A 144,179-nucleotide genomic window follows, 5' to 3' on the forward strand; every position below is an offset into this window, starting at 1 on the left:
ACAAATTTTTAATTGGAAGTCTATGACGCACCATTTAATGTTTATTATACAATTGTACAAAATTTTACTAACAACTTCATGATTTAATCAATATAGATTTTAAAAAACGAAAAGAACTGAAATCATTAAGGAATACTGCACGATGTATTAACGTCCGTTGTGAAGAACTGTAACATTTAAATACAGTTGTAACATAACAGGTTTGTACATAAGTTCATAATGTTTTTGTTTTGCATATTGGGTTCCGGTTGCTAAGTGCTTATTTATCGATTGTCATTTTTATTCGTAGTTCACTTTTGCTATTTGACGTTACATATTGACATTTTTTCATTTGGAGTTAATGAGTAGAGCTGAGGACAATGGAAAATGGGGTGCCAAGAAGAGAAATCGGAAAATTTTCAACATACTGTATTGCTCTCTTGGGGTTCAGTAGATGGGTGACAGCAGCGGGGACAGCCAGAAATATCTGCGTCGTAATGGGGATGCCACTCGGCAGAGCACAGCAAGAAAATTGTTTTCCCGTTTTAAGGAGTATCGTTTGGACAGTAATAACTCTCCACGTGCAGGAAGACCTTTGGGGTTTGATGAAGATCGTTTGAATGCATTTATTCACAACGATCCACGTCAGTGATGATCGCACATTTGATGATCTGTGATCGTTCCACCATCGTCCGACATTTGCATGCAATGGAGAAGGCTAAAAAATCGAGTGTGCGGGTACCGTACGCTCTATGCCGAAATAACAAAAATCAGCAGTTGGCTATTTGAGTATCTCTGCCCGCTCGTCATCAGTTGCTCTGTGAACAATACCGACCATTCCTGCCCTGTATCGTTACTGGCGACGATAAATGGTCAAAGAAAGCAGCAACTCCCTGTTCAAAGACCTGCACGCATCCACTAAAGATAATTTTATGCGAATGGCTTATTTCAATAGTGGTACAAGTTCACTTTTGTTCATTCTGAGATACAGAGTCCTAAAGTGAAATGAGCGCTGAAAAATCTGCTGTTGAGATACCAGAAATATTCAAGCATGTGGCTTCTTGCCAGAGATGAACCTTTCTTTCTGTTTGTTTGGACCATCAATGTCAGAAGTATTTGTAACGGAACTGAAATGATGGTGGGCTGACAGTAATTTGGAGCCCGCGCGTCGGAAACGGGCGCGCTGGTGTGAGACTGCCAGGGAGTGCACCCTGATGCCATCTATTGGCGAAACTGGGAATTAGCGCTGCCTCTCAGACAATGCGCTAAGCTATCGGAGTCAAATGTATTCTTTTTCTTGGTAATTATAAGCTATTACTGTATGATTTAATGTTATAAAGCGCTAGTAGTAAATTATTATGACTGGTATGAACTCCAGGGTAATAAATATAAATATTCTTAAATACTAAATGATTTCGGTGAAAAGGTGGTAGGGGAACGCCCCCACTCTTGGTGGTACGAGCGTAGCTAGAGGTAGCTGGAGACACAGGGACTGAACAATGGAATGGCCTGGAGAGTGTTGACGTGACAGGACGTGCGTAACTGTGCTCACGCAAAAGTGATTGTGCAACCGCGAAGAGGCGAATATCGTCGCCGTTTGTGGAGTAGAACGCGACGAATGGTTGTCGAAGCCGTCTCTATGCCACTGGGGCTGATTGTAAGAGTTCCTGCGCCTTGATTTTATGGCGGACGTGCAGTAGCTTATACGAGTGCTACAGCTCGTAGTTCCAGCCGCCATTAAGGGCATGAGGCGTGAAGAGCTGCGTTAGCCGCATGCATCCCACCACCAGCACCGACACGTCTACCCAAGGCAAGACTGCTTGAAATTGTTAAGTCGAACTTTGTATACATGTAAAAGGAGAATACCAGTTTTCTTTTGTGCAAGTGCAGAAGACTGAATATAGTAATGAGTAAAATTACGACGCATGTTGTTCATTGTAAAGTGTAGTAACCTGAAACATAGTGTAGTGAAATCAGACTGAGGCCACCATCGCCTCTTTCATTTACAATTCTTTTGGGTGTAGAATACTTTAGCGTATAAGAATTTTGAAAAGAGCAATGGTCATACCAGAATGAGTCGCCTATTTATAGTTACTTAAATTTTTCTGAGTAACCTTTCAAGTAAAGTCACTTAACTAATTCTATAGCAATTGTCCAAAGAGTAATATCCAAAATCATTAAATAAGTTGAAGGATAGAATTTTGTTAACCTAAGTTGCATAAGTTGTCTTGGTGGTAATTACCAAGCCAACTCACAGAAATTGAGAGAGTATTTGCTTTGTAGAATCACCTAGAATGATCAGAAATAGTAATATTCAGAATTAAGTTTAAATTCAACTCAAGCCGTTTCGCTTTGAAACGAGCCAAAAAACTGATTTATTCTTTTGCTCCTTCAGAGCTGGCGACCGTAGTTATAAGTATTTTCAGGAGGATTCGACGGTAAGTCTGCTGCTCTCGTCGTGCTGATAGGATTACCCACTGCTGCTAGCAGTGGTGATTGGATACATAAGCTCACTACCAAGTTAAGTGGGTCAGGTAGGCAGTGTTACCGTGTGAACTGTAGGGCACTGTAGGCCGTGGATCGAACCCGTTCAATCATCACAGCTCTTTGGGAAATAGTCCGGTTAGGAGTGTACTAATCCAATAGGTAAATACTGGCGAGTAACGGTCAAAAATGTATACGCAAGTTAATTTAGCAAGGTCCATGTAGCACCTAGTTAATGTGGTGCAATGGCGAGGGTAGGAGTGGAGTAAAAGTGAGCTGAGCTTGTGGCAGCTGTGCTGTCTTCAAAGATTAATAACGTGAATTCACTACTACCTATTACCATTAGGGCTGAGCTATTTACGGTTAAAATACGTAGCAGTAAGCGCAAAGGCGTGACAGCTACAAGTCCGTATCGGCTTTATACATACGGAAGTAGGAAGCGGGTCATTCTGTCAGTGGAGGGGGTTAAAACAACCGAGTCAGTTGAGAACATACCCCATTTACTGATGGAAAGATTCGGCGGTTCGGTAGCATATTATAGACAGAAAAGTGGAGGTAATGGACTTGGACCAGTATTGAAAGAAGCCCTTCATGTATATGGTGGAAAAGCGGCGGTGTGGTGTACTATGAATTGCTTCCCCGAGGTGTAATCATAATTACTGACACTTGTTTCTAACATCTGAGACGTCTTGCAGACTCAGTCCAAGAACAACGGCAAAGAAGACTGCGTGAACCGATGCTACTCCATGATAACGCCCACACCCAAGCATTCTGCTAGACTGACATAAAACACTATACTAGAGTTTGGTTGGGAATTCATTCTGCACCCGCCTTATTCACTTGATCTTTCGCCCTTGGATTTCATCTTTTCGTCTCTCTATCGAAAATCCAAGAAATTTCCTTTCCGGATGGAAATCCTCTCCGCACGTGGCTCGACGAATTCACCGCCTCAAAACGACGTAATTTCTACAGTCGCGAAATCAAAAAGTACCCCAGCGTTGGAGGATTGTTATTAGTGAAGGAAATATTTTATTGATGCTAAAGACTTTGTTACGTATTCTGTTGCATTTATGAAACTTACGGAAAAACGCTGCGAACTTATGCTCTAAACAAATACACTACTGTCCATTAAAATTGCTACACCACGAAGATGACGTGCTACAGACGCGAAATTTAACCGACAGGAAGAAGATGCTGTGATAGGCAAATGATTAGCTTTTCAGAGCATTCACACAAGGCTGGCACTGGTGGCGACACCTACAACGTGCTGACATGAGGAACGTTTCCAACCGATTTCTCATACACAAACAGCAGTTGACCGGCGTTTCCTGGTGAAACGTTGTTGTGATGCCTCGTGTAAGGAGGAGAAATGCGTACGATCACGTTTCCGACATTGATAAAGGTCGGATTGTAGCCTATTGCGATTGCGGTTTATTGTATCGCGACATTGCTGGTCGCGTTCGTCGAGATCCAATGACAGTTAGCAGAATATGGAATCGGTGGGTTCAGGATGGTAATAGGGAACGCCGTGCTGGATCCCAACGGCCTCGTATCATTAGCAGTCGGGATGACAGGCATCTTATCAGCATGGATGTAACGGATCGTGCAGCCACGTCTCGATCCCTGAGTCAACAAATGGGGATGTTTGCAAGACAACAACCATGTGCACGAACAGTTCGACGACGTTTGCAGCAGCATGGACTATCAGCTCGGAAACCATGGCTGCGGTTACCCGTGACGCAACATCACAGACAGGAGCGCCTGCGCTGGTGTACTGAACGACGAACCTGGGTGCACGAATGGCAAAACGTCATTTTTTCGGATGATTTCAGGTTCTGTTTACAACATTATGATGGTCGCATCCCTGTTTGGCGACATCGCGGTGAACGCACATTGGAAGCGTGCATTCGTCATCGCCACACTGGCGTATCACCCAGCGTGATGGTATGGGGTGCCATTGGTTCCACGTCTCGCTCACCTCTTATTCGCATTGACGGTACTTTGAACAGTGGACGTTACATTTCAGATGTGTTACGAGCCGTGGCTCTACCCTTCATTCGATCGCTGCGAAACCCTACATTTCAGCAGGATAATGCACGACCGCATGTTGCAGGTCCTGTACGGGCCTTTCTGGATACAGAAAATGTTCGACTGCTGCCCTGGCCAGCACATTCTCCAGATCTCTCACCAATTGAAAACGTCTGGTCAATGGTGGCCGAGCAACTGTCTCGTCACAATAAGCCAGTCAATACTCTTGATGAACTGTGGTATCGTGTTGGAGCTGCATGGCCATCTAAGCTCTGTTTGACTCAATGCCCAGGCGTATCAAGGCCGTTATTACGGCCAGAGGTGGTTGTTCTGGGTACTGATTTCTCAGGGTCTAGGCACCCAAATTGCATGAAAATGTAATCACATGTCAGTTCTAGTATAATATATTTGTCCAATGAATATCCGTTTATCATCTGTATTTCTTCTCGGTGTAGCAATTTTAATGGCCAGTAGTGTATATGGCTACCAGAATAAAACATGGTGCGCAAATCCAAGATCACAAAGAGAAAATAAGAGCCAAGCTTTTACAGTTAATCTGCTTTACAATGGATACTTGAACTTCCTCAGTCCATACGTAGCCTATACGCTACATCCAGATTTCACTGTTTGTTTAGCTTAGTGATTAAACTAAACTCGCAATGCCTGATTGTAGAATTCACCTTACACCATGTACTGTCCTTCCAACATTTGCTTTCTTTCTTCAGCTTCCCAGTAAGTGGCAGCATCTGCTTAAGAAAGTTGTTTATCTCAGTGTCAAAAAAATGTTCAAATGTGTGTGAAATCTTATGGGACTCAACTGCTAAAGTCATCAGTCCCTAAGCTTACACACTACTTAACCTAAATTATCCTAAAGACAAACACACACCCCCATGCCCGAGGGAGGATTCGAACCTCCGCCGGAACCAGCCGCACAGTCCATGACTGCGGCGCCTAAGACCGCTCGGCTAATCCCGTGCGGCTCTCAGTGTCAGTTATCTTTGATAAATAGAGGTAATTTCCCTGTTTTAAAAACCTTGAACTAGAATCTATTTAAAACATACTCTAATATGGTAATACACTACGCTTTCGAATCGAATACCTGATTGTTTATTGCAGTACAATAAAAGAGCGATATATATATATATATATATATATATATATATATATATATATATTCGATATAGCACTGGGAATACAAGATAGAATGAAAGCTTTCACGATCAGAAGATATTGCTGTTGGTAAACCTTGCGGAGTCTAAGGTCGTGGTCCACGAAACCCTTGTGTTTGTAACTTTTCGTCCAAAACTAAGCTGGACAACGTCAGAGGCGTTGCTCCTCGAAGGTATTAGAGCAACAATATATATATATATATATATATATATATATATTAGAAAAAGGTATGTGCAATCAGTATATATGTCGCTCTCATACGCACGACCCGTCAGTCGGCAAGACTCACGGAGGACCAAGGAGTCTGAAGATGTCCAGTGTAGTTCCGGACGAAACGTTACGAACAGAAGAGTTTCGTGCACCACGACCTTATATCCCGAAAGGTTTACTGGGACTACAGTCGGCATCGACCTGTTCTTTCACGTTCCAGTAGCACTCTTTTTATAACTTTTAGGTGTTTAATGTTGAGTTTTCTGAGTACTGCACGTATTTCAGTTATTTTCTAATATAATTAGTATTCAGTTTGAACATGGTCTAAAATTTTCTTGGTGAATCGTATCAATTTCTTTAAATGTAATATCTTAATCTTAATTTGATCCACAGCAGTGCATTGATCAACATAATCTTTTCATTCATAAAATCTAGTCCAGGACTGAAGAGGATAAATACTCTACGTAACTGATTTGCCCTTGACATCACACTAATTTTCTAACATGATTGTCTGCATTGATATATAACTAACTTGAGAATGAATAAATAAATTAAGATATCCTTAAAACTTAATTAAGTTAAAATATACTGAGCTGAAATAATATACTGAGCGAAATCAAAAAAATATTGGGCTCTCTTCTAACATGAAGATTCAGGTCTGTTTTCATCATTTTCAGTTTTGATCATTTTTCAATTACTGTTTGTGATCAAAGTGACAGTTATATACCTAGAGCGTCATCTTTGACGTTTTATTGATCCCGTTTAGGATGAAATGAGTTTTCGGAGAAGTGGAAGTTTCGCGAAATCTTGCTGAATTCAACATGACAAAATTCTATTAACCTTTCTCTTAGCGGTCATAAGTGTTTGCCAGAATTGTCACACGTTTGACCAGATATCACAGGGAATTTTACAAGGATTGCGAAGTTTGAAAGGGGAATAACGACTTCATTCCTATCTAGCGTCCACTGAAAAAGACGAATGATCCCAAACAAAATAAATAGTCCAGGTCTATTTCCTGTACAAGGGGGCCTGCGCCATAGTGTCTATGTAAGTAAATGGCTAAAACGGTCACCCGGTCCCAGTTGCACATTGCGTGTCTAAAAGCTTCCATGTGCAAAAAATACTTCATTTTCAGCATCTCATACAATAATGGACCAAATTTATAATCTACTCATTAAGAGATATAATATTACATGAAAAGTCTAGCGCAATAACACAAGTACACTCTAAGACCAAAAAAAAAGAATACACACCCCGAGGGTATTATCCGAATGGAACAGTAATGTACATGTACATGTACAAAAGAACAAATGATTAAAAGATCATTAAAATTGGATGATTTATTCAACAATTGAGAAAGTCAATAATGCACAGGCCAATCTCTGGCCTTCGTGAGAAAAGGTATTCGACCTGGGATTGATTGACAGAGTTGTATGGTGCCCTCCTGAGGGATATATTCTGCCCATCTGGAGCGTTAGGTCGCTAAACTCCCGAGCAGGTTTCCATAATGCTCCAAACGTTCTCAGCTGCGGAGACATCCGGTGAACTTGCTAACTAAGGTGTGGTTTGGCAAGCACGAACAATAGCAGTAGAAACTTTCGCCTTGTGCGCGAGCATTATCTTGCTGATATGTAAGCCCAGGATGGCTTGCAATGAAGGTCAACAAAACGGAACATTGATCGACGCCACTATAAACAAGCGTATTGGTGAAACTTCCCGGCAGATTAAAACTGTGTGCCCGACCGGGACTCGAACTCGGGACCTTTGCCTTTCGCGGGCAAGTGCTCTAACATCTGAGCTACCGAAACACGACTCACGCCCGGTCTCACAACTTTACTTCTGCCAGGAAGTTTCATATCAGCGCACACTCCGCTGCAGAGTGAAAATCTCATTCTGGAAACATCCCCCAAGGCTGTGGCTTAGCTATGTCTCCGCAGTATCCTTTCTTTCAGGAGTGCTAGTTCTGCAAGGTTCGCAGGAGAGCTTCTGTAAAGTTTGGAAGGTAGGAGACGAGATACTGGCAGAAGTAAAGCTGTGAGACCGGTTCTGAGTCGTGCTTCGGTAGCTCAGATGGTAGAGCACTTGCCCGCGAAAGGCAAAGGTCCCGAGTTCGAGTCCCGGTCGGGCACACAGTTTTAATCTTCCAGGCAGTTTCATATCAGCGCACACTCCGCTGCAGAGTGAAAATCTCATTCAAGCGTATTGGTGTATGGAAGTCACGTTAGTAGCCGTGAACTCAGCCGCCTTTCTGTAAGTCTTCAATTACTGGTCCTGGTGAGGGCCGAAGCAATTGCACGTCGGATCGATGATGATGATGATGGATGATGAATCCGGTTCTCTGAGTGCTTCTATGACTTATGCTCTGGTCCTCATGCCGTGTGTGTAAGTCGACCGCTTCCTTCTTAATGCTGTGTCTGGTCACGGTCACATATTCCAGCCAACATCGTCGAATAGTGGCATAACTCTTATTCAAATATCTAGCGATCCACCGATTATTCCAACTGGCTTCTTAGAGCCCCACTACACGTTCACTCTCAAATGCTGACATCTGCAGACATTGTTTACGCGTCTGTCTGCGAGGCATAGTTACTGTCCATAGATACTGAGTACACAGAATGAAATTCGCAAAGGCTTTACGCTCTGGTATCGATATGTCCCCTGTTAGTACGACACATTTTTTGTCACATGCGCCGTGAAACAGCACTACAGTGCCACACAGTCATCTGTCGGCAGGCAAAGTTTACAATTTTGCATTTTCCGTCGATACCTACTCTCTTTCAAATTCTAAAGGTGGCAGGGGTAAAATACAGGGAGCGAAAGGCTATTTACAATTTGTACAGAAACCAGATGGCAGAGTCGAGGAGCACGAAAGGGAAGAAGTGGTTGGGAAGGGTGTGAGACAGGGTTGTAGCCTCTCCTCGATGTTATTCAATCTGTATATTGAGTAAGCAGTAAAGGAAACAAAAAAAAAATTCAGAGTAGGTATTAAAATCCATGGAGAAGAAATAAAAACTTTGAGGTTCCCTGATGACATTGTAATTCTGTCAGAAACAGCAAAGGACTTGGAAGAGCAGTTGAACAGAATGGACAGTGTCTTGAAGGATATAAGATGAACATCAATAAAAGCAAAACGAGGATAATGGAATGTAGTCGAATTAAGTTGGGTGATGCTGAGGAAATTAGATTAGGAAATGAGACACTTAAAGTAGTAAAGGAGTTTTGCTATTTGTGAAGCAAAATAACTGATGATGGTCGAAGTAGGGAGGATATAAAATGTAGACTGGCAATGGCAAGGAAAGCGTTTCTGAAGAAGAGAAATTTGTTAACATCGAGTATAGATTTAAGTATCAGGAAGTCGTTTCTGAAAGTATTTGTATGGAGTGTAGCCATGTATGGAAGTGAAACATGGACGATAAATAGTTTAGACAAGAAGAGAATAGAAGCTTTCGAAATGTGGTGCTACGGAAGAATGCTGAGGGTTAGATGGGTAGATCACATAATTAACGAGAAGGTATTGAATATAATTGGGGAGAAGAGGAGTTTGTGGCACAACTTGACAAGAAGATGGGACCGGTTGGTAGGACATGTTTTGAGGCATCAAGGGATCACAAATTTAGCATTGGAGGGCAGAGTGGAGGGTAAAAATCGGAAAGGGAGACCAAGAGATGAATACACTAAGCAGATTCAGAAGGAAGCAGGTTGCAGTAAGTACTGGGAGATGAAGAAGCTTGCACAGGATAGAGTAGCATGTTACATGAACTCCATCGTTTTTTATTTTATTGCAGTTAAAAACTGAATATATCTGGAGGCCAAGTTACTCAAGTGGCGCAAATTACTTGCGCTATATTTATCCGGTATTTGAGAACGAGAGTACTTAATGACTTGCGGTAAACATTAAACATAATATCAAACTTTTTCGAAACTTTTCTAGGTGACACTTCCTACAAAATAGCCAAAAGAAAAAAATTATCGATTCATACATTTTCGCTCTCCATGCTGTCAATCTTCAGTATCAGGTATGGTGTTTTAATTTATTACTTCTTTAATATAATTCTATTCGCAAAACAATTTACAGGCAGTATTCACACATACCACTGAATGTGTCTGGAAAATTGTATTACTGTACTACACATAGTTGAGGAGATATGAAAAGCGTGAAAAATATCTTATATGAAAATATAGAGTGTTTGTCACTTAATTGGTTCAACGGTTTCGGTTTCGACTTTTTCATTAGTCTACGGTTGAATAATCCAAAAACGATAAAACCAACATAATTAGGGTTTTTGTGTCTTCACCCACAAATTTTTTACATGCTTAACGTTAAACATTTAGTACACTAAATCATTTGTAAACTACTCAGTGGTCTGAAGCTGTTTTATACATTGTATTGTATTGTATTGTATGTTAACTGGGGACCTACAAACGACAGAGAGGCTCCGTCCCCGCCAGAGCCGCTGTGATCCACGCAACCCCACGACGACTACCGCAGTCCACTTCACCCCTCCGCCGCCCCACATCGAACCCTGGGTTACTGTGTGGTTCGGCCCCCGGTGCCCCTCCCCCCCCCCCCCCCCTCCCAGGGAACGACTCACACCAGACGAGTGTAACCCCTATGTTTGCATGGTAGAGTAATGGTGGTGTACGCGTATGTGGAGAACTTGTTTGCGCCTCAATCGCCGACATAGTGTAACTGAGGCGGAATTAGGGGAACCAGCCCGCATTCGCCGAGGCAGATGGAAAACCGCCTAAAAACCATCCACAGACTGGCCGGTTCACCGGACCTCGACACAATCCGCCGGGCGGATTCGTGCCGGGGACCAGGCGCTCCTTCCCGCACAGAAAGCCGTGTGTTAGACCGCACGGCCAACCGGACGGGCTGTTTTATATACAGGGTGAGTCACCTAACATTACCGCTGGATATATTTCGTAAACCACATCAAATACTGACGAATCGATTCCACAGACCGAACGTGAGAAGAGGAACAAGTGGAATTCGTTAATAAAAACCATAAAAAAATGCACGGAAGTATGTTTTTTAACACAGATCTACGTTTTTTTAAATGTAACCCCGTTAGTTTTGTTAGCACATCTGAGCATATAAACAAATACGTAATCATTGCCGTTTGTTGCATTGTAAAATGTTTATTACATCCGGAGATATTGTAACCTAAAGTTGACGCTTGAGTACCACTCCTCCGCTGTTCGATCGTGTGTATCGGAGAGCACCGAATTACGTAGGGATTCAAAGGGAACGGTGATGGACCTTAGGTACAGAAGAGATGCTAACACATTTTTATTGGTCATTTTCACTGACGCACATGTACATTACCATGAGGGGTGAGGTACACGTACACACGTGGTTTCCGTTTTCAATTACGGAGTGGAATAGAGTGTGTCCTGACACGTCAGGCCAATAGATGTTCAATGTGGTGGCCATCATTTGCTGCACACAATTGCAATCTCTGGCGTAATGAATGTCGTACACGCCGCAGTACATCTGGTGTAATGTCGCCGCAGTCTGCCACAATACGTTGTTTCATATCTTCTGGGGTTGTAGGCACATCACGGTAGACATTCTCCTTTAACGTACCCCACCTGCACATTCCGAAATTAACACTAGGCTGACCCTTGACAGGATGTTCGACGGGCGTTTCATAGGACGTGGAGGACGCATAAATTGGCCAGCCCGTTCTCCTGATCTTACACCTCTGGACTTCTTTCTGTGGGGTGCTGTTCCAGTCTCTTCTGTACCTAAGGTCCATCACCGTTCCCTTTGGATCCCTACGTAATTCGGTGATCTCCGATACAAACGATCGAACAGCAGAGGAGTGGTACTCAAGCGTCAACTTTAAGTTACAATATCTCCGGGTGTAATTAACATTTTACAATGCAACAAACGGCAGTGATTACGTATTTGTTTATATGTTCAGATGTGCTAACAAAACTAGCGGGGTTCCATTTAAAAAAACGTAGGTTTGTGTTAAAAAACATACTTCCGTGCGTTTTTTTTATGGTTTGTATTAACCAGTTACACTAACCCCTCTCCTGACGTTCGGTCTGTGGAATCGATTCGTCAGTATTTGATCTGGTTTACGAAATATGTCCAGCGGTAACGTTAGGTGACTCACCCTGTATAGTCACACTCTTTAAAGAATCGGAAGGGGGGGAGAGATCTTACTGGTTGAAAGTGAGAAGTTTTATTATTACTGTACGCTGCGGCCGTGCTGGGAGGTCGTTCTTGATACATGTGATACGCAGATATTGTATTCTAATTGTTGTATTCCCGGTCTGATTGGCTATTTATTGGAACGCTCCGGCCTCGGGAAGAACATATTCCGATTGCTCTGTCTAAAGTACATCAAGGGGTAAGCTTATTTTTATCGTAATTTATTGATTTACTATCGAGAAGAACTTATTCCGATAGCTCTGCCATAAATACAACCACCGTGTAATATTTTTTAAATGTTGTTATGTATTCATTTATATATTTATTTTCAAGTGACCTATTTCTCACAGCTGTGCCTGCGGCCTCACCTTCCACATTTCTCCTGACGCAGTAAACTACCTGCGACAGTAACAAGACGGCAGGCTCACGCAAGGCCACCTGTGTCGCCCCTTTGTGCCACCCGCCGCGTCCAGAATGGCTGACCGGACACACACACACACACACACACACACACACACACACACACATTCACGCACGCACTCATGCACACACACGCACACACGGCACGAGAAGAAAGCCTCGGGGGGCGCCCGTGCGTGACCCGCATTTTATAGACGCGCGAGTATTGTTCCGCGCCGTCGGACGCGTCGATCGGAGCGCCACGCACGGCCAGTCCTGGAAGCTGCCGCCCCCTCGGCGACAGAGGCGAGGCGCGGCGCTGCGCGGTGTGGCCTTGGCGTCGCTGCAAATATCCCGGCGTGTGTCTACTTCGGGCCGCGAGGCGGAGGGGGATGCGTGACGCAGTGGGGTGGGGGCGAGGCTTTACGACCCGGCCGCCAGTTCCCACACATAAAACCTGAGAGCGGCGCCCGTTCAGGCGGGACTTACTCGCCGCGTGTGGGCCTTACGATTGCGGGCAAAATAGTGGGCCGTAAACGCGGGCTATCTCGGCCCCCGGCCGTGGCGCACTAACTCAACGCCCGCGGGCGGTGTACCGGGATCTCCTGTCCCGTCATAGCGACGCTTCCGGTCGCCAACGGCGCCGCAGCTGCCACCACTCATTTCCGACACTGACACCTTACTTCCCGCAGGTCCGCACCGTGGGGAGCGAACACTTACCAGTAACAATGTTATAACAACATGTGGCGTTCGCTGTGTTATTCAGTGGTTTGGTATTTAACTATTTTGTAAATGAAAATGATCTTATTTCATTACATTGAGTAATTACTAAATAATTTTTTTTTCTACTGGCTAAAAATTTGGTAAAGTTGCCAAGGAAATCCAAGTTAACGTTGTGTGTAAGTGTTGTCTGTAAGCTGTATAGGTGTCACTAAATCACAATTCACACAACAGATTCTATACATATATATGAAGACAGTGACTGTTCTCGAAAGAACAGAACTCTGTTGATGACCGTGCAGCTTTTCCCTGGAGCAAATGATGACTAATTGAAACCCTCAGCTGCCGACAGGTGTTGTTGATATACCTCGATGTGGACAGCTGAAAACGCCTGCCCCGATCGGGACTCGAACCCGGGACCTTCTGCTTACATGGCAGACGCTCTATCGGTCTGAGCCACCGAGGACACAGATGAATAGCGCGACTGCGGGGACTTATGCCTTGCACTCTTCTTGTGAGACTCACAGTCCCAACTGTCCACAATTCTGCATATGTAATGTACCTTATAGACATTTGCCCATTCACTCATTACTTGCGCACGCTTTGGCGATTCCCGTAAGAGTTTGGGCAACCTGTGCGCATTCGCACAGACGAAGGTCAATGGCTGGGTATCCTTTAACTATATATATGAAGGCAGTAACTGTTCTCGAAAGAACAGAATACTGTTGATGACCATGCAGCTTTTCCCATTCAATGGGCAAGGTCTATAAGGTACATTACATATGTAGAATTGTGGACAGTTGGGAATGTGAGTCTCACAGGAAGAGTGCAAGGCATAAGTCCCTGCAGTCGCGCTATTCATCTGTGTCCTCGGTGGGTAAGATGGATAGAGCGTCTGCCATGTAAGCAGAAGGTCCCGGGTTCGAGTCCCGGTTGGTGCACACATTTTCAGCTGTCCACATCGAGATATATCAACAACAACTGTCGGCAGCTGAGCGTTTCAGTTAGTCGTCATAGATTCTATACAACTATTTATTATGACTGAAACAGTTATCTTCAGCAAAATGATCATTAAAACCACCGCATATCAGCCACACACAACACTGACGTATGTTACCTGAAACAATATTCTTCGCAACTCGTGCGTAATTAATTCGGCCCCATAAAGGAAAAGTTTGTTATATGCATCGTGCTATGAGCACTGTTTTCAATGAACCAATCTGACTCGAATTATTTTCATTAAAATGAGTTCGGGACCACCGGTGCACATTTATTTTTACACAGTTTTATTATCTTCGGCGTTTCTATCTGCAGAGTTGCGTAATTTGAATTTGCCGCTGAGATAATTGTTAAGATGGCGGCATACAATTGATAGAGAATTTCTGTTGTTAGAGTAAATGTTCTTTTTAATAGGATAAGTATTTGAAATGCTTATTAAACTTTACTTTCATATTGTGCACTATTTAGACTAATTTTCATAAAGAAAACCTTTGATAAAAACGCGATACAAATCCCTATCATCAATGGCTGCGCCCCTTGCAGCGGAATGAAATAATTAACACAGATAATCCAGAATGAGATTTTCACTTTGCAGCGGAGTGTGCGCTGATATGAAAGTTCCTGGCAGGTTAAAACTGTGTGCCGGACCGAGACTCGAACTCGAGACCTTTGCCTTTCGCGGGCAAGTGCTCTACCAACTGACCTACCCAAGCACGACTCACGCCCCGTCCTCACAGCTTTACTTCTGCCAGTACCTCCTCTAGCTGTGAGGACGGGGCGTGAGTCGTGCTTGGGTAGGTCAGTTGGTAGAGCACTTGCCCGCGAAAGGCAAAGGTCTCGAGTTCGAGTCTCGGTCCGGCACACAGTTTTAATCTGCCAGGAAGTTTCAACACAGATAATGCTTATTGAGAGAGGAATTAAAGTTACAAATAATAATGAACTCTATTCTCATGTAACAATTAACAAATAATTACAATTTCTTAACAGACCTGTTTGATATGCGTCTTGCGTCCGCAACCAACAAAAGGTAAAAACAAAGGAAGACAAACGCGGATCATAAAAGGAATTTACAATTATCATTGTCTTTGTATAATACACATCGATATGTCTAATTACATTATAAAATATTATATAAATTATTAATATTTATCGTCATTTATTTCACTGTTTTTTCTTATGTCGGATAGGCAATGTTTATAACTGTTAGAGGCATAATTTCCTCTCGTCGCACTGTAGCTAAAATTTATCTCGTGGATGTTACAAACACATAAAACAAATACAGCCGACGTCTGATTATTAGTGTGATGATTATCCAACTTGTGGATTATTCGGCGATTGTCAAAAAGTAAAATACGAGGCCTCAATTACGTATCTATGCGAGGTCTGTTCAAAAAAATGCGGAACATTAATAACTTCGCGCCAACGGCGTTTCGGAACGAAATGCGGTTGGCACCCCTGCACATGCCTGTGTTCGCCATGTCGCGACTACGCGGCCTCTCCCGCAGGAGGTTCGAGTCCTTCCTCGGGCATGGGTGTGTGTGTTGTTCTTAGCATAATTTAGTTTAAGTACTGTGTAAGTTTAGTGACCGATGACCTAAGCAGTTTGGTGGTCTCTTAGAAATTCACACACATCTGAACATTTTTTGAACACCTGTGTTAAACGCGTAATGCCCGAAGTTCCATTGTTCTATGTCTGGTAGCTATTATTCAGTGCTGTATTGAGTAGAACGTTGTGTCACGCAGTTTGCGAATTTCGAGATCGCACATTTAAGAGGAGCAACGTTTCTAGATCCTGCAGTGAGAACGAGATGTTCCTTAACAGAATCATAATTAGTGATGCGACGTGGGTCTAAGCTTATGACGTAGAGACCAAAGTTCAATCTTCACACGAGACCGGGAAAGGTTCTCCGAGACAAAAGAAACTTCGTCAGGTCAGGTTCTAACAATACCACCGCTTGAAAAGTAGGTTAGAAATCAGATTAATAATGTTGTTCACGCAGCATATGTTCGCTTTATCGGGCAACAACAAAGTTATTGACTGTGGATGGTATCGTCAGAATGGAAATAATGAGGTCACTGTAAAAAAGTCATTAATTTGGCACTTATCTTGAATGGATTCCCACGTAGATTTCGTCGAAGTTGTTATGGCTCATCTTGTTCATTTTAGGGTGATTCCACTTTGACTGCTAGAAGGTCCAGATATGTATTTTAGCAGTATTTGAAGACCTAACAAATGCGTTTTTCTGGAAATTTTTGATGATCAAACAATCCCAGGTCTGAACGATGGTATGGTAAAAATAATTTTTGACTTGGTGTTCACGATCCACATTTTTATTAAACTTCTTGTAAATTCACATATACTTCGTCTTAATTGTCACATAATCAAGAAAATAGTTTTGTATCAATCTTCATATATTTAATTTCCACTTTAACCAAACACAAGACTTGACTGCTCTTTTACAAAGCGAAATAACAACTTAACTTCTGCCAAAGTGGAACAAAGGCTGCTCTGTGCGCATTCGCGCCAAAGCGGTTACAAGTAAGTCAAAGATTATGACAGTCTCACAGAAATGAATACACACAAGAACCATATCACTGCAATATATCAATACATCGGAGTACCTATACATTAATAAAACCATTTGCGAATATTGTCACAAAAGTATGTCTGTTACTTCGCTGAAAAGTAGTACGATATTACTGGTATCGAGAACTGGGGTTGGAGTGCCGTAATGGTCACGTAAATAGAGTACCATTACAAGGTCAAATGTCAGAGCCACGCTGACAGTTTCCTTTTTGTTTGAACGATTATTTCATCATGAATTCGTGCCAAAGTAACAAACCGTTTATCGATTGTGCTATCGGAATGTTTACGACGCCTGCTAGAAAATGTGAGCAGTAAACGGCCCGAAAAGAGGCGAAACAATTCTCATGGCTCTTGCATCACGATAACGCAACAGCACACACATTCCTGTTGGTGCGTGACTATTTCACAGAACACGAATTCTCTGTGCTGTCTCATCCTCTTTATTCTCCACGCCTGGCCCCAACGGACATTTTTTTTTATTTCCAAAATTGAAAACCTCGTTGAAAGGATGAAGATTTGCAAAGATAGACGAGATATAAGAAAATTCGCAGACGGCGCTTCACGCGATCCAGCAAGAGGCGTGTCAGGACTGCTTCCGGAAGTGGAAACAACATTGAGAGCGGTGTATCAATTGTGGAGGAGAGTATTTCGATGGATACCACGCACAATAAGTAAAAGGTAAACGTAGAGAAATTTTGTGGACAAAGTTCAGGAATTTTTTGAACAGACCTGGTACATATTATAAAATGAAGTCTCCCGCTTACCTGTCTATATGTGAAGGCCGAACTCATGAACTATTGGATGAAGTCTGATCCAGTTTTCACTGATAGACTGGTTCACGAGGAAGGTTAGTGTGTATTATTCATTACCGCTACACCAGACAAGTCGTTCGGACGTAGATACAAGTACACCACACTGCAATTGAACCTCTGCTAATCCATCGTGGAACAGCAGCCGCACGTGAAGCACTTGAATAATGATAATTAAAATCAACAGCTGTACTGTAATCCAACGCCATTTCTTCAAAACATGCTACTTCTTTTCTTCATGCCCCAAGCGTAATCTGCCATCAAAGTACGAACCGCAATGACACCGACCAACGGGGTTTTCGAATGGAAACAGTACAGCTTATTAAGCCTGTACGCCAGCATGTGCAACCAACGAAGTCGAGTGGAGCGGGGCCAAATTCAACTGGATTCCATATCTAGTAACAAGCCCTCTAACGATCAGTCGATTGGCTAATCGCAAACCAGACTTTCTCACCTTGCTTTGTTATTCACTGAAAAACGACTGCTCAAGGCTGCGACACGACAAGTGTCATTCTATGAGGCCGTGATTGACGTTTTCGACAAGAAGGATCGCAGAATGGACCTCAAACATAAATAATATCGTAAGTATCGGAACTTTTAATATTCATCTCATTCATGTAGATACAACAGCGGGTATTTTCTGAGTATCCAGCACCGCTCAGAGGTTGGGTCTTGTACTTTAATAGAAGGCATACGACATTATTCAGTGTAATACTAGGGCATGATGCGACACTATAATGGATAAACGTAAGCAATAACATCATAACAATGGCAATAATAAAAATACTTACAAGAACAATATTGTTAATTTTAACAGTTTTGTAAAGTTGTCACAGTTACGAATACTTCACGCTTCGCAACTGTTCTGCCGCCTCCCTCATTAACGCCGCTGACATTGAAATAATTACATTACACTTCATTGCCTCCGTGTCAGACATCAAGCTTTGTGCTGACGAATAAAATATTCTTATCACTAAGGGTTCCCTTCAGAAATGTTGGAAGAAAATTGCAACACTCTCCGAAAAAGTGGTTCTAGAGATGACAGTAGTGAGGACTGATATAGTTCTACTCGGTCATCGCTTTTGTGAAAAAACCGCTGGTTGTGAAGACGTAAACGACGTTGACGAAAACATTGGCGAGTGTCTAAAGGCAATAACTATGAACAGGTGTATGAGCAGTTATGTGGTGTCGATATAGTAAACAAAACGGGTCCGGTAGGGGATGGTAAAGACGAGGCAATCAAGTTATCCGTTACCACGCACTGAATCGTCGTTTATTAGATAATGCAGGACAGCTTTCGTTTAACTATATCAGTGTTTTCACTCTCCGGAAAATGAGAACCGTAATTACGGATAAAAGTGAATAAAGAATTGAAAGCACTAAAGTTTGACGGCTGTTTTCCGACAGTGAACTGAAAGCAAGTTATATGAAATGCATTGTTTTTAAAGTGTTAGTTTCTGACGAGTAGAGGGTAAGTACATCAATGAGATTTAAATTGTGACATATAGTTTGTTTATTAAATATAATAAATAGAAATTTCCAACAAAAACGTGCATTTTGAAGTATTCATGTTTTTAAGTTTAGTGTGCAGTCTCGGGTCCTGAATAACCTGGATGACTGGGAGATTGTCGGGCCTGTTGCTCTAACGGCAAAACGTGTGCCTGGAAACGGAAAGGTCGTAAGACCGAATCCCTGTCGGGTCACGGAACTTTTCAGTCTGCCTTTAATCTGGCCTTCATCTCTAAACGATGTAAGGGGCTGGCAGAAATGTGGTTCGGATTGTACGTTAAGCTGCAGTTCCCCTCTCCGCAGTTCGGTAAATGGGGTAGATAATGGATAAACAAGTCGCTGACTTGGCGTCCAGTTGAAAGACTTTGCAAGATACCCACTTCGTTCCAAAGCTCGAGGATAGTTAACAAATTCATGTATGTATAAACGCCTGAAGATGAGCAGAATGTGGTCGAAAAGGGTTGCAAAAGAAATGGTTCAAATGGGTCTGAGCACTATGGGACTTAACATCTATGGTCATCAGTCCCCTAGAACTTAGAACTACTTAAACCTAAGGACAGCACACAACACCCAGTCATCACGAGGCAGAGAAAATCCCTGACCCCGCCGGGAATCGAACCCGGGAACCCGGGCGTGGGAAGTGAGAACGCTACCGCACGACCACGAGCTGCGGACTAAAAGTGTTGCAGTATGATAAATTAAACATAAATAAAAGTGACTGGTAGTAGAAAATACAAATAAGTATTTAATCCTTAGTAGTTCCTCAGCTTAGCCACGAGTCAGTAGGTTACGTACAGTACAGTTGGTCATCACTTCCGCCTCCACATTGCGTAGGTCATTTTAACCCTTTCCTAGACTGTCAAATGGCTCTGAGCACTATGGGACTCAACTGCTGTGGTCATCAGTTCCCTAGAACTTAGAACTACTTAAACCTAACTAACCTAAGGACATCACACACATCCATGCCCGAGGCAGGATTCGAACCTGCGACCGCAGCAGTCGGTTCCGGACTGCGCGCCTAGAACCGCGAGACCACCGCGGTCGGCTAGACTGTCATAATGAATCGGCGCGTAGGACTTCCTCTTACCTACTCTCCATAGATCGTTCATTGCTGATATCTTAAAGCAGTTCTGGAACAGCGTTGTATTCATATGCAGAAATAAGCAGCCAACCAGCCGGCCGGAGTGGCAGAGCGGTTCTAGGCGCTACAGTCTGGAACCGCGCGACCACTATGGCCACAGGTTCGAATCCTGCATCGGGCATGGATGTGTGTGATGTCCTTAGGATAGTTAGGTTTAAGTAGTTCTAAGTTCTAGGAGACTGATGACCTCAGAGATTAAGTCCCATAGTGCTCATAGCCATTTGAGCCAAGCAGCCAACCTGTTTGTCTATAACTGTGGTGTGCAGATAAATAATCTACACTCATCCTCATAAATTAAGGATAATGCTGATACATGGTGAAACAACGCTCTGGTGGACGGTTTGCGGGTTTAAATTACCTTGGGGTGTGGCCATACGGTGCATTTGCCTGCGGTCGTCGCACGGTGGCGCTGGCAGCAATCCTCATACGCAGAGATGTGTTGGTGCATGTCAGAGCACGGTGCAGCGAGTAGATGTGCAGATTGTTTCAGTCATGCTAATGGTGACTATGTTGAAAATGGCTCAAAGAACACATATTAATGACGTTATGAGGGGTAGAATACTAGGGCGACTGGAGGCTGGTCAAACACTGCAGGTCGTAGCACATCCCCTCCGTGTGTCACAAAGTGTGGTCTCAAGATTATGGCAACGATTCCAGCAGACAGGAAACGTGTCCAGGCGTTACAGTACGGGACGTTCACAGTGTAAAACACCACAAGGAGACCGGTATCTCACCATCAGTGCCCGCAGACGGCCACGGAGTACTGCAATTAGCCTTGCTCGGGACCATACCGCAGCCACTGGAACAGTTGTCTCCAGACACACAGTCTACAGACGACTGAACAGACATGATTTATTCGCCCGGAATCCTGCAAAGTGCATTCCACTGGCCCCTGGTCACAGGAGAGCCCGTAAATCCTGGTGTCAAGAATATAGTACATAGTCATTGGAGCCGGCCGGAGTGGCCGAGCGGTTCTAGGCGCTACAGTCTGGAACCGCGCAACCGCTACGGTCGCAGGTTCGAATCCTGCTTCGGGCATGGATGTGTGTGATGTCCTTAGTTAGGTTTAAGTAGTTCTAAGTTCTAGGGGACTGATGACCTCAGCAGTTAAGTCCCATAGTGTTCAGAGCCATTTGAACCAATAGTCATTGGAACAGTGGTTCCAGGTTATGTCCACGGACGAGTACAGGTATAGTCTGAACAGTGATTCTCGCGAGGTTTTCATCTGGCGTGAACCAGGAACCAGATACCAACCACTTAATGTCCTTGAATGGGACCAGTATGGAGGTCGTGGTTTGATGGTGTGGGGTGGGATTATGATTGGTGCACGTACACACCTGCATGTGTTTGACAGAGGAACTGTAACATGTCAGGTGTATCGGGACGTCATTTTGCACCAGTATGTCCGCCTTATCAGGGCTGCAGTGGGTCTCTCGTTCCTCCTGATGGATGATAATGCACGGCCCCACCGAGCTGCCATCGTGGAGGAGTACCTTGAAACAGAAGATATCAGGCGATTGCAGGGGCCTGCTGTTCTCCACACCTAAACCCCATCGAGTACATCTGGGATGCTCTCGGTCGACGTATCGCTGCACGTCTTCAAACTCCTACGACACTTCAGGAGCTCCGACAGGCACTGGTGCAAGAATGGGAGGCTATACCCCAGCAGCTGCTTGACCACCTGATCCAGAGTATGCCAACCCGTTGAGCAGCCTGTGTACGTGTGCATGGTGATCATATCCCATATGGATGTCGGGTTACATGCACAGGAAACTGTGGCGTTTTGTAGCACATGTATTTCGGGACGGTTTTCTCAACTTATCACCAATACCGTGGACTTACAGATCTGTGTCGTGTGTGTTTTCTGTGTGCCTATGCTATTAGCGCCAGCTTTGTGTAGTGTCACGTTGTGTGGCACCACATTCTGCAATTATCCTTAGTTTATGAGCATGAGTGTACTTGAAATGAATGCCATTATTATGGTGCATTTACACTCGCTTTCAGAAGTATCAGAACCCCTTGAAGAAGTAGAGATATAACGTTCATATTGACAGGACATGTACATTAGTATGTTCTGCAGAAATAATTAGCATTTGAAGGACGTCGGCCCGCGGGTTCAAGATCAACATCGATATCGTGGCGCAACACCACCTACCGGTGAAATGTGCTTGTGGCTGTCGTTGTTGCTGTACACCGAAGATATTGGATCAGTGTGGCTTGAGCAGACGTGCAGGATGCCTCAAAGACATAAGAGCTAACCGACCACCGTGAAATCAGTGAGTGTGAAAATGGACACATTATTGGCATGAGAAGATGTGATGAATCCATCCTAGAAATTGCATTTTCGGCAGTGCACCTGGTGTGTGCCGAATGGTTCACAGAAGGCCATAGAACACGACGAGATGGGTCAGGCCGCACCACCAAGACCACCACCAGGGAAGATCGATGCCTCATCCGATTGATGTTGCAGGGCAGATCTGTGGCCTCCTCGGCTCTGGCGCAACAGAGTAACGCTATCTGGGGTGACAGTCTGTCGCTGTTTATTGAGGCATGGGTTACGTGCGCGACGTCCACTTCTCCGCCTACCTTGACGAATGTGCAGAAACATACCAGACGGTAATGGAGTATGGAACGACGTCACTTGGGATAGAAATGGCAACAGATAGTGCTTCCGGACGAATATGGTTTCTGTTTGTATGAAAATGCTGGCTGCGTTTTAGCCTGCCACAGACAGGGGGAGCGACATCACAGTGATTGCATTCGCACAAGATATTGAAAGGTGGTTACACTGAGCCACAGCGCCAGAGATTGCGCCAAAGAGTATTATTCAGCCGCCTCCACTGGCAGTTCTTATCGAGAAGTCGTGGTGGAGAGTGCTTGTTGAGATGTTTCAGTAGCGAGTCGTTGTTGAGAAGTTCCCATGGAGAGTGCTTGTTCAGATGTTGTCATATTGTTTTGATGGGCTAGACACCATATATTGTTGGATTGGGGATACTGTAATGATCAGAGTGTGCTTTTCGTCAATATATATGAAGGTAAAAAATTCCTTTTTTTTATTATTTCAATGTCTTAAACAATAATGCCTCTTGGTCACAGGTTCAGTCAACAAAGCATCTGGCTCGTGTTCTTCTTTTAGACTGTATTTCTGGTTTCTATGTGCAATTATAGTATTTCAGTTTTTTTTTAATTACTTCAGTATAAATGGTGTTTAAAATATCTGGTCTTATTGAGGAAGAACAGTGCCAGATGTGTACGTTGAATCACACTTCCACACACAGAACAGCGACATTTGTGCCTTGTTGTTTCGTAGCTTTCATAGTTGCTGGGGACTTAATAAATTAATTGCGTTAACGGAAATTTCGTTTCGTTCTTTGTTGTTGTTCTATGCAGTCAGATTGCGTACAAATACTAATCAGGGCCAACCGTTTACGAGACTTCGTAATCGTACATACAGCGACGAAAATTAAAATTATTTGCATACTAAAATTTAATTAAGCCCCCATGCAATATACAGCGCCAACACAAGGCCTTATGGTGCGGGGTGCTGTTGCGTACTACCAGAGCACTGTGACCAGTGTCCAGAGCACTGTGACCAGTGTGACCTACGTGAATGATACACTGCGACCCGTAGCCATACCCCAGACACCATTTTTCAGCAAGACAATGCACGACCACATGTTCCTGCATGATCACGTACTTTCTGGGTGTCACGCGACGTCAGTCTTTTTCCCTGGCCCGCCACATCACCAGACTTGCCACCAGTCGAAAAAGTGTGGGATATGGTGAAACGACGGGTGCAGCGCTGTGACCCAGTGCCGACCACCTCAGATGAACTTTGGAACCAGGCGAATGCAGCATGGATGGCTATATCACAGGACGCCATTCACGCCTTATACGCGTCGATGCCATCACGCATGGAATAAATTATCAGGGCCCATAGCCGACCCTGTGCCTACTGGGCAACATGACACATGCTGAATCGGGGTGACTGAAATGCATATTATTTCTGCAGAACATACTAATGTACATGTCCTGTGAATGGAATATGAACGTCCTATTTCTAGTCGTTTTTTTCTGGTTTTTTTTCTGAACATGAATTAACGAACACTGTAAACCATTTTACAGTAAAATAGTTGAAACAATTTACCAAAAAAGTTAATAAGGCACGAGAGCATGGTTAAGACAGCTGGTGCAAAGAACAGTCCCGGATTACATCCTACTGCCAAGTGGCGAAGTCGGTGCTCAGCAGAAATCTCGTAGTTATTCGTATGTGTGTGTACGTGTGCGATGTGTGTGTGTGTGTGTGTGTGTGTGTGTGTGTGTGTGTGAGTGAGAGAGAGAGAGAGAGATAGAGAGAGAGAGATTGATGGTAGAATGATTTTAATGTGTTTGGTGATTTACGTGATTTGTTGCATAGTGTTATTGTAGCACTAAAGCTTTAATGAACTGAAGGCTCCCCTGGCATTTTCTGTCCAAAGAGCATATCTTAACACTTGATATTTAATAAAGAAAATTCCAAAAATTCCATTTTTAACACCAGAATGTATGCGGTTTCCCTACGTATAAATCGCCAAGCCACATTCTTTCTCCCGGCTCACATACGTGCATAACTTCACCTAAATGAATCACTACCGCACCAGCTGGTCATATCTCTTACCGAAGCGTGCGTGTGAAACAACTTCTCACTCGGCGCTGTCGTATTCTGTAACGCTGCCTAAGCTGATATCTGTAGTGTCCCACTAAAAAGTAAAACTTAGAAATAAAAACGCTGTCAGAAGAATAGGAAACGCACTCTTGCACCTGGCCATTGAGCCAAACACAATTACTATTACAGGCAGCTTGCTGTAGTTCGATGTTGTTGAAAAACAGTTCACGACCTGCAGCTCCTTCATTTCACGGGAGTGGCAGTCTCAGTTCGTCACATATGCTTGTTTTCCCAATTTAGTGCTTTTCTTATGAGCGGTGGTCATAACGTTTTCATTATAACATCAAAAAATCAAGCTCTGACCATCAAACTTGGGGCAGGCCGGAGTGGCCGAGCGGTTCTAGACGCTTCAGTCTGGAACCGCGCGACCGCTAAGGTCGCAGGTTCTAATCCTGCCTCGGGCATGGATGTGTGTGTAATGTCCTTAGGTTAGTTAGGTTTAAGTGGTTCTAAGTTCTAGGGGACTGATGACCTCAGATGTTAAGTCCCATAGTGCTCAGAGCCATTTGAACCATCAAACTTGGTGGTGGCTTAAGTCCTCTACATACTCCGAATGCTGCAGTCTGGCTGTTGAGGAATCATTATGTTTGGAGAATCACTTCATTATTCTGTAACTGCCATCCAAGAAAAGAGGAAGTAGCCACAGGGTGAAGTACAACGAGAACCAGCCCAAAGTTGCAAATTTCACTTTCTTATGTGCTGTAACTGTTCGTTTGCACTTTTCTGACATGTTCTACCAGTTATGGAAATAACATTTTTGACTGTGTTACGATGATTTGAAAATGAGTCCCGGCCAAAGACTAGGCATGGAGTGAATAAAAAAAGTGGGATTTGCAACTTTTTATTGGTTCTTCTTTGTGGTGATTAACGTAAGTCGTTAACCCACAGCTATTAGCTATTACAGCACGCTTTAAGTTCGTATGCAGGGTGAAGTGTAAGGTGAATACGGCTGTTGAGGCAAACTTTTGTTACCAAAGTTTGGGATGTCGATCGTATTGTTCTGCATGTCTCTATGATACTAGAGTCCGATATCTCCGGTGACCTACAGACAAGGGAAGCATCCCACAATATCATGCAAATTAATTAAAGAAGATAAAAATGTCACACATCGGAAACGTCTTACTGAATGATGATTAATTAGGCGTTGCACAATCAAGCGTGATGACTACCACATCATGCACGTAGACATATTAATGACAGGAGGGATCAACTAATCTGTAACAGAAACAAGTGGTCACTGTAACAAACAGGTTTATCATCGAAAAGCAAAACACACGACTTACCCACTAAAATAAACGACTGAACATTTATTACTTGCCGGCCGGTGTGGCCGTGCGGTTCTAGGCGCGTCAGTCTGGAATCGCGAGACCGCTACGGTCGCAGGTTCGAATCCTGCCTCGGGCAAGGATGTGTGTCATGTCCTTAGGATAGTTAGGTTTAAGTAGTTCTAAGTTCTAGGGGACTGATGACCTCAGCTGTTAAGTCGCATAGTGCTCAGAGCCATTTGAACCATTTATTACTTGGCTGAGTGGCTCTATGATGACCTTTAACATTAGCACAAATTGGTTGGCGCTATTGATGCAAAGCTACGCGAATAACACATGAATGCGACCAGTGACTGTGAGCATGGTTAGTAAATTACAGAAAGAACACGCAAAAATGGTTCAAACACCAGTGAGATCGCTAAAATGCATACTGAAAGCAAACTAACTGGCTGCAAAACATTCGGAATAGCGTGAACTAATATTGTGTCCCTGCATAACCGGCGACAGTAACTATGGCCTATCTTACCAAACTAGCGGCTAGATAGTCAAAGGTCAGCTCTCTCTCTCTCTCTCTCTCTCTCTCTCTCTCTCTCTCTCTCTCTCTCTGTGTGTGTGTGTGTGTGTGTGTGTGTGTGTGTGTGTGTGTGTGTGTACCCAGTTCTCAAGCAGAAACATTCTGCTGTACGACCGCAAGGCTTGCCTCATTAGTCGTCTAGCAACAAGTATTTTCTCCTCCATCTTCTAACATGAAGTCACTACCCTTCCATCACCTAGCAACTCGCTGACCAATGGTAGCAGACATTGCGGATTTGAGCTATGTTTAACCAATAAAGATATGGGGTAGGGAGGCGGGCAGAATATCTCTCCAACTCCACGGTACAATTTCGATACAGATGTATAAAACAGCTGACACATAGACGTGTATGTCAACTGAAAACGTTAAGCCTATGAGTCTGTGAGCATACTGTGGCAATTAATTTGTAAAGGTCCGTCTTGATCACACTTTTTTTTTTTTTTATAATCCACATCACCGGTCTCGGCTATTGTCATCTTCAGATCTGCTGCAAATAAAAAAAAAAAACAGCGGTGTAACCAATTAAGTTCAACTAGCTGAAGCCAAATCTATAACAGGCCTGGTAATACATCAGAAAAATAGAATATTTACGAGTATATGATTAACAGCCATGCCTACCAGCCGTACACACCATAAAATATTCTGACGTATATACCAACTTCAAAATCTACGTCTGGGGGTACATAGTACGAGCTGGTTATGGCCAGGATGCACCCTGTATTTATACAAATAGCTGCGGCCAACAAAGGACACTTTAGCTAGGGAACTTGACTTACCAGTGACGTAAGATTAATGGCTAAAATGCAGTAGGCGTAGTCAACAATTAAAATTACTTCATTTTTGGATGTGAGGTCGCCAGTTATGCAAAACACCGTTTTTCTCAGTACCCAAACATGTTTCGGCACCACTCTGCCATCATCAGTGGGTTTCGTTTTTATTTATTCTGCAATGTGAACATTTTTCTTAAATGATTATAAAATTATGTGCATTTTAGTTCAAACAACAGATCGTTTCTTTTTGTAAATACCTTTACATTTGGTGAGCATGAATTTTCTGGATCACTTTTGTGTTAATTATTGCAGGTAGCTTGTCATCTGCAACCAAACGATGTTGATGAGAAAAGTTTTTTTTCTGGGAGTTAACCTATGTTTTATACTGTAATTTAGTTTTTCGCGATGTTTTCGGGTCTATTTTTGTATTTACTTACGTTTTCGTGTGGCAAGCACTTCCATTTTCCCCATCATGCTAAGATATTGTGATGCATACATAACTATAACAAGTATTTTCCACAAATAACGTAGTAAAACGCTTTTCACTACACCAGAACACAGTGTGATTGTGATTTGTTATGTGTCCTAGCCGTCAGTGTTCATTTGTTCACAAGAGAGTTCGGCGCCAAATTTGAATTTTATTTGCATTTTATCTTCGTGTGTGTGTGTGTGTGTGTGTGTGTATGCATCACAATATCTCAGCATAATGCGGGGAATGGAAGTGCTTGCCACACGGAAACGTAAGTAACTACGAAAATGGGCCCGCAAACATCGCGAAAAACTAGATTACATTCTAGAACATATGTTAACTCCCAGAAAAAAACTTTTCTCATCAACATCGTTTGGTTGCAGATGACAAGCTACCTGCAATAATTAACACAAAAGTGATCCAGAAAATTCATGCTCACCAAATGTAAAGGTATTTACAAAAAGAAACGATCTGGTGTTTGAATTTAAAATGCATATAATTTTATAATCATTTAAGAAAAATGTTCACATTGCAGAATAAATAAAAACCAAACCCACTGATGATGGCACAGTGGTGCCGAAACATGTTTGGGTACTGAGAAAAACGGTGTTTTGCAGAACTGGCGGACCTCACATCCAAAAACTTTAACTGCAAACACGGTCAATACAAGGAGCTGCAAATCAAAAAGATGCATAAAACAACTTCACATCACAACATGACCATCTGACAACAAAACATCAACTATATACACTATGTGGAATTAGATCCGTACTTAAAATCCACATGAAAGGTGCATATAGTAATAATGGGAAGCTCCCAGCTGACAAAGTCAATAAGACAGTTGTGTAAAAGCCAGAATAAAAATCATCCTCCATGACAAAGCAACTGAATCGTAACTGTAAGTGAAAATTAATTCTATTTTGTCGAAAGTCGACATGTTGAGAAACGTGGCTGTTGTACTTAAGGCTCATAATTTATGTAAAGAACAGCTACCAGCCACATGTATGGTTTAAAAAGGTTTATTATCTTCAGACCATGACCGGTTTCGGATTTTGCTTTACAAATCCATCTTCAGATGGCAGATTACAAGCGTTCTTAGTTAGACCCGGACAAACAAAACCAGGTCCAACTAAGAATGCTTGTAATCTGCCATCTGAAGATGGATTTGTAAAGAAAAATCCGAAACCGGTCATGGTCTGAAGATAATAAACCTTTTTAAACCATACATGTGGCTGGTAGCTGTTCTTTATATAAATTATAAACCTTGAAAATTAATTAACATAACAGTGCCTATTAATTAAAATGTCGATAGTCAATAACATATCCGGAGACGGATCTCAGTGGTACCCCCTCGAGGCTTCTGTGTATGAAGTTCTTGTTTTCCTGTGGTGGAGCTTGAGGAAGAAGGAGACTGGGCCTTTAGAGTAACACAGAGAAGCACCCTGTGTGACTGTGTGCTGCTCTAAATGAGCTAGAGGTGTCGTTGTGGAGCAAAAATGCCCCTCTGATAGCTTCCCACCATGTTTCGTATTCACAGCGTCCCACAGCGTCAGCAGACTTCGGTAGCATGCTCAATGACTGTTTGCCGCTTACAAGCATAATCTGCTGGCACCACATCACAACATTTTCGAAAAACACTAACTGTCTATCCCAATTGATGATGGACCTTGGACCTTCAACTACTTCCGCGGTGGTGAATCCAGACGTTTCCGCTGTTTCCTTTCCATATATGTCGTAGTGATACTCCCCACACTCGCCATTATGATTTCGTGGCTACAGAAGTCATCTGAAATGGCATGACACAGCTGCAAGAATTTGTGAACAGTCGCGAAACTCAGCGGTTGAAGTTCCAAATGTCGCGCTAGATGATGAAAATTGATTCATGACGGATTTTCAATGTCGTTGCAGTTTTCTCTCATCATATGGCGATTCCCGGTTCTCCACAGAGTAATGGTTTGCCACTTCGCCGTTTAGACTTGTTTGGCAACAATGGCAGCGTCTGCGCCACTGAAGCACTTGCATACGATGGTGCACTGTTGCCGTATAGTTCCACCAGGTCGGCGTAGACGGCTGCAGTGTCGTCCTTTCTAAGTATGAGGTCACCGTTGATGCATATCGATTCATTCAGCTTGTACGGTCGATACAGTAACAACAACAAACAATGTTATTTGCAGCAACAAGATATTGAGCATCTCTACGTTCAAAATTGAATTTGTCTTTTGAGTGCTCTCGTGAAATAAATTGACAGCCGAGTGGAGTACTTGTAATTTCGGTAGCGAAAATTCTGCCAATTGTCATCAATTATTCCGAATAGTAGATTGTCGTCAAAGTCTGAAATATTAATGAAACTTCTATCTAAGTTTCACAGCATAATCTCGTCGCAGAATTTTCAGATTCAGTTTCAAGCGAGGTTACAGTAAAAGAACGTTCACCCAATTGTACGCAATTTACTTTTCCAAACGCTCATATTACGAGTGCGAATTGATAAGTCTGGTAAAAAAAGTGAGAAAAAATGTTTGTTTCGTTATCAACTCACCATACTTCTTGACATTGTGTCCTTTCAATTATATACACTTGGTTAAGCGATCCTCCAGCTTTTTCATCCCATTAGAAAAATAGGTTCTGTCAAACTCTGCAAAATACTCGTTGAATGTAGCCATCACTTCATCATTTGATGAAAATTTCTTCCCTGCACGCTAAAGATTAAATTTAGGGAACAGGAAGAAGCCACTGGGTGATAAGTCTGGTGCATTGTGTGAATGAGGAAGAAATTCAAACTCCAGTTCATGTACTTTCTCCTACGTCATCCCTGATGTGTGGGGTGGTGCATTATCCTTGTGAAAGAGCACTTTTTTGCGTGCCAGTCTTGGTCATTTTTCAGACAACGCAACTTTCGAACGGCCCATCAACGAAGCATCATAAGGTCTAGTTTTAGTTCTGCCTTTTTGCAACTGATCTATCGAGATTATTCCTCGAGAATCCCAAAAAACGTTGCCCGTCACCTTACCAGTTGATAAAATGATCTTTGCATTCCTCGGCGCTCTTTCACCTGGCTTTGTCCACTGTTTTGACCTCAGTTTTGACTCTGGTTGTTTAATGATGGATCCAGATTTCATCAACAAATGGACACAAAAAGTCTTGCGGATTGCGATTAAACATCGCTAGACACTGTGTTGCCGGATTTGCTTTTGGTCGAATGTCGGCAATCGGGGCAACCACCTCACATGCAACTTTGTCATATCCAATTCTCCGCACAGGATATGATGCACTCGCCCAGTTGAGACGCCTACAGTCTCAGCAGTCTTGAAAATTTTCATCTGGTGAGCTTGCACTACCATTTCATGGAGTCTGTGAATCGTTTCCTTTGTGGTGACCTCAACTGGACGGCTGCAGCGCGCTTCGTCTTCGGTGCTTGGCTGACGGTATTTAAACTGATTAATCCAAAAATAAATGGTCTTCATTGAAGGTGCAGAGAACGGGTGAATTTCATTCAAGAAGGGAAGTGTTTAATAACAGCACGAATCTCGGTTTTCATCATTTTCAATTCCAGTCGACACACTGGCCAATTCAGACGGCAGTCAAAAACGAACTGTACGCTGTGCATTATTGAAATTCTTTAGACGGCCCTTAGAATAATCAGGCTTACCAACCATGAAGGCTCAGCATTCCCTCGTGGAAATTTATCAAACTTATCAGATCACCCTGCTATTATGTCAGCTAACAACCGAGCAGCGGTAGAGAAGATGTGGGATTCTAATTGGAGAATGGGGGATGAGAACTTCACAAAATGCAGAAAGTGAATCATCGTACGGTACTCTACTTTGCCAGTGGGCTGTGCCCCTTTGTTTTGACCCCTTTAGTGAGTTCCACAGTACTGTTGGGCGGGATTTCTATGTGTACCGGCACTGAGTATAACTGAAAACGAACCAAACATTAATTATATATCTCTATATCGAGGTGATAATTAAAACTTTACCCACTGTCTACGTCCACTATATGTGTTTGTAGCAACTCGTTGTCAGCAAATGAAATGAAAGGCTGTGCTACCATTCACCCTTTAAAAACATATAACTAAAATACTCAAATTACTATATAATTGATACTTGAAGCTATGAATGGGCGACTTATGAAGAATCTCTTCTTAAGAAGGAATTTAATAAAAATGGCTTATACCACAATTGCCATACTTTAATCGGACAATTTAATTTGTTTATTGTACATTCCTAGAACCACTAAACACTTCACTAAAATCTTCCCTACATCGACTTCTGACCCAAGAAGTGCGACAATGATTGCACATTTTCTATTTCTTCTTTTCGTTTTGGCCATCTGAGAGCCACGTTAATTCGCTTCAGCTTCGTTTCTTCTGATATTTCTCCTTATCCAGTATTCTTATATCCTCATACTTTGTAACTTTTCTCCTGTCCATGACAGTTTGGTCTGGGTTTAGGTCTGTCCTCTAAACCTGTGTAAGTCTATAATTTTTATTTAAAAATCACCATGTTATATATCTCTGGTCCCTGTATTCCCATTCCTTATAGATCCCCTTGTACCTCTTGGATCCATCGTTCTATGGTTCTGCTGTTCATCCTAAGGATGTGTCCGAAGAACACACTCTTTTTCTTCCAACTGATGTCCAAGATTCTCTCTATATTGGTATACAGTTCATGGTTTCCTTTGTATTCCAGACTGAACATCTACTGTTCTTCGAAGTTGCAACATCCTCCTACAACCTTCCGTTCCACGAGCTCTGGTCGTTTAAGCACTCCTGTTATTGCTAGATTAAGAGTATCTCATGCGTATAAGGCTTCAGGGTAGACCATTGTCTGGCAATGTCTGAACGAATTTTGCATTGATCGAAATATTCTTCTTACTGTAGATAGTTTGTGCGCTAAGTTCATTCTGTTTGTTCGTGCTTCCATTGCCTTCCTATCTATCAACCCAGTTTCTCTCCCTATTTCGAGGTACTTAATCCTCATTGTCTTTTGAATTTTCTCTCCGTCAGTTGTCATCCATCTAGGTGTTCTCTTGATGTTTGTCATATACTACGTCTTCTCAATAGAAATCTATAGTCCTACTTTAATCGTTTGTCTCTGTAATTGTACATTAATTTAAGTTAATATCAACTTTGCAAACAAGCCTGATGATCATCAGTCGTCCTTGGAGCAGGTACAGACTCAGATCACGAAGTAGTAATGCTAATGAGAAAGTGTCAGTTGAAGTTTAAGAGAAACGTGCGAAGAATCAATGTGGAGACAATTGTAAAAGTGAAATATTGAGGATTGATGAGGTGCGTTTAAACTTTTCTAAAGCTGTAGATACTGTGATAGAGAATATCACAATAAACAGTTCAGTTGAAGGAAAATGAACGTCTCTAAAAAGGGCAATCACAGAAGTTGGACAGATATATGTATAGGTACCAAGAAACTAACTGCGAAAAATCTTGGGTAACAGCAAAAATACTTCCTACGAGCGGCGAAAGAAGAAAGTACAAGATGTTTAGGGAGATACAGAAATGCAGTTCGTCGAACACACTGATTGAGCATACACGAAAGTAAAAAGACAAAGTGTATATATATACGTTGAAGGTCACTTCAACGGGGGAGAATTGTCTGACGATGTTATAGATGCTGAAAAGTGGAATCGATATGGAAGACAAAGACTATCCAGTATTAGACTGAGAGTTTAAGAAATCGTTGGAAGGTTAGAGTGAAGGTAAAGAGGACAGTCATTTGGAATTTCTAAAATAAGTGGATGAAGTGGTCAACAAAAGAATACTCGAGCTGGTTTCTAGAATCTATGAGACCGGTGACATTCCTTCAGACTTTCGGAATAATATCATCCACGCAATTCCATAATAGAGCAGGGGCAGATAAATGCAAGAACTATCTTACAATCTACTTAATGCATTGAAATTTCTGAGAATAATAATATATCGAAAAGTGGAAAAGAAAACTAAGGATGTGTTAGATGACGGTCAGTTTGACTTCAGGAAAGGTATGGGCACCAGAAAGCCAGTTCACACGTTACACTTGACAATAGAAGGAACACGAAAAATCAAGACACATTAATTGGATTTGTTGACATAGAGAAAAGGTTCGTCAGTGTCAAGTGGAGCCAGATGTTCGCATATCTGAGGAAAATAATTGTGAGCTACATAGAATGACAGGTAATATAAAACATGTACAACAACCAACAAGTGAATATTACAATGTAAGATCAAGAACGAAGTACTCACATTATAAAGGATACAAAAGGGGAGACATTCTTTCACCTCAACTGTTCAATCTATGCATCAAAGAAGTAGTGATGGAAAGAAAGTAACAGGGTAGCGACTAAAATTCTTGGTGAAAGAATAACAGTGATAAGATTTGCTGATGACATTGCTATCTTCAGTGAATGTGACGAGGAAGAGCTAGACCTATTCGATGAAATGAACCTACCAATTAGTACCGAGTATGGACTTGGAGTAAATCAAAGAAAGGCCAAAGTAATGAAGTGTTGCACAAATGAAATTAGAGATGAACTTAACATCAAAATTGTGGACCAAAAAGGAGACGAAGTAAGGAATTCTGCTGCCTTGGAAACAAAATTACGCATGGCGGACGAATTAGGACATAAAAAGCAGACTAGCACAGACAAAACGAGCAAGGACGTCTACTGATAGGAAACAGTGCACTTAATCTGAGGAAGAAATTTCTGAGAATGTACGTTTGGAGTGTAGCTATGTATGGAAGTGAACCACAGACTGTGGGAAAATCGGAAAGAGAATCGAAGCGTTTGAGACACAGTGCTGCAGAAGGTTAATGAAAATTAGATGGACCGATAAGAAATGAGGAAGTTCTCCGAAGACTCGGAGAGGAAAAGAGCATGCGGAAAACACAGATAAGAAGAAGAGACAGCATAATACGACGTGCTAGGACATCAGGTAATAGCATCCATGGTACTGGAGGAAGACAGAGATCGAAATACATCCAGCAGATAACTGAGGACGTATGGTGCAAGTGGTGCTCTGAGATGAAGAGGTTGAAAAACGAGAGGAATTTGTGACAGCCGCATCTAATCAGTCAGAAGACTGATGGCAAAGAAAGCAAGATGACCGCAACTCTTGGTAAATGCAAGATATTACTGTTCTTTCTTTCGGTGAAAAACTTCGTGCGGACACGAAGAGTTGGTAGACTGGACGTAGCTGCCTGTTCGCTTTTAATAACCAGAGTCTAGGAATTATTATGCATAGCCTGGGACTGCGTACAGTGTTCTGAGATTTATTATGCATGGCTTGGGACCTAAAGAGTATATTCGGAACTGGTCTGTAGTGCTTCTCCGGCAGTACACACAACTTAACCGGTTTAGTTTGAGCAAATGTAACAGGCACAAGGTCGGTTGTCGGTACCATAGCTATACCAAAGAGTCGGTCCACTTGTTCTGTCTGTGTGCAACTAACGTTAATATTACGTTATAACTTGCTAGTCTAAGACAAATCAGATGAAACGCGATGCAGTAATACTGAGAAACACCGTACTGGGTAATGCGTGTTAGCAATTCGGAGTACCGCACGCTGGAAGTGACTGGATGGAAATCAGAGTGTCACTCTTCCGAGACCCTTTACTTATTGTCTGCCATAACAAATTCTTTGATTAAAATACACCATTAGGAGGACAAGATGCAACTGTCTGGAGCTGACCGTATTAGACTGTATTTAGCTCAAAAAGTACTAGATACTTTGCGAAGACAATTTATCGGCAAGTCACTGACCAACGCACTTTCGAGTAGCTTGTTAACAAGCGCAAGTTGGTGGAGGTAAGAGGATCCAGAATAAAGCGAATTATAAAAAAACTGATTTCAAATTCATGTGATTTCCTCTTGCTATCGGCGCACTGATTTGATGAAACTTTACGTGACTGCTTAGATCTACGGAAGTAATTACAGCTGCGGTCTAAATAGTGAACGAGATAAACTGTCTAATATCGCTTCATGTTCCCACTCGTTTATTGTTCGATCAGAACATCGACAAAGCAAAGATGGATCTAAAAGATAGGTTCCGATGTGAGGTAAAAATTCATGGCGAAAGTACGTCTTCGATAAGATCCACAGATGATATTGTTACACTTTGAGAAAGTGAGCATCGATTATAGGATCTGTGGAATTGATTGCACTACCTACTGAATGTGAGGTGTCACAACTCACATAGAAATACTGATTAGGGTTTCCATGAAGCTAGTAAATGAGACAAAAGTTCACTGTAGAAATACGACTTACTACTAGTAGCATTTATATCATTCTAATCACTGAATGAACAATATAATTAACTGCAAAATGGGACAAGTACGCAAAGGCGTGTACGAAAGGCCTTAGCACCAAACGGTGGATTTGAAATGAAATGATACAAAAACTGAGTCCACGAGTATCGGCAATCAGTGCTGAATAAGTTGACAACCTAATGAAATAACCCAGAGGAGTACGAACAAGCGCCAGTTCTATCGACTAAGCGCATCTGGAATTCCGGAAGGCTTTTGACACTGTACCACCCAAGCGGTTAGTAGTGCTTATGGAATATCGCCTCAGTTATGTGACTGGATTTGTGATTTCCTGTCAGAGAGATCACAGTTCGCAGTAACTGACGGAAAGTCATCGAGTAAAACAAAAGTGATTTCTGGCGTTCCCCAAGGTAGTGTTATAGGCCCTTTGCTCTTCCTTATCTATATAAACGATTATGGAGACAATTTGAGCAGCTGTCTTCGGTTGTTTGTAGATGACGCTGTCGTTTATCGAACAATAAAATCATCAGAAGATCAAAACAAACTGCAAAACGACTTAGAAAAGATATCTGAATGGTGCGAAAAGTGGGAATTGACCCTAAATAACGAAAAGTGTGAGGTCATCCACATGAGTGCTAAAAGGTATTCGTTAAACTTCGGTTACACGATAAATCAGTCTAATCTAAAAGCCGTAAATTCAACTAAATACCTAGGTATTACAATTACGAACAACTTAAATTGGAAGGAACACATAGAAAATGTTGTGGGGAAGGCTAACCAGAGACTTCGTTTTATTGGCAGGACACTTAGAAAACGTAACAGACCTACTAAGGAGACTGCCTACACTACGCTTCTCCGTCCTCTTTTAGAATACTGCTGCGTGGTGTGGGATCCTTACCAGGTAGGACTGACAGAGTACATCGAAAAAGGTCAAAGAAAGGCAGCACGTTTTGTATTATTGCGAAATATGTGAGACAGTGTCACAGAAATGATACAGGATTTGGGCTGGAAATCATTAAAAGAAAGGCGTTTTTCAAATGTTCAAATGTTTGTGAAATCTTATGGGACTTATCTGCTAAAGGTCATCAGTCCCTAAGCTTACACACTACTTAACCTAAACTATCCTAAGGACAAACACACACACCCATGCCCGAAGGAGGACTCGAACCTCCGCTGGGACCAGCCGCACAGTCCATGACTGCAGCGGTTTAGACCGCTCCGCTAATCACGCGCGGCAAAGGCGTTTTTCGTTGCGACGGAATCTTCTCACGAAATTCCAATCACCAACCTTCTCCTCCGAATGCGAAAATATTTTGTTGACAGCGACTTACATAGGGAGGAACGATCATCACGATAAAATAAGGGAAATCAGAGCTCGTACAGAAAGATATAGGTGTTCATTCTTTCCACGCGCTATACGAGACTGGAATAATAGAGAATTGTGAAGGTGGTTCGATGAACCCTCTGCCAGGCACTTAAATGTGATTTGCAGAGTATCCATGTAGATGTAGATGTAGCTGCTGAGTGCAGCTATCTAGCTACGAGCTAGTTCCTACGAATAGTAATTCGACTTGAAACAACAAACTTCGCAATCTGCTCGTCACGATGTACGTAAATGGGCCTCATGCTACCACTTTACTATTACTTAGTTACATAGGATGGCTGTAATATTGGCTGAAAATTCTTAGTTGAGCCTCCGTATCTGTGATCAGCTCTCTGTTCTCTTTCCGACCCCATGCAATGGAGAAGTGTACTCTTTCATGCCCTAAGACAAAGTGTCCCTCTCCTCTCCTTCACAAAATCTATCAGATTCTGCCAGCACTGGAATATCGATAGGCAATTGCAATATACATTGCGAATTCCGACAAATGAAAAGTTTATGTCAGTTTTAACCATTTCCCCATTCCTAACGTAACTGCCGAGGTTAAGCAATTCGACTCAGTTCTGTCTTAGAGAGGAGCTGAAGACAGAAATTTTCTTCCACGATACGTGTTTCCATGTTCCCTGCAGTGCACTGTTGAGGACCATACACACACTGTTCAACACCCGGGTAGGCTACTCTTGACAGAAAGTTTGGCACGAGAAATGATCCGATTATGGCATGTTTAATGTTCGCAAAGTGTTGCTCTGCAATTCGCACAGCTGCATCACGATTCGTCAGTTTGTATTAAGGTTTCCTTAGATTCAAAATTGTTAAATCATTCGCTGCCACTTGTTGACAGATCACCTATTCCCTTCTGTCTCGGGTTCTTCGGCCAACATTCGTTTGATGACTTTTCTGCCGTTTTGCCAGCACGGGTTGCTGGCGTTGTCAAAGCATCACTCTCCATTGCTGATGATGAATTGGAATCGAGATCATGGCAGCAGATTCTATGTAGCTGGCGCGACGACGTCCAATGGCTTTTCAGTGGTCATTACCGCTGCCGTTATCTCCTTTGCTACCTGCAACGGTCGCTCACTGCTGCACGGGAATCTTGGATCTCTTCACCTTGAGATTTCCTTCTTTCTTGTTGAAGCTATTGTTTTGTTTGTGTACTTCTATGGGGTACCTGAATAATAGGGTGCGACAGCTCTTTTCCACAGCAATTTTTCTCTGTGGTCGGCCTCACACAGCGCGTGCTCCACCATCGTCGATTTTTTCTCCTGTCCCAACCTGCAATGCCGCTTATGTTCTGTGACACTGGTGTTGGCAGATCATCCAGTCATTCGAACATAGACTTTTCCACATGTACATGGTATGCGGTATAGTCCCTACAATGCAAGTGCATCACTTTTCTCGTTTGCCGACTGAGGGATTCTTTGATCTTTGTCGGTTTATAAATTGATCTTTGCGTCGTGTTTCCGCAATATCCGGCCGATGTCAGTCACTCTGGGTATGTATGGCAGAAAGGCCATATCTGACATTACTTTTGCCGATGTGTCACTTCGGCATGTGTCTGATTCTGTGACACTTCTTATGTAACTGCTGGAGTACTCATTGCCCCTCAGAACGGTTTTGGTGTTGTATCTCGCGTCTGAGGAGCTGCGGCTCACATGTTCATCTTGCTCGCGTTACGAGCGTATTAATCTTGCCCCTTTTCTGGTTCGGTTGGTGATTTGCCAGTTATTTCAGTGATAGCCAATTTCTGAATAAAGCATTTCGATGCACAGACGCTGGATTTGGCACATTATTAACCTTAACTATGGTTCAAATGCGTCGACGATACCTCCGTGGTGTTGAGCCACGGTGAGGAACACCTCGGTGACTTCCTAAGGCATCTGAACAGTATCCATGCCAACATAAAACTTCCCATGTGAGGTAGAAAACGGCCAACAGGTACCCTTTCCAGACGTGCTGGTCACGAGGGGTGGTGATAACCTGGGACACAGCTTGTACAGAAAACCGACACACAGGAACGAATACCTGCACCAACTGTCAAATCACCACCCGAGCCATAAAAGAGGCGAGGATAATATGCTCGTAACAGAGCAAGACGAATATGTTAGCCGCAGGACCTCAGACACGAGATACAACACCATAAACCGTTCTGAGGAGCACTGTCTACTCCAGCAGTTAAGTAAGTAGTTTCGCAGAATCAAACACATCGGAAAAATAAAATGTCTGATGTGGCTTTTCTGCAAAACATTCCCAGACTGACGGACAGAATCGGCCGAATATGGCGTAAACACGGCGCAAAGACTATTTATAATCAAAGGTCAAAGAGTGTCTCACATTGGCAAAAGAAAAAAGGGAACCGCTTGCAATGTCGGAAGTATACCATTTAATATGCATATGTGGAAAACTCTCTGTTGGAGTGACTGGACAGTCATTCAATACCAGGTTCACTGAACATAAGCGATATTGCAGGTTGGGGCAGGTGGAGAAGTCGGCAGTGACGGTGTACGCGCTGTATGAGACCGACCACATAGACCTCATAGTAAAATTCGCCGACACGGAAGTTCTTGCTGTAGAGAAGAGCTATCACACCCGCTTATTCAAATGACTCTGAGCACTATGGGACTTAACATCTGAGGTCATCAGTCCCCTAGAACTTAGAACTACTTAAACCTAACTAACCTAAGGACAACACACACATCCATGCCCGAGGCAGGATTCGAACCTGCGACCGTAGCCTAGAACCGCTCGGCCACACCGGCTGGCACACCCGCGTATTCAGGGAAGTTATAGAAATACGCAAACATGACAATATGTTCAACACGGAAGAAAGAAGAAAGCCTCAAGTTGAAGGGATCCTCGCCGGCCCTGGTGGCCGAGCGGTTCTAGGCGCTTCAGTCTGGAACCACGCGGCTGCTGCAGTCGCAGGTTCGAATCCTGCCTCGGGCATGGATGTGTGTGTCGTCCTTAGGTTAGTTAGGTTTAAGTATTTCTAAGTCTAGGGGACTGATGACCTCAGATGTTAAGTCCCATAGTGCACAGGGCCATTTGAACCATTTGAAGGGATCCTCGATTCCCGTGCTGCAGCGAACGGCCACTGCAGGTAGCCAGGGGAGAACCGCAGCAGTAAAGACCAGGGGAAAACACTTGCATCTTTTCTTTGATCGATTGCTGGCACACCTATTTCAAAAAAGGGCCGGGTAATATTACTGTTCATGACATCTTGGGTTGTCGGGTGTTCTGCCGGATATCAGCGTCGTACTCGCACGATATTTCGGTCACGTAGCTCGTAACCTTCATCAGGTGCGACCTGAGACTGCTACTCGAGTGGATCTGGTCTAGTATTTATGCCTACGGCCTTCCCCTTCTACCAACGGCTGCAGGCGCTTCCTTATGGTGCAGTATTTATGCCTATGGCCTTTCCCCTCCACCAACGGCTGCAGGCGCTTCCTGCAGCCGTTGGTGGAGGGGGAAGGCCATAGGCATAAATACTGGACCAGATCCACTCGAGGAGCAGTCACAGGTCGCACCTGATGGAGGTTACGAACTACGTGACCGAAATATCGTGCAAGTACGACGCTGATATCCGGCAGAACACCCGACAACCCAAGATGTCATTAGGTCGCCGGGAAAGCCTGAAGAGTTACATTACTGTTCATGTCTATAGCCTGCTAGTAACAAACAACTGGATTACTGTATAAAATCATCTCGGTTTGAATTACTCTTATGTTCTTCAGAGTGTCGTTCATGAGTACAGGATCTGATACAGGACCAGTGTCCTAATTGCATTGGTGAGCCAACATGGATAGTCTTTATGATTGGTTCACAAGAATTGACGCTATGATAAGTTGCCTAGCAATGTCCATCCTCACACCCCAGCAAGCAGAATTGAACTTTTAATGTCCATTACAGGAGTGCAATCACGCTTATGCCACTTGTAGATCATATTACCTGTACACCAGTGTAAAAGTTCAAGGTAAATGTTAACAGGATATTCATCGTTTATTGATATGGCGTCTCCTTGTGTGGGAAATACAATGATAAATTCCATTATAGGTTACTGCAAACGCCACAGAATATCGCTGTGTTCCAGACTGAATCACAGCCTCTCAGGCTTTTACTGCTGCGGCAGTAGATGAGCTGACATCTCTTGACCTTCATCTTTTTGTCAGCCGTCAATATGGATGTTCCAAAAAGAATTAGCGGACGGTAGTCTGTTGTGGAGGTGCAGGCAATTGACAACTGGCCAGCTACAGCCGGTATCTGTCCCCACTGTGTAGCCATTATGCCCAGAACTGTTTCCATGTGGCCGCCGTAAATCTGCAGTCTGGCATGCGCCACTGAGGGTGGGTGTACTTAACAGCAGTGCGTCAGTTGCTGACGGTTAGCAGTATGCTCCCAGGTAACGCTCAGCTGGACCCCTGCGTCTCTTGCTAGCTGATGACGTGGACCAAGGCCTCCTTCTCCACCTTCCTATTACTTTCTATGCGGTCAGCCGTGCTGTCATCTTGTTCGGACTCTGTTGGCCGTGTCAGGCTTGTCCTTAAACCGTGTAACATGGTTGCATATCACAAATTCAAGAAATGTAACAAGATATCGATGATACGTAGCATAATTCATCGATCAAATAGAAATGTTTAATAAAACTGATGTTGTCACTATTTAAGTTACTGTATAAATGTTGCCTCTTTGACCAGTTACAAAAATGAACAATCACAACCTGACTAGCATCTGCAAGCAGATTGATGCTACTAATGTCTAGATTCTTATTCTAATACAGGAAGTGGTTGATGTACACTGTGTATATACGTTGACAAATTAGTCATCATGCTGTAAATATTTACCTCTTTGAAATCCATCACTTCATGAGGTTTTCATCGTTGACACCTAGCAGAACGTTTTGCATTACCTTGGTCGTGCATAATTAACTTCGTTATCGGTGTGTCGTCAGACTAACTACAGCACCTGAAGAAAAAGTATTTGCGTACTTCCTTCGTTTACCATTTACCATCTTCATTTTGTAATTACTTTCGTCCCTCTACGTTCCTGGCTTTCCGATTAATGATAGCATAAATAATGGACAGTTAACAAGTTTGTTTTTGTGGCCATCCTCCGCAGCAAGCATATAAATACTTGTTTTGTAAATAACACTGCCTTTTCCTGCTGCTAGTTACTTTATTTATCCCATACACGTTTCGCCTTCTCCTGTTCTAAGGCATCATCAGTGGTATCTATAACGATACAGTTTTGTTAGTTTTAGATTATTAAACAGTTCACTTTGTGGTTATTTTTTTTTTGTTTTTGTAAAAAAAGTAATTACTTACGATTTTCTGACCTGCGTTTCCTCACATCTGGTCTGGAGGTCATACTACCACTTTTACCACTGCCATATAATCACATATTTGTGTTCTCGCCTTCCACACACTGTTCACTCTTTTTTGTGGTGGACTATCGTTCTTTCGTCACTCGATACAACTATTTCGTCGTACACTGTTTTTCAGAACGCAAATGTTGCGACTCCATTACGTGTTTCATCTTCTTTGGTATGTTTACCTATTTGTTGCCAACCTAACGAAGTATATGTTCGAGACTAACTTATATTTATGGATCAGTGTGTGGAAGGTGAGAACACAAATATGTGATTATATGGCAGTGATAAAAGTGGTAGTGCGACCTACAGACCCGATGTGAGGAAACGCAGATCAGCAAATCGAAACTAATTACTTTTTTGACAAAAAAATCCCGAAGTGAACTCCTTAATAATCTAAAACTAACAAAACTGTATCGTTATAGATCCCACTGGTGACGCCTTAGAACAGGAGAAGGCGAAACGCGTATGGGATAAATAACGTAACTAGCAGCAGGAAAAGGCAGTTTTATTTACAAAACAAGTAATGGACAGTTACTGTGAAAGATACAGCACAAAGATACGTAACACGTTACATGATGTAAAACATTATAAAACATCACATTATAAAACACTCTATAATGATCGTCAGCTCAGAAACTATGTTCTTACCTGTGTAGTCACAAGACTGGCTTCCTCACTTCTCCATTTCTACTGTAGGTTGTACTTCTACTCATGACATTTTTAATTACATATATGAATTTCTTCCAGATGACAACCGTACACATTGCGAACAGTAAAATACGAACACACACAAAACATCGTGAAGCTTCACTTCATCGGAAACATGTACAGGGTGACAATTATTGAACTATATGAAAAAAACGTAAATTAGTTATAAACTGCGGAGTGCGCACACTTTATTCACCATGTAAACGTTACTATAGAGATTCGGATTTAGGTTATGACATGTTCAATATGCCTGCCATCATTAGCGATGATGTGGTGCAGACGCGAAATTCCGCCTGACTCGCTGACGTGTCGGAACATCGATGCTGTCAATGACCTCCTGAATGGCTGTTTCCAGCCTCGCAATGGTTTTGAGGTTACTGCTGTTCACCTTGTCTTTAATATAGCTCCACAAAAAGGAGTCACAAGTGTTCAGATATGGCGGCCAATTGAGGACCATGCTAGTGGCCTGTGGGTACCCCAGAGCTAGAATGCGATCCCCAAAGTACTCCTCCAGCACATCAGTCTCCTGCTTCCATGGGGTCGAGTTCCGTGTTGCCTGAACCACATCTCAGCGAAATCAGTTTCACTTTCAATAATGGGGATGAAATCATCTTGCAAAACCTTCACGTACCGTTTGGTAGTCACCGTGCCATCAAGGAATATGACACCGATTATTTCGTGACTGGACACTGCACACCACAGTCACCCATTGAGGATGAAGAGACTTCTCGATCAAGAAATGCAGATTCTCAGTCCCCCAAGTGCGGCAGTTTTGCCTATTGACGAACCCATCCAAATGAAAGTGACCGACGCCAACAAGGCGCGTACGCATGCGCATACTAATTCCCATCATGCCCCGCGGCCAACCGGTCAGTTTGAACTTTCAAGAGCAAACCGTTCGGAAGTTATGGTGATTTTATTTCATAAAGTTATATAACTGTCTCCCTGTATCAGCATGTGAAACGGAATATCCGTACTGTAACTCTTCCTATTGAAGATCCCGAGCTGCTGCTACTGGTTCTCCCTTAAAAAACATAGTGGCAAGGAGCTATATCATGACTGGCTTGTCAACAGGACTCTGGGCTTCCACGATTGTGGCACAGTGCAGTATGCTGCTGGCTTCTAATAAAAAATTTGGCACGCAAACCATTCTGATAGGGCAAATCCCTCCGACCGCCCGTCCGATGCTTTCGTATTTGTCATCTCCCATACTACTACACAGGTTCCAACTCTCATGGGAAGTCACTCAAGAGTTAATTTACCTAAATTTCTCTTCACTTCAAACATAGATTCGATTCCCTTTTCTGCTCTTTAGCTGTGCCCCCATCGATGGGTGTCAGACTCGCTGTATGACCTCTGACTTTCGTAACTCTATACATTGTCTAAGGTGTGAAATGTGCTGCCGTCCCTTCAGTTTGCGAATCTTAATAGTATCGAGGTCTACGACACTGTCGTGAATTATACTCCTTACTCGGTTTGGTCCATAGTAGACATAGAAAACTTTGTGGCTCAGAACTCACTTTTTCGTGATCCTTTCCTCGTCGTTATTGGAACCTTATCGCCTTCAGCGAATTTAATCTATTTTATTGCGCCTTTTATGATTAATTATAAAACAGATTTAATTCACGTACGTGCCAGCGGTCGATATTTCCGTTATTAACTAACTCATAACATATATAGGGTGTCCCACCTAACTCTGTCACCTCATAATTTCCGAAATGAAACTAAATGTGAAAAATGCAATTTTCCGGGGATGCACCTATCTCAGCATCTTACACAATGGACGGGAATTGCTGGTACCTAAACGTCAACGATCACCACTTTCAGCATCAAGTTTGGTTTTTTAAATGACACATGTATTATCTTTGACTCTAAGATTTTGCCCAGCGAACGCAGCTCCCCCTGGCGAGGCTTGGAGGGTAGACTTGCTGCGTCCTCAAGAACCGCATAGCAGTTATCATCGTGATAGGCGTATCAGTGAAGTAATCAAACGGAAAGGAGGAGTTTTGTCGCCTCCCAACTGTCTCATTTTTGGCGTGAACTGGGAAGGATGTGCAGGGGTCATGCTGGCCTGTGTTTGGCTTGCTGTGCCGGAGAACCTCAGGAGTTTATTACTGAAAATCCGCCGAGCTTTCAGAGACGTGTTTATCGGAATTTCTGGATGCCCTGGTTCTTTTCACTGGTAATGAACGCCGCGCCTTCATGGAATTTGCAGACTGAATTGTATGAGCAAGAATTTATGTGTTAATGTGTTAAAAAGGACACATTGTCCGTTCTGAGCTTGGCCTAGACTGTGTACATGTCTAGGAGTCGTAGAATTTAGGCAGCTGGCTCGGGGATGGATTAATCATTTGTTTCTGCAGGATTTGGTATGGTTATTTAATTCTGAAATTTCCTTAAAAATGGTTCAAATGGCTCTAAGCACTATGGGACTTAACATCTGAGGTCATCAGCCCCCTAGAATTAGTATTACTTAAACCTACCTAACCTAAGGACATCACATACATCAATGCCCGCGGCAGGATTCGAACATGCGACCGTAGCAGCAGCGCGGTTCCGGACTGAAGCGCTTAAAACCGCTTGGCCACAGCGGAAATTTCCTTAAGCCAAATGGAATTTGTTAAGACTGCTTGTGCTCTGGGGTGCTGTTTACCGATCCCTGTCACCCCATTCATCCTAGGCCCACTCTCTTACACAGCAGCCAGGTTCTGCGATTCAGTGAACAAGCCTTGGGTAGCGAAAGCTCGCACTGTCCGTCTTCTACAGTGCTATTTCTTCCAAGCACAGTAGTGGCCTTTAATGCTCCTGCTTAAAGTTAAGTTGAAATTTTAGAACAATTCTGAGCCATTCTATTTGTTAATTAAAAGAGGCTCCCATTCTACAACCTAATTGGTTTTTAAGTTATTTAAACATTTAAATTGTGATTGAAGTCCCAACGGTGATTCTTATTCAATGTAAATTTTAATTATTTGAATATTATTGTGGAGCCCTGTAAGCCTTGCTACCATATCTGTTTTATGAGATTTTAAATCTTTTGTTCCCCTTCTTTGATCACTTGGTATATTAGTATAAGAGTTTTTTGGCAGTGGCGTATTACGTGACCGGTTCAGTTTTATTAAAGTTTTTATTGGTGTCCTGTGCTCATGACGATTTTTTAATTTTCGTGGCTGTTTAAATTTGGCTTGAAGTCTGTATCTTAGTCTTTTATCTTTTGTTCTGCCAAACAATGATTGCTTTCGAATTATAACTGACAGTTTTGCTATCATTTATTATTTTTTAGTATTTAAATTAACTGTTATTTAATTAAATTATTTGTTGGATATAATTTAATTCAATCTCTCATAATAGTACACCCCAATATAACAAACACTTCTTTTACAGAAAAAGCCACATGTAACATTATTACATGGGGAATTGTGCATATAGTACACACGTCATAAAGGTGCCTAGTTTCAACAACTGTCTTTTAATGTTACCCCTTTCACAGGATTTGACGGTGATGTATGACTAATGGATATAGAAATTAGACTATTAGTTCCTTATCCTAAGAGTTTCCTGGTTCCTATGTTTGCATTTCGTATAATCAACAAATTAAATATTCTCATAGCGTAAACAACAAATTAAATATACCAATAGCATAATATCAAATTTAAATTTACTAAGACACTTCGTTTATACCTTTCTCTTAACAAATGATCTATCAAAAGCCAAAGGTAGGGTGTGGTCATTCAATAATTTTATGTAACCCTACTTCAGTCTTACTGAACCACATAAGCAATTTTCTTTTTATAACTCTTTGTACTTTACTGAGCTTCATTTATAACTGAACGAAATGTATCTTTACTTCACTCAAAAGTTAAACCTGCAAAACCTCAGAATTTATGGGTGAGAAGTTCGTCTTTTTAGCAAAACTTATTCAGTCACTTTCACTTTACTTATTACGACAGAGAGAGTAAGAATATTAAAATCGTTAAATTTGTCTGAAAACATCTACTTCAGTACTTAAGAAAAATTTCACTTCTGCACAGCTACTATGTAAAATCATACAGTAATTTTCCTGCACTTCACAAGTAAGTAAACGACAATTATTTTCAGACATTTATTCAAAGATGAAGATTAGTGCTTGTAGGTACTGAATAAAGGATTTAAAATGTTTTATAACAGTTTTACTCGGAATAATAAAACACCAGGAAACCACCCTACATAGGAGAATGATTAGGAATAAAATAACACGGTGAATTAAATTTTATGTTTAACATAATAATTATTCAAATAAAGTTAATTTTGAATTAACGGTTCACGCTTCTAAAATTCTAATTATACAGTTCATAACATGTTGGCTGAAGTTGTTGAGTGTAGAGTACAGTAATTGCGGCTACACTATCCATGGTATGGAGTACAACGTTCTAGAAATATGGGCTAATTTATTCGTCTTGGCGTCGTTTCCATGTCTATAACGTAGCCCAACAACTAGCACCAAAGCCGTAACAATTCAGCAATCGTCATCCGAGGCTATTGTGCAACAATTTCCAGGCAATGCATCGCCTGTTTCGTGCGACATTTGCCTCTTTCACTGCTGCTTATAGACTGTGTCGTCTTATTCCCTCTCGCTCTACAGGTAGCGCGCCAAAAACCCAAGCCACCTTTTAGGCTCCACACAGTAACTTCCATACAGTACAAACGCCCTATCTTTTTTTTTTTTTTTTTTTTTACATAACACATATGTCCTCAAGCGCGCAACATTGTACACACATGACAACTTGCACAATGTATAAAATTACAAACACGAACACTTTCATTTTATTAATTCATGGGAAAATATTATTTAGTAAATTGTAGATTTCACGTATTTCTTTACATTTTATCTACATCTACATCATACTCCGCAAGCCAGCTAATGGTGTGTGGTGGAGGGTACTTTCGGTACCCCTATCTGATCCCTCAACCCCTGATCTTCTCGCGAATAGTCCGTGGGAAGAATGATTGTCGGTAAGCATCTGTATTGGTTCTAATTTCTCGAATTTTCTCCTCGCGGTCAGCACGCGAGATGTATGTGGGGGGAAGTAATATGCTGTCAGACTCTTCCTGAAAAGTGCTGTCCCAAAATTTCAGTAGTAAATCTCTCCGTGATGCACAGCACCTCTCTTGTAACGTCTGCCAGTGGAATCTGTTTAGTACCTCTGTAATGTTCTCTCAGTATCTAAACGATCCCGTGACAAAACGCGCCGCTCTTCGTTGTCTTCTCTATCTCCTCTGTCAGTCCTACCTGATAGGGATCCCAGACAGATAAACAATACTTCAAAATCAGGCGAGCAAACGTCTTACAAGCCACTTCCTTCGTGGATGAGTTAGATTTCTTTAAGATTCTTCCGATGAATCTGAGTCTGGTGTCTGCTTTCCCTCTGTCTGTTTTATGTGGTCATTTCACTTAAGGTCGCTCTGGATAGATACGTCTAGATATTTTACGGCAGACGCTGTCTCCAACTGTTTGTCATCAATAGTGTAGCTGTACTGTACTGGATTTCTTTTCCTATGAATGTGCAAAATGTTACATTTATTTACGTTCAGGGTCAACTGCCAGAGCCTGCACCAATCATCAATTCTCTGGAGGTCGTTCTGCAAATTCTTACTATCTTCTGGCGTTGCTACTTTCGTATAGACAACTGCATCGTCTGCTAATAGCCTCAAAGAGTATCTGACGCTTTCTGCTAGGTCATTTATATATACACTTCTGGCCATTAAAATTGCTACACCACAAAGATGACGTGCTACAGACGCGAAATTTGACCGACAGGAAGACGATGCTGGGATATGCAAATGATTGGCTTTTCAGAGCATTCACACAAGGTTGGCGCCGGTGGCGACACCTACAACGTGCTGACATGAGGAAAGTTTCCAACCGATTTCTCATACACTAACAGCAGTTGACCGGCGTGGCCTGGTGGAACGTTGTTGAGATGCCTCGTGGAAGGAAGAGAAGTGCGTACCATCACGATTCCGATTTTGATAAAGGTCGGATTGTAGCCTATCGCGATTGCGGTTTCTCGTATCGCGACATTGTTGCTCGCGTTGGTCGAGATCCAATGACTGTTAGCAGAATATGGAATCGATGGGTTCAGGAGGGTAATACGGAACGCCGTGCTGGATCCCAACGGCCTCGTATCACTAGCAGTCGAGATGACGGGCATCTTATCCGCATGGCTGTAGCGGATCGTGCAGCCACGTTTCGATCCCTGAGTCAACAGATGGGGACGTTTGCAAGGAAACAACGATCTGCACGAACAGCTCGACGACGTATGCAGCAGTATGGACTGTCAGCTCGGAGACCATGGCTGCGGTTGCCCTTGACGCTGCATCACAGACAGGAGCGCGTGCGATGGTGTACTCAACGACGAACCTGGGTGCACGAATGTCAAAACGTCATTTTTTCAGATCAACCCACGTTCTGTTTACAGCATCATGATGGTCGCATTCGTGATGTGGCGACATTGCGGTGAACGCACATTGGAAGCGTGTATTTGCCTTCACCATACTGGCGTATCACCCGGCGTGATGGAATGGGGTGCCTTTGGTTACGCGTGTCGGTCACCTCTTGTTCACACTGACGGCACTTTGAACAGTGGACGTTACATTTCAGATGCGTTACGCCCCGTGGCTCTACCCTTCATTCGATCCCTGCGAAACCCTACATTTCAGCAAGATAATGCACGACCGCATGTTGCAGGTACTGTATGGGCCTTTCTGGATACAGAAAATGTTCGACTGCTGCCCTGGTTAGCACATTCTCCAGATCTCTCACCAATTGAAAACGTCTGGTCAATGGTGGCCAAGCAACTGGCTCGTCACCATACGCCAGTCACTACTCTTGATGAACTGTGGTATCGTGTTGAAGCTGCATGGGCAGCTGTACCTGTACACGCCATCCAATCTCTGTTTGACTCAATGCCCAGGCGTATCAAGGCCGTTATTACAGCCAGTGGTGGTTGTTCTGGGTACTGATTGCTCAGGATCTATGCACCCAAATTGTGTGAAAATGTAATCACATATCAATTCTAGTATAATATATTTGTCCAATGAATACCCGTTTATCATCTGCATTTCTTCTTGGTGTAGCAATTTTAATGGCCAGTAGTGTATTATAAACAGCAACGGTCCTGTCACACTTCCCTATGGTACTCCGGATATTATCTTTACATCTGTCGATTTTCTTCCGTTAAGAGCGACGTGTTGAGTTCTATCCAATCGCAAGTCTGCCCAGATACTCCACAAGCTCGTACGTTTTTCATTAAACAGCAATGCGGGACGGTGTCAAATGTTTTACTGAAATCAGGGAACAAGGCATCAACCTGCGTCGTAGATCTCATGGAGGAACACAGCGAGCTGAGTTTTTCAGGATCTCTGTTTGAGTAATCCATGTTGATTTTTATAGAGGACATGTTCATTTTCCTAAAACGTCATAATTCTTGAGCATAAATCATGTCCCATAATTCTACAACAGATTGACGTCATCGACATAGGTCTATAATTGAGTGGATCCCTCTTACGGCCTTTCTTAAAAACGGGATTGACCAGCGCTTTTTTGCAGTCGTTAGGTACTTTTCATTGCTCATGCTGTCTACGATAAATTACTGCTAGAAGGGGATCAAGTTCTTTCGCATAATCATTATCTTATAGGTATCTCATCTGATCCTGACGCCTTTCCACTACTAAGCAATTGTAGCTGCTTTTCATTTCCAAGATCGGTTATCTCAATATCTGCCATTTGGACGTTCGTACGACGATTGAAAGGAGGGACAAAGTTACGATCTCCCACGGTGAAACAACTTCGGAAGACCGAATTCAATATTTCGGCCTTCTCTATCTTCCCTTTCGGTGCCGGTGTGGTCACTGAGAGAATGAATAGAAGATTTTGACTCACTTTCTGATTTTACTTACGACCAAAATCTCTTAGGGTTTCTACTCAAGTCGCTTGACAACGTCTTACTTTTAAAATCATTGAACCCTTCTCTCATTGCTGTCCTTATACTCATTTTCTCTTCGTTCGGTTTTGTGTTTGTCAGCTAGGATTTTACTTGTCTTGAATCTGAAATGAAATGCTCTTTGTTTATGTAGCGCTTTTCTAACACGGCTATTAAAACATGGTAGATCTCTCCCATCTCGTTACACCTAACTCAGAACATACTTGTCTAGGGCTTATTCAACGATGACTTGAATTTTTTCCATTTGATCTCCACATCTTCGTCCTCATCATCGAATATTTGTTACTGACTGCTGAGATAATCTGAAATTTGTATCCTGTCACCCTTGATGAGCAAGTATATCTTCCTGCCTTTCTCAACATTCCTTTTAGGACCCGTCGTCGTAGATCCTGTCACAGCCTTATGATCACTGCTGCCTTCCTCTACGTTAACTGATTCGATACGTTCATGTCTGTTTGTTGCCGGCAGGTCTATGACGTTACCCTCTCGAGTTGGTCCTCTATCTATCTGCTCATGGTATGCAGCTCGTGGTCGTGCGGTAGCGTTCTCGCTTCCCGCGCCTGGGTTCCCGGGTTCGATTCTCGGCGGGGTCAGGGATTTTCTCTGCCTCGTGATGACTGGGTGTTGTGTGATGTCCTTAGGTTAGTTAGGTTTAAGTAGTTCTCAGTTCTAGAGGACTGATGACCATAGATGTTAAGTCCCATAGTGCTCAGAGCCAATTGAACCATTTGCTCAAGGTAATTTTCGGACTAGATATACAGAAAAATGTCACACGAATCCATATCTCTGCACCAGTTTTGATGGCATAACACACCCAATCTATACCTAGTAAGTTGAAGTCACCCCGTATTACAACGGCATGATCAGAAAAATTACTAATTATAATCTGCAAGTTCTGTCTGAAGCGCTCTAGAACTGCAGATCCTGACCCAGGTGGTCTATAAAGGCACCCGATCAGTTATATTGCGAAAAATTTTAAAGGCAAAAATTTTTTGTAGATTATTTGACTGAATATTGTGTGACAATGTGCAAAATAAATTTGTATGTTATGCCAGTGAATGAACTGTGTCAAATACACATTGATCTAGTCGTCACTCGTTTTCCTTCCTGGCCAAACTAACAGGCCGTATTTTCACATGTGGGAGTTACATTTAGTGATGGTAGACCTGGTTTCACCGTTATGTTCCTCATACATTCTGAAATATTAAGCTTTGAAGGACGGCAACGGCGCAGCGGATTCTGCCGTAATCAGCGAGGTAAGCGCTGCCTGCAATGTCTTAAACCGTGCTGTAAAGACACCACAGTCAATAGGCGTGTTCTACCCTCATATTTCAGTCTACTATAGCCCACATCACCTAGGACGGCGCTTCCGCCCGTGGGGGCGGGGGGGGGGGGGGGGGGAGGTGAGAACTGCGCATGCGCGGCAGCAGAGAGCAGGCAAACAAAGTCCACGTTGGAAAACGGCTCCTTTGCTTATGGTACATTGTATATACATTCAAATCTGTGAGGAGAATAATAAATATTAAAACCAATTTCGATCTATCTTCATGAGAGAAATATTACTTCACGTCGTGTGACGCCGTTGCGTCCACTGCTCCACAGATTTACTCTGCGTGATGTTGGGAGGCGAGAACAGCTGACACAGCTTTGTGATGACGTGAAGTACAATTTTCCTCAAAATGACCATTGTCTAACGTTAAGGTAATTGAAACTGCTTCCAATATTTACCATTTATTGCGATTTGAATTGCATTATAAGTAAAAATTTGATACACAACGAAATTAACTTCAAGCACAAATCGAAATCATTATATTTGTTTGACAACTGATTCTGCTCAATAGAATTTTAGAAATGTGTAAGTTGTGTGTGTGTGTGTGTGTGTGTGTGTGTGTGTGTGTGTGTGTGTGTGTGTGCGTGTGTGTGGATGTGTTTGACTATAGTTAAGTGTAGTCTCTGCGTATAAAAACGAATTAGTGGTAGAAATGACTAATGTAAAAGACTGTTGTAGAAATTGTCAGGAAGTTGTCATACTTTTCGCTGTTAACAGGCATTATGAGTGTAAACTAATACGTTCCATATTACAGTGAAAGACCGCATTTATAATCTATTGAACAAGTAAGCAATTAACCATCATCTGCCAATAACTCCTGGGAATGCGGACCACCGATATCTCGACAAGTAACAGTTATTGTCATTTTAGGGCCTTAACAGCCGGCCGATGTGGCCGAGCGGTTCTAGGCGCTTCAGTCTGAAACCGTGCGACCGCTACGGTCGCAGATTCGAATCCTGCCTCGGGCACGGATGTGTGTGATGTCCTTAGGTTAATAAGGCTTAAGTACTTCTAAGTTCTAGGGGATTAATGACCTCAGATATTAAGTCCCATAGTCCTCAGAGCCATTTGAATCATTTTTAGGACCTTAACCAGTTCGTGCGTTGAAACTTACTCAGGTTTACATGTGGAAAAATTGGAATTCTGACGAATTTATCCAGCTGCGTTCTTGCTTGTTATTAAAGCATACAACATGTTGGGAGAAGCTTAACTTCTCCTTGGGCAATACTTTGAACGTTATAATCTGCATAATGAAAAGAATACAAGCTCCTAATCAAAAAGGCTAGTGAGTTCTCATTATTATGTAAGCAACTGATATGTTGATAAACACATTTCTTAAACCATGAGTCTTTAAAACTACGAAATATTATTACTGTGTTTCTAAGCCTGTATCGTATTACCATCGTCACTTCTATTTCAGCCTGTTTCTGAATAATCTGACCGTAAATTTACGATGATAGGTTCAAGGCTTATATCCATCGTCACTTCCCTGTCAAACTCTGCCGGCCGATATGTCCGAGCGGTTCTAGGCGCTTCAGTCTGCAACAGCGTGACCGCTACGGTCGCAGGTTCGAATCCTGCCTTGGACACTGATGTGTGTGATGTCCTTATGTTAGTTAGGTTTAAGTAGTTCTAAGTTCTAGGGGACTGATGACCTGAGATGTTAAGTCCCATAGTGCTCAAAGCCATTTGCACCACTTGTCAAATTCTTATTTCTGAAGCTTAAGTTCTAATGGCTCTGAGCTCTATGGGACTCAACATCTGAGGTTATCAGTCCACTAGACTTATAACTACTTAAACCTGCCCGAGGCAGGATTCGAACCTGCGACCGTAGCAGCAGCGCGGTTCCGGACTGTAGCGCCTAGAACAGCTTTGCCACCGCGGCCGGCTCTGAAGCTTTCCAGCATGCCCCACGGACGGTGCGCATGCTGCAGGTGGAATGTTGTCTATTGCCTTATTGTCTATTGTCTCATGGACAAGTGATTCCCTGTATGTTATCTTGAATGGTTTTTTTTTTTCACATAGCCTTAAAACCGTTTGTCCAAATTAATTTCATGGAACTACACTAACAGTGACACGGGTGTAAAGGCAAAACTGTGTGACCCCATCCACGTGCAAGGAAGTCACGTGACTTGTGTAAATTAAGGAGCTGCAGGAGATCAGCACGTTTGGTTTATACTGTGCTTAATACTTTTATTTTTAAGCTGGGGAAAAATATCCGCTTTTCTGGTGTTTGTAGTTGATGTTTTCTCTATAACAGTTGAATTATATTTGGCAAGGACTGACTTCGAAGCAAGGTATGATAAGAATTGTGAATCACATCACGAAAATGACAGTGTTCATTTTCTAATGGTAATCACTGCTGTTCTTCTTACACGTACTTACAAGTTTATTCTCAGAAACAAAAACCAAAAGAAGAGTCAGCATGCAGAATAATTATCTGAAAACCTATTCCTATGAGAGCTTTAAAACTGCCACTACCATCAGTCATTTTCCAGCAGATCTTCAAATAAATGACCCGTGTTTCATCAAGGTAATACACTGCTGAACCACCTCTTTCTTTTGTATCGTGAATCTTTATATGGGATACAGTTTGTGCTGCACCTACGTCACTTATTTGAATTAAAATCTATTTTTAACTTATCTGGAACCAGAGTCTTTTAAAATTCTTTACATTGACGATGCTGCATAACTGCAACACGTTTCTGTGATGTCAGGCATTCATCCTTCACAAGAATCACTTTAAAACATCGTTGTGAAAACCATCAATTTTTGTTACAAGTTCCTTGCGATGTCAATGCTTTCCAGGCGACACAGAACTGTTTCTCCGGTTCCTACAGCTCTGACACTTTCTTGTACAATTCTTTTTACAGTTCCCTTGCCAACACCACATGATTTTTCAGTCAGTTCTTGTGTTTTCAAATGTCACCAGTAGGAGAGATGCTTTCAAATTTTAAAACAGTTATAAATGCAGTAATTAATCCACCTCGCCTACTTATGAAGCACTTCACATTTATTGCTGTAACCTGACTTTTTTTTAAATCGCACTTAAATATTTACTGATCCATAGTCACAGCTATACTGCTGTAAGAAAAAAAAGGAAACAGAAATACTGACAGTTGAATGAATAATTCATTTGTAGCGAAATATGGCAACAGTGCAGCATGTAGGAGCGAGATCCTCGTTCTCTAGCTTTAATCTCTTCTAGCTGCCCAGAAAGAGAATGAATATTATTGGCTGCCAGTGGCTAGTGGAGGGAGATGCACAGAACGGCTGAAAATTGGGTCCCCTTCTTACATGACGCGAACTTTAGTGTCTTCTGCTCGGGCCTGCTGTACTGCTGTTGGCTATCAAACAGGGAAATACACTGTGACGCATTTCGCTTACATTTCGGACAGTGCTTTCCCTGTTTTGGTGTGGCTTGTGACATTTGTGGTTGTTTCCTCAATATGCCAGTCTTCAGTAATGAAAAAAAGCTACACTGAAGCGCCAAAGAAACTGGTATAGGCATGCGTATTCAAATATAGGAATATGTAAACAGTCGCTGCGGTCGGCAACGCCTACATACGACAACAAGCGTCTGGCTGAGTTATTAGTTCGGTTAATGCCCCTACAATGGCAGGTTATGAAGATTTAAGTGACATTGAATGTGGTGTTATTGTCGGGACACGAGCGATGGGATACAGCATCTCCAACGTCGCGATGTAACAAGGATTTTCCCTTACGACCATTTCATGGGTATGCATGTAAAGATCAGGAATCCGCTAAAACACCAAATATCCAACATCGCTGCAGCCGGAAAAAGATTCTGCAAGAACAAGACTAATGACAGCTGAAGAGAATCATTCAGCATGACAGAAGTGCAACTCTTCCGCAAATTGCTACAGTTTTCCATTCTGGGTGATCAACAAGAGTCACCATGCAAACCATTCGAAGAAACATCATTGATATTGGTTTTCGGAGCTGAAGCCCACTCGTGTAACCTTGATGATTCCTCAACACGAAGCTATATGCGTGGACTCAGCCTGTCAACACTGACACTGGACTGCTGATAACTGGAAACAAGATGCCTGGTCAGATTAGTCTCGTTTCAAATTTTATCAAGGAGATAGACGTTCATGGGTATGGAGAGAACCTCATAAATCCATGGACTTTGCATGTTATCAGGGGACTGTTAAAGCTGGTGGAGGCTCTGTAATGGTGTGGGGCATGTGGAGTTGTAGTGATATGGGGCCACTGATACGTCCAGATACGCCTCTGACAGGTGATACTTACATAGGCTTCCTATCTGATCACCTGCATCCATTCATGACCATTTTGCGTTCCGACTGACGTGGGCAATTCCACAGGACAATGCGACACCCCACACGTCCAGAACTGCTACAGAGTGGCTTCAGAAACACTCTTCTGAGTTTAAACACTTCCGCTGGCCATTAAACGCCCCAGACAAGAATATTATTGAGCATTTCTGGGATCCCTTGCAACATGATGCTCAGAAGAGATCTCCACCCCCTCGTACTCTTACGGATTAATGGACGACCCTGCAGTATTCATGGTGTCAGTTCCCTCCAGCACTACTTCAGACATTAGTCGAGTCCATGGCATCCTGTGTTGCGGCACTTCTGCGTACTCGCTGGGACCCTTCCAGTTTCTTTGTCTCTTCAGTGTAGATATGGTGTTAATTTATTGAGAATGTCACAAAAATGCAACCACAGCTGTAGCTGTGTACGCTGAACGGTACCCAGATCAACAGCGTCCTTCACGGCACACCATTTCCAACATCTGCACAAGTCTCATGGGAACAGACAGCTGGGCACCGAGAAACCGTCAAAGTACAAACAGTGCAACTATCCACGTCAACGAAATCGCTGTTCTGGCTGCTGTAACGCACAATCCTGAGGTGAGTGTATGATAGACTGCACGCGGTTCTGAAATAAGCCGCAGTAGAGTGTTTAGAGTTTTGCATAGGTACACGTTTCATCGGTATTGTACCTCACTCCACCAAGAACTGTACGAGAATGACTTTGAATCCCACATTGGTTTCTGTCATTATGCACTTCAGTGGTTGAAAGGTCATCGAGACCTCCTATGTGATACATTGTTGGGTCTGTGCAAAATCCCCACTGACTTCGCGCGGTTGTCCGTCAATGACAGTGGGATATCAATGTTTCGTGTGGCATCTTTGATACCCGTATTGTAGTACGCTATTTTTATCAGGGAACATTAACCAGACGGCGACATGCATCATTTCTACAAGACACGATTCCTCTTCTCATGCAAGACGTAAGATTCGAAAAGTGACTATCAGTGTTCCAGCATGACGGAAGCCCACCAAACTACACATGTGTTTCCAGGGAAGTTGTGAATGCAGTGTTTCCAAATAGGAGAATAGGATAGGAAGATCTTGTGAGCTGGCCAGCAAGGGCCCCCGAAGTGACGCCGTTAGATCACTTGCTCGGGGACGCGGTGAAGGGTATATGTAGCACGAGCCCCCAGTGACAACAGAGGATGTGCAACAAGGTATTACCGCTATATGTGTGCTACATCTCTGGAAAAACTACAGTCAGTGCTTCACTCACTTGTTCACCATCTCTCTCAAAAGTTTACTGATGCAAATGGTGGGCACTTCGAACATCCGTTTCCGTGACGCAGCTTCATCGGAGGTCCCGTGTACAATCGCTACGCGCGTCTAAGGCTTCCATCCAGTCCTTTGTTGACCAGTCTGTGTTGCAGTTGAAGACAGCAAAACGAAAGCCGCAACGTTACGTTTCACGTTCAAGTAATCGTTCACACAGGAGGGTCGTAAAAGCAGACCATCATTTGACCGTCGGACAGAGTTTCGTATGGACGACGTGGCAATAAGCATCCCTGGCGTAGAGGACTTGAAAGCAAATAAATCAACACGTCTGGACGGAGTCCCAATTCGGTTTTACAAAGAGTACTCTACGGAAGTATCCCATTACTGTGCCTCCATTTATCGTGAATTTGTCGCCCAACACCAGGTCCCAAACGACTGCGAGAAAGCGCAGGGGATTCCAGTATGTAAGAAGGGTAGAAGAACGGGACCCACAAAGTTACGGACAAATACCTGTAACTTCAGTTTGCTGCACAATCCTTGAACATATTCTCAGTTCGAATATAATAAACTCCCTTGAGACTGTGAAGCTTATATCCGCAAATCAGCATGGTTTTAGAAAGCATCGCCCATGCGAAACTCAGCTTGCCCTTTTCTCAGATGATATACTGCGAACTATGGATGAAGAGCATCAGGTAGATTCCATATTTCCAGATTTCGGGAAAGCATTTGACACGGTGGCCCATAGAGGTTGTTAACGTAGGTAAGAGCATATGCAATAAGTTCACAGTTATGTGAGTGGCTCGAAGACTTCTTAAATAATAGAATCCAGTATGCTATCCCCGACGGTGAGAGTTCTTCAGAGACAAGGGTATCATCAGGAGTCCCCCAGGGCAGTGTGGTAGGACCGCTGTTGTTCTCAACATGCATAAATGATTTGGCGGACATTATGGGAAACAATCTGCAGTTATTTGCTGATGATGCCATGGTGTACGGTAAGGTGTCAAAGTTGAGTGACTTTATGAAGACATGGACGAAATTTCCAGTTGGTGTGATGAATAGCAGCTATTCCTAAATGTGGAAATATATAAGTTAAGGCCAATAAGTAGAAAGATCAAACCTGTAATGTTCGGATACAGCTTTACTAGTTTCCTGCTTGACACAGTCAAGTCTTCAAATAACTAGGCGTAACGTTGCAAAGCGATATGAAATGGAACGGGCATTTTGTGGTTGTGGTATGGTAGGCGAATGATCGACTTCGATTTATTGGGAAAATTTTGGAAATTCGTGGTAAGTTCCTACGGGACCAAACTGCTCAGGCCATTAGTCCCTAGGCTTATACACAATCTAACATAAACTAACTTACGCGAAGGACAACAGTCACACCCATGCCCGAGAGGGGAACTGTAACAAGACGCCTCAAGCCACGCGGCTACCCCGTACAGCATTTATTGGGAGAATATTAGCAAGTGTAGTTCATCTGTAAAGGAGACCGCATATAGGAAGCGAGTGTGACCTATTCTTGAGTACTACTTGAGTACTTCGGATCCGCGCCAGGTCGGATTGAAAGAAGACATAGAAGCAATACACCACAGGCGGGCTGCTAGGTTTGTTACCGGTAGGTACGAACAGCACGCAGGTGTTATCGAGATGCTTCGAGAACTCAAATGGGATACCTGGAGGGAAGGCGACGTTCTTTCAGAGGAACACTATTGAGAACATTTAGAGAATCGGCATTTGACGCTGACTGCCGAACGTTTCTACTGCCACAAATATACAATGCATGTAAGGACCACGAAGATAAGATACGAGAAATTAGGACTCATACGGAGGCATATAAACAACCGTTTTTCCCTCACTCTATTTGCGAGTGGAACAGGAAGGGAAATGACTAGCAGTGGTACAGGGCGACCCCGATCACGCGCCGTACGGTGGTGCGGAGTATCTATGTAGATGCAGATGTAGACGTTACCCGTTATTAGTGAGTGCGTTTATGTGCTGGATGTCACACACCAAATTGTAGTTTCTGGGCTCTATATGCCACTAATAAATGTATTTAGGACACCAGAACAGTCTATTATTACCTAATTGTATCTCTAGTTTTCATTTCTGTAGAAAATACATAAACATGCCATTTAAATACATATCTTTGTATTGAAAGTGGTGTTCGTTGAGCCTTAGGTATCGTCGATTCCAGTCCAACGTGTGAGCCCCTGATACAAGTGCGTCCCCGGCCAGTTGCACTTTTCACATTTTCTTTTATTACGGAAACACATGAGGTTGCTGAGTTGGGTGAGGCACCTTGCATACCTCCTTTGTAACATCTCCTGGGAAGCCCAGTAAAAATGAAACTAAACCTTTACCAGGCGTGTAAGTGTAAAGTGTAAAGTAAGTACAAAAGTAAGTATATTTCTGTCGATAAAACCGTAGCTAATACGACTGATAGCTATAAAACCTCTAACTCGTTAGTATCAACTAAGAACTATACAATGTAAATACATTCTAGGTAACAATGGACGTTTTATCTCGTTAAGCTTAAAAGAGACTTGGTTCAAAGATCGGCTACTACTTTTGTCTCTGTTGTGGAAGAATTAAGTCGCTTAGATGTTCTTACGCACTAAGTATTTGATGTCCGTATTTTCTGTTACAGTATACAGTAAAAAGTGAATTTCTCCTGTTCTTACTCAGAACCCCTCCCTGTAGAAATATTTAAGTGAATAATTTCTTAGTATAAGTCGTGCAGAAGATTTCCCATATGGCTTTCTTTTCTCGCAATGGCGCACAGGGGGACATTACGTAATATTTAATTAAATACTAAATATTGAGCTTCATTTTCAAGTAAGAATTATAAATGCTTTGAATATTGGTAGTAATTTTCGAGTATTAATACTTGCAATTTCATTTTATCAGAATTTTTACGGGATTGCGTAGATAGATTTAACTGCAGTAGGCAATAAGTCTTAAGAGTTGCCTTAAATTTATTTCTGTCAAGCGAATGCTTAAGCTAAAATGAAGCCAACTCTCTCTCAATGAAAATTACTTATCGTGAGTAAAAATTATTTCATGGTTATATCGTCTCTCTCTTCGCAACATTTAATTTAACGGGCAATAACAATAATAAGTTTCATACTACTTCTGATTATCTATAAGGTAGCTGTGAGTTCGGGTAACGTAATTAAGCCATTACAAGCAAAACTGTAACCGTTTTTACTAACATTTGTGCCTGCGTAACAACCTTAATTATCGTCGGCGTACATGTAAGCCGCATTTACGAGCGTGCAGAATATACGCGAATCCTACAGTATATTAAATTCCCTTTACATTTTTTCCCACCACCGCATCTCACATTAAAAAAATTAAAGCATTTCCATACCAAAAACGAGAAAGAGAGAGAGAGAGAGCGACGATATATCCTGCTTCCAGTATTTGTGTGTATGGTTCAAATGGCTCTGAGCACTATGGGACTCAACTGCTGAGGTCATTAGTCCCCTAGAACTTAGAACTACTTAAACCTAACTAACCTAAGGACATCACAAACATCCATGCCCGAGGCAGGATTCGAACCTGCGACCGTAGCGGTCTTGCGGTTCCTGACTGCAGCGCCTTTAACCGCACGGCCACTTCGGCCGGCTGTGTGTATGATCGTCTCTTTAACTGATGTGTCGTCCTCGTCGTCACTGCTCAGTGTTCCCTATTTGTTTCCTCTCTGCCTCAACCACCAGCACAGCGCATATTTCTTTTCTCCTCCGCGATTTTCTCATCCACCCAGCGATCTTCTCGTCACACCCTTTCACGTGATCGATCAGCATCTGTTCTATCTTCGTAAAATTTCCCTTATTTTCTTTGGAAAGTGCCGTTATCTCCTTGACCACCTCCTCGCACTTATTGTTTAGCTGTGCGAAATTATTTTCTATCCTTTTGTAGCGTTGGTAATTTTTATTGTCTTGTTGCTTTCTCACCCTGTTGTTTATATACGAACGCTAGTGCTGCGAAATTTTCTTTGGTGTTTTACAGCGCTCATTGTTTTTCTCACGTTCTCGGTTATTATCCATTACCAGTTTACTCAGAAAGGACAAATGGTGCCTGAACTGAAAGGATTGGCACACGACTTGTAACCATCGTGTTACATCCTTGTGCCCAGCGGCTATGGAGGGCCTGTGACATCATCACCCAGATTCAGATTCTCACTGGTCCTTACTACCTTACATATTACTCGGTTCACTCCCTGTTACAACTTATTCAAGTAAATTACCATTCTGACTATGCCTAGTTTCGGTCTCTTGCCAATGGTCCTGTTGCACATCCATAGTCAACTAGCTGTCTGTGGTTACTGATCTCGATTAACAGCGTGCACGAGCAGGGGTGAATTTCGACATTCGCGATGCTTTCACAACCAAAACATTGCTCGCCTACTACGAAATATCTACCCTACACATATAAGAACACGCAGTAAAAACCTACTGGCAGCTCAAGTGCAAATAAATCAATAATCCAGAACTACAACGTTGTGACTCATGACAAAGACTGACCATACTTTACTATACCTCTTCGAGCTATAAGAAAAGCATAAATTACCACAGAGTTTGTAACTTCACGCTGCTTTAGTTACTTGAACTTCGATATTATTATGGTCTTCTCATGCACTTTTCTGATCCTAGAATACAATAAGTAATTAAATTATTCAAACTGTGAACGAGTACGCATCAGCAAATCGGCAGTATACGCAATACCCAAGGCAAGGATCACTAAATTCTTAATTTGTCGACCTACGAGGCGACTGCATACCTAACAGCACCTCAAGTGCACGAAGAAAATCCTGACAGGAGACGCCAAATTCATATGTAAGGTGTCAGCTGAGCATTTTGCAGACCCCTGAGATGCTTCGAAATCGCAACCCCGTGATCTATACAGTGAACCGATCGCTTCCCATGAGGCCAATTGAAAAGAAAAATAAAGTCACCCAACGGGTAGCTAATTGACTATTTGAATTAAACAGGGGTGGCTCAATTTAACATGCAATACAGGTACCACAGCTCACATAAAAATACTGATAAGGTTAAAAAAGGCAAAGGTCCCGAGTTCGAGTCTCGGTCCGGCACAGAGTTTTAATCTGCCAGGAAGTTTCATATCAGCGCACACTCCGCTGCAGACTGAAAATCTCATTCTGGACTGATAAGGTTTTCCATCAAGCTACTAAATGAAACTGAACTTCACTATAGCAATACTACTTATTAATGGATGAATTTATATCATTTTACTCACTGAATGAACATTGCGGTTAACTGGAAAAGGGTATAAGTATGCAAAGACATGTACGAAATGTCTGTGTCGAGGTGGGTGGGTCTGAGATAGAATGATGCAAAAACTAAGTCCACCAATATTGCCAATATTGCTGAATAAGTTGATAACCTAAAGAAAAAATGCCAACAAGCACCATTTCTCTCGACTAAGTGCATACCGAGTGCAGCTATGGAGTAGTTCAGAAAAACTAAACCGTGACCTGAAACAACTAAATTGTGGTTCCCTGGTCAACGACGTACACAATGCAGCTCATGCTTCCCACTCTGCTGATAGTTGCAGGGGATAACTGTAGTGCTGTCTGAGAATTCTAATTTCAGCCCTGGTATCTGCGATCATCTCTAAGAGTGAAGACATCTCCATTCTCTCCCTGACGTCCTGCCTCGGAGAAGCAAACTCGAAAATGGTTCAAATGGCTCTGAGCACTATGGGACTTAAAATCTGAGGTCATCAGTCCCCTAGAACTTAAACCTAACTAACCTAAGGGCATCACACACATCCATGCCCGAGGCAGATTTCGAACCTGCGACCGTAGCAGTCGCGCTGTTCCGGACTGAAGCGCCTAGAACCGCTTGGCCACCGCGGCCGGCGAAGTAAACTCCTTCATGCTCTAAGACGAAGTGTCTTTCGACTTCCCTTTACATAATCAAGCTGGTTCCGCCAATGCCGGAATCTCGATAGGTAATTGCACTACACATTCCGAGTTCCAACCAATGAAAAGTTTATAATAACTGCAACAATTTCCCTCTTCTGATAATTGCCATGGGTAAGCATTCCTACTCAGATCTCTCTCCGAGAGGTGCCTAAGGTAGAAATTCTCCCCTTTTTCCTATTTGCACCAATGAAAATGGCTGCACTTACGCACTGGCGAGTTTCCATCCCTGCTACCAAAATAAGGACAATGAACCAATCGTGGGTTAACTTACAGAATTTAAACATCTGTACCTGTGACCTCCTTCCGCCCCCTAGAGCTGTCACCCAAGTCGCGCTCGTCGTATTTTCTCCTGCAGTCATAGATCTTATCTTTTGTGAAGGGAGTTCTTTACGCTCCTGGCTTTCGGAAAGCTGACTACGTGCTGTGCACTCTTCCTTGGCATGCCGTCCCCTCGCTGACCACGTGGTGCTTTCTAACCTGACGAAAAAGCAGTGTTCTGTGCCTGGCCCTCAGCTGCCTGACTGCTGTCTGTCAGCAAACACATTTTTTACTGTCTGTCTCCCTTTCAGTGGTCTTCTCTGTCCTCATAACCAACTGGTCATCTCAAGTTGCAGAAACGAGGGCCGGCCACCGTCCGGAATGATTACTACTTGTATTTGCAATCTGTGGTATTAGATTTAAATGTGTGCTTACTTACAAACAGCGTTAAAATATTAAATGGATTGCATATCCTTATCTTAATAATGGTTTATTAATAAGCTTGCGGACCAACAACATGGGCATGAGATTTGGATTGAGAGCAAACCGAAGAAAGACGAAGATACTGAGCAGTGCAGAAATGAGAACGCCGCCAAATGTAACACCTAAATTTGGGGCCGCAAAGTAGGAGAAGCAACGTAATTCTGCGACCTTGATAGCAAAAGAAACATTTGACAAGCGAAGCATGGAGGACGTACACTAGCACAAGCAAAGAGAGCATTCCTGTCCGAGAATAGTCTATTTGTATTAAACGTACGCTGTCATTTGAGAAAGAAATAACTGACAAGGTGTGGGAAAACCGGAAAAGAAGAGAATCAAATCATTTGAGATGTCCTGTGTCCGAAGAATGCTGAAATTAAGTGTTCCGATTAAGTTATGCGGTTGTAGGGTACGTTTTAAGACAGCGATAAAATACTTCCATGATACCAGAAGGAGCTAAGGACTGAAACAACTGAAGGACTACTTTGGGATAAATATTTAGGCATAGGAAGAAAAGTCTTGGTTGACCTCATCGGACCAATGACAAGCCTGAGGTCCAAAAACGTGGTTAAATCAAATCAATGGACATTCTCTGAACGAGCAAGGGAAGGCCAGTAACAGGTTGACCAACAGTAAGTTGCGAATATAGATCAGAATCCCGGCAAAAAAAGTGAGCTCAACTGAAGTGTTTACAGAATACCGCAGAGCACCTGCTAAAACATCAGGCTGGCTTGCATTCATCAGAGTTCGCTCTCAAATGCTGTCTTCGCATAATCGCCATAGAGTGTGAAAATAGCTGCTGCAACAAAGTAGCATTGAAGTCTTCAGAAGGAAGAACACATGGCTGAAGAATATGACAGCATCGGTTGATGGCACCGATTGTACACCTGGAACAGAGAGCAAAATCTTCTTCCCCATCAGATGCAGAGCAGTCGGAAGGCATCGTTGATGTAGCAGTGCTTCCTTACCTAACGTATAAGTCGATTACCAAATAGTAGAGCGAAGCTTAGTAGGCAGAGCACAAAGAACGATGTTCACACGTCGTCAAGGAAAACTCTAATTATCGACTTCGCAGCTACAAAGAAACACACGAGAAAGGCTCGAAATTCATATTTTCTGAACAAAGTCACTCGCCGCCGTGGTTGTCGCTGGTAGAAGGCGCGGCACACTAGAAAAGATGGAAACCGATCAAAGTTGCAGTCTCGTCCGCGAGTTTCACCAGCACAACGATGATCGGAGGAAAGGTGCCGAATTAACAGTCTTCGGCGGAAGACACGAAACACCAATTACACGCCCAGCTGCACCGTTGTTGACACCGCAAGGAGAAGGTGGAGAGTGGTTGGGGATAGGTCGGTGGAAATCTCGTCTCGGACCGACCCATTGCTCTCCACCGGCAACCAGCGACCGCAGTATCCAGGTATGCAGGTATCCGGTAACACGGCAGGATTGACAGCTTGGAAGGGATGTGACAATACGAAGGGAGTGACTCGCCGCCTCAGCAGACGACCGTTGCGAGCTAGGGACGTACGAAAGTGCTAAGACAGCTGTGCGGTGAAAGGCAGGTTTTATCTCCTCCTCTACAGGGTGGTCAGAAAGGCTGATAGTTTTTACGGATGTTGCAGGGTAAGTGGTGCTGAGAAATGATTGTTAAGGCTCTGAACACTATGGGACTTAACTGCTGTGGTCATCAGTCCCCTAGAAATCAGAGCTACTTAAATCTAACTACCCTAAGGACATCACACACATCCATGCCCGAGGCAGGATTCGAACCTGCGACCGTAGCGGTCGCGCGGTTGACTGTAGCGCCTAGAACCGCTCGGCCATTCCGGCCGGCAAATGATTATTAAGAAAAAGTTCAATACATTCTGACGTTTCGAGTATAATTAGCATTGCAGTTAGCCCATAAGGGCGTTGCGTGCACAAATTCAAGTGTCCCGCCAGAGACGTTATCGCCAGAGGTGTTTTTCGTTTCGTTTCCTGAAACCGAACCAGACAACTATACGATAACTGGGCATGGAACGTTAGTAATGATAGAACCAGAGCCAAAGGCTGAAATGTCTTGTGCACTATATTCTACGCTATGAGAAAAACTGACACTAATTGTGTGTGGCGGAGCGCTAGATTTTGCCCGCACATCGTCTTGATTGGCTAACGTCAATGCTAAATAAGTCGGAAACGGCGCAACGTTTCGTATTTTTCTCTTAACGAATATTTCTCAGCACAATCTATCCAGCAACACACTTACAAGTTTTCAGACTGTTTCTGACCACCCTGTATATGTTGGCACCACGAGAAATATAAACGAGAAAAGAGGCAATGAGAACATATGTAACAGAAACCGCGTATGCAGAGAGAAAGGGAAGGCAGCAACCCAAAAACCTGCACACTTGAAGTAAAATGATGTTACCAGATGGTAGACCACAACCCTGCCTCATTCCCTTCTCAACTATGGCTACCCTTTCCTGTCTTTCGTAACTATGTGACTCTTCAAAGTACCCAAAAACATTTAAGGTACTGCTGTGTTCAAACACGTACAGGAGAACACGTAGAAGACACACGTTATGAAAGCAGACGTGCATACTTAACTGCACTGTAGGAAATACCGCAACCAACGCAACTTACGGTTGGTTTCAGTATTTCCTGTAGTGCAGTTTGCGAAAACAGCTGAGATGTTCTCCAACGAAAATCGATAAAATAAGATCTGTACCGATCTACGCCTAAGTTTCATACTCACGTACCGAAATGACAGCTCTCCTCGTTACTATTAATGAAACTGATGATTAATGAGAAGTGATAAAATTATCATTTATTAAAATTTTGTGCAAGTTAGAATAAATGTGAAGTTACAAGTGAATGTGGCTGTAATGGGGGCTAAGGTTGAGGTTGTAATAACTGTGTTTACATAGTTCTTTGTGATTTCATTTCTTTCGCCATGTCGTGAGACTTGGATTGTTTTTTGTACTCAACTGAGTATTGTGTATTGCAAGTTCTTGTGAAATATTAGAGAGTGACGCATATTTTGAGGTACATTGCTTTGCGAAACGCTGGAGAGAATTCGCAGTCTAAGGGAGTGTGTACGGCACGGTATATCGGCAAGCGAGGACAGTCGGCCATTCTCGGTCAGTCAGTCAATCAAAGTGCAGTACTCCGTGTATCTGTACAGGAATATGCGTAAAAGATGCGCAGTACGAGGCAACACAATTTCACGTCATAGTTATTTCAACGTGTATTCTCGATTGTTTCGGACATTGCCAAATTTACTGATAGTTAATGTGATAGAAAATTTCACGTGTGTTTCGCTGTCGGCTCGCTTTCTGTGTAGCTCGTTTCATTTAAGCAGAGATGCTGCATCTTGAAGGTAATCGGAAAGAAAGGTATTCAGAACGAATTTGTTGTGGCCTATAGTAAGGAACCAACCCCGGCAATTGCCTAAATTGAAAATGGGAAACTACAGAAAATCATTTTCAAACCGCTCGCCTCCCGACCCTAGGGACTGCCAGCTCAGCGGATCAACACGCAGAGCTATCCCAAGTCAGTGGAGAACTTGGAAAACTGGATGTTATACATCGTTTTAAAATAAAATGCATCACAACAAAAAATTAAATTCTGACATTGCATTTTCTCCTCTAATTGTACGTGTTTAGTTACTTGGCTACGCGTGGATGCATACGTATTTTGAAATTGAAATGTGCGTAGAATTGCTGGCTTCAGTTACTGTAATATTACAATAGCGTAAATCGATTTTGGACGAAAGGGCGAGGGGGATACAGGGCGCTCTTAAAGTAGCGCGTACATTTTTGTAACCTGCCATAACGCTCCCTCGTGAATCAAAATCGGTTTTCCTCGTCTTTCTCGTTACAAACCTATCCACAATCAGAAACTATCACGACAGTACACAGTACAATAAACGCTGGCACCTACAGTAAATTCAACTGCAAGGAAGAACTAGACTGTTTAACTACAGAACAACCGTGCTCAAACAAGGCTAACAATTTTCCATGCTAAAATAGTGATTGGCGCTAGCCGACAGTGCTATGGATCTATAAAAAATTTAAATCTATCATCGGGCTTGCTGACTATCGATAGCGTGTATCCCTTTTACGCTGTATGACTGAAAATCTAAATATCTTGCAATTTCACTATACTATTCATTTAGGTGATTGGGAGGGGGGCATTCGAACCCCCTGGAACTTCCCCTCCTTCCCCCCCCCCCCTTTAGTTACGTCTTTGATTGCCTCACTCCTTGTGACGGCTCGTAGAAGAGTTATTTCTCATCAATTTTCTTTTTCAAATACAGTCCACAAGAAGCTTACATCCGACGAAAAATAAAAATTTTGATGCCAAACGTAACTGTAAAAAGTACTCCCCCACTAAGTATTCACATTCCCTTACAACAGTGGGGTACGGTTCTTGACGTTTTCCCAGCAGACAGAATATTCCACGTTCTAACGGGCGTGCATCCTCGGTAAAATTAATTCTTCCTCCGAAATTTCGCCTTACAACAGTAAAGCCATTTTCAAGGTGAGTCGGAGACTGGAATTAAAACGATTTGACGCAAATACTTTATCAAGTAAAAGCCAGAGATAAAATAATTGGCACAAGAACCTCGTAGATAAAAGATTATGGGTCTTACAAGCGCCTATACAGAAAATCCACAGCCATTACATATGATTAATTACTGAAATGGAGGGCATGAATTGGAATGCTAGATAGTGAAGACTCTAACAATAATTCCTCTGAGAGGGCAGATATGAAATGAATGTTTTCCATGATTTATCGAGCTGGAAAGATTCGTCTCCATTGAGCAAGATGTCCGCTGATTGTATTTCCACTGCTTTCCTGAAAACTGAATGCCAATAAGATGAGGCTTGGCCAGAGTTTTGACTTTCCCGTAACCCATGGAATGTCCAGTGGAAATATGATGTTTCCGCCATAAAAAAAGAAAAAAAATGGTTCAAAAGGCTCTAAGCACTGTGGCACTTAACATCTGAGGTCATCAGTCCCCTAGACTTAGAACTAATTACACCTAACTAACCTAAGGACATCACACACAACCATGCAAGAGGCAGGATTCGAACCTGCGACCGAAGAAGCAGCTAGGTTTCAGACTGAAGCGCCTAGAACCGCTCGGCCACCGCGCCCGGCCGTTCCGCTATCGCAGATTTGTTGGGCTCTTGTACATGAGTGATCACGGGCGAACCATGTAACGTTCTTATACAGTGCGTGTTGTCTATCCTATGAAACGTTGACAAGGAATTTCATAAACATGCGGCATTAGTAAGAGCAGGTCACCTTTCATGTATCTCAAAGAAAGCTGCCGCCTAGGCCAGAGGGCGGAAGATCACATACACTTTAAGCTAATTCATTTTTGAGCCGTGCACGCTTGTTTCGCTTCTTTGGTTACCAATGGTCGTCCGCGTTTTAGTCTTCCGATCAGAGACGCTGGACTTAAGTTCTTTGACTGCAACTGGCGTATCGATTGAGCTCGAATCCAAGTTTGGTTCCGCAGTGGTGCGAGGATCCTCCGCGTGTTGGCGGGTCACGCGGCTAATGGCAGAGTGAGACGGCAGTGTAGTGAGGGGCGTGTTGTCCGCTGTGATGGTGCGCAGCCGGTGTGGTCACTGAGTACGAATCCGACGAAAGTACTGTACTCGACTCTGAGGGGCCTGGTGTACACAAACAGGGGTGGCCGTTTGATGGTTTGATTCGTTTCGTAACTCAAAGGCTGTTTAAAGCATTAGGCGGCCTACAGCCGGGTTACAGTAGAAGTACGACTACGGCTACGGTATTATATATTACTCTTTCACTGGATTGCACTGTACTAGTGGCCGAGCGGTTCTAGGCGCTACAGTCTGGTACCGCGCGACCGCTGCGGTCGCAGGTTCGAATCCTGCCTCGGGCATGGATGTGTGTGATGTCCTTAGGTTAGTTAGGTTTAAGTAGTTCTAAGTTCTAAGGGACTGATGACCTCAGATGTTGTCCCATAGTGCTCAGAGCCATATGAAACAGCTGGCGGGTCCAGGTGATTTAATATTGGTAATTTACCCACGTTGTACTTCAAAAATGGCTCTAAGCACTATGGGACTTAACATCTGAGGTCATCAGTCCCCTAGACTTAGAACTACTTAAACCTAACTAACCTAAGGACATCACGCACATCCATGCCCGAGGCAGGACTCGAATCTGCGACCGCAGCAGCAGCGCGGTTCCGGACTGAAGCCCCTAGAACCGCTCGGCCACAGCTGCCGGCCACGTTGTATGTTCAAGCTCTTTCGTCCATTAAGAAATGTCTTAATTCCAGGTGGCTGTAAGTTAGTACAGTGTGCATATTTAAATAATTATCATGAGCTGATGTTGTTTTACTGTACTTTAGATATTTTGTTTTTTAAAGGCAGTTAATTTCACTCAATCATTACGCAAAGATTAGGTGGGTGGATGATCACTGAACTGTTTAAAATTCTACTACAATTAAGTGGGCTGACCCTGTTGCTCCTCGCAAATGGAGGAGAAGTTTGTAAACTAGCTGTTGACTTACTGAGCGCGTGTGGGATACGAGTAATTGGCTTAAACTGTTTTCCCTGCTGCTGATCCGGAATTGTTTCGTGAAGTAAATTGCTTTTGTCTGCATTGGTCAAGTAGTTACATCTTACTTGAAGTGTCTGGACGACATTCAAATTGTTGGTCTGTTAAGTTGGTATAAAGAGAGCAATTGTTTATTTGTTTAATTCACAGACGGCTAAATTAAAATGTTAAAATTAAGTGGGTTTGAGAAGTTTAATGCCAAGGGATAATTCTAATACTTGTAATTGCATTTCCTTGCAAATTAAATGTATGCTTGTTGCCGTTATCAAACTATTTACTTAAGCGCTGTGATTTCTTGTCTATTCCTGATGCTAACAAATTTATGTTAGAGTTATCGTATGTTATTCAAATCCGAAGCGCCAAGGTGTGGACTATTCTAAAGAGAAAGGCCAGCAAGTGCAATGAAGGACACGCAGTTCGTAAAACTGATACCAATATTGTGGCTTATAAGCATTCCCACAAGTTACGTGCTGTTGTTTATCCTTTGGTTGTCAATGGATATCCAAGGACTGTATCTGTTGTTTAACTGATTGTCTAGAGTGATTTCTCGAGTCAGCTGTTTGTGAGAGTGTGTCTTTTAATTATTTATTTTAAGGTGAACAGGTCATATTTGAAGTTTCTTAGAATGCTTTGTACATATTGTTTATTGTTAGTATATTTTACTGTCAGCAGTCAGAGTTGTAAAGTTAATAAAGTTCTTTAATGCTGATTATCAGAGTTTGTTTAAAGGTTTCCGATCTGACCATCTGTGTTCAAGAGTATAAAGCTGTGAAGAGACTAACAGTCAGTCTGTTTTCAAGGTATGTTTATAAAGTGGTTTGGAACCTTACCACTCTCCTCCCACTTCTAGCATTGCAATTTTTCCGGCATTTTCTTAGAAAACAGTTCCCACATACAGCAGAAAGGCCGTAGTTTGTACATCTCTTTCCTCTTGCTATGCCTTCGGTCGGTCTGGCATTTTCATTCTCATAGCTCTCCTAACCCCGTAACGCCAAGCATCACTAATTCGCATCGTATCAAAGTTGTGCCTCTAAACAGAAAGTTACATTTTCTGTGTGACGCTGACGGTAGGTGTGGATTTTACACGAAGCTAGCAACGCCTCTGACACGTGCTTCTGTCTTAAGAGTTATAGGGATACTGCCTGTCCACGAGACACGAGAAGTTATCGTCATTGTAGTTTGCGTGTGCCGCGACTATTTATGTTAGCAGTGACAATTCTTTATCGCCAATTCGGCCTCTTTTTTTAAAAAAAATTATCATCCGCTCGGTATAAAATATATTTTCTCTTGTTAGATGCAGGAAATTTTAATGAATGAGGCATCTATTCTTTACCTTTCGCTCGCCATAACATAGACGACATTCTTTGAATAGTAACTTTTGACTAGGAGCAATGGGTATGCCTATGATCTTTTAACGTTGAAAGCATATTTTAGACATTCCTTTATTAACTTAAATAGCCGCAAAAAGTGGTGACACTGTACTTTGCTTTTTACCACGTAGGTTCACCTGCTGATGCGGCTTAAAGCTGCGAAACCGGTCGTGCTTTGATAAACAATAGTTTTACCATCTGTGAGCAGAATTCTTCCCAACATCATATTTGTGAAGGGTTACGAACTTGTCACAAGTTACAGACCGTGGTAGCAATACGTTCGTGTATGAGCATCAAACGTTGTACTACATTGCAAATTATGTGACAGGTGACCTACATCTAAAGAAAACAAACTACTTGGTGTGAAGAAATGCAGTAAGTAAATTTCATAAGCCAAACTTCCATGTAACGAACTGTTCTATGTGGCTAAAAAGAAAGTGTTTTTTTTTTTTTATGGAGAACGCCAGTTTAGGGCCGTTAGTCTTACAGTGGTGGTGATCTATGAGTAAGGTCTTGGACTAAGAACAAAGAGGTCCCAATAAGAATTTTGGCCACTGGTTAAATTATGAATAAAGACCGTCAGCTTTGGTTACCGAGGATATTGAGTATAAGAAGTCGCTCTCGTTCAGCCCGCACCGAGCGCTCCATATAAGCGACGGAGGAACTTCGAGCTTGCGCCCGCGCTGAACACATCATACCTCACGAGGAGGTTTGCGGTACCCTTATACACTTGGTATTGGAAACTCCTTCTACTAGGCGAAAGAATCAGCGATGATCATAGACCTAAGAACACAGAAGGCGATGGGAACCACAGCATTGAAGACAATGTGTATCCACGGGAATAGTGACATGTAATTCAAAAAGTATCATGATGATCTCTCCGATGACAAAGGCTCCGGATTAGTCTGCCATTATGACCTCCGGGAGGGCCGTCTCTAATGACCTCGTTGTCGACGAGTCGTTAAACACTAATTCCTCCTCCTCCTGCTCCTCCTCCTTCTCCTCCTCCTCCTCCTCCGGGAGGGGACTGCCAAGGAGAAGATGACCATCAGAAAATGACTGAATAACCGAAGAAAGGATAACATTCTACTTGGCATGTCAGAAGTCTGAACGTGGTAAGGTAAGCTGCTAAACCTGGATAAGGTAACTGATCTTCCATTTGGTCTGCGTGTGAGACAAAAAGCAAAACGTAAATGCCCCAAATCATCAACCACACGTCGCTGTGGAATTCTCGGAAAGCGGGTCTGCACCAGTTCCTCAAGATGTGATACCACAATCGACTAGGAACACGAGTGACTACCGAATTCACTGCGGAACTACTCAGAGGTCACCTTGTCGGGGCCTGCAGCAGAAAGTAAACACTGAACTACAACTGGTGGAATATGACTGGCGCTAGCTGGCATTTCCAAGATTCATGAGCCACCAAGCTATCTGACATCCAACAGAATCAACTCCAAAACACTCTCACATTCTGATGGTCACGACGACCCGATGGGAACCCGTCATACCGACATCTACCTACACCACTCTTCGCCTCAGCGGTTTATGGAGGGAAACACCTAACACCGCAACCGCTAGAAGAGGACCATAAAGCTAGCGAATTCCGCTCCACTGCACGCAAGTTTAGAAGAAACCAAAATGATGGTCTCTTTCACCTGGCAAAAGTGTTTGTGGAATTATGATAGTTACATTAAATGAACAGAAAAAAGCTGTACCTATGAAAAGGCAAAGATTTTTTGAAAAATGTGCGTCTGTACTCTCCAAAGAGGCGTTTGTTTTACGTACGTGTAACCTTGTTATCTACGTAAAATGCAACATGACTGTTTTCCCTCCTTATGGCAGCGGCACGATGCATAATGTGTCTTCGTTGTAACTCTTTGCAAAAACGATTGGAGCATTTTGTTTAAAACTGCATTTTTATTTTGTGAGATGAATAATCTTTCAGTTTCCCTGTGTTAATTATTTGAATCAAGTGACTTGTGGTCGTTTACGTTACGCTGCAACCAATTTACTGCGTAATACAGCGATCGACAGCCACAGGCGCTCTATCGTTGGTTATTTTATCATTTGAAAGTCGTGCGTGCATTTTTATTGTGACCCGATAAACATTTTACCAAGTAATTTCCTATGTATGAATATTAACTACTATGCGTCATCAAGTGTGCCGCTAACCAACAATAACCCTTTGGCCCCGAATTTTTTTTTTTTTTTTTTTTTGTTTGGAACTTATTCAGTAAGTCAGATGTTATTCAAACTGAAAGAACTGAAAGTAATCAATCAACATTTGCAATATTTTCAGTAAAAATGAAAGCAATTGTATCTTCCTCTTTTTTACAGCTTTTGACGTGGATTTCCTTTCTTTAAGACATTAAGATAAACAGAAAAAATGTCATCAATTTGTGTTAAACGGAGCCACTTCAACGACACAAGAAGAAAGACTGCCTCTCCATGTCGCAGGTCGCAAAAGCAGCCACCAGATAGCTCCACTGACAGAGGATTTCAAAATCTGCGAAAGAAAGAGAGGACCACTTCACTCAACATCCACCCCTCACCTTACCCCCGCCCCCACCCTCCCCCCTCCCCCCTCACCCCCCCAATCAAAGTGGGTCTCTCTCTGAAACTGAAAACGCTACTACAAATTAACATAGAAATGGACTACTTGCAAAGGGCTTTAGCTGAGAGAGATGAGCGTGCACCGTTCCATGACACTGACAACGTGTTAGTCTAGCCTTGAAACTACACTGCCGTGCTAATGATGATATACTCCGTCAAACAACTCTTTACGGTGAAAGACGCATTTTTCTTTGAATACATCTTTCGTTAGAGTATATAATATCAACTACTGTATTCTATTCTTTTTACATTCCACCTTTATTGTATTCTACTCAGATCACTGCCTATAGAAAATGATCTATGGGCTACCGGCTTTATTTAATTCTATTCCTTTAAGATCAGGAGCTTCTATTTGATAAACACTCCCAGTCTTGCACGAAATCCATTCCCTTAGTTTGGCTGTGGGCTAAGGCGACATTTCTGCTATCTTCTAGCTTAGGAATGAAGGTCTGAACCGTTGGAAGGCAGTGGAAGGAAGAGAATCGAAGAACAAGGAGAGATTGTCCAATAATCTTTATCCATTGTGAGATACGATGGGTTAAAGTCGTGCAAAATGTAGCAAGTGTTTTTCTATTAGGATTTAAATTGCGCCACTTCTGTACTTTATACTTGAGCGAATCGGTTCAAGCTTTGCACGAAAGTAGATAAATAGATAAAGTCAAAACGACATTTTTTATCTGATAATTTTCTTCGTAATCGAGATACGGTGGTTTAAGATCGAGCTTAAAATGAATCAGATGAAAAAACTTGAAAACTTGGCCTCAAAAATCTACCTTCAATCGGATTTACTTGCAAAACCACGTTTCTTTTCATTTTTTCGCTTGTTTCTACGTTTATAACTTGTGCGAATCGGTTAGTATTTTGTAAGAAGGTAGACAAATATATGCAATTAACAGTCGTTCTGCTGTTTTGTGAAATCTTTATCGTTGTCATGATATAAGCGACTTGGTTCGCACAACAACAACAAAAAGAACTTATACCGTATCTACTGTTGCCCGAACAGCAAAATTCTGTATCAGTTGCCACATTATGGCGGTCTAATGCCAAAATTATGGTAAAGCAAAATTTGAGAACCGAAATGTAAAATGTTTCTGTTATAGCAGAAAAACAAGCGAATATTTTCTACGCAGAATTAGTAATATAGAAGAAGGGACCTAGCTTTTCAACTTATCTGATAGCTTCAAAGACGTTTTTACGAGTTACCCCTACTTACCCAGCGCAGTGAGCTCTCTTAGCTGGAAGGAGATGACACACCTGCTTCTTGCAATTTATAAGCTTCGTCAATGACGTCAATGACGCGTGCCCAAAATCCAGAAGATACGCCAACCATAGTAAATAATACATTATATCATATGGTTCAAGAAAATACACGTAAATTCTAAAAACGTTTCGCTGGCGGGATTAAATTTCTGGGGTTACGTTTGTTCCTGAGGGTGGGAGGGGGAACGTTAAAACAGTTTTTTTAAGTCAGGATGGGGGAGACTGATTTTTTCCCCGAGAAGACCATTTCTCTACTAAATCCACCTCCTGTTAAATGTATGGTGAAGGGTGTAACCAATAATATGCACCAATGTATGTGCTTCTAGAGAGAAGGATATATTTACAATAATGAGTATTCAGGAGTGGAGTACATGTGTTACAGGAATTACTCCACAATGGGGATGCATGCAGCACAAACTTTAATGAGACTTTCTGTGATACTGCATGACATGGTAAATGTTATATGACATATCACGAAGAAGCAATAATGGAAATAAAAGGAAGGTTCAAGAGTGAGATTAAAATTCAGGGTGAAAGTATATCAATGAGAAGATTCCCTGCATATCCTCAGTGAAAGTGAAGAAGAATTACAGGATCTGTTGAATCGAAACCGGCCGATGTAGCCGAGAGGTTCTAGGCGCTTCAGTCTGGAACCACACGACCACTACGGTGGCAGGTTCGAATCCTGCCTCTGTCATGGATGTGTGTGATGTCCTTAGGTTAGTTAGGTTTAAGTAGTTGTAAGTTCTAGGGGACTGATGACCTCAGATGTTTAGTCCCATAGTGCTCAGAGCCATTTTTTTGCGGAGTGGAATTACCAGTCCAATGAGTGCGGAACGTGGTTTAAGAGTAAATCGAAGGAAGATGAGAAAGATGAGAAGTAGCAGAAATTAGGCCAGAGAGAAACTTAACATCAGGGCTTGTGATCAAGAAGTACATGAAGTTAAGGAATTATGCTACCTAGGCAGCAAAATAATTCATGGCGGATGGAGTAAGGAGGACATAAAAACCGGTCTATCACGGGCATGAAGGGCATCACTGGCCAAGAGAGGTCTACTAATATCAAACATAAGCTTTAGTAGAGGACGAAATTTCTGAGAATGTACGTTTGAAGTTCAGCTTTCTATAGTAGTGGATCATGGACAGTGGGAAAACCAGAACATAAGAGAATCGAAGCGTTCGATTGTGGTGCTAAGGAAGAGTAGTGCACATTAGGCGGACTGATAAGATAAGGTCCCGGCAGAATCAGTGAGGAAAGGAGTATATGGAAAACACCAACAAGAAGAAGGGACTGGAGGGTAGGACGTCTGTTACAACATGAGGAAATAATTTCCATGGTGCTAGAGAGGTACTAGAGTGCTGCAGATGTTAAAAACTGTAGAGGTGGACAGAGACTGGAATATATCCAGCAAATATTGAGGACGTACACTGAAGAGCCAAAGAAACTGGTACGCCTGCCTAATATAGTGTAGGGCACCTGCGAGCACACAGAAGTGCCGGAACACGACGTAGCATGGACTCGACTAACGTCTGAAGTAGTGCTGGAGGGAAGTGACACCATGAATCCTGCAGGGCTGTCCATAAATCCGTATGAGTACGAGGGGGTGGAGATCCCTTCTGAACAGCGCGTTGCGAGGCATACCGGAAATGCTCAATAATATTCATGTCTGGGGAGTGTGGTGGCCAGCGGAAATGTTTAAACTCAGAAGAGTCTTCCTGGAGCCGTTCTGTAGCAATTCTGGACGCGTGGGGTGTCACATTGTCCTGCTGGAATCACAATGCACATGAATGGATGCAGGTGACCAGACAGAAAGCTTACGAACGTGCCACCTGTCAGAGACGCACCTAGACGTATCAAGGGTCCCACAGCGCTCGAACTGCATACGTCCCACACCCTTACAGAGCATCCACCAGCTTGAACAGTCTCCTGCTGACATACGGGTTCCATGGATTCATGAGGTTGTCTCCATACCTGTACACGTCCATCCACTCGGTAAAATTTGAAACGAGACTCGTCCGACCAGTCAACATGTTTCCAGTCATCAACAGTCCAAAGTCGGTGTTGACGGGCCCAGATGTGGCGTAAAGCTTTGTGTCGTGCAGTCATGAAATGTACACGAGTGGGAATTCGGTTCTGAAAGCCCATACCGATGATGTTTCGTTGAATATGCGCATGCTGACACTTCACGGCCCAGCAGTTTGTGGAAGGGTTGCACTTCTGTCACGTTGAACGATTCTCGTCAGTTGTCGTTGGTCCCGTTCTTGGGGGATCATTTTAGGCCGCAGCGATGTCGAAGATTTAATGTTTTACCGGATTCCTGATAAGCACGGCACACTTGAGAAATGGTAGTACGGGGAAATCCCCACTTCATCGTCACCTCGTAGATGCTACGTCACCGATAACAATATGTTCAAACTCACTTAAAACTTGATAACCTGGCATTGTAGCAGCAGTAACCGATCTAACATCTGCGCTAGATACTTGTTGTCTTATATAGGTGTTTCCGACCGCAGCGCCGTATTATGCCTGTTTATATATTTCTGTATCTGAATACACATACCTATACCAATTTGTTTGGCGTTTCAGTGTAGGTTGGACGGCCCAGGAAAATTTTTCATGGTAGGCCGCATAGTCATCTTGACAGATCATGCATCCAAGTTGGTGATAAAATGGTTCAAATCGCTCTAAGCACTATGGGACGTAACATCTGATGCCATCAGTCCCCTAGACTTAGAACTACTTAAACCTAACTAACCTAAGGACATCACACACATCCATGCCCGAGGCAGGATTCGAAACTGCTACTATAGCAGCAGCGCGGATCCAGACTGAAGCGAGTTGCTGACAAAAGCTGTTAGCAGAACAACTGAAAATAAAACTGGTTATATGACAGATGACAATCAGTTTGCGTTTCGTAAAGGTAGAAGCACCCAGAGACAGTTCTGACGTGGCGCTTGGTAAGAGAAGCAAGACGTTGGAAAAACCGAGACCCATCATAAGATTTGCCGGATGACGTGCTGGGATTGAAAAGATTATAAGACTAGGATGCAGTCTCTCACCCCCTACTGTTCAAACTACACATCGTTGAAAAAATTACGGGAATGAAAGAAAGTATCATGAGTTGGATTAAAATTGATTCGCTGATGACGTTCCTATCCTTAGTGAAAATGACTTAGAAGGCTTGCTGAATGGGATGTACAGTCCAACCAATGCAGAATACGGGTTGACAGTAAACGGAAGAAACACTAACGTAACAAATAGTAGTAGAAATTAAATTAGCAACAAAGTTTACATTAACATTGGTGATCCCGAAGAAGACTAAATTAAAGAACTGTGCTACCTTGGAACCAAAAGAACACTTGGCGGATGAAGCCAGCAGGACGTAGGGAGGAGACTGTTGTTGTGGTCTTCAGTCCTGAGACTGGTTTGATGCAGCTCTCCATGCTACTTTATCCTGTGCAAGCTTTTTCATCTCCCAGAACCTACTGCAGCCTACATCCTTCTGAATCTGCTTAGTTTATTCATCTCTTGGTCTTCCTCTACGATTTTTACTCTCCACGCTGCCCTCCAATACTAAAATGGTGATCCCTTGATGCCTCAGAACATGTCCTACCAACCGATCCCATCTTCTAGTCAAGTTGTGCCACAAAGTCCTCTTCTGCCCAATTCTATTCAATACCTCCTCATTAGTTATGTGATCTACCCATCTAATCTTCAACATCTTCTGTAGCACCACATTTCGAAAGCTTCTATTCTCTTCTTGTCTAAACTATTTATCGTCCATGTTTCACTTCCATACATGGCTACACTCCATACAAATATTTTCAGAAACGACTTCTTGACACTTAAATCAATACTCGATGTTAACAAATTTCTCTTCTTCAGAAACGCTTTCCTTGCCATTGCCAGTCTACATTTGATATCCTCTCTACTTCGACCATCATCAGTTATTTTGCTCCCCAAATAGCAAAACTCCTGTACTACTTTAAGTGTCTCATTTCCTAATCTAATTCCCTCAGCATCGCCCGGCTTAATTCGACAACATTCCATTATCTTCGTTTTGCTTTTGTTGATGTTCACCTTATACCATCCTTTCAAGACACTGTCCATTCCATTCAACTGCTCTTCCAAGTCCTTTGCTGTCTCTGACAGAATTACAATGTCATCGGCGAACCTCAAAGTTTTTATTTCTTTTCCATGGATTTTAATACCTACTACGAACTTTTCTTTTATTTCCTTTACTGCTTGCTCAATAAACAGATTGAATAACATCGGGGAGAGGCTACAACCCTGTCTCACTCCCTTCCCAACAACTGCTTCCCTTTCGTGCCTGTCGACTCATATAACTGCCGTCTGCTTTCTGTACAAATTATAAATAGCCTTTCGCTCCCTGTATTTTACCCCTGTCACCTTCAGAAGTTGAAAGAGAATATTCCAGTCAACATTGTCAAAAGCTTTCTCTAAGTCTACAAATGCTAGAAACGTAGGTTTGCATTTCCATAATCTTTCTTCTAAGCTAAGTCGTAAGGTCAGTATTGCCTCCCGTGTTCCAATATTTCTATGGAATGCAAGCAGATCTTCCTCGAGGTCGGCTTCTACCAATTTTTCCATTCGTCTGTAAAGAATTCATGTTAGTATTTTGCAGCCGTGGCTTATTAAACTGACAGTTCGAGGGAGGAGACTAGCCCTGGCGAAAAGTGCATTCCTGGCCAAGAGAAGTCTAGTAGTATCAAGTATGTGCTTTAATTTGAGGACGAAATTTCTGAGACTGTACTTTTGGAGCACAGCATTGTGTGGTAGTGAATCATGTCAGTGGGAAAAAGGGGGAAAAAGAAAATCAGAGCGTCAGAGCTATGGTGTGAGGGAAGGTTATTGCAAGTTAGGAGGACGGATAAGACAAAACATGTGGAAGAGACAACAACCATAGGGAATAACGTCTATGCTACTAGAGGGAGTTACAGATACATATATACGTACATACAAACATTCATACATATCCAGCCATCACAGGCCTTGCAGACAACGCGCTGCTTCCACAAACTGTCTCCATTCCTTTGTGTTTTGCGCTCAGTTCCGCCAGACGTCTTCAGTCATCATGGCTGCCACGTGCTTCATTAGGGCGTCTATCCAGGGCTGCCGTGCTCATCCTATGGGGCGTATGGTGTTTGGTTTCCCCTCAAGTGCCTTTTTCACCTGTCTTCCTTTTGGCATACGGGTTACTTGGTCCACCCACCGAACTATTTTGCTCTTCAACCTTTGTAGGATAGTTGGTCCTTGCATCAAGCTGCAGATTTCCTCGATGTGCCTCCTCCTGCATTCTCCTTTGTCTAAGATCGGTCCCCATATCTTCCTCATTACTCTTCTTACGAATATTAAGTGTTTTTCCTTTTCTCGTTTATAGTCATGCTCCAGGTTGCTGAATCGTATATGACTACTGGGCAGTAGAGGATAAATATTGTAGCGGAAGGCAGATTCTGGAATACGTTCAACAAATAATATGAGGATTTAACGTGCCGATGCTACCTACTCTATTAATGAACAGGTTGACACAAGAGGAATTCATTGCGGGCTGAATCAAATCAATAAGAAGAATACTGGCTCAAAAAAAATTATTTTTGTCGGTGTTCATAAATAAACAGGATCTGCGAACACTGCACACAATCATCGGTTGCTTCTGTGAATAGTTTTATCTGGTAGTATATTACTAAATACAGTGCTTCCAGTTAATATGAACTATTCATAGGGTTATATCATGCTAAGCCTGTAAATACCAGGGTCTAGTGGTTTCGTGGCATTTTTTGCAATAAAAATACCCTGACTACTAACGGCTTTCTTGATTATACAGTCTTCCTGAGCGACAAATACAGATTTGTGAAGAGAGTTTTCTGAAGGTTGCGTTTGTATGAATGCACTCGCCGATGTGATGTACTCTTATTTCGACGGCACAGTACAAGTTTGTGGTTTCATTTTTCAAACGCTTGATCAATATTTATGGGGCACATTTATTAACGCCTTTCATCGTGAAATAAGATGATGTTAAAATACTTCACCATTCATATGTTAAGGTCTGCGGTAATGTATTTACTCCAGATCGAGTGTGACGTACACTATGACGAGATGTAGAAGATGCAAAGGGAAGAAAGTCAGACACAGTGGCAATAGCTTCATGTACGTTGGTTGGTTGTTTGAGGGTAATGGGACCAAACAGCTAGGTCATCAGTCCCTTGTTTCAAATAGACTCCATTCTGCTAACGGGACATCTCAGAAAAGTCAGAACAATAAAACGGAAAAACGGAAAAAACGTAAAAGGGCAGTCACGTTGTCATTAGTAAAAACAAATGAGGGAAGTCGGCAAGAGAACGAACCCAACACCATGCTGAAGCAGCATAGGCAAGACTATCTGGGACTTAAAAGGTACAACTGCTATAATGCAGAAAGTACGTATGGGAATAGAAAGACTACCCAAGCCTTAAAAATAAGGGGTAAAAACAGAGTAAAAGGGGAAGAAAAGAGGATTCCGGTCAGGGAGGTGAATCGGGAATCTCTGAACACTGCCTACAGTGGGAGACACCCAAACACTCACCGCCCTGCCCCAACACCAGAGAGAGATTAAAAACTTTAAAACTGAGAATAAAAACCACTCTCCCGGAGGAAGCCGAGAACCAGAGAGACCATCCGGGAATCGTCAGCCAACATCAAAGGTAAAGTGTGGGGGAGTCTGTACTTAGCACGCAGAGCCAAAAGAAGGGGGCATTCAACCAAAATGTGGGCCACTGACTGGAAGGCTCCACAACCACATAGCGGGGGTGGCTCATCACGCAAAAGAAAACCATGGGTCAGCCTGGTATGGCCAATGCGGAGACGACACAGTGTGGTCGAGTCCTTGCGGGAGAGGCGAAAGGAAGAATGCCATGGGCCTGGTGTCACCTTAATTGCACGAAGTTTATTAGACAGTGGAGTAGCCTCCCAAGAATTGGCCCATGACTGTGCGAAGTGGGATTTGATGTGAAGCCGTAAATCCGCTGCAGGAGGGGTTACAGAAAATGGGGGGTAAGAAACTGCTCCCCCAGCCAAACGATCAGCGAGCTCATTACCCGGGATACCCACATGGCCCGGGACCCATAAAAAGTCAATGGAACAAGCGGCACGGTGAAGATCAGCGAGATGGTCATGGATGGCAGAGACCAAGGGATGGCGCGAAAAACACCGGTCAATAGCAAGAAGGCCACTCATCGAGTCCGTACATAACAAAACGCGGTTGTGTGGGGATTGTTTAATAAAGGTAAGGGCCCGGGAAATTGCCATCAATTCCGCAGTAAACACCCCACATGTAGGTGGCAGCAGATAATTTTCCGTTCCAACAGAGGACGTGAAGGCATACCCAACATGATGAGCAGATTTAGAGCCATCAGTGTAAAAAACAACAGCATCCCGAAACTCCCATAAAATTTGGTGGAAAAAGGTACGGAACACCACCGGGGGGATGGAATCTTTCGGACCGCGGCGGAGATCCATCCGAATTCGAGGCCGAGGAACTAACCAAGGAGGAGTGGAGGGGAGGGAGCGAGGAAGACAGGACAAAGAAGGAAGCTGAAAATCACGGTAAAGAGACGCAAGGCGCAGCCCAACCGGTAAACCCGCCCTCGGGCGGGAGTCGGGCGGGCGACGGCCATGGTCTGGGAATAGGATAGAATAGGAAGGATGAGCGGGAGAAGAACGGATAGTAAGGGCATAAGACACCAAAAGCTGGGACCGCCGAACAGAAAGGGGGGGGGGGGGGGGGATCCCAGCTTCAACCAGGAGACTATCAACAGGGCTAGTAGGGAAGGCACCGGTGGCCAAACGGATACCACGATGGTGGACTGGATCCAGCACGTGCAGTGTGGAAGGAGCAGCTGAACCATAAACTTGACAACCAGCTTCATGTACGTACTAGAAGGTGCATCGTATTGTATATATATTCCCAAATTGTCTCCTTTATTGTCACATTTGCCAAAGCGTGGGACTACATTTTGTGTCAGTGTCGCTGACTGGGAATACCTGCTGACATTCAGAACTGCTCCGTGTACGTATGGGTGGCTCTGAGGCCTGTTTGTAAACGAAGGATGTATTTCCAGCACGATGGGGCGCAAGCCCATTTCGGCATTGCTGTGAGAAATCATTTGAGAGCCACATTCGGGAATCGATGAATCGGTCGAGTTGGTCATGTGGACTGACCACCCAAGTAACGTGCTTGGATTCCTTCCTCTATAGGTATGTGAAGCAGCTGGTGTACGAAAACGTTGTGGAAGCAGAAGAAGACCTCTTAGCTAGAACTCCCGTCCCTGTTGGTACCATAGCGGAAATGCCAGGAAACTTCGAATAGACACGCCAGCCAATGGTCCGACGATATACTGCGCGCATACAGGCCAACTGTCGCGCATTCGAGCAGTTCGTATGAATGCCACTGCTGTATTTAGCATGCTAAACCACCTTCTAAGTTAATCGATCCTAGTATCAGAAAGTGCCGCCAGAGATCGTTTGTACCATAACTAAATATAACTGTTTTGATGTTCTCTACCTCCTGTATTAATCTCAACGAATAGTTTCGGAACACCCTGCAGAACTCAACCGCATATGATAGTTGGCTGCTTACATCTTCATCACGAATTTTCTCATGTATAGTATTAAAAATCTGATGCTAATATGGATTCAATATATTCCTTACTGTTTCATCTTCACTGTTTTTATATTTCATTAACCACAAATGATCGCTACTTGTATTTCATATCAATTAACTATTCCAATTTCCTTCGTCTGAATTGCTCCCATCCAGTCAAAAATAAAAGAAATGGCATTTATTACCAGATAAAAAATCAGCATTTGCCTGATTCATGTATAAGCAGGTTTTGCCTCTGGAAATTCGTTCTATGTTACCTATCGAACAATATTTCCTTGACGTCGGATACGAAAGTACCGAACTAGCCTCAAACGTCCTCGCAAGCTGATGGCAACTGTTAAAATTCTACTCCATATAAGAATCTTTGATTAACAGAAGATATTTATTATAAGATTTAATGAAGTACCTATTTCCAGATCTCTGAAACAAAACTGATTCTAAAAATTCGAATAGTGAATAATATATCATGTAGGATTTAAGAGATTGGGACTATTGAAGAACGGGATACAACCCGTCGATTTTCACCAATGACGTCAGAGTTTGCCAGAGATGATTTATTACACAGATTTAACAGCAAAGACCAGTGTTCGTAAACAAAGGAATGCAGGAGAGAGAAAACAGATGGTAGACATGTATCACGTTCATTAATATTTCGAACATAATTGAACCGTCAATTAGGGCGGTTCACAAACAACTCAAGTACACAAGTTAGTCCAAAAACGTTATCGTGGAAGTAGGGGCCAGGAGGTGATGGTGAAATAACACTCACTGCTAAGGTTATCGTTTTATTTTAAAGGCTTTCTCAATAATAAATTTTTATGTCTGGCATTTAAAAAAAAAAAAAAAAGGAAAATTTCAAAACAATGTCGAACAGCTGACAAATTTTCTTTATGAAAAGGAGATTGCCAGATATGACGTTAACAACTTCCCAATAATAAGATTTTAAACTTGTTATATCTATAAGAGAACAATTCCTTGAAAAAAAAACACCTTTAAGTAGCTAGTTTGTACTAAAGCTAAAATAGTTGTCTGTCGCCAGTTAAATAACTTAAATCACACCTGTCAGTTGGTACAAGATAAATGTGGAGATGCCAGCACACAAACCTTCACATTAAAGGCAGTTCCCAAAAAAATTTTCCTTGCCTCGGTGAGGGAGTGACACGTGTAAAGGGGTCCAAATCGCTATAGGCGGAATAGTTATTGGTGATTTACAGGGCCACAGCAGATCAGCCCCAAAACTTCCATTACAAGCCACCATCTCCCCGAGTTACCCAAAACCCGAAGATGTGGCAAGGACGGTGCCTGCACAGACTCCGAACCACAGTGACACGCGACACCGTCCCTAAATTACCCAATCGAGGTGTGAATGAAACGGGCCGACCACGAAGAAATCACCACATTCTCGCGGACAGGTAAACGAAAACTGTGGTGGGAAGACCCAAACAAAACCACTGGTGAAGAAACTCATACATTTCACTAGAACTTGAAAAACCCCTGTTACATATTAACTTCTCACACTCCACCACAGCGCCGGTACCACGTTGCACTTCCAATTGCTCGTCAGAGCCAACTGCTGCCAGTGGTTTCAACGGCCGATAAGAAGACATACGGTCCCACGTTGATCTCCTGCACCACGGCTTCTAAGCTTCGTAAACCACGTACTTGAGGGCAAGGCCGACTTAGCCCCTGACAGCCAAGAGGTCGGGCAAAGCACGTGGCGAGCAGTTGACGATCCCCAACAACAAGGTCCCGCTCGCGCCACCATCTCTCTCGGTCACCGCCCAGTACGTGCTGCCAAGATCGTCACGCGACCGTACACTTGCTCCACCTCCCGCCAGCGGGCGGAAGCGATCCAAACAGCGCGCCAAACCGAAAGTGCGACCGCAAAACACTAGACGCGAAGCGAGAGCACTCCGCCTGGCGCGCTTTTCGAAGAGCTGGACACAACTACATCTCAACCTCCTCCTCCCCCCCGCCCCTAAAGGTGACCATGTGCTGGTAACAGGAAGCCAACTTAACCGGACTTAACCCGGCTCAAATTGACTCGGTACTCCCTACCAGACTGATTATGCCTAACCAGCAAGTTAACCGGATCCAGAATCCGAAGGATGGTTCAAGGGCCCAAAAAGTGGGGAGTAAATTTGCTCCCTCTGCCTTCGCCCCTCCCCCAGCCAGAGAAATTCCTGATATAAATCTGATCGCCTGCTTTTCCCTTATAAGGCCGCCGATTACGATTATATCTCAAAGCTTCTCTACCAAGAGCGGCGCGCCTGATTCCAATTCTTCTTAATAAGACAAGGGGTTACCCGCATGGGGAGTAGGTCTTGGATCCGCCATAAGTTTGACAAGAGGTAATTGACCGGATAGGCGAACAATAAAGAGGCTGGAGTAACTTTCAACGCTTCAGGTACCGCCGTATTAAATGCGAGGTTGATCCACGGTAAATTGGAATCCCACCTATTCGGACTACCCTGATGGTAAATTGTAAGGGCTGACTTCAAGTTCCTATTCACACGCTCTGCAAAAGATCCCTAAGGGTAATATGGGGTAGTGGGTATATATTTAACACCATTCCCAAAACAAAAGGCCTTAACTTCGCCGAAACAAAGGCGGGAGCATTATCGCTGACCAGATTCTTGGGTGGACCGAAAACAGAGAAGATGTTGGTGAGATGTGAGATAGTGACTTCGGTAGTAACGTTCCGGCTAGGAACCAGCCACTTAAACCGAGAGAAAGCATCAATGACGACTAATATATATAGATTGCCTCTCTTGGACCGAGGCTACGGACCCATATAATCAATATACGGGGTGTTACAAAAAGGTACGGCGAAACTTTCAGGAAACATTCCTCACACACAAAGAAAGAAAATACGTTATGTGGACATGTGTCCGGAAACGCTTACTTTCCATGTTAGAGCTAATTTTATTACTTCTCTTCAAATCACATTAATCATGGAATGGAAACACACAGCAACAGAACGTACCAGCGGGTCTTCAAACACTTTGTTACAGTAAATGTTCAAAATGTCCTCCGTTAGCGAGGATAAATGCATCCACCCTCCGTCGCATGGAATCCCTGATGCGCTGATGCAGCCCTGGAGAATGGCGTATTGTATCACAGCCGTCCACAATACGAGCACGAAGAGTCTCTACATTTGGTACTGGGGTTGCGTAGACAAGAGCTTTCAAATGCCCCCATAAATGAAAGTCAAGACGGTTGAGGTCAGGAGAGCGTGTAGGCCATGGAATTGGTCCGCCTCTACCAATCCATCGGTCACCGAATCTGTTGTTGAGAAGCGTACGAATACTTCGACTGAAATGTGCAGGGGTTCCATCGTGCGTGAGCCACATGTTGTGTCGTACTTGTAAAGGCACATGCTCTAGCAGCACAGGTAGAGTATCCCGTATGAAATCATGGCGGTGAATCGAGGAAGTACAGTACATACTGACGAAACTAAAATGAGCTCTAATATGGAAATTAAGCGTTTCCGGACACATGTCCACATAACATCTTTTCTTTATTTGTGTGTGAGGAATGTTTCCTGAAAGTTTGGCCGTACCTTTTTGTAACACCCTGTATAAACGAACAATGGGGTTGTTCTCACGCTCGGAGGACAATAGACACTGCTGCACGGCTTTGTTAGGTTTAGCAGCCCGACGTAAGTAACACTTAGCTACCAGCTGTTCAACATCCCGTTCAAGGTGGTCCATGTAACATACCGATTAATCCTTTGAATAGCTTTATACGTGCCCAAATTACCCCCCACCAAGGAAAAATTATAATACCGAAACAAAGGCTGAATCAACACTTGGGGCAAGCAGATGCTGGGATGACGATCTCGACCCACTTCTTTACACAAAATTCCTTTCCTAATACGAAGTCCCAGAACTAACCCCCCGACTTAATCCGTTGCTTAATCGGTGCTATTTGGGAATCCTGATCCTGATTCTCGGCAAGATCCCCGAACAGCTGGAGCACCTCGCCCAAGACCATGGCCTGAACTTCTTGTGAGTAAACTTGTCCGTCGTCCGAACCCCCGTGCTGCTGGTCAAACATTTGACTAAGGGTGTCCTCCACCCCATTCTCAGTACCCCTAATATGTTTGACAGTGAACTTAAAAGCCGAGATCCTCAAGGCCCACCTGGGCAATCCAACCCGTCTTTTGTGTCTGGCCAGGACCCAACTTAAAGCCTGATTATCAGTCTCGACCTGGAAAGGCTTATGCTCCAGATAAAAACGAAATTTCTCCAAAGCAAAGAGAACAGCTAAAGCCTCGCACTCGTACACTGAGTACTTCGACTCAGCGTCATGTATCCTGCGAGACGCATAAGCCAAAGGTTGTCTATGGCCCTCCGACTCTTGTAAAAGAACAGCCAAAACTCCAGCATTTGACCCTTCCGTTTGCACAACGAAGGGTTTTTCAAAGTCGGGAACCCCAAGGACCGGCGGGATGGCAATAGCCGTTTTCATCTGCTCAAAGGCAGCCTGCTGAGTGAGACCCCAAACAAAACGAACACCCTTCTTACAGAGTTGGTTCAAGGGTGCGGCTAAGGGGGCAAAATCCGGTACGAAACGCCTAAAATAGTTCACCATACCAATGAACTTTGCCACTCCCCGCTTGTCCTTAGAAGGGGGCAAGGCGTGCCAGGCTTCCGTGCGCTCCTGATCGATGCGGACTGACTGCCCCGAAACAATATGGCCCAAAAAGGAAATTTGCTGTTTCGCCAGCGTAACCCTAGATCGTTTGACCATTAGACCGGCCGTCTGGAGCCTAGCCAGGACCTGATGCAAATGAAGCAAATCTTCTTCAAATGACCTACTATAAATAACTAGATCGTCTAAATAATTGCAGACGCAACTTTAAATCACCCAACACATTATCTAATAAACAGGTCAAAACAGCAGCCCCAGTAGCAAGACCGAATGGAACGCGATTGAATTCATACAGATTCCAATCGCTACAGAAGGCAGAAACATGCTTACAATTTTCAGTCAAAGGAATCTGATAATAGGCCTGATTCAAATCAAGTACAGTACATCAAGTCGCGCCAGCAAAACAAGTAAAGGTGTTGTGGAGGTTGGGAAGGGGTACTGATTCCAAAATCACTTTCTCATTAAGACGGCGGTAGTCTACTACCACGCTGAAAACCCCACCTTGATCCTTGGGGACCTGAATTACCGGGGAGGCATACGGAGATGTTGAGGGACGAATAACCCCGTGCTCTAACAGTTTACGTACCTTCCCCCGTAGTATTTTCATTTTGCGAGGAGACAACCGGTACGGTGACTACCTAACAGGAACGTTATCAGTCAAACGAATGTCATATTCCAGAATGTTAGTCACCCCCGGTTTATCTCAGTAAATCCGGAAACTCCCCTAATAACTCGCGCACCTGCTGACCCTGCTGCGGCGAAAGGTGGCTAACATCCACTTCATCAACAGAAGCTACCGGAAAAGCAATGACCACCGACGACCACGCCTCCCTACATTCACAGAGACCAAACTTCTCCATAGGAGCAAACTTAAAGAAGAAAAGCCCACCGGAATAATCCAACACCAGCTGAGTTTCAGAAATAAAGTCACAGCCAAGTACCAGGTTCACTGGCAAACACGTCACGAGAGCGAAGGTGAGTGGCCAAGAAAACTGCCCTGCCGAAACACTACCCTTAACCCACCCCGCGAGAGGCAACACCCGACCATTAGCGACACGACATCTCCGAAGCGGGATCTTCTCGGGTTTAAGTTTAGTAAGGTGGCCATACTCCAAAAACCAAGCCCCATTAAGTAAGGAGTACGTATTACCAGAATCCAACAAGGCGCAAATGGGTTCTTCGTCAAGTTGGACACAAATATAGGGAAGACGCGATCGGGACTCTGCTACGACGGCACGCTCACAACAGGATGGAAATTTACCAAACCGGGCGCGCCGCTCTCCCTTACGTCATTTGTTGCTCCTACTACAACGGGAAACAGGACAATCCCGAACTAAATGATCGCCCTCACCACAATGAAAACATCGCCTTGTCTCAACTCCATCCCTACCGCGCTCCTCGGCCACCAAAAGTTCTTTTACGGGCCTAGAAACCCTAGCGCCCCCTGTTTCCTCTCGCAGCTTTAACGCAGACGCCGTGAATATTGCTCCACGCAAATCCTCCCATGTAAGCGGAGGGGATTTGAAAATAAAATGCAATTTATCTGCGGCAGCCACCCCGCCCAAAATCACAGCAACCAACTGGTCCTCAGACATATCGACCAAGAGCGCTTGTGAGGCAACTTTCACCCTCTCCACATACTGCTGTAGGCACTCTCCCTGTACCCTCCAAATGTAGTGACACTCTAAATACTCCTTAAAGCCCGCAGTAAGTCTCTCACTAATGATCTTCTGCCTAAGCTGAAGCAAGGACATCTGTCCAGCGAGAGCTCTGGGGACAAGATCTCTAAGTCCCCCTTTGGCTAAAGGGTAGAGTAACGCTAACAGGGTGAGTGCGCTACCCCAAAAGAGTGGGCGTGCTGTTCAAAGTTGTAAGAGGTCCAGAATTAAGGAATTTGTTGCTAGCGCACTCGAGCAGATGGATTGCTCACGCGCTGCCTGCGATATGTAAGGTATAAGACAATCTCAGACCAGAGAGTAGTGTTGTATACACTAGGAACTGTGCAGTAGTAGCAGTAAGTTGTTGCTAGCGAGCAGTCTGGTGTATCGTGTTGGCTGGGCCGGTCGCGGTGCAGCGATGCCGGAGCCTGAGTATTATTGTATAAGGTAAAAAGCAGCCTCGCGCATATCTAGTAATGTATCTGAACTCCCATGTAAATCTTTTAAAAAATGTCCTAATAATAATCTTTGCCATATAAAGTAATTTCTAACAAGCATTCATTTCAATTTAAAGAATTTACTAATTTCTCCAATCCATGATCATTCCGATTGTTGTAAAGGAAAAATCAGTTGCTTCCTTTCATAAATGACAAATCTATCGGCCAGCATTGCACAGAGCTGTGCCGGAAAAATTTTATAGTAAGAGCAGATATTTGGCGAATTTATTGAGGTAAGAATTTTTTGTTTTTTTTTTTTTTTTTTATTCAGAATGATCTTACAGGGCCGTGACGCAGCACTGCTGTCGTCCAAAATTCCAAAATTTACCAGGTTACTGAATTTTTTTTTTATTACGAGGTTTAGGAATTTTTCTGTTTCGAGCTTACATTAAATGAGAAAAGAATTTTGTGGAAACATTAAATGGGAAACAAATTTTGTGTGGAGGTTAAATGTGAATGAATTTCTGTAGGGAGGTTATAAATGGGAACCAATTTTGTTCTGAGGTTACACAAAAAATAGAATCATATTATTACTATTTTTATTTATTAAATTTTGTGGCGAGGTTACAAAGTGAACCAGCAACCAAAGTACCTCGTCGATCTTACTCAAGGAATCAACAGTTAACTCCCCTATATCCTTCAAAAGAAGTCCAATCGGGTTAAGTAATTCAGCAAAAGGTTCCAAACTACCTTCTATCTTCTGGTTTTGAACACTCGGCAAGATCCCCGCCTGCTCCCGGTCCGGCTCGACCTGCCCACTGAATCCCTCAGAACGAAACTCTAAACAAGCTAAGCTTAGCTGCAACGCAACCACCTTCTGCTACAACTCCGAAACGATCTTACGATCAGCGTCACTCCACACTATTTGCTCTAAGTCAGAAACCCGGTTATAAATTGCACCAAATGTGCACGTAATCTAGTAAATTGTTTCCGGTTAGACTGATCTACTGAAAACTAACTACGAGACTTTTCAAACTCACCCACCGCCTCAACGGCCGCAGCTACGCCGGCCGGCAGACCACCAATCACTTCCTTAGTAACAACAACAGGCCGCTGCAAGGAATCTCGTAAACATGCGGCCAGCTCTGGAACCGTGCCCTCCTTGACAATCCCACGAATTCTAATTTCGTACAAAAGCTGCTCTCGCCGGAGCAATCCTAAGCCCGGGCACTCCCTCACCGCCCTCACACCTTGAAATATACACTCTAAAACTAAACGTGAACAAAAAAACATAATAAAAAATATTAATAATTACTAACTAAACTTCCACCAGCAACTCAAGGGGAACAGGTAGCGAACGTAAAATCACGCTCTGCTACCAGTAAAGAACCGTCCATTAGGGCGGTTCACAAACAACACCTCAAGTACACATGTTATTCCAAAAACGTTATCGTGAAAGTAGGGGCCAGGAGGTGCTGGTGAAATAACACACACTGCTAAGGTTACCTTTTTCTTTTAAAGGCATTCACAATAATAAATTTTTAAGTCTGGCATTTTTAAAAAATTCATAACAATTTCGAATAGCTGACAAATTTTCTTTATGAAAAGTAGATTGCCAGGTATGACGTTAACAACTTCCCAATAGTAAGATTTTAACTTGATATATATATATCACCTTTAAGTAGCTAGTTTGTACTAAAGCTAAAATAGTTGTCTGTCGCCAGTTAAATAACTTAAATTACACCTGTCAGTTGTTACAAGATAAATGTGAATAAGCCAGCACACAAACCTTCACATTAAAGGCAGTTCCCAAAAAAATTTTCCTTGGCTCGGTGAGGGAGTGACACGTGTAAAGGGGTCCAAATCACTATATGCGGAATAGTTATTGGTGATTTACAGGGCCACAGCAGATCAGCCCCAAAACTTCCATTACAAGCCACCACCTACCGAAGTTACCCAAAACCAGAAGATGTAGCAAGGGTGGTGCCTGCACAGACTCCGAACCACAGAGACACGCGACACCGTCCCTAAATTACCCAATCGAGGTGTGAATAAACGGCCCGACCAAGAAGCAATTACCACATTCCCGCGGACAGGCAAACGAAAACTGTGGTGGGAAGGCCCCAACAAAACCACTGGTGAAGAAACTCATACATTTCACTAGAACTTGCATAAAAACAGTACTCAACTTTTCACACTCCACCACAGCGCCGGTACCACGTTTCACTTCCAAATGCTCGTCAGAGCCAACCGCTGCCAGTGGTTTCAACGGCCGATAAGAAGACATACGGTCCCACGTTGATCTCCTGCACCACGGCTTCTAAGCTTCGTAAGCCACGTACTTGAGGGTAAGGCCGACATAGCCCCTGACAGCCAAGAGGTCGGGCAAACCACGTGGCGAGCAGTTGACGATCCCCAACAACAAGGTCCCACTCGCGCCACCACCTCTCTCGGTCACCGCCCAGTACGTGCTGCCAAGATCGTCACGCGACCATACACTTGCTCCACCTACCGCCAGAGGGCGGTAGCGATCCAAACAGCGCGCCAAACCGAAAGCGCCACCGTAATCCCATACGCGAAGCTAGAGCACTCCGCCTGGCACGCTTTTCGAAGAGCCGGACACAACTACGGCTCAATAATGTTAAGAATATCGCTTGTTTCAGTCCTAGTACTTCTGTAAAAAATAAAGGAAAAAAGGGATAAAAGTAACGTTAGGATAGAATACTTCAGTTGATATGTATATGAGTTGTATCCGAAACTTCAGTCGATCTGCATAGGTTAACTGCAGTACGGGAAACAAATTTAATTTACATCGATTTATTCGTTTTCATTAGCATTAGTAACTTATTCTTCAGCAGACCTATGTAGGTCAACTGAAGTACGGGATACAAATGTTACAGGTGTTGCTTATTTAGCCCCGCTACTGCTAGCATTCTGTTCTTACGTAGATACTATTACTAGCGAAGGCGAAAAGACCTACATACATAATATTTGTATCCCATACTTCAGTTGACCCATATAGGTCAGCTGAAGAATAGGATACTACTGCTAACGAAGGTGAAAAATAATGACATACATAACATTTGTATCTTGTTCTTGAGTTGCCTATGTACAGGGTGTTTAAATAAATGTGTTTGCCTCTGTAAGTTACGAAGTAATAGGCGACGGAAATATTTTTTCCGGTAGCTCACCATAAGAAACGTTACACTGTCTGCGGAGCTATGAACATAGTTTATTATGTTATTATCCAAAGAGTTACAGCAAAAATATATAATTTTTTAAATGGAACAATAGTTGTTTCTACCATACACTGGAATCAGTAACACCAGCTGTGTATACATCAATTTAAATTACATTCGTATCACTTTTAGTTTGGAAGCTACAACCCTTCAAATTTTCAGCGGCAGATACCACACATGCTAAGCATAACGCAATGCGCCTTCTAAATATGGTGCGGAAGAGTTGTAAGGTCGCCGGTGTCACGGAGCGAGAAGCTTCCTCAATGCGCTGTTAGACTGCCTACTGTCGCCGCACACGGCCGTGTACCCGACAGTTCGAGCCACACAAACGAATGGGGCTCAATATACCACCGTTACTGACATAGGATGACGATGGCATAGACGGACAACGAGTACGTTGACATGTCTCTGATGCTCGGCGAGTGACGACACGATGCCACTGAAGCAGCCATGGCGTGTGCCGTGAGATATCCTAGGAGAAGCTCCGGCAGCCATTACGTTCTTACGTGCCGAACAACGACTTCAGAAAACAGGGAACTTGGGAATGCGCCGCAGTAACAGACGAAGAACTGCAAGAAGTGAGGAGACGGCGGTGTTTGTTTTAGCTGCAGTACACCACGATCCTCATGTCAGCTTACGAGCCGTTGCTGCAGATGCTGGTGTCAGTCTCACATCTGTGTGGCGTATAGTACATGGCGTATAGTACACGGCCACAGGTCACACCCGTACCGCCTGTCACTGACCTAGCAGCTGCAGGGGAACGATTTCCGCGCGAGAGTTACCTTCTTGAATGGGCCATGCGTAATTTCACGCTGGAGTCTTTACAAGGCGTTATGTTCCCTGATGAGTTCACGTTCACAAATTACGGTGCAGTGAATCGCCAGAACGTGCACTACTGGGCCGCAGACAATCCTCGGTGGGTACGACCTGTCGGCCATCAACGTATGTGGTCTTTTAATGTATGGTGTGGAATCCTTGGGGATGAAATCATCGGTCCACGCTACTTCCCAGGTACACTGACAGGTGAGTGATATCGCGCGTTTGTAGTCGACAGGTTGGGTGGTCTCCTCGAGCATGTGTGTCTACACACGAGAGTCCATATGTGGATGCAGCACGATGGTCACCCAGCCCATTCTGCTCGTGCTGTTGTGGAAGAACTAAACAACAGGTTTGCAGGAAGGTGGTTGGGGCGCCATGGTCCTCATTCATGGCCCACAAGATCGCCCGATTTAACATCATTAGACTCATTTTTGTGGGGATAACTAAAGGATCGTGTTTATGTCACTGAGCCCACATCCCCAGATGATCTAAAACAGCGCATCGAGGTCACATGTTGCTCCGTGACACCGGCGATGTTATATCTCGTCCGCAGATCATTTAGATGGCGCATTGCATTGTGCATTCAGCATCATGGACACAAATTTGAACATCTCATTTCGCACCGCCAGAACATCCATCACCCACCACACAGCCATGTATTATGTACAGTGTGTGGTAACTGCCCCTGAAAATTTGAAGGGGTGTAGCTCCCAAACAAAAAGTGATAGGGATGTAATTTAAATTGATGTATACAGGGTGGTCCATTGATCGTGACCGGGCTAACGAAAAAACTACAAAGAACGAAACTTATCTAGCTTGAAGGGGGAAACCAGATGGCACTATGGTAGGCCCGCTAGATGGCGCTGCCATAGGTCAAATGGATATCAGCTGCGTTTTTTAAAATAGGAACCCCCATTTTTTATTACATATTCTTATAGTACGTAAAGGAATATGAATGTTTTAGTTGGACTACTTTTTTCGCTTTGTGATAGAAGGCGCTTTATAAGTCACAAACATAATGGCTCACAATTTTAGACGAACAGTTGGTAACATGTAGGTTTTTTAAATTAAAATACAGAACGTAGGTACGTTTGAACATTTTATTTCGGTTGTTCCAATGTGATACATGTACCTTTGTGAACTTATCATTTCTGAGAACGCATGCTGTTACAGCGTGATTACCTGTAAATACCACATTAATGCAATAAATGTTCAAAATGATGTCCGTCAACCTCAATGCATTTGTCAATACGTGTAACGGCATTCCTCTCAACAGCGAGTAGTTCGCCTTCCGTAATGTTCGCACATACATTGACAATGGGCTGACGCATGTTGTCAGGTGTTCTCGGTGGATCACGATAGGAAATATCCTTCAACTTTCCCCACAGAAAGAAATACGAGGACGTCAGATCTCGTAAACGTGCGGGCCATGGTATGGTGCCTCGACGACCATTTCACTTGTCATGAAATATGCTATTCAGTACCGCTTCAACCGCACGCGAGCTATGTGCCGGACATCCATCATTTTGGAAGTACATCGCCATTGTGTCATGCAGTGAAGCATCTTGTAGTAACATAGGTAGAACATTACGTAGGAAATCAGCATACATTGCACTATTTCGATTGCCATCGATAAAATGGGCGCGAATTATCCTTCCTCCCATAATGCCGCACCATACACTAATCCGCCAAGGTCGCTGATGTCCCACTTGTCGCAGCCATCGTGGATTTTCCGTTGCCCAGTAGTGCATATTATGCCGATTTACGTTAGCGCTGTTGGTGAATGACGCTTCGTCGCTAAATAGAACGCGTACAAAAAATCTTTCATCGTCCCGTAATTTCTCTTGAGCCTAGTGGTAGAACTGTACACGACGTTCAAAGTCGTCGCCGTGCAATTCCCGTTGCATAGAAATATGGTACGGATGCAATCGATGTTGATGTACCATTTTCAACACCGACTTTTTGAGATTCCCGATTCTCGCGCAATTTGTCTGCTACTGATGTGCGGATTTACCGCGGCAGCAGCTGAAACATCTACTTGGGCCTCATCATTTGTTGCAGGTCGTGGTTGACGTTTCACACAAGGAGGTGTATAAACTACATAGAGTGGTTATCTGTGAGGTAACTACGCTCCCAGCGGCAACAAAAAGCAACACCGGCCGCCATTTTTTGGAACGCCTACATGTCAGTATATGTCCATTTGGTGTATAGTGCTGGTGTTGGAGAATCACTGTTTTCCGTTTGGTAGTCTTACTGACCGATCGCGAATCATGCCCAGTGCATGTGCAGCTTACAATTGCGCTAATAGAAGTGATGAAACAACTGGAGTATCGTATTTCATGTGAGTATCTAAAGGCGTATTGTACTTAGCGTCTTGTGCATCATTTTCGTGTTTAAAATATATACAAAATATAAATAAGCTACTGTATACACGTCCCTTTATTTTTAGATTTCCTCTGAAAAAGAAAGAGCTGTCAAGTCGGTGGGTAGGCAATATGAGGCGAGATAAGTGGCAGCCAACTCAGTATAGCTACATATGCTCGTTTCACTCTGAAGATAGATACATGTATAGTACAAACGAGAAAATGAGACTTCTGGGTAACGCAGTACCGACAATATTTACGTTTCCTGACCATATGCAGAAAAAAAACTATAGTAGAGAGACAACCAAAGAAACGGCCTGTCAGTAAAGAATCAGCTTCCTTATCAAATGAACCAGGTAAAATAGTTTTCCTGTTATTTATTTTTTATATAGATTATGTGTGAATTTTACTACTAGTCATTGTATGTTTAAAGAAAAATAAAGCTTAAAGATAATTCATTGTTGTAGGTGAAAGAGTGAATCAGAATGATCATACAGATCATACTTACTGTTTGCCTAGCCCCAAAAAGTTGAAACAGAATAATGAGGCACTACAGAAAAGGACCGAGAAGCTGAGGAAGCAAGCAAAACATGCAAGACAAAGTGTTTCAAGAAGGAAGAAACAAATTCTGACATATAAAACAGTGGTTGCAGTCCAAATTAGAGACTAAGACTGTGCTTCTGAAGTGATAGGAAGTGACAAAAATAGTGATATTCTGAAGCAACTTTTTGCAATGTAAAACAAATGTTCCATTCCTGAATATCCTAAAGAAATAAGACAGTTTGCTCTTACACTCAATTTTTACTCCTCCAAAGCTTATAATTATTTGAGAAAGTTTGTTAAATTACCCTATCTTCGAATACTCTGCGGGTGGGCAACTACAGTAAATGGCAGTCCTGGATTCACAGCGGAAAGCTTTAAAAAATTAGCAGATGAGGTTCAAAGTAGTTCAGGACCTATTTTAGCTGCACTTATGTTCGATGAGGTGGCTATTAAAAAAGACTTAATATGGGTTGGTAATAAGGTCTGGGGTTATGTTGACTTAGGACAAGGTTGTGAGGAAAGTGATGATAGCCAAGTAGCAAAAGAGGCATTAGTGTTTATGGTCACTGGGATTAACAGGAGCTGGAAAATTCCTGTTGGCTATTGTTTTCTTAATGGTTTAAAAGTAGGTGTGAAACCTAATTTACTGCAGCAGTACCTCCATAAATTGGAGTAAACAGGAGTGCATATGTTAGTGTTGTTTGTGATGGTGCTGCAGCTAACAGGTGTGTTATGGGCAAATTAGGAATTAAGGTAGGTGTAATTGACTCCCAATGCTGGTTTCCTCATCCCTCAAATGATGACAAAAAAGTATTTTGTTTTTTGATGCTGCTCCCATGTTGAAATTAATGAGGAATACTTTATGTGAAAAAAAATAATTACTAGATGGGGCTGGTCAAGTAATTAACTGGGAATATTTAGTAGCCTAGTTGAATTGCAAGAACAGAAAGGGTTGCATGTGGCAAATAAAATGAGGAGGACACACGTTCAATTTGAATCTCAGAAAATGAAGGTAGCATTGGCTGCCCAGACTGAGTAATTCTGTTGCTGGTGCAATGATTTTTTGCAGAGACATACAGTTACCAAAGTTTGTCAATTGTGAGGGCACTGTTAAGTTCATAAAAATGGTGGATACTGCTTCTGATTTACTTAATTCGTGCAACCTTATGAACAAAGGCACCAAAACTTCAGTATTTAAAGGTAATAAAACAACAGTCTGTAGAATTATTGAAAAATCCATTTAGTATTTTATGAAATTGAAATTTTGCAATGGTGATCTACTATATTTATCAGGTAGAAAAATTGGTGTTTCTGGAATGGTGTTAGATCTCTTAAGCTTAAAACAAGTGGCTGAAATATATGTGTGGACTGAATCTCCAGTGCTTAAGTTTATTTTGACATGGAGGATGAGCCAAGATCACACAATTCTTCAATAGTATTCGCCGAAGTGGGGGCAATAGGAATAACCCCAATGCCTTGCAGTTTAGATCAGCATACAGAAAGTGCTTAATAACACAAATAGAGCCCTCAAAAATTCTAATAGCACTGTAGGAGATTTGGAGACACTTTTGGTACCAATATCAAATCCTATAGGGAATTCACATGGTGTTGAGGAATTTCACCATGATTACTACATTCCAGAGTACGAAAGGTTAACTCTATATTCGGAAAGGGTGGTAGAGTACATTTCTGGAAGTGTTGTCAGGCAAGTTTGTAAAAAGGTTAAATGTGTAGGTTGCTTAAAAGTTCTCCTTTCTGCTCAAACCGAAAGAAAAACAGGTTTAATTGCAGTAAAAGATATCAACAATAGTTTGTATACTGCTCCTAAGGACGTAATCAAATTGTTGACAGTGGCAGGAAGGGCCTTCAGGAACTGTCAAAACTTAATATGGAAGAAGAACTTTCCTTTGCAATTGTATGTGGAAGTGTTCAAAATGTTGGGTGACAGGCCAAATTTATTTACTGACTTTGCCCATCTAATGGTGTCAACTGAATTTGGAAAAGGGTCACATTACTCTTTTCTAGTCAAGATGCTATTAAAACAGTATTTTACTTGTAGGTTACAACATTTGTGCAAAACCAAATCAGTGGAAGAAAGGGGGAAACACATCAGACAAATGTATACAAAACTGATATTGTTTAAGGGGCAATGAAAGGTCTTGTTGTGTCAATTGCTCTTTTTTGGACCTTATGAATATTTAAAATTGTTTTTGACAGAATGTATATGGCATTACAGTGAAATTAAGTGTAACATTTTGTAATAAATTTTCAATTAATGTCACAAAGGTGTTTCATTTTTGTTATCCTTCATTACCATTTGTTTTACAGTAGAGACATCAGTGTGTTAGGCAAGTTTGTAAAATACTTAAATGTATAGGTTGTTTAAAAATTCTCTTCTCTGCTCAAACTTACAGAAAAAAGCATTTCATTGCAATGAAAGAAACTGGCATACCTTAATATGGAAGAACTATAATGTGCAATTTTATGTGGAAGTTTTCAGAAAGTTGGGGGACAGGCAGAATTTATTTACTGATTTTGGCTATATAATGGTGTTAATTTGCAGGTGAGTCTTGTTGCTCTTTTGTGACCAAGATGCTGTCAAAACAGTGTTTTAAATGTAGCTTGCACCATTGTGCCAAACCAGGTGAGGTACATTTCTGGAAGTGTTGTCAGTCAAGTTTGTAAAAAAAGTTAAATGTGTAGTTTTTTATAAAGTTCTTTCTGCTCAAACTGATGGAAAAACAGGTTTCATTGCAATAAAATACATCAAAATAGTTTTTATTCTGCTCCAGAGGGTGTATTCAAATTTTTAACAGTGGCAGAAAGTGTTTTCAGGGACTGTCAGACCTTAATATGGAAGAACAACTTCCTTCTGTAGTTGTGTGTGGAATTTTTCAGAATGTTGTGTGACAGGTCGAATTTATTTACTCGATTTTGGCCATCTAATGGTGCCAGCTGAATTTGAAGAAGAGTCACATTACTCTTTTCGAGTCAGCATGCTACTAAAATAGTATTTTATTTGTAGGTTACACCATTTGTGCAAAAACCAGGCCAATAGAAGAAAGAGGGAAACACATTCGACAAATATATACAAACTTATATTGTTTAAGGGACAGTGAAAGGTCCTGCGCTGTCGATTGACCGTTTTTGGACCTACTGAACTATTTAAAACTGTTTTTGACCTAATCTATATGACGTTGCAGCGAAATGAACTGCAACATTTCGTAATAAACTTTTCAATTAATCGATGTCAGAAGTGTGTTTCATTTCTTTTAGCCTTCATCACTATATGTTTTACTGTAGAGAAATCAGAATGTCAGTGCAGATTGTTTTTTTTACCCCATGCCTAGTAAACAATAATAACATGCAGTATTAGCAGACGACGAGTAGGCTGCACCTTGACGTTACAAGACATGGCGGCTCAGTTTTCAAGTTGCTACAAAGATGGCGGTGCCATAGCCCGTCTGTGTTGTTTATATAGATTGTCGGTTTCACATGTGGCTGAACACTTCCTGTTTCTTTAAATAACGTAACTATCCTGCGAACGGTCCGGACAGTTGGGTGATGCCTTCCAGGATACCGAGCAGCATACATAGCACACGCCCGTTGGGCATTTTGATCACAATAGCCATACATCAACACGATATCGAGCTTTTGCGCAATTGGTGAAGGGTCCATTTCGACACGGGTAATGTATCACGAAGCAAATACCGTCCGCACTGGCGGAATGTTACGTGATACCACGTACTTATACGTTTGTGACTACTACAGCGCCATCTGTCAAAAAGCGAAAAAAGTGGTCCAACTAAAATATTCATATTTCTTTGCGTAGTACACAAATATGTAATAAAAATCCTATTTAAAAAAACGCAGTTGATATCCGTTTGACCTATGGCAGCGCCATGTAGCGAGCCAACTATAACGCCATCTGGTTTCCCCCTTCGAGCTAGCCGGTGACAGTTGCTGAGAGATTCTAGGAGCTTCAGTCCGGAACCACGCGGCTGCTACGGTCGCAGTTTCGAATCCTGCCTCCGGCATGGATGTGTGTGATGTCCTAGGTTTAAGTAGTTCTACGTCTAGGGGACTGACGACCTCAGATGTTAAGTCCCATAGCGCTTAGAGCCATTTGAACCATTTGAACCTTCAAGCTAGATGAGTTTCGTTCTTTGTAGTTTTTTTCGTTTGATGCTTATTTCGTAAGATATTTGGCCCGGTCACTATCAATGGATTACGCTGTATAGAGCTGGTGTTACCGATTCCAGTGCATGATAGAAACAACTGTAGTTCCATTTAAAAAAATTGTATCGTTTTGTTGGAACTCTTTGGATAATAACAATAAACTATGTTCATAGCTGCGCAGACAGTGTAACGTTTCTTACGTTGACCTACCGCAATAAGTATTTCCGTCACCTATTACTTCGTAACTTATAGAGGCAAACACATTTAGTGAAACTTACTGTAGCTAAGTGATACCAACGTTACATGTGTCGCTTTTTCGTCTAGCTAGCACCAGTATCCCGTACTTCAGTTTTATGTGTTGTGTTGGCTGAAGAGCCAACACCGTGTTACTAGAGGAGGCCGAAATGCACGCGTTTTAGCTGACGCAGGATGGCGTGACGAGGGAAGAACTATACTAACGTGAGGTCTGGAACATTACAAGGAATTAGAATTCAGAAAGTAGCTAGTTTGATACTTAACTTTAATCCATTAATGATGAACGTCGCTGTTGACGGTATATGAGTCACAATATTATCTGCTCAGAAGACATAATAACTGAATATGGCGCCTCGCTAGGTCGTAGCAAATGACGTAGCTGAAGGCTATGCTAAACTGTCGTCTCTGCAAATGAGAGCGTATGTAATCAGTGAACCATCGCTAGCAAAGTCGGCTGTACAACTGTGGTGAATGCTAGGTAGTCTCTCTAGACTAGACCTGCCGTGTGGCGGCGCTCGGTCTGCAATCACTGATAGTGGCGACACGCGGGTCCGGCGTATACTAACGGACCGCGGCCGATTTAAAGGCTACCACCTAGCAAGTGTGGTGTCTGGCGGTGACACCACATTATGTATGTCGGTCTTTCCGCATTCAGTAGTGCTAATATTGACTCCAAAAAATCGTAGTGATACCAGTAATAGGAAAGGGAAAAAGAGCAACAACTGTAGAATTTGTATCCCGTACTGCAGCTGACAAACCCAAACCTAACGCAGAACAGTATAATACAACAAAGAAATACATAAAAATAGACAAATTCCGTACAACATAAAAAAGAAAAACTAAACTTACGATACGCAAACACACTCGCAAAAGACCGTAGTTCACCTTGAAAGACGTCAAGAAAAATCACATACCCAAACACACAAGAAAAACATCATCACAAAAAAACACACATACACACGAAGTATAAATCCATAAGTTCGCATCAACGATATGAACTAAAATAATTTAAAAAGATATCCACAGAACAAAATTACCTAACATAAGAAAATGAAGAATGATGGATCAATCCCAAAAAATAAAAATCAATATTTTAACCATCCCGACCAAACCCACCCTTTTCCTTAATTATCGTTTACCCCCGTCCCCCATCCCCACTCCATCCCAACCGGAAATTAACTAACAAACTTTGAAAGATACATTTGCTCAACACGTTTAAGCAAACAAACAGGAAATATGGATCGGGTAGACTACGCCTCCAGGAATATTCATCTAAATGGCTCTGTAGTGTGAAAATGCGTCGTTTCCCCCTCCTTACAACAGATTTTCTGGGCTACCAGTAACCTTCTACGCTACTGATACAAGCCCAAGTTATGAAGATCCGAATTCAATACAGTATTACGACTGACGACAACATGCTGAAAACACCTGTTCCCTTAATCCCTATTTGAAGAAAAACCATGGGAAATAACTACAGAACCCTCCGCAACACGATCTTCAATTAATTTCACCAACCCTCTTTTCATTCGATTAGGATCTACTTTTAAAGCTACATTATCACATTCTGGACTAGAAATTACAGCCCCCCAAACCCATAAACTCACCGCAGGTCTCCCCCCCCCCCTTGTTGTACTTGGTTTCAAAATGAGACTCATCGATTTTGACTATAACACCCTCCTCCCTCCCGCAAAGCCCCCCTATACTTTATATATTCCCCACAAACTGCCCTACAAAACGAGTACCACTCTAAGACGTTACTCTCACCCACACGACAGTCATGGACACACAACCACACAGGATACCTCAAAGGTCAACATTTTATAATCTTTAGTATATCCCTCAAGGCCAGCTTCGATTTTTCAAACCATATTCATCATCTAATTAAGCGACGTAGCTGATCCTTGCTAAAACTCCATATGAATAAATCTTGAGTAAGACGAGCAGACACACTTACCAGGCGCATATGTTCGCCTCACTCATGACATCGAATGTAATCAGCAAGAAGGCCACACATTTGCTAAAATCGAATGGTTGCCATCGTATCTACGCCCAAAGCCTGCTTTAAGTCATCCATATTCATGAGAACAGATAAATACATACCTACAAACGAAACTATTCTGGCAAATTATCTGAAACTCACTAAGAATGAAATGAAGTAGTGAAGGAATTGGAAAGTACTAGTTATTTAAATGAATGCAAACGAGAAAAAATCTCACGATAAGTCTAGCGCTGTCTTTTAAAAACACGATCATTTATTTCAGTTTACAATGATGCACTTATCCATAGCAGCTAACCGATTTATTATCTATGGCTCAAAAATAAATTCATTAATATCTATGAGTAAACTATGACGTCATTGGTCAAAGCGGACGGGTTGTATCCCGTTCTACAGTTGACCCAAGAGATTTGATGATAGACATTTAAACACCACCAGGCGTGTTCCTAACTTCAGTAGTTGTATCAGATCTCAGCTGTATAGTATTCCACCTTTATATCATTATTCTTAATTGTTTTGGTTATAGGAACAGATCAACAGCAACGAAATGAGTGGACTGAAGCTATTGGAACAGCGGCTTACCGTCGAACCTAGGAAGGATCCCAACAATAGACTATGGTTTGAAGCTGCGTCGGCTGTTGCATAGCATCACTTCGAATTTGATTCGAAAGCGCCTTTATTCGTTATCGTATCGAGCTTTGTGATTCGTGGTGAGAAAGGTTGTAATTTCCTAGAGGAGTGAATAACAGCTGTATCGCGTCTTGAGAAGCAGCAGAAGGCAGTCTCTCGAGACGGGGAGTTGATTCGCCAGAAATCAGGTAGGTGACCAGCGATCATCTCTGTGCTTGTTCACAGCTGAAAGACACCCTAGCCCCGGTTGTTCTGGGTCAAGTGCACGGTCCGGGGCTACCAGCCTCCTATGACTAGTGTCTCCTGTGTGACGTCATGAGTTTACGATGCGAAGGATGTACGCGGCCTTTTATTAAATGTTATCCGTGTTTGTCTTAGTGAGAGGTGTAAACTACACAATTTATTCAAAATTTATCGTACTTTACGAGGGTGTGGTTGAGGATGAACCTGGGAGTACGTCCTAAATTGTTTCGAGAGATGCGAGTGGCGATCATATATATATAATTTTGGGGTCTAGTTTAGCAGGGGACACAACCCGTCGGCTTTGACCAATGACGTCAGTATTGGTCAGAGAGCATGTATTACAAAGATGAAAGAGCTGAGAAGAATGTTCATAAACAAAGGAATGCAAGAGTGAAAACCTGTACTTCACATATATAAGGGCCAGTAGTATTTTCACGTTAACGATATCGCATGTTTGTATCTTAGTATTTCTCCTCAAAATACAATGGAAAGAAATGAATGGAAATATATTACTAGCAAAGAATACATCACGTTACATGTATGTCAGTTGTATCTCGAAACTCTTTCGAACTGTATTTTCAAGTGCAATACGGGATACAAGTTCAGCGTACGTCGATTTCTTCGTTTCAACTACCATTGCTGTCCTGTTGTCCACTGGAACTATGTATCCCCTGTTTCACTAAACCGTAAATGAAACTCCGGATACAAATTAAAAGCCCATTCGAAGTATGTTGCTTAGTTACAGTACGGAATACGAGTTTTTCGTAAGTCGATTTCTTCGTTTTCACTGGCATTGCTGTCCTGTTCTTCACTTGAACGATGTATCCACCGCTTCAGTAAACCCAAAATGGAGCACTTGATACAAATTGTAGATGTGTTGTTTATTTCATCTCCGCTATTAGTAACAGTCTTTTCTCACGTACATATCAGTACTACTGATGACAGAAGGACCTACGTATGTAATATATGTATACCAGACTTCCGTTGACCTCTATATATGTACACTGGTAACGAAAAGGTGGAAATAGACGTACGTTACATTTGCAACTTGCACCTCAGTTGAACTACACGGAGATAAGAAGACGACACATGTACAATTTGTATCCCGTACTTCACTATGGTGTACAGTTTTCTTGTTGCCTAATAGTATCCCATTCGTTACTTGAGCTATAAAGCTGTACGCAACATTTGTATCTTGCTCGCCATTTGACATATATAGTGTCAGTGTAGAGGAGAAGTGAAGGACGGGATACAAATTTTAGTTGTGTCGTCTGTGTAAAGGCGAAGTGAAGGACGGGATCAAATTTTAGTTGTATCGGGGGTTTCGCCTGTTATATAGCAAGTACACACTTGAAAATTTCGTACTGATAATAGTGCTGGGAAACGAAAGAAGATCGACAGCTGAGAAATTTCTGTTACGTACTTCACAACACGAAAATACACATATTGGTGGAATAAAACAGTGAAATAACAAAATAGTGAAATGTCGTGAAAGAAGCAAATGGAAAAGTGAACTTACCACACGGAAATATCGAGGAATAACTGAAGCTCGACTAGACAGACAGTAACGAAAATTACATGCCCACATACAGGCAAATCCATTCCTATAAACGAAAATAAGACACTAAAAATTGTTCTACAATAACAAACTAATACTCCAAATTACTTCAATATCATTACGAATCATTATTTTAACGTACAATGGCAGCGCTTCTCCGGAACACAGAACAGTTTTATTATCTATGCCTCTAAGTGAAGACATTACTATCTGTGACTAATGTATGACGTCATTGGTCAAAGCCGACGGGTTGTATCCCCTGCTTCACTAGACCCTAATTTTGGTTGTTACAGCTATTTGGTTGTTTGATTCCGTATGTGGCAAGATTTCCGAGGAGAAGGCTAGGTAGGAACCTAAGAGCACTGCTTCAGTTGTTTGCGGGTGAAACGAGTAGTGATTATATTTATAATCTCGTACGTCATAAATGTGGCTGTTTTTCGAAAGTGGCATGTATTCCGAGGGTAACGTTATGCAGGATCCTAAGAGCGCAGATCAAAATATTGTTAGTGAAACGAGAGTTGATCATAATTACAATCTTGGTTCTTACAAATATTTGGCTGTTTCCTCTTTTCTTTCGAATGTCATGTCGCGGAGCCCGGAGTATTTGAAATGGAATGTTTTTATAGGGGGCTTGTTGTCAAGTTAAATTCACAATACTGATTATTATAGTTTTGTGGCGGGCCGTGGAAAAGTGGTCGGGTATCGCTGTCTCCCTTTAAACTTGCTTGACAGAAAAAAAATTGTAACACCAAAAAATAATTAACATGAAGTAATGATATTTCGGGAATACATCTGTCTAGGTAACGTAATTACGTGATTAACAATGCAAGATCACAGGTTAATGTAAGTACGAGTTAAGCCATTGCAAATGTGAAGTGCTGGTACTTTAACAATCATTGTAACCGGTAGAAAAATGGATGTGAGTATGAAAACATGTATGCATTGTGTCGGAAATGCGCCGGATGTCAGTTTTTAGGATGGAGTTCCATGCCTGTTGCACTTGGTCGGTCAATATAGGGACGGTTTCTGCTGGTTCTGGATGACGCTGGAGTTGTCGTCCGATGACGCCCAACATGTGCTCGACTGGAGAAAGATCTGGTTATACGCGACCAAGGTTCAAAAATGGTTCAAATGGCTCTGAGCACTATGGGACTCAACTTCTGAGGTCATCAGTCCCCTAGAACTTAGAACTACTTAAACCTAACTAACCTAAGGACATGACACACATCCATGCCCGAGGCAGGATTCGAACCTGCGACCGTAGCGGTCGCGCGGTTCCAGACTGTAGCGCCTAGAACCGCTCGGTCACTGCGGCCGGCCACGCGACCAAGGCAACATGTCGACATCTGTTATGTTGGGTTGCAACGGCGATATCCTGTTGGGAAACGACCCCTAGAATGCTGTTCATGCATGACAGCAGAACATGTCGCATCACCGGATTAAAGTACATATTTGCAATCAGGGTGCGTGGCATTACCAAGAGAGTGCTCCTGATGTCATACGAAATCGCACGCCTGACCGTAACTACAAGTGTAGGTCAAGTGTGCCTAGCACGCAGACAGGTTCGTTGGAGGCGCTCACCTGCCCCCTCCTGACGAACACAGGTCGACACTGGCGTCGAGAAAGCATCAGCCGTCATCAGGAAACACAACAGACATACAACCTGACCTCCAATGATCTCTCGCCACCACTGACGTGAAAAATAGCTTTGGTGTGGGGTCAGTGTAATGCACGCTAAGGGGCATCTGGTCCGAAGCTGTCTTTGAAGTAATCGATTTATAACAGTTCGTTATGTCACTGTGGTGCCAACTGCTGTGAAACTGCTGCTGCAGATACAGTACGAAGCGCCAGATCCATAAGCCGAACAAGACGGTCAACGCTGTTGGTGGTGTCTCATGGCCGTCCGGAGACTAATTTCTTGCAACCGTACATTCCTGTTAGCATAACCGCTGACATTTCTGTACAATGGCTACATTGATGCCAAGTCCCTCTGAAATATCACAGTAGGAATATCCAGCTCCTCGTAGCCCTATTACACCACCTTGTTAGGCAGTAATGTGTAAGCTTAGGGACAGAAGACCTTAGCAGTTAAGTCCCATAAGATTTCACACACATTTGGAACCACCTTGTTCAAACTCAGTGGCGTGCAGATAATGGCGACTGTGTCGCCTTAAAGTCATTCTTGCTTAACATCAACTCGCCACGTCCAAAGGTAACTAACGCTCGCCGGGCGGTGTGGCAGAGCGGTTCTAGGCACTACAGTCTGGAACCGCGCGACCGCTACGGTCGCAGGTTCGAATCCCGCCACGGGCATGGATGTGTGTGGTGTCCTTAGGTTAGTTAGGTTTAAGTAGCTCTAAGTTCTAGAGGACTGATGACCTCAGCTATTAACTCCCATAGTGCTCAGAGCGATTTGAACCTTTTTTTAACTAACGCTCATGTCCGTTGTGCGACTGACGCGAAATTAGAATAGGTATCATCTTTCAGATGTGGTAATACACCTACGAACTTTCGTTTAAATCGCAGAACTCGTCTTTGGTGTTTTTTCCGTCAGCGTTTAAAGGTCAAGTGAAATATTCCATGTATATATATACAGGGTGGTCCATTGATCGTGACGGAGCCAAATATCTCACGAAATAAGCGTCAAACGAAAAAACTACAAAGAACGAAACTTGTCTAGCTTGAAGGGGGAAACCAGATGGCGCTATGGTTGGCCCGCTAGATGGCGCTGTATAGGTCAAACGGATATCAACTGCGTTTTTTATAATAGGAACCCCCATTTTTTATTAAATATTCGTGCAGTACGTAAAGAAATATGAATGTTTTAGTTGGACCACTTTTTTCGCTTTATGATAGATGGCGCTGTACCAGTCACAAACGTATGGCTCACAATTTTAGACGAACAGTTGATAACAGGTAGGTTTTTTAAATTAAAATACAGAACGTGGGTAAGTTTGAGCATTTTATATCGGTTGTTCCACTGTGATACATGTACCTTTGTGAACTTACCATTTCCGAGAACGCATGCTGTTACAGCGTGATTACCTGTAAATACCACGTTAATGCAATAAATGCTCAAAATGATGTCCGTCAACCTCAATGCATTTGGCAATACGTGTAACGACATTCCTCTCAGCAGCGAGTAGTTCGCCTTCCATAATGTTCGGACATGCATTGACAATGCGCTGACGCATAATAGCCGTTGTCGGTGGATCACGATAGCAAATATCCTTCAACTTTCCCCACAGAAAGAAATCCGGGGACGTCAGGTCCGGTGACCGTGCGGGCCATGGTATGGTGCTTCGACGACCAATCTACCTGTCATGAAATATGCTATTCAATGCCGCTTCAACCGCACCCGAGCTATGTGCCAGACATCCATCATTTTGTAAGTACGCCGGCCGAAGTGGCCGTGCGGTTAAAGGCGCTGCAGTCTGGAAACGCAAGACCGCTACGGTCGCAGGTTCGAATCCTGCCTCGGGCATGGATGTTTGTGATGTCCGTAGGTTAGTTAGGTTTAACTAGATCTAAGTTCTAGGGGACTAATGACCTCAGCAGTTGAGTCCCATAGTGCTCAGAGCCATTTGAACCATTTTGTTGTAAGTACATCGCCATTCTGTCATGCAGTGAAACATCTTGCAGTAACATCGGTAGAACATTACTTATGAAATCAGCATACATTGCACCATTTAGGTTACCATCGATAAAATGAGGGCCAATTATCCATCATTACGCTGCACCATACATTAACCCACCAAGGTCTCTGATATTCCACTTGTCGTTGCCATCGTGGATTTTCCGTTGCCCAATAGTGGATATTATGCCGGTTTACGTTACCGCTGTTGGTGAATGACGCTTCGTCGCTAAATAGAACGAGTACAAAAAATCTTTCATCGTCCCGTAATTTCTCTTGAGCCTAATGGCAGAACTGTACACGACGTTCAAAGTCGTCGCCGTGCAATTCCCGTTGCATAGAAATATGGTACGGGTGCAACCGACGTTTTTGCGATTCCCGATTCTCGCGCAGTTTGTCTGCTACTGATGTGCGGATTAGCCGCGACAGCAGCTAGAACACCTACTTGGTCATCATCATTTGTTGCAGGTCGTGGCTGACGTTTCACATGTGGCTGAACACTTCCTGTTTCCTTAAATAACGTAACTATCCGGCGAACGGTCCGGACACTTGGATGATGTCGTCCGGGATACCGAGCAGCATACATTGCACACGCCCGTTGGGCATTTTGATCACAATAGCCATGCGTCAACACCATATCGACCTTTTCCGCAATTGGTAAACGGTCCATTTTAACACGGGTAATGTATCATGAAGCAAATACCGTCCGCACTCGCGGAATGTTAAGTGATACCACGTATTTATACGTTTGTGACTATTGTAGCGCCATCTATCACAAAGCGAAAAAAGTGGTCCAACTAAAACATTCATATTTTTTACATACTACACGAATATGTAACAAAAATGGGGGGTTCCTATTTAAGAAAAACGCTGTTGATATCCCTTTGACCTATGGCAGCGCCATCTAGCGGGCCAACCATAGCGCCATCTGGTTTCCCTCTTCAAGCTAGACGAGTTTCGTTCTTTGCAATTTTTTCGTTTCATGCTTATTTCGTGAGATATTTGGCCCGGTCACTATTAATGTACTACCCTGTATATGGTGTGTGTGTGTGTGTGTGTGTGTGTGTGTGTGTGTGGCTTTATTCGGTTTAGTCTGGAGTAATTCTTATCTGTTATTTTTAGATCATGTGGTTGTCTTCGAATAATGTTAGTTTTATTTTAAGTTTGTCCCGACCCGTGGTTGTCGCGTTAATTTCATTTCATTGACTCACACAGTGTCTAGCTTGTGATCGCCATCTTGAAGGCCGTAAGCAGCCTGTTATTATTTTTCTTCTGTGGTTGTCTAAGTAAATGGCGTAAAATATGGTGCTTAATCGAAACATGACGTCACGCGTCAAAGCAGACCGGTGAAATCGGACTGTGCGCTAATTCCGTGGTTCGCATGCGGAAAATTTCAGTTCTGCTTTCGAGATGCATCAAATGATGAACATTGCGTATCAAACGTCTGTTCAACAATGTACAGCTTCATACATTAAAACGTTTATGTCAGTTCTATGTTACTGAAGGACATAATCCTTTTAACGTGCATATTGCTGTGATACGTACAGTCTCAGACATGAAAAACTACCGCCGCAAGGCCGCCGCGGGGACTAAATCGTAGTCGTTCACTGAAGATGGCCAATACAATCGGCCGCCTCTCAGAGCCCTATGTACGGCCACATGCTCGATCTGGCAGCACTTTATGATGCTCTGGCGTAAGAGTGGCGCACCCTTTGAAGTATCCCCGGTTGCGGTTGTTGTACCAGTTTATACGCAGTGAAGACAAGACCCTGTCGTGTGTGTACATCGTTGATTGGCATGGCGTAGACCAATTCCTTCAAGTGTCTCCATAACCAAAATTCTTGGTGACTGAGGTCTGAGCAGCGGCCCGCTGCTCGTGGTCGTGCGGTAGCGTTCTCGCTTCCTACGCCCGGGTTCCCGGGTTCGATTCCCGGCGGCGTCAGGGATTTTCTCTGCCTCGTGATGGCTGGGTGTTGTGTGATGTCCTTAGGTTAGTTAGGTTTAAGTAGTTCTAAGTTCTAGGGGACTGATGACCATAGATGTTAAGTCCCATAGTGCTCAGAACCATTTGAATCTGAGCAGCGAACATGCCGAAGTGTGCCCTACTCCCCTCGTTTCGACGCCCGACCATTCCAGCGTATCTGAAATGTTTGCATCAGATGTACGCGGACATTGTGGCGAAAGTGTGATGGTGCGCTACCCTGCGTGAACCACTTTTGTATTCGTTGTTGCAATGGCACAGTCTGCAGCAAGGTAGACAATGCATTAATGAGGAAGTCCAGGTAATGCGCCCCAGTTAACCTTTGTGGCAGCACGTGTGGCCATATGAACCTGTCGCCAAGTACGCCTACCGAAACGTTGACTGATAATCAGTGTTGATGCCCTCTTTCCTGAATTTCCTTGTGGATTTACTTCTGTCCACATATGCTGATTGTGGAAATTCACATCACCATCTCTTGTGAACCCTCCTTCACTGGTAAATAAAACGTTGGATGTGAACAGTGGATCTGCGGAACGGTTCTGCAACAACCATTGACAGATCCAGCGTATGCCATGATGATCCTGTGGCCTTAGGGCCAAAACGCGGTGTACATGATATGGGTACAGCCATTGTTCATGAGGTACCCCCCCCTCCCCCCCCCTCCTGATAAGAGAGTGAGACACGCCTTACGCTGCTGCTAATGGTCGCACACTGGTCGCAGGGGTTTCTTCCCCCGAACGTAGCACACGCTTCTCCACGTCAGGCGCGCGGACCGTGCGATGCCTTCCACTGTTAGTCTGCCGAGGTTCAAGGGTACGTGTGTCCCTCAGACGATGAAAAAGTCTGGCAAACAGCTTATCAGAGGGCACCTTGCGCTGTGGATGTTTTTCAGGCTAGAGGGCACGGGCTGGCAGGCTAAGTCCATTTGCTAAATCGTAGCAGACTATCATATCCACCATTTCACTTGTCGAGTAGTAGACTTTCATTGCTAACAAGTGGTGGAAAAGAGAAAATGTAACTATACCATTTGTACGTAGCTGTAAATGCATAACTGAATCCGAATTTGGAAGAAAGTACAACACTGTAATAAGTATCCAGTTTTGACAGTACTGTACAACAAAAGATAAAAACATGACGAAAACTAACGTAGCCTACAACATGTCTCGAACCACATAGCTGGCTGTAGACAACCTAATGGTACGTAGAGTACTGTGAATAAGACATCGCAATACAATGCCGACACATTTGACGAAGCGAAAATGCAACTACTGTACTACTCTCCGCAACTAAGCGTCACGCATCCCTTCCTATATACATGTGTTTATCTCGGAAAGTATGCATTTCCAGTCCAATCGTTATTGGGATTTTTCTTCTTGTTTTGATGAGTACTACCACCTCTCAGAGTATTCGACACTTTTTTTAGCACCCTGTATTATTAATGATTGAATTCTCTTTGATGTTTACTGTTGTTTTTAACAAACTAATTGAAAAGGCTATTAAAACATGCACACCACTAATAAGATATACAGTGTACCACAGTAGCCTTATTTTCTTCAGTCATAAGGTACTTGCAACTAGAAACTGCCTATACCGTCAAGAATAAGTAATGTGTTATCCATTCTGGACTTCTAAACGGCCTATGTATACTTTTTGTCCTGGATCACTCTCAAGTAACAAGAAAATGTTGCATTTCATAAACGAAATAAGTAAGATTCCTAATTGATATTCGGTTCGGCTGCCTGTACCTATTCCACAAAACTCCTAAAATTCGGGACAGGAACCACGAGCCCAAGTAATCTTTATTTTACAGGCGACTACGTTACCCCAGAGCTAGCGAAGCATTACTTTACTGCTTTCTCTGTTACTGCCCCAGTGGCGATTAGAACAGATAATGGAAATGCCGTGTGACTAGGGCCTCCCGACCGGCAGACAGTTCGCCGGGTGCAAGTCTTTCGAGCTGACGCCACTTCCGCGACTTGCGTGTCAATGGGGATGAAATGATGATGATAAGGACAGCAGAGCACACAGTCCCTGAGAGGAGAAAATTCCGGCCCAGCCGGGAATCGAACCCTGGCCGTTAGGTATGATATTCCGTCGCACTGACCACTCAGCTACCAGGGGCAGACAGAATAGATTAATCGCAACGTAAAAGATGAGATAGTTGCAGTTTTCGCTTGGAACGACTTTCCGGAACTCGAAAGGATGAATTAATAACCTTATTTCATACCATACATGTAAATCAGTCGGATTATTCAATGAAAACCATACAAATATATAAAATGAATCTAGCAGGATAATCTTTGTCATCCAGGTTGTAGTTCGTCGCTCACAGAGTTGCCAAACATATCGTACGTTATTGCCAAGATTCAGTTATACTACTAGCAGGAAGAATACCAGCCGATACGTTCCTGAAACAGGTTGAGAAGTTACAACTGCTTGTGTGTAAAAGACACAGCTGCCGAGGGTCGGAATACCCAAGGATATGTCAATGAGTGTCATTCACACTTCACTAACTAGGTATAAGACTAGAGCATATTTACCAGTAACACTCAGATTCATCACCGACTACAAACTAAGTGTCATAAATTAGTAACTGTCGGAATTGTTTTTGTTTGTCTGCCTTAACGCTACTGAAAATTATAAAGGTCACTCATAAGAGGCGATTCACATTTTTGGAGCCATTCCAGTGGTTATATTGCAAACATTTTGTGTAGGCAGCATATCATAATTATAATTATTACAGTCTCACAAAATCTGTATCTTGAGATCACTGTCGTTGGCCATATCCCAAAAAGAGAACAAAAACCAACTGTTTGCAAGCATGAATAACCATAGGAAGACTTCGTAAGCTACGAGCAACATAAAACTCCAAATCGAAAAAAGCTACTGTGCAGGAAACCACATGCAATGACAGAAAATGGGTGATCATCAATCCTTTGAAAATGAGAGTAACGAACGCTAGCAGTCCACGTTTGATTTAAGTTTCTGATAACGTGAAAGGGATGGCAGTTGTTATCAGAACCTAATAAGAAAAGCAAAACGCTGGCGGTAACTTCTAGAATAAGTCTCCTCAAGTAAAACTGTTATTCAGTCTACAAACAATGAAATAACGACAAGTATCATGTACCTGTTATGAGTACAATACTTCCGCTACTGGTGCATTGTCAATAAAAGCGAAAAGCTCGTATGTTGAAGATCTGTTCAACGTGCGATATATTTACGACGGAGTTAACCCGAAATAGCAACAGGTTCACCAAGCTGGACATGGTGTTGAGATTCTATGCAGTGCCTGTGCAGAGTGTTATTAATTAATCCGATGACGTTTTCACATGAACGACGCCTCTAGGCTACCACAATATTCACATATGAGTTATTGACTTGTAATGCGACGGCATGGATGGGCAGACAGCTGTAGAACTTACTGGAACTATCCATACGCTGCTGATACACAACGCCATATTACCACTACGTCGGATTATAGCGCAGACTAAATTTCTGCCTGTGAAAGAATTGGTCAACGGTGAGTGAATAGCATCAACGCCCCTGCACCCCACCTACAACACAGCCTCATTATACGCCAATTAATCGCAGAACCATGTTCTATACTTGTATCGTTTTGCTAACGACTTAATTTCTTTGACAGCAGACTGTCGCCCCGTTGTTAAGGTGAGAAACAAGTGTTTCCAACAGCCACAACATCGTTCACGCCCACCAGATCCACTGTGGATGTCTCATAACTTATGACACTGAACTGAGATTTATATCTACGTTATGATTCCACGATGGTGGTACAAACTTCCGAGGATAATAGAGAAGAGAAAATTTACCAGTCCGAGTTAAGGGGCTCTGGTCCCGAACCGAATGGGGCGAAAATTTATAAGCGAAAATTATTCTAATACCTCTGACGGTAGCCCTCTTGCACTGCAAGCTCTTTGCTTTCCATATTTTGAAAGGAGGTACTATGGACAAAAGAGAGACAAAAATGTTCAATAAACGTGGGCTCTAAAGTCAGCCCTTTGAGCGCTTGTTCGTCACAGTGGTTCAGAACGGCCTGATCCCTGGCCAAAAGTCGAAAAGTGAGAATAATAATTCCGATTTTAGGTTTTCGAGGTCGCTGACTACGAATTTCATATCAAAACTACGAAATTCAAAATGGCAGACATTTTGGAAAAATTATCACTTCATCGCTCCGAAAATTTACACCGTTGGGTTTTCGGAGTCGCTGATTACAAATTTGATATTAGATTCATGACATTTGAAATTCCAAAATAAAAAATAATTTTGTAGAAGATGTAAATTTCTATTTTATTTTACGTACGTAATTCCATACAATACATTGGATTAATTAAAAATCATAATCTGGGTCAGATGGATCCGTCGTACATGTTTCGAATTCTGCTGAGTGTAAGCTACTATTTGTGACATACTCTTTTGGTGTTTCTAATAGAAGTTCTAGTAAATCAGAAGGTAATGGTGCACTATTTTTCATTTTTAATTTTTGAAAATTAGTTATCAGTGGGTCCAAGGATGCAAGAAGCCTATGACAAACGTCAGACATTGTCTTCTCTAGCGTGCATTTTCGAGAAAAATTTTCGCGGTAGCGACGAATGTCCTTGTTCCTCGCATCTTGAGCGTCCTTAGAAAGTTGTCCGATTGGCAAGACACTCATTTCAGTTATTTCGTAGCCACGAATTAAAACGGTGTGTACCAATGTTGGCATCGTTTCGCGACGTCTAAGCAATAAACTCTGAACTTTTCAGTATGTACAGTCAAACCGCTCGTCATTGTCTGCAAAATTACTTTGCAACTTGCTACGAATTTCTCGTCCAAATCCAAAGTTTCTGCTGTTAAGGCAGCATTCTTAAAAAAAAACGTTCGGCTGCATTGCCGTCACTTCTACTGCCAAATTCCTGCTTTATGTTGACCTCTTGTTCCCCCACCTCAGTAATCAACACACTGCAAAGCATAGCGGAATGCATTTGTGTTGGTGCGCAGAGGGGAAATGTCCGTCCATCTAACGCCGTTGCATTACAACTCGATAATTCTCATACGAATGTTATGGCAGCCTAGAGGTGTCGTTCATGTGAAAACGCCATAGGCTAATGTCCGCAGCTCGTGGTCTGATGGCTAGCGTTGCGGCCTCTGGATCACGGGGTCCCGGGTTCGATTCCCGGTCGGGTTGGGGATTTTCTCTGCCCGGGGACTGGGTGTTTGTGTTGTCCTCATCACTTCATTACCATCTTCAATCGTGACAGTGGCTTGATTGGACTGTAAAAAGAAACTGGGCTGTGTAAAAATTGGGACTTTATATGGGCGATGATGACTGCGCAATTGAGCTCCCTACAAACCAACCATCGTCGTCATAGGCTAAATTAGCAACAGTCTTCGCAAATACAGTATAGAATCTCAGCACCACGTTCAGCTTGGTAAACCGGTTGTTATTTTGGGATCTCTCTGTATTAGGTGTACTGCATGTTGAAAAGCTCTTCAGCATAGATGCTTTTCGCTTTTATTGAAGAAGCACCAGAACTGGTAACATTGTACTCATTACAATTGCAATCAGTTCCACATGAAAGTGTACGCCGTTATCTCTGTGAAACCAAAGACACTATTATAAAATATATTTTCAAGAAAATATATGTTTTTACTAATTGCTCAGTTACCTAACAGTTAATCCAATCGCGGTCATTGTAGATTATAGCTTGGCACTTTTTTGGCACGCTTTTCACGAGATTTTCTGTATATTCTCTCGCTAACGATCTCCATATCGTCCCGATTTTATGTGACAGCTGCTTCAAAGTGTATATTGGCTTTCATTTAAGCTTCATCTTAATATACGACCAAACATTTCGAATGTATTTGCATCTGGTGACATAGCAGGACAAATCATCTTTGACATCCCATTATCTTGACTCCGTGCCGTACAGAGATGGCTGCGATGTTTCGGATCACTATCACCTTGATGCACCCAGTTCGCCTCGTACAAACCAAATAGCTTCTTAACGGACCTCAGAGGGCATTTCTGATTAATGTTGCAAAAACATTCAACTCCTACACTGTTTATCTATACACTGTTCAAAAGTACATTGAGTACAGATTCGAGACCACTACCAGTGATGTCACTACGGACGTTACATATAACATTACGGCGTACACTTTCTTCTGGGACTGGCTGTAGATGATCTTCGTCGTTCTTTCAGTAATTATAGACTGAATGACGGTTTTGCTTAAGGATGACTTATGCTAGACATGACATCCAGCATTCATGTTAGATGGCTTAATTTTCTCCATTCATTTTCGAGCCGTTTTTTTCGTGCAGGGCGTATGGTTTTTGTGGACAATACAGTACTTGATTCTGAACTTCTTATTATTCATAGCTTACAGACTCTCTCTGTGAATATTCGCATTTTAAGATCAGTACTGTGGTGTCTTTTCATTTGTGTTGCACTATTTTGGGGATAGTGACAACGACAGCGTTCTTAAGAAAAATAGTTTCAAAAAGTATAATGATCGAAATTCGTGTTGCCTACTTATAATGGTTACAGTATACCCACTGGAGCACTCCGAAAATGTGGAATTTGTCTGGTAAACGAGAGCCTGAGACCGAAAAACAAAAGTAACTGTTACAGTTACTGATTTATAGTAATTAATTTGCAGTGGGTGCTACAAACTCGTTACAGTAACTGGAATGAAACCCAGTGACCTATACTGTTGTTATTCCCACCATCAGCAGCGGCATCTTTGGTAAGTAAGCTGTAGTTTCTTCTGAATTCGCTCACGTCACACATCTGTTGGTATTCTTCCTAATGATACTGTTATTGAATCTTGGCAACAACGCGGAATAAGTTTGGATATTCTGTACCTGACGAGACACTTCCTGGATGGTACGGAGTGAAGTAGCTGAGCACATTAGATTTTGTGTGTCACTACCACTGAATAATCATTGCGATTTTCACTTAAGATGAAACATAAGGCTATCAGTTTATGATTTTGATCCCAGGAAAGTCATTCCACATGAAAACTGCAACTAATTTAGACTTTTACGATGCGATTTGTGTTTTCTAGCCACCACTGGGGCAGTAAGTGGTAGACAAATACTACAGCTGTTTGCTACCTCTGGGGTCACATGGTCGCCTGTCAAAAGAGGTCTGTGTTGGCTTGCGGTTCCATTCTCGCCGAAGGCCATATTTTTAGCCGATATCGAAAATCAGTAAGAATATCTTAAGAAAACTACTCCATCAAATATCATCTCACTACTTACAGTACCTCAGTGCAAGGGCGAAAATCTTATGATATTGCACAATTGTTAATGCCTCTTTCAGCTTCTGCCGACATAACTTTTGGTTTCCGCAAACACAGCTTTAGTTATGAAATTTCACACTTCAGTACTACTTGATTATGACAAAGGAAGTAAAGTAAACACAGATCATGCCTAAAACCAAAGTGAATAGTATCTTACTAATTCATTCTGCTATAAGCAAGCTCTTGTTACAAATACTTCGTATTTTATTAAAATAAACTTTTGTCGTAAGATTATCGTGGTAGGTTGTATTTCACTTGTACTGGTATTCTCTCCTATTATCCAAAATAGTCCGATAATGTTCGGATAGTTTACCTATTCCACGCCTCTATAAACTTAGCGGTTCTGAGTGAAATGTGTCGTCAATGGTTGTTGAAGTGCGTTTCCGTCCGCAAAAAATAATCTTGGACCGTTGTTCGAAAAGAGCAAGAAAAGTACACATTTGGAGGCATTAGATCAGAGTAATAAGTACCTCACGGACGACTTCCCAAACAACCTGCTGGATAGTTTTGGTTTTGAAATCGGCAGAGTGTGATATCGTGTAAAAGCAACACGCGACTCATTGTCGTCTGTCGTTTTTCTTACATTGCGACCTAAAGGTGTCTCAGGCATTGGAAACAAATGTCAGCTGCGATGGACACACACATGGGGAAGAGTTCCTAGTGCACAACACGCCAGCGGATGTGAAAGGTGTTCACACTGATTTTTGCTTGGGTTTATGCTGCTTGTTACAACTCGACTTTTAATTTCTTCTTAAGCAGTTAACATAAAGGCATCATAATTCTTCCCCAGAAACAGTATCGCATAGGAAAGCCCTATGTATGAATTGATGGCGCTCAAGCGAAAATGCAGTAATAATCAGTGCTTTGATTTTTGTTGCCTTGAATTAAAGCATGGAGTATTCCTACACCTGCTCTCTGAACCTCGCCTGTTGAATGCAAATGTCGCCCAGCCCTTAAATGGACGCAGTTTATTGCACAGAGTTCATCACGTGTGTCAGCTATGGAGACTTCCTCAATATGGAAAATCATTAATACCAGAACGAGTTTTCTTGAAAGAAGAAAATCCTTTTCTGACGTGCTTTGCCCAAAGGCATGCGCCCCACACTTTATACAAAAGTTTCGAGTTCCCTCTGCTGCCAATACCCACCTATTAAAATCAAAGAGAACACTATGTCGCAGATGTTAGGCCTTTTTCCACTTTCGAGTGCATTTTACAACTCTTGAACAACGTTCGAAAGTTTCATACATGCAAAATCCAATACATAACTGCAAGGTAAGTACTAGAACTTCAGATAAGGAAACGACAGTTGATAAATACACAAACAGTCCCGCGCCAGGTTTACCTGGCGGACGGCGCCTGGTGTTAGGCGGTGGGTGGCGATCTTGGGGCAGCCCCGAGCTGTTTGGCGAAATAGCTTCCGGAAATTTGTGCTGTTATAGGTGGGTCATAAAGTAAAGAGAATTATCTTTGAGGGTTCAAATGCAATGGATTCGAACCAGAGACTTAATCCTCCCTTTCAGCCCGTCCTTCCGCTCGCCATACTTGCTTTCTCTGCTGCCTTCAGAGCCATCTGCTTAAGTTCAGAGAAATTGATACTTTGGTATAAGATAATAACTACTTCTAGTAGTTGTTCTATCCAACCTAGAAGAGAACGTCTGCACAGGAAATAGCTGAGCAATGGCTTCAAAGTTGTCTTCGCGAAGGTGTGTTTTCCACTTCATTCCGCAATACCTTCATGAATCATTCAGTGCTTCCGTTTCCCGATGATTGTTTGCTAAGCTGGTCTGCTCTTAACTCCGAGCACGTTACGCGACGTTATCTCCGTACTGCCACTCTGCATGCTTCAGATGACGATGAATGAATCGCAGAACAGAAGAAACTAAGGTAGTCACTTCTTCTGGTTAAAAAAGATTTTGACACACGAAATAAAATGAAAGAAAAAATGTAACATCTGCTGTCGTGAGGATTAAGTTTTCTCCTGAGATTGCTTCAGCACAAAATAAGGTGCTTCTCAGCTATGTATTTCAGAGTAAATTTCTGTTTCCTTTCAAAAGAAATTCACCGTATGAGAAAAAAGGAGGAAAACAAGAATTTTTATATTGTTCTTGAGTTTGTCTTTTTCTGTTCATCTTGTAGACTAAGTTTCACAAAGTTATATTTACCAAAACAATTTCAAAAATTTTGTTATAGTCTTTTGTCTTCGTTAGGTTGTAATGCTGAAGGAAAAGATGCATTCAGGATTCTGAAGGGAAAGGTACATATGGAAATCAGTTTGGTTCTTTTTTGTACGGTCAGGAGATAATATACTATTTCGCCTTGTGGCCAGTTTAAGACATTTCTTTTTGTCATTGGAAGTGGCACAGCACTAGGATTCAAAATATCGACAGTCAAGATACTGAGGGGAGGGGGTACTGTTAGCTTTATCGTGGCTTCTCTGATAATTTGCTAAATGTCCTTCAGTTTAATGCACACACCTATGTTCTTCGGTGTTTATTAGGCCGAAATTCTCATACGTTGGTGAATCACCCAGATGGATGGCATGAAGTTTTTCTTTGGTTCCTACGTTCCTGTTCAAATGTTCAAAATGTTCATATGTGTGTGAAATCTTATGGGACTTAACTACTAAGGTCATCAGTCCCAAAGCTTACACACTACTTAACCTAAATTATCCAAAGAACAAACACACACACCCATGCCCGAGGGAGGACTTGAACCTCCGCCGGGACCAGCCGCACAGTCCATGACTGCAGCGCCCCAGACCGTTCGGCTAATCCCGCGCGGCCCTACTTTCCTGTTTACTGCCTTGTACCAAATACTTTTCAGATTTTTTAGTTGGTGACAGGTGCTTATATTTTTGCAAATGACATTCCTGTTGGAGTGCAGGTATTTTTGTTCGATGACACTCCTGCTTTTGTCTTCCATTAATTTCACCTGTTTGTCCTTAACTTTTACGATATTCGACGGGCAGATTCTGGTTTGGATATAACTGAGTTCGAATAAAAATTGTTTAAAGTGATAACAGCCAGTGGGGACGTGCCGCGTATCTATGGGTGGTTTCAAGACAGTGGAAGTAATTTTGTCTACGAAATGGGATGTGAGACGGATGGTTTTAACTTTAGTGAGATTCAGTCCCGTGGTTTCGGATGGGAGGGTCAACGTGTCGAGGAAGACTGAAAATTTTAACACGAGCTATGAAATGACCCAAAGCTCAGCGAATTCTTGCATCTGTTTCAAGTCATATGTGTAAAACCTGTGCCTCATAATTTACTTTATAGACTGTGCGTATTTGCAAAGGCTGATATTTGGATGTCGTGATGTCTTCTCATGCTACGTTCTTTGAAGCTGACTCACACTCTTGCAAGAATTTATTTAGAGTTTGCAGCTATAGTAAGCTTTGTATTAGACCTGCAGTCCTAACCCAGAATTTGCATATGGGTGGCCACATTTAGTTATTCCGTGTTTTGCAATGATATTCCGTGCTGTGTATTCATGACGCGTGATTTGCTTAGCTTCGCACCCGATGCAGGTACGAATTTGCTGGTGACCTGCAGTGCCTTCTCCACGTCACTTTCACCGGTGATCACGATACCCACATCATCTGCGTACGCCTTACTTATCATATTTTGGTCATGTGCGTACAGCCCCTGTAGTTGTTTCTAATGGCAAACATGGTCATCGACATGGGGCAACCTTGCCTCACCGAAATCGTGATGGTAAGTTGCCTGTTTACCTGACCATTACTCATAATTTTCGATGCGCTTTTCTTCAGAATTCTGCCAATGATGTTGACAAAACATTGGGGTACATCCAGTGGGGTCATTGTTTTAATAAGGTTGTTTTGAGAAGGTACTGGTGACTCACCCTCCATCTCGAAATCAAGCGTTATTATAGCGCACTGAAGTCTGAGAACATCTGTCGCCGCTGTGATGTACCTATATTCGCAAAAAGTTTGGATAACTGCTCTGTCTATACACACACCGCACAAGCCGCATGTTTCATGCGTGATCATTTTTAGTCATCGGGCGAAAGAGCTCTCTATAATTTTGTAACCATTATTCACGAACGTAACTGGTCTTTGTTTATTGACATGCTGTGTGGAAGGTTCCGAACTAGCCCTACAATTCCTTCTAGAAATTCCTTTGAAATTTCGCTGTCAGAATTCATTAATTCATTACACACGAGGAGCAATTTAATTGCAGCTGAAAAAGATGGTAAAACCCTTCTGGAAGGCCGTCATGCCCCGGCGCTTTTTTTTTGAAATCTGCGCAGTTGCGGTTACCAGACCATCTTCGTCAGTTTCGACCAGAAGTCTCAGAGATGCCTCAGTGCTATGTCTGCCTTGAAGGTTATATAACAGGCATTATGCTTCCCATTTAATAGCACTACTACACATTACATCAGCAAGAAGGTCATAGATTTCCTTTCTAATGCCATTTTTTGTAGTGAGAAAAGTCTCGTCCGTTCTTTTAATTTCCGTTGTAATTCTTCTTTGACCTCTACTCTCTTCGCCTATTGCATGAACCATCGAAGTTCCTTCAAGGAAAACAGCACCCTGCGTTCTCACAAGTATTTGGAACCCACCTAACTGTTTCCGCCTCAGGGCCAAAATTGTGGATTTGAGTCTCTTAATAGCGACATAATTTTCTATGACGGATGTGTCCAATTTGAACAGGTCGCGTAGGCACTGGGAATAAAACTCTGATGCTTTCCCGTAGCAAAAGCTTTTTTACCGCCAGTAGTCGAATAACATTTTCCTTAATCGCGGTTTCGGGCATTTTAGCCACCAGAGCAGAGAAGAATTGTACAGTAGTGAAAATCGGTACAAAAGCAGTGTTGTTACAAAAGTAATAGTACAGTACCTCAAGCATGCAAGTACCAAATTTATCATGAAAGTAGTAAATACATTTTTTTTTTTTTTTTTTTTTTTTTTTTTTTGTCATCAGTCTACTGACTGGTTTGATGCGGCCCGCCACGAATTCCTTTCCTGTGCTAACCTCTTCATCTCTTGCAACCTACGTCCTCAATTATTTGCTTGACGTATTCCAGTGTCTGTATTCCTCTACAGTTTTTGACCTCTACAGCTCCCTCTAGTACCATGGAAGTCATTCCCTCATGTCTTAGCAGATGTCTATAGCACCACATCTCAAATGCTTCGATTCTCTTCTGTTCCGGTTCTCCCACAGTCCATGTTTCACTACCATACAATGCTGTACCCCAGACGCACATCCTCAGAAATTTCTTACTCAAATTAAGGCCGGTACTCGATATTAGTAGACTTCTCTTGGCCTGAAATGCCTTTTTTGCCTTAGCGAGTCTGCTTTTGATGTCCTCCTTGCTCCATCCGTCATTGGTTATTTTACTGCCTAGGTAGCAGAATTCCTTAACTTCATTGACTTCGTGACCATCAATTCTGATGTTAAGTTTCTCGCTGTTCTCATTTCTACTACTTGTCATTACCTTCGTCTTTCTCCGATTTACTCTCAAACCATACTGTGTACTCATTATACTGTTCATTCCGTTCAGCAGATCATTTAATTCTTCTTCACTTTCACTCAGGATAGCAATGTCATCAGCGAATCGTATCCTTGATATCCTTTCACCTTGTATGTTAATTTCACTCTTGAACCTTTCTTTTATTTCCATCATTGCTTCCTCGATGTACAGATTGAAGAGTAGGGGCGAAAGGCTACAGCCTTGTCTTACACCCTTCTTAATACGAGCACTTCGTTCTTGATCGTCCACTCTTATTATTGGTTGTTGTACATATTGTATATGACCCGTCTCTCCCTATAGCCTCCCCCTAGTTTTTTCAGAATCTCGAACAGCTTGCACCATTTTATATTGTCGAACGCTTTTTCCAGGTCGACAAATCCTATGAAAGTGTCTTGATTTTTCTTTAGCCTTGCTTCCATTATTAGCCGTAACGTCAGAATTGCCTCTCTCGTCCCTTTACTTTTCCTAAAGCCAAACTGATCGTCGCCTAGCGCATTCTCAATTTGCTTTTCCATTCTTCTGTATATTATTTTTGTAAGCAGCTTCGATGCATGAGCTGTTAAGCTGATTGTGCGATAATTCTCGCACTTGTCAGCTGTTGCCGTCTTTGGAATTGTGTGGATGATGCTTTTCCGAAAGTCAGATGGTATGTCGCCAGACTCACATATTCTACACATTAACGTGAATAGTCGTTTTGTTGCCACCTCCCCCAATGATTTTAGAAATTCTGATGGAATGTTATCTTTCCCTCCTGCCTTACTTGACCGTAAGTCCTCCAAAGCTCTTTTAAATTCCGATTCTAATACTGGATCCCCTATCTCTTCTAAATCGACTCCTGTTTCTTCTTCTATCACATCAGACAAACCTTCACCCTCATAGAGGCTTTCAATGTATTCTTTCCACCTATCTGCTCTCTCCTCTGCATTTAACAGTGGAATTCCCGTTGCACTCTTAGTGTTACCACCGTTGCTTTTAATGCCCCCAAAGGTTGTTTTCACTTTCCTGTATGCTGGGTCTGTCCTTCCGACAATCATATCTTTTTTGATGTCTTCACATTTTTCCTGCAGCCATTTCGTCTTAGCTTCCCTGCACTTTCTATTTATTTCATTCCTCAGCGACTTGTATTTCTGTGAGTCTGTCCTTCCGACAATCATATCTTTTTTGATGTCTTCACATTTTTCCTGCAGCCATTTCGTCTTAGCTTCCCTGCACTTCCTACTTATATCATTCCTCTGCGACTTTTATTTCTGTATTCCTGATTTTCCCGGAACATGTTTGTACTTCCTCCTTTCGTCAATCAACTGAAGTATTTCTTCTGTTACCCATGGTTTCTTTGCAGCTACCTTCTTTGTACCTATGTTTTCCTTCCCAACTTCTGTGATGGCCCCTTTTAGAGATGTCCATTCCTCTTCAACTGTACTGCCTACTGCGCTATTCCTTATTGCTGTATCTATAGCGTTAGAGAACTTCAAACGTATCTCGTCATTCCTTAGTACTTCCGTATCCCACTTCTTTGCGTATTGATTCTTCCTGACAAATGTTTTGAACTTCAGCCTACTCTTCATCACTACTATATTGTGATCTGAGTCTATATCTGCTCCTGGGTACGCCTTACAATCCAGAATCTGATTTCGGAATCTCTGTCTAACCATGATGTAATCTAATTGAAATCTTCCCGTATCTCCCGGCCTTTTCCAAGTATACCTCCTCCCCTTGTGATGCTTGAACAGGGTATTCGCTATTACTTGCTGAAACTTGTTACAGAACTAATTAGTGTTTCTCCTCTTTCATTCCTTGTCCCAAGCCCATATTCTCCTGTGACCTTTTCTTCTACTCCTTCCCTTACAACTGCATTCCAGTCGCCCATGACTATTAGATTTTGGTCCCCCTTTACATACTGCATTGTCCTCATATACTTTCTATATCTGTTCATCTTCAGCTTGCGACGTCGGCATGTATACCTGAACTATCGTTGCCGGTGTTGGTCTGCTGTCGGTTCTGACTAGAGCAACCCGGTCACTGAACTGTTCACAGTAACACACCGTCTGCCCTACCTTCCTATTCATAACGAATCCTACACCTGTTATACCATTTTCTGCTGATGTTCATATTACCCGATACTCATCTGACCAGAAATCCTTGTCTTCCTTCCATTTCACTTCACTGACCCCTACTATATCTATATTGAGCCTTTGCACTTCCCTTTTCAGATTTTCTAGTTTCCCTACCACGCTCAAGCTTCTGACATTCCACGCCCCGACTCGTAGAACGTTATCCTTTCGTTGATTATTCAATCTTTTTCTCATGGTAACCTCCCCCTTGGCAGTCCCCTCCCGGAGATCCGAATGGAGGACTATTCCGGAATCTTTTGCCAATGGAGAGATCATCATGACACTTCTTCAATTACAGACCACATGTCCTGTGGATACACGTTACGTGTCTTTAATGCAGTGGTTTCCATTGCCTTCTGCATTCTCATGTCGTTGATCATTGCTGATTCTTCCGCCTTTAGGGGCAATTTCCCACCCCTAGGACAAGAGAGTGCCCTGAACCTCTATCCGCTCCTCCGCCCTCTTTGACAAGGCCGTTGGCAGAATGAGGCTGACTTCTTATGCCGGAAGTCTTCGGCCGCCAATGCTGATTATTTATCAAAATTTAGGCAGTGGCGGGGATCGAACCCGGGACCGAAGACGTTTTGTTTATGAATCAAAGACGCTATATAAGATATAAATGATCTTCTAGGTTCTACAGGCTGGAACCGCGCGACCGCTACGGTCGCAGCTTCGAATCCTGCCTCGGACATGGATGTGTGTGATGTCCTTAGGTTAGTTAGGTTTAAATCGTTCTAAGTTCTAGGGGACTGATGACCAAAGAAGCTAAGTCCCATAGTGCTCAGAGCCATTTGAACCATTTAAATGATCATGAGGGTATTATATAGTTCTTTCATAACACGAGAATCAAAGTAATTGCCTGGATGTAAATTGATATAAAGGCACTCACTGTCCAGTTGTGTTATTGCACTGTTAGTAATTTGTCCAACTTCTGTTCTTCTTATCAAAAATAACCTTCGCCGTCGACTGTGTTAAGGTATGTAGTTTTGCAGTGAAACTGTAGCCCCCTCTTCTCGTATCACTCTTTTCAGCTCACATACGGCTTCATATTGTCTTCCAAGCAATAAACACGCCATGCAAGTAGTCTCCAAATGTTTTTCATGTTGTTGAAGTGCTACGCACAGGCCTGGCAAAGACATCGATATCTTTATCTTCAAACCACTTTTTGGCTGTAGCAGAAACACTCACAGACACATTATCTCTTTGAAACTTTTGACTTTCTTCCCCTAGGTCCTCATACATTCTAAACAGTTCTGTCCCTAGCATCTCAGCGCACGTGTTAGAGTTCATTCTAGCGATCAGCCAGACAATGTGTAATTTACCTGTCGTACAGAAAGCTGCCGAAATTATAACACTTACATCACCAAAATCTCTGCTCATTATTACCTGCTGCTCTGCTCTCATATCATGACAATAATACTAATATCCATACAGCCTATCTAAATTAAATTTTTCCTGATTACTGAAGATCACTTTATCTGGAAGTATATGACTAACGTTATTCAGCAAACTCCCATCGAGCCAGTTTATGTTTGGGTGTTAGAACAGGTTTCTGTAGTCGTTTTCTAAATGCAATGTGTTCGTCATTTTATAAAATATGTCGAACACGTCTGGCAGCTACTGGCAACTGTAAATCAGCAACAAGACGAGAAGAATAACAGTTTGAGGCACTTGCTTTGCGCAAGAGTAACCGTTTCGATGCCTCAGAAAATTGTCTACTTTTCCCATATTTTCCGCTCAGTCCATATCGTGCGCTCAGTCTAACGAAATTATCAGTCACTGTACCTGAACTGTTCAATTTCTTGACGGCTTGAGGTTTGGAGTCCCATTTCCTTGCACACTCTGATTTTTGCTTTTTCATCACATGATAACAATTTTCCAGTGACATTGCCACTGTAGTGGTTTATGCACACTTCACTAATGGTGTCTGTTTCCTATCTGCAGTAAGCGTGAACACAATCGCTAATAACGCACTAAGCCGACGGGTTATACCGAGTTCCACCTCTACCACTGGAAGCGTTGATATCTTGTTATACACTATACTACTGACATCAAATGCAGCACTACTTGACTGCATTTGTCGGCACACTGGATCTCATTCTACTACGTATACACGGTGCACAACCATTCCAAACGACAATGTTAATTTTCCTACAAATATATATGCCTCTATACTGATTTCCACTAAGGTAGGATGTGAATTTATTTTTGCCTTTCTGCAAAGTTTTGTGCAATTGCTCACGGCATTAGGCTCTTGCAAGTGTGCAACATTTAGATTCCAGTATCTTCTAGTGCGGTAGGTGCCCTGTTTCTCCACTTGAATTGTTCATATAAATGCAGTGTGATCAGTAAAGCAGGTGGGCCATCATATTACGTGCAGGGTATTAGGATTCAAATTGTTAGATATCTATATGATATCCAAGCAACTTGCCGAGCAATTAGCGATAAACGTAAGACCAAGTGAGTCACCATTTTTGTGCTCTCACGTATGAGTTAAACTGAACTCTTTAATTATGTATTCTAATTCAGCAGACGAATTAAAATTAGTGACTTGATCTTTTAGACGTAGGAAACAGCTAAAATCTCCCGGTGAAACGGTATTGTTGTCTTCCGTTGCGTCGTTTGCTGCTAGCAGATGTAACTTTTATATAAACAATCCGGATCTCGTGAATAATACGACTGATCCCTTTACTATTTGTGAGTTTTTCAAAGTGAATGAATATTATACCCCCCTTCGAGAGTATCGCTGCCCCATATTCACTTCTAGTTTCAGCATCAACAACAGCGCTATTCCCAAACACATTGTGTAATGCGACGTCCGCAACTTCTTGAAGTAGAATACTATGAATGTTTGTCGCATACAGAGAGTCTTTCAGGCTATTTACTTTCAGTGATCTGTGTATGTTGTCGATGTTCAAAATTGCAATTCTATAGGCTTAAGATGGGTTCATAATTTACTACGTTTTTATAAGGTCAACCCTTTCATTTCACCCAGTCTGTATGAAAACGTCAATAAGTGTCATATACACACCCGCGTACTGTCACTAGGTCTCGATGAGGTAACTATTTTTGAGAAGAGACTAGCAGAGTCTCTCCGAAAGTCAAATGAGTTTCTCTCATTTCATCATCTACCGCGGCCTCGGCTGCCCAGTTGTTCTAAAACGAACATTTGAACGTGCTGTCGCTGTTATATGGCGGATTTCTGAGTGACCTTTGTGGGGAGCTGGACTTCAGTCTGGTTTTGCTTCCTTGGGAATGGACGCAATGTCGCCGACTGGTGTGTGAACAGGTGCCGACTGAGTATGATTGGAAGATTGTTGTGAACTTTCATTTGATTTCTAGTCTACCTGTTTGATATTTTCGCATACCAGTGGAACAATTTGCTCAACAGCTTGACGTGCGATTCTTCGTTTCTTATTTTTTATAGGCGTGCAGCTTTTCGGTGAGCTTGCAGATATCTCTGCTGCAATATCTTGTTCAAGTTCAGTGATGTTCCAGTCATTAGATGGCGTATCCGATTATGGATGACTTTTCGGAACTGGCTCATTTAGGGCTTCCTTGGAATGTTCGGTCAGTTGCAGTGCAGCCGGAATTACCTCGGCTACTTCAGTGACTTCCATTTGAGTACCGGTAGCTGTAGCATTTTCAGTTTGAGGGGTGACCATAATGGGGGCGGCGCGTGGGTGTCTAGTGACTACTGCCACATACGTTATCGGCATAGAGGACATAGCTGAAGGTCTAACAGCTCCGCCTGTCGGTAGCAGGCCCACGCGCCGTTGCATACACTGGGCACGCACGTGACCCATTGATGCTCACCACACGCACGTTCTAGGCTTCACACATGACGATAGTCGACAGCAACATACGCTAATGTATGAAGGGATATGTTTCTGTAGTTCCACTTTAAGTTGTCTGATATCATTCAGTACTGAAATTTACCTGAGTTTGAGCATTTTTCTGGAACATTACTGAGCACTTTCTCATAAGACGAAGCTACTGCATTTATTTGCTTGCGTGGGGCTTACAATGGCAATTCGAAAATCACTGCTGTTCTTATATCAAAACCGACAATGGTTACACTAACTTCACTAATGTTTCCATCATAGTGCTTAAATCTAAAAGTTCCTCCACTAGATTCGACCATTCTACCACAAAGATTGGCATTTGTCAATTTGACATACATAACATCATTTACGATCGAGAAATAAATACCAAATAAATCATCACAACGTAGCTTCATAACTACTTCAAGGAATTATTCAAATTTGTAACAGTTCCGTTTAATCACTTAATAAAAGCGGGTCTTCTGGTCCAGACTGTATACCAATTAGGTTCCTTTCGGAGTATGCTGATGCATTAGCTTCATACTTAACAATCACATGCAAACCTTCGCTCGACGAAAGATCCTTACCCAATGACTGGAAAGTTTCACAGGTCACACCAATCTTCAAGAAAGGTAATAGGAGTAATCCACTAAATTACAGACCCATATCGTTAACGTCGATACGCAGCAGGATTTTAGAACATATATTGTGTTCGAACATTATGAATTACCTCGAAGCAAACGGTCTATTGACACACAGCCAACAGGGGTTTGGAAAACTTGGTTCCTGTGAAGCACAACTAGCTCTTTATTCACATGAAGTGCTGAGTGCTATTGACAAGGGATTTCACATCGATTCCGTATTCCTGGATTTCCGGAAGGCATTTGACACTGTACCACACAAGCGGCTAGTAGTGAAATTGCGTGCTTATAGAATATCGTCTCAGTTGTGTGACTGGATTTGTGATTTCCTGTCAGAGAGGTCACAGTTGTAGAAACTGACGGAAAGTCATCAAGTACAACAGAAGTGTTTTCAGGCGTTCCCCATGGTAGTGTTACAGGCCCTTTGCTGTTTCTTATCTATATAAACGATTTGGGAGACAATCTGAGCAGCCGTCTCCGGTTGTTTGCAGATGACGCTGTCGTTTATCGACAAAACAAACTGCAAAACGATTTAGAAAAAATATCTGAACGATGCGAAAAGTGGCAGTTGACCCTAAATAACGAAAAGTGCGAGGTCATCCACATGAGCACTAAAAGGAACTCGTTAAACGTCGGTTACACGAAAAATGAGTCAAATCTAAAAGCCGTAAATTCAACTAAATACCTAGGTAGCGCAGTTACGACCAACTTAAATCGCTTCTCCGTCCTCTTTTAGAATACTGCTGCGCGGAGTGAGATCCTTATCAGATAGGACTGACGAAGTACATCGAAAAAGTTCAAAGAAAGGCATCACGTTTTGTATTATCGCGAAATATGGGAGAGAGTGTCACAGAAATGATACAGCATTTGGGCTGGAAATCATTAAAAGAAAGGCGTTTTTCGTTGCGACGGAATCTTCCCACGAAATTCCAATCACCAACTTTCTCCTCCGAATGCGAAAATATTTTGTTGACACCGACCTACATAGGGCGGAACGATCACCACGATAAAATAAGGGAAATTTGAGCTCGTACGGGAAGATATAGGTGTTCATTCTTTCCGCGCGCTATACGAGATTGGAATAATAGAAAATTGTGGAGGTGGTTCGATGAACCCTCTGCCAGGCACTTAAATCTGATTTGCAGAGCATCCATGTAGATGTAGATGGCAATCGAAAGTGAACTTCAAAGTGTCTACTCTGTTTAGCTGAATCATACCTGCATTTTCTGATATTCACACAGAAACAAACACCACAGCATAAAGCTGCGATAAGGGCTGAGACTCACTGCAAGCAAGCGAGACGGCCGCAACTCGCAGTATTGGTCCGCATATGACTGCTGCCGATGGCAGACTGCCAGCAGATACAGTTCTGTAACAGCTCGTGAAGAGTGACAGCACTTCCTCCATACACTTCACCATCCGGCAGTGTTGCCAGGTCGTCTCTGTGGCCGGACTGAGAATTCTGAAGGGCAGCCGGTTATACTCGCCACCTTAAGTGAACGACAACGACTTGACCTATGCAGCGGCTAGGCGGCAGTGGGGTTTATGTCTAAGACTGTACACGATAAGTTGAATCATATTGCTGAAAGCCTTCTGCATTCCGCATGTTTACGAAAATTATTCACATTAATCCAGTTGCGCAGTAATATTACATTCTTAGTGCACAATGTATTTCAAAATTTCCTTATTCATTTGGCGGCAGGTATCACGCTGCCGTCTTTTGATGGTTTTCATATGAGTATGAGGGTTTTTATGGCATATGTAAATTATTCTTTCTCGTATAGATCTATCAGCTTGTTTTTGTTATTTTTATTGTGGGATGCAGTTATAGTTGTTCAATTTATTTTACGCACTCTGTGGCTTGATTGTAGCCTGTCTTTTTACATAACTGATTGTGTCATGTAAACAGTACCGCCTTTAGAAAGCGGACCGACAGTACGTTTAGTTGAGATTTTGCTTTCAGAATGAATATTCCACTACGCCGGCCATATCGTCTTTGTAATGAAATCCATCCATGGGGTGAGGATAGTGTCTTTCACTAATTATCAAAATTTCCTGCATCCTGGGTTCTAACATTCCCACTACATAAATTTTGAATCAATATCATCGGCAATGGCATCCGAAGTCTTCCGGCATAAGAAGTCACCCTTATCTGTCAAAAGCCTTGTGAAAGAGGGTACAGGAACTGTCAGAGGTTCAGGGCACTCTCTTGGCCTTGGGGTGGGGAACTGTCCATAAAGATGGAATAAACAGCGATTGTGAGCAGAATGAGAATCCTGAAGGCAATGGAAACCAATGCTTTAAAGATACATAATGTATATCCTCAGGACATGTGGGCTGTAACTGAAGAAGTATCATGACGATATCTCCATTGGCAAAAGGTTGTGGACTAGTCCCCCAGTTCGGTTCTTCAGAAGGGAATTGCCAAAAGAGAGGTGATTATGATAAAAATTCTTAATAACTAATGAAAGGGTAGCGCTCCAAAAATGAGGTTGTGAAACATCAGAATTTTGAACATGATAATTTTAAAGTAATAGAATGGAAGTAATATTCAATGTCGTTTCGATTAATTAAAAATAAAAAGAAAGATTAGATTCATTTTTGCTTGGAAAGAAATGTTCTATTTTGTTTTGAAATAGGTATCGAAGTGACTTTTATCATTGGGTTTTCATTCAATTAATTGATTTAAATGTAATTTCTTTGAAATTTCTAAGCATTTATGATATTATCTTAATCACTGTATTAAATTTTACATTATTTTTATTTTTTCTTCCTCACCTTTTTTATTTGCTGTCTGTGTGCATATGACTTCAGTTACTTTTTGTATTAATTTCGATTTAACTTCTTTCATTTGATCTCCTTATACTTTCGTCCATGTTATTGCATTCATTATTTCTATCCCCCATTTTGGGCATTTATTTATAATCCGTTCTTTTGCTTAAATCTTAATCTGTGTTATTTTGTCTATGGTGCAACAGGTATTTGTGTCTTCAATGTTTGTATGCCGATTACTATCCAAAGGAATGTGCATCTTGTATGTAACGAAAAATACATTAATGACGCCATTTCACAACTAATATAAATAGATTATTTCGCCTTTCGTTTTTGAACCGAAAAATTTGTTATTCAAATATTCACATATTGTGATAGACAAATAAAAGTAAGTAAAACCACTTATTCCAAATGAAAATAGAAAGATAGAAAGATGAAAAGTTAATACGATTAATTAAATTTAAGTAGGCTAAGATTAGAACTTTTAAAGAAATTGTATTTGGACCAAGTAATTGAACAATGTATTAAATGACTTTTTTTAAATTTTAATATCAATATTTATATATGTGTTTGGAGAGAGAGAGAGAGAGAGAGAGAGAGATTGATTTTTGATTGAGATTTTTACTTTAAGTCGTAACTGGTACCTGAATTTTGGTTGCTGCCTCCTTGAATGATCAGCTTCTGCACCAGTTGTTGACGTATTGCAATTTGGAGGAAGTTATTGTTCTTTAAGGTTTAAAATACGACTCTTTAAGTAACTTGGCCGTATTGCGGATAACTTTGAGCCCAAGTTTTCGTAGCTTTTCATACCCAAATGACCACTGTTGTAAGTAAGTAAGATCACACAGCAATCTGCTTTTCGTGAGAAAAAGAGATTGCTTGGCACACAAACTTCCCTCAAACTACACGTCCTGCTACATCAAAATTGGTCAGTGGAGTTCAGCACCATACTATTGTACAAGAACATAATCCAGTTACTGAAATTAAGAAATTATGAGAGGTTTTTACTTATTGAATGAAAACTATAGAGAATGCATTTCTTTTCATGTATTTTAGTGAACTTTGTACACTTACAATTCTGTCGATTTATAGATGGCAACGACAATGAAGTTCACCTCCTTTTCCAAAAACAAGATATTTCTATTCTTCACTTCCAGAAAATTTGTATGCATGAATGTTTGGCAACTCTTACACATTCTTCACTCGGTTTTATTACTAAAATATCAATTTTCATTAAATGTAACAACTTCTTTCCGCAAGATACGGATTAACAGTCTCTTTTAATAAAATCAATTGTCCTTTTTTTTAAGAGTCCATACTCAAAGATTCTCTAATACTATCGTTGTGGGGTTTGCGAGCTAAAGAGTTTCTTGCTGTCCAGCTGCGCTTCGCTTCACTTCTAGTACTTCTTGAATCACATTTACATTTACGGTATTTACATACATTACTGAGCTTGTCAGAATAAAATCAGGCACAAATTAGTTAAAGAAAAACAAGCAGTGAGGCACACATAACGTTAGAAATGGACCATCAAAATAATTTCGATAACTATTTAAGGACATAGTGAGATTCGAACCCACAACTTTCTACTCGGTAGGCTAGTATTCCAACCACTGTATGTATCAACATAAACTTTAAGTCTCTAGATTTTTCCATCTATTGCTAACAAACGAAGGCCACCAGAACTAATGACTAATGACTAGAATGGGATACCTGGGACCCCAAACTAAGTCAACATACAGATTGTTTCAAAAAGCCAATCCCAATCCAAGATACTTAACCTCAATCTAGGTACAGTGGTGGAAGACATGGATTTCTGGTCAGCCGAGTATAGAGAAATATCAACAGCAGCAGAAAATGGTATCAAGGTACTAAGATTCGTTATGTACAGGAAGGTAGGGTAGAGGATGAGTCACTGTGATCAGTTCAGTGATAGTGTTGTTTTCATCGGAATCGACAGCGAATCAACAGCGCCAACAGTAGTTCAGGTACATATGCGAACGTCGCAAGCAGAAGATGAAAAGATAGAGAAAGTGTATGGGGATATTGAACGGGTTATTGAGTACATAAAGGGGCATGACGATCTAATAGTCATGGGGTATTGAAATCCGGTTGTAGGGAAAGGAGTAGAAGAAAGGAGGGCTTGGTAGTAGGAATGAGACCAGAGACAGATTAATTGACTTCTGTAATAAATTTCTGGTAGTAACACCGAATACTCTACTAAAGAATCACAATAAGAGAAGGTAAACATGGAAAAGGCCAGGAGATGCGGGAAGATTTCAGTTAGATATCATCGCGGTCAGGCAACGATTCCGAGGACAGACATTCAATTATATGGCGTACACAGGGTATAGACTCAGGTCACAACCTGATAGTGAGGAAGAGTAGACTGAAGTTTAAGAGAATAGTCTGGAGGAGTCACTGAGGAAAGAACTGGGATACCGAAGTACTGAGGAATGATGAGACTGTTCAAGGATCTGCTAGGATGTAGATACTGCGATAAGGAATACCAGGGAGCCAGGGAGCGCAGTTCAGTTGAACGGGATTGGACATCACTAAAATGGGCAATCACGTATAATGGATGCACACATATACGTATATAGAAGGTTAACGAGAAGAAGCCTTAGGTAACAGAAGAAATACTTCAGCTAACCGACGAAACAAGGAAAGAGAAAAAATGTAGGGAAATTCGAGAATACAGAAACACAAATCGCTGAGGAATGAAATAAAAAGGAAGTGGAGGGAAGCTAAGCCGAAATGCCTCCATGAAAAACGTGAAAAAAATCAAAAAAGAAATGAGTGTTGGAAGGACTGACCAGCATATAGAAAATCCAAAACAACCTTAGCTGAAATTGAAAGCATGGATGGTAATATTAAGAGTGCAACGGGAATTCCATTGTTAAATGCAGAGGAGAGAGCGGATATGTGGAAAGAGAAGATTGAAGGCCTCTATGAGGGGGAAGATTTGTCTGATGACGTGTTGGAAGGAGAAACACGGGTCAAGAGGGAAGAGATAGGGGTCCAGTATTAAACAATTTATCATCAAATAAGGCAGGAGAGATGGATAACATTTGCATCGTAATTTCTAAAATCATTGGGTAAGTGGCAACGAAACTACGGTTCAAGTTAGATATCCCTGATATGGTCAGTTTGGGGACAATCTGCAGTATATGGTAACTGAAGAAAACTTCAAAAGCCAAACTCTCTAAAGAAGCATTCTACTGGATAACCGGTTTCCACAGAGCTATGCTGTCATCGACGGATCTTATGCCTTGGAAGAATATTGTCATTTTTTACAACATACAGTCATTTTGGTATGTAAAGTGTATGAGATTGGCGACAAAACCTCCAGATTTTCGAAAAACATCATTCACACTATTATGAAGACAGCAAGAACCGAAATGAGCGAAAATTATCGAACAAACAGCTCAACAACTTTGCATCCAAATTGCTGGCAAAAATTACACTGATGAACCAAAGAAACTGGTACACTTGCCTAATATCGTGTAGCGCCCCTGCGAACACGCAAAAGTGCCGCAACACGACGTGGCATGGACTCGATTAATGTCTAAAGTAATACTGCAGGTAACTGACATCATGAATGCTGCAGGGCTGTCCATAAATCCGTAGGAGTACGAGAGGGTGGAGATCTCTTCTGAACAGCACGTTCATCCCAGATATGCTCAATAATGTTCGTGTCTGGGAAGTTTGGTGGCCAGCGGAAGTGTTGAAACTCAGAAGAGTGTTCCTGAAGACACCCTGTAGCAATTCTGGACGTGTGGGCTGTCGCATTGTCCTGCTGGAATTGTCCAAGTCTTTCGGAATCCACAATGGACATAAATGGATGCAGGTGACCAGACAGGATGTTTACGTACGTGACACCTGTCAGAGTCGTATCTGGACGTATCAGGGGGTCCCATATCACTCCAACTGCACACGCCCGACGCCATTACAGAGCCTCCACCAGCTTGAACATTCCCCTGCTCACATGCAGACCCGATGGATTCATGAGGTTGTCTCCATACCCGCTCGATACAATTTGAAACGAGACTCATCCGACAAGACAACATCTTCCAAGTTATCAACAGCCCAATTTCGGTGTTGACTGACCCAAACGAGGCGTAAAGCTTTGTGTCGTGCAGTCATCAAAGGTATATGAGAGGTCCTTCGTCTCCGAAAGTCCATACCAATGATGTTTCTTTGAATGGCTCGCACGCCGACACATGTTGATGGCCTAGCATTGAAATCGGCAGCAGTGTGCGGAAGGGTTGCATATTTGTCACGTTGAAAGATTCTCTTCAGTCGTCGTTGGTCCCGTTCACGGAGGATCTCTTTCCGGCTGCGGCTATGTTGGAGATTTGATGTTCTGCCGGATTCCTGATATTCGCGAGACACTCGTGAAAAGGTCGTACGGGAAAAACCTCACTTCATCGGTACCTCGGAGATACTGCGTGGTCTATAACACAACGTTCAAACTCACTTAAATCTTGATAACCTGCCAATGTAGCAGCAGTAACCGATCTAGCAACTGCACCAGCTACTTGTTCTCTTATATAGGTGTTGCCGACCGGAGCGCCTTACTCTGCCTGTTTACATGCGTCTGAATTTGAATACGCATGCCTCTACCAGTTTCTTTGGCGCTTTAGTGTATATACGGAAGAATGGAGAAGAAAATTGAGGGCCTTTTAGATGGCGGTCAGTTTGGCTTCAGGGGAGGTATAAGCACCAGAGAGGCGTTTTTGACGTTGCAGCTGATAATGGAAGCAACACAGACACGTTCATAGTATTTGTCGACCTGGATAAAGCATTCGACAATGTAAATGATGTTCGGGATTTTGAGAAAAATAAGGTAAGCTGTAAAGAAAGACGATCGGGATACAATATATATAAGAACCAAAAGGGAACAACAAGAGTGGAAGCCTAAGAACGAAGTGCTCGGATTAAAAAGGATGTAGGACAGGGATGTAGTCTTTGGTCCCAGTTGTCCAATCTGTACATCGAAGAAACAATGACGAAAATAAAAGAAATGTTCAAGAGTGAGATTAAAACTCAGGGTTAAAGGATATCAATGTTAAGATTTTCTGTTATCCTCAGTGAAAGCGAAGAAAAATTACAGGATCTGTTGAATGGAATGGCCAGCGACCTTGCCGCAGTGGTAACACCGGTTTCCGAAAGACCACCGACCTTAAGAGCTGTAAAGCTAGCACTTGGATGAGTGACAATCTGGTCTGCCGAACGCTGTCGGCAAGCAGGGTGCACTCAGCCATTCTGAGGCAAACTGAGGAGCTAATTGATCGGGAAATAGCGATTCCGGTCTCGTAAACTGACATACAGCGGGGAGAGCGGTGTGCTGACCACATACCCCTCCATATCCGCATCAAGTGACGCCTGTGGCTGAAGATGAGAGGGCGGCCTGTTGAGTTGGAGTTCAGTTTTAGTTGAATGTAATGAATAGTGTAATGAGTACAGAATATGAATTGAGGGTAAACCGAAGAAAGACGAAAGAAATGAGAAATATCGCAAATGGAAACAGCGAGATGCTTGACACCAGAACTGAGGTCACGAGGGAGACGAAGTTAAGGAATTCTGCCACACAAGCAGTAAAATAATCAATGATTAGCGGAGCATAGGGGACATGAAAAGCAGACGAGCACTGGCAAAAAGGTAATTCCTGGCCAAGAGAAGGTCTTTGATAAAGAAATTTCTGAAAATTTGTCTTTGGAGCACAGCACTGTCCTGCAGTGAAACGTGGACTGTGGGAAACCGGAACAGAACAGAATCAAAGCATTTGAGACGTGGTGCTAGAGACGAATGTGGAAAATCTTTGGACGGATGTATCAAGAAATGAGGAGGTTATCCGCAGAATCGCCGGCCGATGTGGCAGAGCGGTTCTAGGCGCTTCAGTTTGGAACCGCGCGACAGCTACGGTCGCAGGTTCGAATCCAGCCTCGTGCATGGATATGTGTGATGTCCTTTGGTTAGTTAGGTGTAAGTAGTTCTAAGTTCTAGGGGACTGATGGCCTCAGATGTTAAGTCCCATAGTGCTCAGAACATTTGAGCCATATCCACAGAATCGGCGAGGTAAGTAATACATGGAAAAGACGGACTAGAAGAAGGGAGAGGATGATTGCACATCTGATGAGACATCAGGAAATAACTTCCATGGTAGTAGAGGGAACTGTAGATGGTAAAAACTATAGCGAAGCACAAAGATTGGAATACATCCAGGAAGTAATTAAGGATGTAGGTAGCAAATGCTGCTCTGGAATGAAGAGGTTGGCAAAGGAGAGGAATTCATGGTTAGTCGCATCAAACCACTCAGAAGACTGATGAAACAATGAAACCTGGTAAAAATTCTCTTACGGTTCCCGTGGCTCTTCCACTGCTTGCTGCTATTGGTGATGGTCCGCGTGATGAATGACAGGAATTTAACACGACGGACTATGTATCGGATATGTGTAGCCAACCATATTGTTCTTTCATAACTTATTAAGCTTCTTAAGTGAAGTTATTTGTTTTTTGTGCTGTTACGGAAATAACATGGTTGCGAATATCAACGAAAAGGCATTTAATGGTGTTACTGAAACTGAAGTACTAATTAGAAAGAACAAAATGAATCAAAATAAACATGGTATGTGATTAAAAATTTTTCTACAGTAACAGCTAATCTTGTGCTCCCCATACTGAAAACAAAAATAATCAATTCGTATATTCTGCCGAAAGGAGTCATGGGATTCGGAAATTCTCATCTGCTACCTTATAGTTTCAACTGATTGGCTATGACCAACGGTACCGAGTTGCCATCATCAACACACAACGAAGGAGTATCTTAAGCATCGTAAGTACGCTATATCGATGAAAATTCCTAAAATTCACTCTAATCTGTTGAGGATTTACGATATCAGTCCACATAATCTCCCCTCTATGCTGCGCAGTTTACTGAAATGTTCGCTCTGGAAGCTTTGGGTCAGTCCGTGATGCTGGTTCACTTAGTTGGCAAAGCAGCTGCCGTCGTATTGTGAGATCTGTGTTACGCAACCAGAGCAGCCGGCAGTTTCTACCTGTCTGATAGTTTGCGGTTTTCCTCAACTTGCAAACATCGAGAACCATACTGAGTGGGTGAAGGTATACAGGTTGATTATAATCAAAGTTCCAGATGCAAAACACTGAGAAATAAGGACCGTTGCTCAGAATGACTTCAGATTTGAACATAAGATTATCGAAAAAGAGATAATGTTATGGAACGAAAAAAATTTACGAAAATTTTACCGCTCAAATGGTTCAAATGGCTCTGAGCACTATGGGACTTAACTTCTAAGTTGATCAGTCCCCTAGAACTTAGAACTACTTAAACCTAACTAACCTAAGGACATCACACACATCCATGCCCGAGGCAGGATTCGAACCTGCGACCGTAGCGGTCGCGCGGTTCCAGATTGTAGCGCCTACAACCGCTCGGCCACTCCGGCCGGCTTTTACCACTCGTTGGCGCTGTAAGCATCATAACATAAATGGATTCGGATACAGATGACAGATGAATCGCAACACGACGGCTTTGGTGTGGGTTGCATATGAAAGCAATCATACTGTGCAAAGTGCATGACCGCAGAAATTTGGCAATTCAAAAATTGTGGCACTGTTAATTAAGTTAGCCATCCCCCACGGCAAGGTCACGCCACATCCGATATGAAATGCCTGTTTTTAAATTGTCTTTAGGCCATGCACCGCATAAAAACGACAATGAAATCTGTTCTTAACTGTCTTCAGACTGGCGCACGGCGTGTACAATATGCCGTCGACCATTTTCTGCTAAAAGCTGATATCGAGAAATAGCTTCTTCCACAACAGGTGGGAGCGTCTCAGGGGTCACGTTCGAGGTACCTCGCGCTTAAGTCTTCAGTTTAGCTACGTTTGTAATTGGAGCACTGAACACAGCATCTTTCAGACAAACCCACAGCCAGAAGTCGCATGGATTAACATAAACTGATCTGGACTGCCAGGCTGTACTGAAACAAAGGCTGATAACTGCAGCATTTCCAGAATGCCTCTGCAGCAGCCACTTTACTGGCCTTGGCAATGTACGGGGAA

Source organism: Schistocerca piceifrons, chromosome 6, assembly GCF_021461385.2.
Source record: "Schistocerca piceifrons isolate TAMUIC-IGC-003096 chromosome 6, iqSchPice1.1, whole genome shotgun sequence".
Lineage (NCBI taxonomy): Eukaryota > Metazoa > Arthropoda > Insecta > Orthoptera > Acrididae > Schistocerca > Schistocerca piceifrons.